A 132,998-nucleotide genomic window follows, 5' to 3' on the forward strand; every position below is an offset into this window, starting at 1 on the left:
GCCACCCCTAGCAACATGCTGGCACGTATGGAATAACAGCTATTTGAGACTGATTTTGCTGTTCAGTTATTATTTCCTGATAAAGTCAGGTGGTGCCCCGTTTTGATTGATTCATTTTGATATGTCATCTTCTTTATTTGTTATTAATAACTATCGTAAGACAATTATTAATAACTCTGTAATAACTGAACCAGAACCCCCTTTGTGGCACAACAGAAGCTACCTGAACCAAACCTGGAATTTCTTTCGGCTCTTGGGGCATGTCACCGTGTCATAACTGCATGCGACGCGAGCGAGCGTCAGCGACAAAATAAATTCCATTGCTTTATTTTCTATTGGACTGTCCAAACTGGCCGCGCACGACGCGGCGCGCCGTTTTGAGCTGATCATTTGTCGTACGCCCTGCTTCTATTTTCTTCCTGTCGCTCGCGTTGAAAGCCGGTTGAAAGCGCTGTAGGAAACAGTCATTTCAATACAAGAACCTCAATAAAGTGGCAGCTGGCTGGAGGGAGATCGCCAGGGATTCTGATAAGATAATAAGATAATATATAATAATAAGATAATAATAGGATAATATTTCTTTCTGCCACTTTATTGAGGTTTTTGTAGTGAAATGAGGAGGAATCATAGAGATAACTTCTCATTTCAAGTAACTGGATCAGCCGTTCCTCATCCATGACTGTTTCCTACAGCGCTTTCAACCGGCTTTCAATGCGAGCAGCAGGAAGAAAATAGAAGAACATTTAGATATCACAATATCAAGCTTGTTTTCTGTTTAGAAACTACAAACGTAGGAAGATTTAAAGTAATCACCCATCTTTTACTTGTCTATTTACTCTTTTAGGGGTTATTTTAGGAGTTTCTTTCAGGAGCACACGGGCGGGTAGTGCGGTGAATAAAGGCTGATTTATGTTTCCGCGTAAAATGGACGGCATAGTCTACGGCGTAGGGTCCACGGCGACGCGCACCGTTCGGTGCGTGTGCCGCGTAGCCTACGCCGTAGGGTCTGCGTTGGTGTAACGCGGAACCATAAATCAGGTTTTTAAAAAGCGAGTTTTAGCTGTCAATCAAAATAACGTGGGGGCCCATAACGCATTCAGTGTGGACAGAGAGCGTCCGATGCCACGCAGTGCGACGCTATAGTCGGCCGCTCGCGTGCAGTTAGGACAGGCTGTGACCCACAGACTAAACCTGACCTCTCACTTTGGATCAAATCTGATTAACCATGTTAGGCCTCGCTCATGGCCAAGATAATAGTTACCAGTGCTCTAACTGAGACGAAACCGCCAATTCTAGTCCAGATCAGGCCCAAATATACAGTATCTGATGGGAATTGCTTTTGAACTCTTAGAGGCGACTGTGCTAAGAGGAGTTCTGTAAATAATGAATATCACTGCACAGTAGCTATGTTATCTGTACGCCTACTTACCTTCCTACCTACTTTTCTACCTATTAGACCTCGGCTAGCATTTTAGTTCATAGTCGGAATATTGACTTTCAAGTATTCTACAATAAAGCATAAGAATAATTTCTTCACTATTCACGTACGAAAACAGGTACAAAACCCCCAAGATGGCACTGGGCAATTTAAGGCTTTTTAAGCTTTCACCCTCTCTAGTAAAGTGAAGCCTTCACATAAATCCTCAATAATAAATGGTGTTAAGACTGCACAGAAGTCTCAATACATTTGAGCTCTAGATGAACCAAACCTGCTTGATGCAACCAAAAACTGACCCTTCTGAACTGGCTGATTAAGGAATAAGAATTTCCTCTGCACTATTCATAATTTGTTCCCAGCTGAATTATATTAACCACTGTTTTCCCAATAGGAGGTTGTTTTTTTTTTTTTTTTTTACCTATATGCTTTGTTAAATCCCAGTGGTTTCTTTGTTTATGCTATCATATTTCATTTATGTATATATTTATTGGACAGGTATTGTATGCAATCACGTTTATGTATGTATAAATTCCACCATCTTTTGAAAGAGAAGAGATTTTCCGCTTCATAGTTTGTCTTCCTGTAGTCGTACTGTCATGGAGTTTTAATATTTACCATGGTAACTGAGGGATACACAGTCTGGAATGACATAAACTTCAGATCTATTACCGACTGCCGAGCACGAGATCTGCAGTTATGAAGATATGATACTTGTAGGTATCCAACACTAGACTGACAGTTCTAACTTTGCATCTGGTGCTCAGTTATGTTGTTATCTACAGTGTAAGTAAACTCACGACACACATTTTACACACATTGTGGTTATGAAATGCAAATACTGTAGAATAATTTTCTTATCATTTGATATAGGTCTTTTGTACATTGTTCTGGTTTAAATGTTAAAACAGGAGGAAGCCTTAAAAATCTGTCCAGTTATTGATAAGAAACAGGGGTGGGATTAAATAAGTTTTCTTTTTCCCACTCCCTTTCGAGTGTTAATGAATTAAATTGAATATGGAACCTGCACGTCTACTGTTAAAGGTATTTGCTTAATTTTCTGTTGCACGCAGGTCACTTATGTTGTACCGCACAAATTAAATACGAACTGAACTGAACACGAGTGCCGATAGATGCTAGCTAATAGTATCGCAAGCAAGGTGTCAGGATAGGGTTGGAGTTCCCAAAAACAGTGATTTATTAGTCCAAACAAAACCAAAAGCTCTGCTGAACATGATACAAAAACCAGGGCGTAAAACAAAAATCAAAAACTACAAAAACCTGAGCAGAAAACACAGGGGACCAGCAGGGAGCAAGGGAAAGACAAGACCAGATATACACAAGGGTTAACGAGACACAGGTGCAGACAATCAGGGCAGATGGGAAACAGGAAAGTCAAAACCAGAACTGAAACAAAGACACGGGTTTCAAAATAAAACAGGAAGTACCAAACCGTGACACTAGGTAACTTATTCATGTTCAAGCATGAGCTGCAACATAACAACTGTGATTACATATCTATCTTTAGCCTTAAAGATGAAAGAGAATCCCCCTCGGTTGCGAGTCCTTCTTTTTCATTGGATTGTGCAACGTTTTGACAGGCTGTTTATATTCCAGGTTAGTAAAGCCGATTCTGACTCCCAGACACGTGAGCACATTAACCGTCTTTACGTTGGGTTAGAGAGCAGCGATGCTCCAGGGTCAGTTCTCAACAACATCAGTCTGCATTTGAAGGAAATGTATTACACAGTATATCATCACTTAGTCTCAAATATTGATGTAACCCTGCTGGACTCAAATAAAAGTAAGAAAGTTTCTCAAACATGGAGGTCGAAAACTGTTCTGATATTTTGATTAAGGCTAAAAAGATTAAAAAGTCCTTGAAACCTCAATAAATAAAAAGTGTTCTAATGGAAACGCTGAAGCAAGTCTGAATATGAAATAATTGCGTTTGGTCTCTGCAAAGCGCCTAGAGACAACTTGTGAGGTAATACAAATAAAATTGAATTGAGCTTAAATTGAATTGAATTTAAAAAATAAAAAAGGTCTTCAGTGGTATGTTGTTTATTCAGTTTGACAAGAAAAAAGAGAAATTAAACCTACTCATGTGCAAGAAGCAATATTTTAAAGTCACATACATCATTTAAGGGCTTCGCTGCCCAAGAGCATCTTTATAGCATGTTTTATGTTAACCTCTAGGAGAATATGAGAGCTAAAGCCCAAAACTGGAGTTTTAAAGTGAAAAAGAACAAAAAAACAAAACCAAAACAGTGTGTGTTCACTACAAAAATCTTATCAAATGAAGCACAGTTAGACAGTACTAAGCACAAAATCAATTTACACCTCCATTTCTCAGCATGTGCTCAAAGCCCTTTCATTTTGTGAACATAGACTGTCATACAATTACTGTACACAGGTGAGTGATATCCACAATTTGCGGTCTCATTAGCTTTGATTTGTGGCAGTTGTGACGGTAGGAACTTTTTTCTGATGCTGCTGAAGCTCCAAATGAGGAGGAGTGGTAATTAAACTCCTTTGCTCAGTGTTTAATCAATTTCATAAGAAAGAAGGAGCTCCAGAGGTTCGGGTCAATATTGCTCGACAACAGAGAGCTTCTCACGTGTTGACAGAGTTTTTTAACAGTCCAGAGCCTGAATGGAGCTACAAGCACACTTTGATTACGGCCGGATGCCCAGTGCAAAGCAAATCTGGCTAAAGCTAATTAAATACAGTTCCCTCTTTAAAAATCAAATGGAGAGGAGAGGAATACAGCTAAATAAATAAATAAAACAGGATGACAAATAATAATTTTACCACCAGCAACCAAGATGCCCGAATTGACATGGGTTTATTTTTCATATAATTTCAAGGTTCGGTGATTGCAATGACAATCACCACTCCAAGGGATTGACCTTTTGTCTTCTCTCTGGATGAAATCATGAGTTAAATTTGGGACTGTCACTGTTACATAAGCATATTAGCTATAAAACATATTAATTAAATGTAATAAGAAGTGTGACTCTTTGGATATATAAGCACAGATGCTGATGATACTTTAAAGCTACTATATGTAAGATTTAGACTTTAAAAACATTCAAATATCAAACCACAAACATAGATGTATAAAAACATATAAGGCAGATAGTGTTTAGCCCCACTTTGCAGACTGTTCAGGAGCAAATTAATGTGTAGTGGGCAGTTGTCCATCTGCACTTGATCATTGTGTGTGACAACCTAAAGGCAAGGCAAGTTTATTTGTACAGCACAATTCAACACAAGGTAATTCAAAGTGCTTTACATCAACATTAAAAGCGGCAAGACACAATTAAACAGTAAATGACAAATAAAATGAAATAAAATGATAAGAAAAGAGGTAAAATATTAAAAAGCACAAGTTGTTAAAAAGTAAGGGCAGTAGAGTACAGCAGGTACATCTCATTCTTACAAAGAATTACGTTTCTATACGGTCAAAACTTACAAAGACCGGGTCAAATACAGTATTACAAAAGTAATCTGTAACAATTCGTACGGTGAATTAAACCAATTTGACAATTCTATGCCACAATGCCTGTTTCCAGGTCTTATTTCACACGAGAAGATGCTTGGAACTGTGTTTCAGAAGAGTCCCAGTAGAAGCGACTGTCCTGCTGCTAAAGACAGAAGCTAATCCTATTTTGGGGTTCAACCTGTCTCCAACTAGCAGGAAGCCTATTTCTGGGGTATTTCTATGGGGTGTAAATCATTGATGTGTGTCTCCATTTTCAGGAGTTGCACCATAAGAATTTGGGGGGATTTTGATAGGGCTGAAACACTAACGATATGGATTGAAACTTTGAAGGACCCTGCACATGTGCTGGGAGAGGGGGGTGTTGACTCAGGGCTTGGATACGCTACAGGGAATAGATGACGTTCAGCCATCTCAGTGTCCCCTTTGACTATGAGCTGTCTCTTCCCGTTCATCGCCAATATTGCAGCTTTTGCAAAACAGAAAAAAGAAATGCCATCTCAAACCCCTTCCGTATGGATCTTCTTCCCCGTGTGGACATCTTTTATGTATTGGCGGTTGGCAAACATTGAAAGTGCTCCATTACCACAAGATGGTAGTTTCCTCAGTCAGTTTCATCGTGAACATAGACACAATGATTAAAAGACTGAGGATGATGAAGTGTTTTATCCAAGACCCCTGCGAGTGGAAATGCAGCAATTCTGTTCATTTTCAAAATAAAACAAGCTGGCTCTGTTAGGGCTAGTGGTTGGGACCCAAACACAGGAGATCTCCAGGAGGCAGGGGTTGTAAACACAAAATCCTTCATTGAACATAAAGCGCTGCGAGGCAGGCATCCCAAAAATTCAACACAAACAGGTTCCACAGGAAAACAAACGGGTCGAAAAATAGGATGGAAGAGAAGCCAAGACAATATATAGACAAGGCTGACGAGACACAGGTGCAAACAATGAGGATACAAACTGGAACTTAACAAACCAAGAAATGGACTTTTGTTATGACCGGCTCGCAGGCCACAACAAATGAGGGAGATGCACGGAACTTAAGATTAACGAATTGAAGTTTATTAAAGGTAAATGCAAAAATAAGTACAATGGGGGGTGGAGAATCAGCATCAGGGGTGAAATATGAGGTGCATGTTGTCAGTGTTAAAACAAGGGAAGGCAACACAACAAAGAGAAGGTGGTGATGGCAGAGGGGGCAGCCACCCTGACATTTGGGCAGGCAGCCTTAAGTCATGTGGGAGCACTGGCCAGGTGCTCCCAATTACTCATCAGGTTTGGCTCCGCCCATCTAAGGACCTGCAGGACAAACACACACAAATACACAACACAGTACACAGCACAAACCATAGCAGGCCCTGGGGCCGTCACACTTTCAAAATAAAACAGAAAGAGTACAAAATGAGTAAATCCAGGAAAAACAGAAGGAGGAATCAAATCCTTGACACAAACCATTATGTTAACTGGTGGGTTCTGCGTATAAACAAATCAGACGGTCTCAGTAGATATTTATGAGAAAAGACTAATTTTAAAAGTTGAAAAGCAATTTTATTTGATAACACCCACCCTTTTATGAGAATAATAGCAGGAAGGACAGGACATGGCAAGAAATGGTCTTTAAACAACCCGGACGGGCACACGTCACTTCCCTTGAGGTTCACTTGCCTACCATGTGATCTCAGGTGACCATAAAGGTGTACACCCCTTCACGAGTACTGCGTTCCTCACTTTGTTAAATAGACTCAGAAACCCGGCGGGCCCTGGTTCAGCCCCTACCTCAAAGACCAACATTTATTTTGTAAGTATGGACACATGTTCCTCAAGAACCTATAAAATCCAGTGCGGGGTACCCCAAGGTTTGATTTTAGGCCCAATACTTTTTCATTTATATACGCTTCCGCTTGGGGATGTTATCAGGAGGCACGGCATCAATTTTCATAGTTATGCTGACAATACACAACTGTATATCGCCATGTCTCCTGAAGACACAATACCAATTGATACCCTTCTTCTTAACTGTATTTTAGATATAAGTCATGGATGGCAGAGAACTTTCTACAGCTCAACCAGGACAAAACAGAAGTTTTAATTATTGGTCCTGAAACCAAAACTACAAGATTTTAAACCATCACACTGTGTAAAGAACCTGGGTGTTATTTTTGACTCTGAGCTGAATTTTATTCCTCATATCAAAAACACAACAAAAATTGTTTTTTTATCACCTTAAGAACATAGCCAGAGTCCACCCATTTCTCTCTCAGGCAAACACAGAGGTGCTGATGCTTTTATTTCCAGTCGTATTGATTATTGTAAAGCCCTGCTTTCTGGTCTTCCTAAAAACAGCATTTCTAGTCTCCAATTATTACAAATCTCAGCTGCACGTGTGCTGATGAAGATCAGAAGGCAGGCTCACATTGCACCAGTTTTAGAATCACTGCATTGGCTCCCCGTGCACTTCAGGATCGATTTTAGTTTGTTTAACACTTTTTGTAAAGCACTTTCTGTTGCATTTTTTAAATGTAGGAAAGCGCTATATAAATAAAGTTTGATTTGATTTGATTTGACAAGAACACAGCCTGGCCTTGCCCTGTCCTCACACAAGGAGATTTCAGTCGAGACCGTTCCCTTTCTATGTCCAAGAAGGGGTTGTAGAACGTCCTCTCCCAAGAACACCTTCTGTCCAGAACTGTTCCAGTTGGGTGATTGAGTCGTTGTTTGAAAGTGTAGTGTGTGTGACCCCAGTCTGGTTGCAAGGTGGACAATATGGACGAGCAATAATCGCTCCAGACAAACCTCATGAACCTTTCGCATCTGGTGTCGGAGAGACGACGGGATTAAAAACAAAAGAGGCAAAACAAAGAACAACAATGATGTCGCTTTCCCTTGATGGCAATAACTCAGCAATTAAAGGAATTAAATATGTTGGGGGGTTTGTGCCAAAACCAAGCAGATGCCAGAACTCAGTCTCACCGCAGACTTTGCATTCTGATGAGGGGATTTTCCCAATTCTCCCCACCTGTCAGTGGTTTCAACGTTGATGCTGACTGATGTATGAGCATTACAGCTTCCACCGTCTGCAAATTGGTCACTGAATCACTGCGCCAGTCGTGAAGGAGTAATCAAGCACCGCAACATGGAGATATGTTTTCTCAAACTAAACACCAGATTGAAATGTTAAAGAACAGCGTATAACTTCTATTTACTTGTCCCAAAAGAAACTAGAGTGGTAAAGAATTGGCTAGAAGACACTCGGAAGCCCCATTAGTTTAAACTAAAGGGCAGTTTAATTGAAAGGATTGCACAGATACTGTGGTCTCTGCTTGGCTGTTACATTTAGGTACGCAGTGTAAACTAATTATGCACAGTGAATTATAAGAGGGCCCAGCAGGATAAACAGACTGAAATAGATCTTGGAAATTTGGTAATTGGAGGGACATCACAAGGCAAGCAGATTTATTTTGAGCTTTAAGAACATTATACAAATGTTACTTTTCAGACTTTGAAGATGAGAAAGACCCAAATGAAGCACCGACAACATTGTTCTCCGGCTGAATTGTCTTGGCCAGGACTCCCTCAAAGGAAACCTAATATCAAGAGAATCACGTACAAGGGAAGCAAATTTGAATCAAAACAAGAATTTGAAATGAGTGGGAAAGGGTTTGCGGTGCTGCAAACACTCGCTGGGAATAACGCTGGATGCAGTGGGCTTTTCTTGCTCGGTAATTAGACAGATAGCTTGCAACCTGTAAAGCTTACTTCAGCATGTTTCTGCTGTAGTTACTAAGCTAATTAGTGGTAATCAAGCATGTGGTTTCAGAATCTCTGGCTTTTTTCTTCCATTCTCACAAAGAAGAGCTCTCCTCACAGTTCTCAGGCATCTCTAAAGTGTCTAAGGTAATTTTCCCCTCTGAGCTCTTCTCTGGAGTAATGCAACTCCTTAAGTGACGGTGACTGTCTTGGGTATCACTGGGAACATGACTGAGATCTGCAGTCACATGGTGGAACAATGTACAGCTCTGACATCAGTAACTGGGGTGGGCTTTAAGAAGAACTGAAAAGAACCTCTTAGGATTTCTAAGTATCTTACAATGACACTGAAAGCAGAGCTTTTTACACTCACACAGTGATGTGAGAGCTTTATTTCACTCTTTTATCCTCTTGGTCTTCTGAGGAGATTAACTCAGGCAGTGGGGCAGGTATTGTTCCAAGAAGGGTGGGCTCAAGATGATAATGGCCCTAATTAACAAGGTTAAAGGATTTTATGGAAACATGGCATGATACTCTACAACTGGACCCAAATGTTACTCATTCCTTCGCCTTTCCTTCAACTGCTTTCACCTCTAACTCTTCGAATAAGTTCACAAATACCTTCAAACCTTCGATATCATTTCCACCGTGTTGACTCAAAGATTTAGTCTGTTTCCTCTGGATTCAATGGACCTAGACCCGTTTTGAGAGGAAATGTTTCCCCGGAGTGGCTATTGCCGCGTTCCATTTGTCCTCGGAAGTGGGGATTTCCCAGTTCCCAGTCGGAATTTACAACTGGAACGCCCCTCGAAGTGGGATTTCCCACTGGGAAAGTGGGAGAGTCTTCACCACCCCCGAGTTCACATTCCGAGATGGCTGCCCCGGTTGTAAACAGTAGAAGAGAGCTCTGTAAAAATTCGTAGCACTTCATTCTAGTTTTGGTCACACTAAATCAGTCGTATACAAGTATTGTTCGGCATGCTATAGTGTAATTTACATTTTTCATGTGGTATATGCGAACTACAAACTTGTTTACCTACTTTGTAACTGGAACGCTGATAACTCGGCTGTGACGTCATTCCCAGTTCCGAGTTCCGACTTCCGAGGTAAATGGAACGCAGCATATGGCTGGTAAGTTCGTCTTTGCACGCAGCCGGGCCAGAAATGAATTAGGAAGAAAGATCAGAGGTCTAACAGGTGCAAATCAATAGATGGTTTTCGACATCAGAAAAGTAAAGGCACGGATATTAATTTGAGATGTTTAGACAGTTAATAATATGTGTAATCATAAATTAAACAACTTTGCAACTTTGACGAAATGCAACCTTTCTACTTCCCTGTGGAAGTCCTGGGTGATGAGTAAGAGGATGAGGAGCCTTTGGAGTCAAACCTTTCAGGTCAGGACTAATGCGAGGGCTGCTGCCGTAATTAAAAATGATGACATTTATAATTAAAAACACCGCGGAACTCAAAGGTCACTGGCAGGATATGCCAAGCAACAGCACAACTATAAAGTTCATTTTTTTTAAGTTTCCATGATTAATTTTGTTTGGAGGGAATATTAAACGATTAAACAAAACCGATAGCTACTCAGCCCTTGACCTTGCATGAACCTGAACCTGGATATATGGTTCCAGGGATCTGTTCTGCCTGGTCTGTTGGTAGTTTTGTGCAGCAGAGAGTCATCGGCTTTACCGTGGGCGAGGTTTAGCAGTGGCCATGTTTAGACGCGCTGGTCGCGGTTCAATCCCCCTCCTAGGCTTGTCTATCCACGACTCAGACATGATCTCAGGGTGGGTGTGAAAGCTGGTTTTCGAGATCTCCTTTTTTCTTCATTTTAAACTAGTTCTGGTAAAACAAACGTCCCCCATGGAAGTTACAACCCTGACAGATATCAGGCTTTTCCCTCTTCTGTAAACTTCCTGCTCAGAAGGGAAACTTCCTGTAGACCTGAGGTCTGCTCCAACTGTCAGCTCCTTTAAATAAGGCCTAAAAACATTACTGTTTACTGAAGCGTACTCTTAAATTAAATACTTACCTGCTGTACTCTACTGCCCTTATTTTTTAACAACTTGTGCTTTTTATTATTCAGACATTCAAGGCCTGTTAAAAATATACATAAAATGTCATAATAGGTCTCCTTTAAAGGGGACCTATTATGAAAAACACGTTTTTTCTTGTTTTAACATATATAAAGTGGTCTCCCCTCACCCTGCCAGCACAGGGGAGACAAAATACCATGAAATTCTGCAAGCTCTCTGACCCCCGCCGGCCAGAGTCCCCCAGTGTCACGTGACCTTTTTTTGAGCCATTCTGAATCTGCGCCTATGGTGATGTCACCATAGGCGCTCATTTCCATAGGTTCAGCCTCCGCTGCTGAAACCACGCCCACAACCAGCTCTCTACGCCGGCTGGAGCGGTCCATCCTTCAGCCAGTCGGACGCAGCGGCGGATCCAGGTTAAATCATGCAGGTTCCCGGGTGATTTGGGAGCTGGGTCTTCGGGGGTCTGTCCCAGGCTGGACCAGCTTCACCCTTCGAGATTTTCAGGCAAATCTGTCAGTTTGATCCCCGATAACGGGCGATGCGCCGCGGATGCGCCCCGGAGCGGATCTGTGCGCCCGCCGTGGAGTTGCGGAGCCCGTCGCGCAGCATCCGCCGGGCAGTTCCGGCTGAAATTCCGCTGGTCGGTCCACGGGAGTCCATGCTACCAGTCCAGGCCGGTTCCTGCGGTCCCGGCCGGTCGGAACCGGTCATATTTCCCGGTCAAAGCCGCAGTGATGCGCGCTGATCCAGCAGCGCTGCTCCCGGGCGCCTGGCTTGGCTCCGGGGCCAGCGTTCAGACTCCGCCGGGCAGATCCGGCTGAAATAGTGCATAAATGTTATTTATATACAACTCATATTTTATTTTTTTAACAATAAAGTTGCCATTTGTGAAAATTCAGTGTTGTATTTATTTACAGGCTCGGGCTGCTCCGGCGGAGCGAGGTTTATTCTCCCCCCCTGCTGCACGTCATTCAAGGAGCCAATCAGCACAGAGCCTCATTATCATACCCCCCCCTTCCCTAAAAATGAGGCGCAGAAAAAGGGGTTAGAAGCGGTAAAACTAGTGACAGGGCCCACAGGCTGGATTTATGATTTATGTAGAAAAAACAAGCTTTAGATTGTTTTTAAGACATTCAAGGCCTGTTTAAAATATACATTAAATGCCATAATAGGTCTCCTTTAAGCGGAATTGGATAAAGCCGATCAAACGTGTTTTACATGTAAACCTCAATTTGGAATTACTATTTCCATGTAAACTCGAAGGAAAATAGTTTAATTCAGAATTATTTAATTCGGAATAATTCATTCCGAATTAAAAAACATCATGTAACCACGGCCATTTTGACATAGAATTGTAAAATTGGTCTGATTGGCATGATTCGGCACAGATTGCTTTTGTAATACTGTATTTGACCGGGTCTTTGTACGTTTTGACTGTATAGAAATGTAATTCTAGTCAGTGTCAGGGAGAGGGTTGTAGTAGCACCCAGATGCAAGAGACCAGAAGGCAGGAGTTCCAAAAATGATGATTTATTTAAACTAAAAACGCTGCAACACAGGATCCAAAATCAAAAACAAGAACCCAAACTTGGCAACACCAGAAAAACATGACATGGCACATGGAGGAATACAACAGTACAGACCAGCAGGGAACAAGAGGAAGACAAGACCAGATATACACAAGGGTTAACGAGACACAGGTGCAGACAATCAGGGCTGATGGGAAACAGGAAAGTCAAACTAGAACTCAAACACAAAGACATGGGGTCTTTCTCAATACAAAGAATGCAAAGAATAGACTTTTGTTCTTGGAGAGAATGTTCTTGCTAGTCGTTTTTGGAAGACTGAACTCACAAGATCACGAGCACACAGAACGCTCTGTTGTCAGTTTGAGACGATGTGATGTGCGCAATACCCGAGGCAGCCTCCTACTACAGCTGGGCTTTTTGTCCGCAGCTTTCCCGCTGTTCGCCGATTGCCGAAATGCATGCTGGGATACTTGTGTTGACAAGTTCATACAGAGACGTTTTATTTGAAACGAGACAGCCCACTACGGTTGTGTTGCCTGTATCTGTGTCACGTGGGTTTCCCCACTCCCCCGCCCCTTTAGGAGACTAACAGCAGGTCCTGGGTCTATTGAGTCCTATGGGAAAAGTGAACGTGAGCACAGATTATTACCAATTCCTTCGCCCCATAGTAACCTAAGTAAATATGGGACCCATTTTTCAAAAGCCACAAACCTTCTGAACATTCTGACACCAAAATGGCAATTTTCAGACCGACAAATTAGGAGAAAATGAACTTTGTTTGAGACCTGTCTCTGTCTGAGCAAGTCACTCTCGTGAGATTTGGCAATACATAGCTCTCCTCTCTGGTGCTGCTGATTCAGGGGCGTGTCAAGAACACTTACGGCAATTTTAACCGTTCTCGGCGAAATGCAAACTTGTGTATTGGGACAGTACTTGGGCTGCGACTGATGACGTTTCACAAGGACACAAGAACTCAAAAACAGACAAGAACGCATATTGAGAAAGACCCATGGGCTTCAAAATAAAACAGGAAGTAACAAACCGTGACAGTCAGTTGTGTGAAATAAGACCTGGAAACAGGCATTGTGGCATAGAATTGTCAAATTGGTTTAATTCACCGTACGAATGGTTACAGATTACTTTTGTAATACTGTATTTGACCCGGTCTTTGTATGTTTTGACCGTATAGAAACGTAATTCGTGCCATTGTAAGAATGAGATGTACCTGCTGTACTCTACTGCCCTTACTTTTTAACAACTGGTGCTTTTTATTATTTTACCTCTTTTCTTATCATTTTATTTCATTGTATTTGCTATTTCCTGTTTAATTGTGTCTTGCCGCTTTTATTGTTGATGTAAAGCACTTTGAATGACCTTGTGTTGAATTGTGCTATACAAATAAACTTTCCTTGCCTTCTGTAAAATGTTGTCAGCAAAGTAAACATCGCAAGGATCTCTTGTCTTCCATAACCTCTACATCAGCTGAGTCAGGTTTATCACATCCTTCCTGCTGTATGAAAGTCATCTGATAAACTTTTTGTAGTGCAAAAATGTACCGCCGCTATTCCACAAGACCAGAAGAACCAGAAGAATCAGAAATGTTGTGATTTGGGTCTTAACCCCAACATCCAGCTCAGAAAAGTTTAGAATAGCTCAGAATAACTCTCAATCCTCTCCGTGAAATGATTTCCTGTAAAGATGCACAACAGATAACGAAGCGCGGATGGTTTATTGAGCGTCTTCCTCTCATTTACCATAAAGGACACGATAGATGTTCAGATAAAGTAGCTGAATGGAAAGAGACACTGAGAATCGTTATTTAACTGTGAAATCCAGTAATAAGGCTTTAAAAGCTACGACATCTGGATGAACTGCCGTTTGGTTCCCCGCCCTCACCCCGACCCCACTCTTCTTGAAAATAAACATTTGTATTTCTGTCTGTGGAAATGTCAGGGGGGATTTATGTGGCCCCACTTTTGTGTCAGTGGCCTATTTAATGCTAGACTGCACACCCCTCACAACGTGAACTCAAAGCAGGGCTCTTTATGGAGTCGGCCATATTCACTGCCTATCAAGCAGATAAATGTGCCAAATTCTGATCCCAGGAAAGTCTGATGGAACATTTCCAGTCACTGGTTGTAATCGCATTTCTGGTCTGTCATACCTTAAATGAGCATCGGGAGGAAATGTGCACGTTTTGGTGGGCACGTTTGTGCGCAGATGTGCTCCTCAAGCGCTCAGCCTTGTTTACACGAACTGACATCTTATAGCACTTCAGTTTGTTGACACCAGCTCGCGAAGACGGGGGCCGGGGAAGGTTTTTCCTCCTCCCGCCATCGCGAGTCGTGTGCAGCTTTTATAAAATCTGACAGTCTGATATTGGTTGGAACCTTGTAATTTGAAAAGCAGCAGGGACTGAGAGCCTCACAAGCGCTGCAATCACGGTGCAACCACTCGCATGTTCCCCGCAATTTTGCATTGCTTCATGTTGAGTCAAGTGTTGCAGCACTGACATTTATAGAACATTAATGCCAGAAACACGGGTGAGCGTTGTTAAGTTGAAGTCTGCAGTTGTTGAGGTAGAAAAGTTTGCAATAATCAAACAGGAACAAACGTACAGCAAAGACCTGCAGCTGTATGATGGAGCCCGTCATTTACATTATTGACATAGTGCTGATTTGTTAATGTGGGTTATATATTCTTAAGATTTAATGTTGAATGAATGAAAACTGTTGAAATTTCTTGAATTAGTGGACCACATAATTCTCCAAATTATGTGGAAAGCTCATAAGAAGATTTTGCCAATCAATATAAAGAAAAGATTTGAAAAAATAGAAAATAAGTATAACTTAAAAGGAACAGAGATCTTTAAAAAAAACAAAATTCAGGACAACATTAATGGAACGTTTTGTTTCTGTAAAAAGTATCAGTTTATGGAACAATGTGGATACAGAAGCCAAAGAATGCAAATCAAACATTACATTTAAAAGAATAATAAAAGCCAGTTTGATGAAGAAATATCATGATAATTGTTAAGTTAGGTGGGTTTTAGATCTCTTTTTAGCAACATTGTCATATTTTTTTTTCTTTGAATCAAAAAAGAATACGACTATCTGTGTTTGACGACAGCTATTTCGTGTTATTTTATAACTTTGTTGCAGTTTTGGTTTTGTTTTTCTGTTGTTTTTTTTACGTTTATTGGAAAGTGTTTTTTTTTTTAATTGCGTAATTTGTTTTTCGGTTTTTATTATTACATTAATTGAAATTTGATTTCTTAGGAAAAAGGGACAGATGAAATAAGCTTAGTCTTCTTTCTGTTCCCTTTCATTCAAGGAAAGAGATTTGTTGTAATTATATTGAACTGTTTTGTTTTCCTTTCAATGAATGAAATAAAGAATAAAATGAAATGAATGTGGGACTCCAGAGGTTTTTTGGGGGGAATCAAAGCATTTAAAAAAAAGGAACATGAGGAATGTGTATATGGCATTTAAATGACATTTAAAGCCACTCTATGTAGCAACACGGCTTGTGACCACATGGGTGCACACGGCTCTGCTGGCTGAAACCTTCTAGTGATGTGGTGTCCCCATGTGGTCAGAGGTGGTATTGCTACAGATTGGACTTAAACGTAATTACTTGCAGGTTTACACCCTTTTAAACTTCTCTTCAATACAACTCTAGTTTCAGAAAGCATCTGAACGAAGCCTCCCTCGAGTGTTTGAAGGTGGAATAGGACGATAATGCAGAAGAAGAGAGGCAGGTTCATAAATAAACTTAACAACGCCAACGCTGATGTAGAAAAGAAAAAAAAAACTTTTCACATGGTTTTTAGTTTTTCGGCTCGTCAAAAACGAAGTAAATAAATAAATAAAGATGGCTAGATTTGGGCTGGCAGTCTGAACACAGCTCAAAACAAATCAGAACAAATCCAAGGAAGATTAACTGTAAAACAGGGAGCAGAAGAAAAATCAATGAAGGAGACAAAAGACAAGGTCAGCACCCACATACCGAAACAAGAAAACAGCAAACCAAACTCACAGACCTTGACGGTGATAAAAAAGGAGATACATAAACAATGTCTAGCATGACAAGTCTGGTATTTGGACACAAAAATATGCTTTTTGTAAATAGAGGAAAAACTGTGCAAAATGGAAAAGACTCCAGTTTGTTATTTCTGTCGCTGCACGTCCCTCTGAGTCTAAATTATGATCCTGAAATTGTGGCTGTTGATGCTCCCGAGATGACTAAACTCCCGTTTGGGTTGGAGACTGGAAACTTGACGGCGCCAATTTGAGCCACTGAGCAGCCGATCAATAGTGTGAAATCTGTGAATTTAAATGTGTTTTCCAAGCAACGCTTTTTTCTTCAGAATGCGGTTCAGTGCTGGAGGCTGGAAGGAAAGAAACGGGCTGCTGACTTCATCGGCTCCGCCGTTACGGCCCTGTTATAATCTACATGATCTCTAATCCAACCTATGAAATAGGAAAGAAGGAAAGTTTTGGACGTGCAACAGGTTTAAAACAGGAAACGCTGGAGATTTAACACCAGTTTGGTCCTGAGTACTAAATTCCCAGTTCCAATAACGATGGGATTTTGTGTAAAATATCAACAAAAAGAGGTATGAAATTATTTTTTATTCACAATGTGACAAAGAAAACACATCAAATGTTCCCATTTAATGGAAAATATGAGAACTTTTTGTAACTCTGTCCCATCTTTGATGGAGAATCGTCACATCCATCCTCCAGCTCATTCATATCAAATACATTCCTGGGAAAAAATACAATAACGGTGTTCCAAATGTAAATAAAAACATGAACTTGAACATTCCCACCTCGCCCGTTCCTGCCACTTTACGGCACTCAGTCTGGACGGAGGTAGCAGCGCCGCCGGGTAATTTAAATGGACCCTTTGGTAATTCCACTCTGCTGAGGGTTCGGGGCACCTTGCCACTGCCGCAGCCATTAAGCCCGACTGCCGTCAAGGACGAGACGAAGAGCGGACCGGACGGCATCAGGAGCGGCTGGCGAGGACGTCGGGGGCTTTTACTCTAAACGAAGCTGGTGGAGCTGAGAGAACGCGCCACAAGCTTTTAGGAAGATTTCTTTTACCGTGACCTGAGCAGCCTCCACATTTCTCACCTCCAACTTCAGTCCAACACTCTCAGATCATGAATGAAGGTTTGAATCAGAGTTATTTAAAAGAATCCTCAAATGTGCTTTCGTCCAAACACTCAAACAGCCCCGAGGGGGCCGGGCAAACATTCAGTGTTTAACAAATGCAGCAAGCCTCGGCTGCTTGAAGTCCCTGGCTTGATTTTCAGGGGGAAGTGTGCGTCCCTGCCAGTCGGAGCGAGGAAGGAGCAGGTAGAAGCTGCTGCTGCGTGTTATTGATGGCTCGTCCCGGGGGTTGTAAACAGCCGTCGATGGAGCCGACGGAGCTGCAGGGGCAGAAACACCCCCGCTTTGAATACGTCCTCGCCTGGACCTTTGAGAGGTGGTCATTGCTCTGCGAGCGCCTGGGCTCATTTTCCAGTCGGGGGGGGGGGGGGAATAATAGCCCCCTTTAAAGTAAAGTGAGCCGTAAAGGAAGCGATGGCAGGGGCAGTTACTGCGGGAGATGTTGGTGTTCACCGGTGGGTGAAGGAACAGGAAAACACAGCTGTTCTGTCCGCTCACATACAATTCTGTTACTATTATTGCACCGTCTATTACTTATTAAATATATAGCGTCGCTGTCTGCTATTAAATATGCAGCTGTGGTCCTGCTGCCTCTGAGGTTGCAACCTGTATAAGGGAGCAGAGCGATACACGACGGCCCATAATGCAGTGCAGCCTCCCTGAGCATCCTTTAAAGAACATCCTTTAGTGTGGGGTTTCTTTTTTTTTTGTCTGCATACATGGTTAATACCAAGTTGGTAAAAACCTAAGGCATATGTATGCATTTTTTTTATATAATATATATATATTTTAATATATCATATATATATTTTTTTATGAGATATATATATATATATATATGCATTTTTTAATATATAATATATATTTTAATATATATTTTATATTTTTTTATATATTCATTTATATTTTTATTTATATATATATATATATCATATATATATCATATATATTTTTATTTATCTATCATATTTTATTTATCATATATATTTTTTTATATATTTTATGTATATAAATATGAATTTATATTTATATATATATTTATTTTTTATATATTTATATTTATATAAAATATAAATGAATATATAAAATATATAAAAAAATATAAAATATATATTAAAATATATATTATATATTAAAAAATGCATATATATATATCATATATATTTTTATTTATCTATCGTATTTTATTTATCATATATATTTTTTTATATATATATAAAAAAATATAAAATATATATTAAAATATATATTATACATTAAAAAATGCATATATATATATATATATATATATATATATATATATATATATATATATATATATATATATATATATATGGCTCATATTTTTATTTTATTTTTTTCTGACGGAGGAGTCACATGGCTATAGGCCACAGCCCCCCTGTGAGGGTCTAACCACATGTCTGAACAATCTGACCTTATATGTCTTTATTTTTTCATTTCCCCGTGTGTCTTTGAAACAATTCAAACGTATAGAGTTGCTGTAATTCACAGAAGGACAAATGAAAGTGGGAACTTGTGCTTGTTAAGTGGCAGAGTTAGAGCTCCCTCTATAGGCGGCGGAGAGAACTCGCCGGACGGCTGTCCACAGCTTCTCAAACTCCTTTGCCAATTAAACGGTGACCTTTGCTGCGTTTCTTTTTTTAAAACCGCATCACTGTAATTGTCGAATTGCTGTCTGCAGACTTTGAGACGTCGGATTCAATTAAAAGCAGGATCTTCTCGGAGGGCGATTTACTTTGCAAGGAGAGGTTCGGCGCCGTGTCTCTGCTCCTAAAACAAGCGGCTGCTTCATCACAACGCAGCATTATCATGTGGAACTGTCAGGGTCGGGATGCTGTCTGCTGGAACGCAAGGAAGCGGTGCTTTTAGCCCAGCGAAGTGGGTGGAGGGAGAACATATTTCCTGCCTTTGTAAGAGAACAGGAGGGAAGCTGGTAATTTTGAGTGGGTAGAAGGAGGCTTATAGGTGGGCGAGCGACAGTAACCAGGTTTCATTTTTACAGTAGAGGAGAAGCAGATCAAGGAGAGTGTTGCATGTGGAGAGGAGGATGGCTGCTGTATAATGTGCCACTGGAGTCCTGCGGTTGTGTTTGTTCCTGTACAGTATGCAGGCTGTGTGTGTGTGTGTGTGTGTGTGTGTCTCTCTCATTGGCAGTCTTCTGCTGGTGGAGGAGTATTCCTGCCGGCGGCTCCGAGCTGCTGCAGCCTGCTCATCACTGCTTTTCCCATGCGGCTGCTCTCAGACCTGCGGGTCAGAGCGGCTGCACGTCAGTGAGGGGGCCGGAGGAGGAGGAGAGGGAGCTGCTGGAGAACAGCTGACGACAGCCTCGTGTCACTCGCCCCAAACATCAGAAACACGCCCGGAAAAACACTCAAACACCAAATATACAAGGTTTCAAGTGCGAGTTGCCTCTGGCACATTGTGTAGCATTGACGTTACATCGCAGAGTATTAAAGACATCTGGAAAAACATAGCTTTTAACTGCCATGTGGAATTAAAATGATCTCTGTTACATTATAAAATGATGAAAGTTTATTACTTTTATGGAAAATGTAGTTTGGCTTGTGTCAGGAGTCAGTATCCTTATTTCCTCAGTAGTTAATATTAATAGAGGGAATGCGCATGACGTCACAGATGCGACTTCACAGCGGGTTACGCCCACTGAGTGTCAGAAAGACTGAGTGGCAGAAAGACTGAGTGGCAGCGTAAACTTTCAGTTTGAGCAAATGGAAAACATCTAAAATGGGAAAGAGCTTTTGTGCGATCGACTGTACTCATAGATTTAGCAAGAAATCGGAGTTATCGTTTTACAGACTGCCGAAAAATAAGCTTAAGAGAGACAAATTGATCGCTGCAATTCACAGAAACAACTGGATTCCAGGCACCGAAATGGATTCGCGGTTCCCATTTTGTATCAGGTAATGTTGGATTTTTGGGTAGCTAACGTTAAACGGTCAAATCATAAAGTTAGTGTCCTCATCACTTTAATTTCTACAACAAATCCTGCCTTGAAGTAGGACCAAGCGTCAAGACTTTTGTATGCCTTCAAGCTTTGCTTCGTGTATTTCCCTGGCGTAGAAATTAAGTAAATATAAATATCAGGAAACTCGGTTCGTGGCCAAATATTAATGTCCATGGACCACTGGTTCTTGGGGTAACTGTACGGGTCACTGTCAAGTCCAACTGCCTTTAATTTAAGCCAATAATCGGCTGTTATCCCGTCTTCTCCACTAGTTGCAGCCATTTTTGCCACTCAGTGCGAGTAAGGGGGCTGGTCCAGTGGGAAAGTGACATCAATGCATACCCTCTATTGGCAGGAAAAAAAGTATAATTTGAAGTTAGACTGCATTTAAATGAACATTTCGGTGAACAGACATGTTTGCTACTGTCAGTTGTTTTACCATCAACACATGAGGGTTGTGTTCAGGATGAGAAGAGGACGTGAATGCCGTGACTAGCGTGAGAGGTGTTAAAAGCTGCATCACGTGCGGAGCCTTCCAGCTCCCAGGAAGCTGCTGGGAGCAACTGCAGGTACAACGTTTGCACATTCATTAACTTCATGTTTGGTTTATCCTAACTACTTCCTGTCCACTCCACAAAAGCACTCGCCGTCTCCACGAGAGCGTTTGTCTCGCTCGCTGCAGAGGAAGGGCTTCCTTTGAGTAAATAAGCATCCATCAGGCCGAACTCTGATCTGCTGCGTGTGTCCCAGACTGAACGCGTGAGTGCTACTTTGCTTATTGAACTGACCTGACTGTCTCGTCCTGCAGCAGGGTTGCTATGGGAGACGGGAGCGTTTCCCGGCAGGAGCGCTGCTCTGATCACGTCTGGTGTCGGTGGGAGTCCTGAAGTGTCACACCTGTACACACATGGCGGCAACGTCAGAGGAGCGGGCTGAGAAGACAAGCTCTCAACAACAAAGCTCAGGTGTGTAAACACTGCTGTGTGAGCTTACGGTGACTCCATTAGTGCAGGGAGATGCTCAGGGAGATGGTCAGGGGGGGCTGTGAGTGGGAGTATATCGATGGATCTGCGGGAGACACAGACAGATGGTTCTTCTTCTTGAAGGATCAGACCACACATGAAAGGATGGAGATGATGCTCGCAAATGGATGCTCTCAGAGAGATGAAAGCAGCTCCCAGACTTGTTTAGAGTGTCATCTTGGACAGGAATGAAGGCTGATAGCACTTACAGGCAAAACAAAACACTGATAAGATTTTGGAGGAAATGAAATCACGCCCACGAGGGCTCAGTTACCAAAAGTTAGCTTTTTACGTCTGCCTCGGCTCACACTCACGTGTAACCAGACGTTCATCCTGACTGAATCGTCTATCCTCCTTCAGAATCCCCCCCGAAACGGTGCAGGCCCACTTGTGGCGCTTTTACGACTAGTACCTACTCAGCCCGACTCCACTCGGCTCGGTTTTGCGCCTTTCCACTAGGGGTGGAGGCGGGTCTAACTGTGCAGAGAAGATACTTTTTCTGTAACTACTCTGTCGAGGCTCTAAGTCGGGCGTCATCACACTACAGGCCACCGATTGGTCGGGGGGCCGTCAGACGTTTGAGTCAGGAGGCGGAAATCAGCAAAAGAGCGACTCGCAGCTTCTTGTTCATTTTATTCAACAGGCAACGGCAGCAAAAGTCTGTTTCATGATCCAACTCTGAGGTGCAGATGTTCATAAACCTGGTGGCTGAGGAGAGAATTAAAAAGGGATCTAGACGGGCGATAAGGAAGGACCAGATCTACCAGGAGCTCTGTCACTTCATAGCTGCTCGCAGCTCCAGCTGACTTTTCAGCAGCGCAGAGACAAACAAACAACATTTTTAAAAAAGCATTGACGAACTCCGAATTTCCCGCGCTGGGCGGCGGATGTGACATCACATGAGGGATAACCTTCATTTATAGTTAGAAGGAGAACCATGAACATTTTTAAGATGTTTTGCAAGACGTGGACCCACATTTATAAAGAAATCATTGAATTTATTAGCAATTTGTGTATGCTCTGTTATCTTATGCGCCATCCTGAAATGTAGACTGGGCTGGAATAGATGATTTTTTTTCTTGTTGAGTGATTCTTTCAATATTTTCCATAGATCATTTATTTATTTTTAATAAGATGGTTGTATTTATTCCTATAATTTTTGTATGTAGCACAATTTAAAGGACTAGGACTTTGAAAATGCCTTTTATAAAGCTTGTTTTTCTTTAAAGCAGATTTCCTAAGTTCTATAGTAAACCATGGTTTGTTAAGGTTTTCAGAGCTTCCTTTATCTTTAGAAATAAGATAAAAGTTGTGTTTAGAATTGTACTGTGTGGCACGAAGCTTTCATCCAACCAGTGTGCTGTTAAACTTAAAAGTAAAAACGTTTTACTACCTCCTCTCGAGACACTGAGCCAGGCCTGGCGAAGAATGTGATATTTAATGGTTTGCATTAATGGGCGTGGCCTAATGGCTCAACAGCGCCCCCTAGAATACTTTGTGCCTCAAACCCCACAGGTCGAGTTGAAGCTTTCCTCACTCTCATTTTTTACCTTGATATTGAACACAAGCCACAGACCCAGCAGCACATCTATCATCTCCTCCATGTTCCACATCTTTAGTGTTGTTGTCTTCTTCGTTTAGATCATACAATCAAATACGTCACAGCAGCTTCTCTCCAACCTCCTACTTCTGATCTGGATATTGAAAAGAAACGAGGGCAAGACGAGTGGAGTCGGTCTGAGTAGGTACTAGTGTAAAAGCGCCATTGGAGGGTGGCTCAGCTGGAGGAGCCGCGGAACCAGCTACAACAAAGCGCTGCGAAACTGCAAGGCTGCACAAGTTAAGGAATGCTCGGTTAGCCCAGGACCCGTCCAGTCCAACCTAGAGTCACTTCTGACTGTCTGTTAGAAACATTAACAGCACAGCAAAACATAATATCTTTGAAATAGGGGTGAGAGCTGTCAGGAGTTCAGCTAAAGCGATGACTGGCACTCAAGACTAAACCCCTCGTTTGTTTCTGAACCTGTAAATACATTTATTACTGCTGCAAAGTTGGACATTTTACCATTAGTCAATGGAGATTAACTCGTTTTTTTGGAGCCAGCCCCTAGTGGCCAGTCAAAGAACTGCTATATTCATTGCTTTTTAAAGCTTTTTAAATGTATCGTCACATTTCTATGGGCAGAATCCCAAAGCCAGCATAGAAAGTCGAGCATCGCCGCCTTGGAGCGTCCTGCTGTGAGTCTGGTGTTATTGATGCCGGGAACTATAACGTGGTTTCCAGCGGTGGCATGAAAGCTGCTAAAAATCAGACCTTATTAAGCCTCACTAAGCATTTAGGGAGCCATCAGGCGAAGATCGCAGCTTTATGGAGTCAAAGGGGAAGGCAGACTCTGGAGATGGCTTTAGAGAAATGAGAGGAACTCCCCCCAGAACGCCAGGAACCAGCTCAATCATGGACAAAGCTGCAGAGCTGGTTATCCTGGACGACCAGCTCCTGTCCATCATTGAAAAAGATCGATACTGCTGCATAATTGACGACCTGACGTCGCGGCACAGTCCCCCAGGTGAGAAAAACATTTCTCTGCAAACACTGAGACGGACCGACGTCATCCAACTCCAACATGAACCGTTCACACACTTGTAAGTTCTGGATTCCGTCATGTTAGTTAAACTTAAGTGGTTACAGCCAGGTACGACGGAGTATTAGGGCCAAACTAAGACAAAAAAAAATTGGAAATTACGAGAATAAAGTCATAATATAATGAGAATAAAGTTGTAAGATTACGAGAATAAAGTCATAATGTTGCAAGAATAAAGTCGTAATAGAATAAAGTCGTAATATTATGAGAATGAAGTCATAATATTATGAGAATAAAGTCGTAATATTATGAGAATAAAGTCGTAATATTACGAGAATAAAGTCATAATGTTGCAAGAATAAAGTCGTAATAGAATAAAGTCGTAATATTATGAGAATGAAGTCATAATATTATGAGAATAAAGTCGTAAATTATGAGAATAAAGTCATAATATAATGAGAATAAAGTCGTAACATTACGAGAATAAAGTCATAATGTTGCAAGAATAAAGTCGTAATAGAATAAAGTCGTAATATTATGAGAATGAAGTCATAAAATTATGAGAATAAAGTCGTAATATTATGAGAATAAAGTCGTAATATTACGAGAATAAAGTCATAATATTACGAGAATAAAGTCGTAATTTATGAGAATAAAGTTGTAATATTACAAGAATAAAGTGGTAATTGAGAACTCTAACAGGAAGAGTGTGTTAAAATGTTGAATATTGAGCATCTTGTGAAGTTATATTTATATATTTATAATATATTTAATATTACGACTTTATTCTGGTAATATTATGACTTCATTCTCAAAATATTACGACTTTATTCTCGTAATATTACGACTTTATTCTCGCAACATTATGACTTTATTCTCGTAATTTTACGACTTTATTCTCATATTATTATGACTTTATTTTCGTAATTTCCTTTTTTTTTTCTTCTTAGTTTGGCCCTAATACTCCGTCGTAGCCAGGTATCAGAAACAAGAAAAAACATTTAAATGTATCCTTTTTTTTTAATATATTTGTTGAAATATGACCAGGTTGGGTTTGTTCTCGTATTTCACTAAATCCCGATGTTTGTGTTTACAAGATAAGCCCAGACACTGTTGCAGCAGCAGCAGTGAGGCAGTAACAGTAAAGGAATACGGCCGAGCAGGGAGGCTTTCTCTTGCATGAATAAAGGAGAATATTTCCAGTTATCCTGCAGATCAGTGCTGACAGCCAAACAGCGAATCCTTCGCCCTGCCAGGCGACTGATTATGCAACACGGGGAAGGTGGGAGAAGACAGGAGGGAGAGAGAGAGAGAGAGAGGTGAGGGGAGGGAGTCATCGATGAGATTCCAACCCATTCCAACAGTGCTGAAGTACTTGGACATCTTGTCAAATAATGACTTGAAATATTATCAGATCTCCAGGAAAGTTGGCTCATTAGCTCAGTGATTTTCACTTTGAAGCTACACGAGGATCAAGCAGGAAGTTCTATCCATGTGAATGATAATCTGCGTGGCGTTACGTCTGCAGAAAAGGTCAGAGACGGAGGATGTTTGCACAAGACTGCAGATGAAAACGCAGACAAATAGGACGGGACTGCAACATCAAAATATTTCTTATTCAATGTCCTTTCAGAAGTGAGGGCTGAATAAATCATTATTTCTCAGAGTAAGTGAGGACTTTGTCTCTATACAGCGTGACCTAGATTCCACAAACACACCCACACATGGCCTCACAACAACAGCACCGCAGAATAAAAGAATGAATTCATGTGAATGAGTGCTATACAGTATTTATGTGTTCAAGTGTCTGCGGATGCTCGCGGCTATTTTATCAAAATGCTTATTGGACATAAATCATCGCACCTTCTTTCACAAAAATGCAATACCTGAAATCCAAACTGATGAAATAGTTTGAGTGCAGAATGCTGTCCTACTGATGTGCGGCTCCATAAATGTAGAATGACTCCTGCTGGATGTATTACAAGCAGACGACCTGACATCCTGGAACCTGGCAGGTGGTGCGAGGAGCGTGGACTCGGCTATTACATATTTATAAGGACGACTGTGAGAAGTCATGTTTCGGTAATGCGGTGTGAGATGACGGAGCTGTTCAAACGTGCCGCTGCGTCTCGGCGGTCGGCCGCCAGGACATGAGGAGGAAGATATTCTGTAAGAAGATAAACATCCAGCAACTGGGAGCATGAAAACATGAGGATCTGGAGTGGTGACATGAGGAACCCCCACAGCGCCCGTCAATGGTGTCGTGTGGTGCGCTGGTTCTGCTAGCGGCGGGTGGTGAGTTCAAATTCTTCCACAGGATGGAGATATGTGGACATCCCAAAAATAAACAAGTTCAGCGGCTTCATGTTATTATTAGTTTTCAAGTGTTTTAATGGTCTTGGTACAGAAGAGTATTAGGGCCAGGCAGGAGAAAAATAAAAATAATATTTTAGAAGGAGAGATTTTTTTTTCATTAGGCACTTCGAGAAAAAAGTCGAAATGTTGAGAAAAAAGTTAACCTTCTGAGACTATAACAGAGGGAGGAGGAGGAGAGGAGACATTTTGACTTAATTCACAAAACTTCAACTTTATTCTCGAAATTGTATTTCAAAATTAATTTCGACATTCCAACTTTTTTTCCCGAAATTTCAACTTTATTCTTGAAATTGTATTTCAACTTTATTCTTGAAATTTCAGCTTTATTCACAAAATTGTATTTCAACATTAATCTCGACATTTCAACTTTATTCTTGAAATTTCAGCTTTATTCACAAAATTGTATTTCAACATTAATCTCGACATTTCAACTTTATTCTTGAAATTTCAGCTTTATTCACGAAATTGTATTTCAACATTAATCTCGACATTTCAACTTTATTCTTGAAATTTCAGCTTTATTCACGAAATTTCAACTTTATTCTTGAAATTGCATTTCAACATTAATCTCGACAATTCAACTTTTTTCTTGAAATTGTATTTCAACTTTATTCTCGAAATTTCAGCTTTATTCACGAAATTTCAACTTTATTCTTGAAATTGTATTTCAACATTAATCTTGACATTTCAACTTTTTCTTATCTTCTCCTTATCTTTTCCTGGATTTTTTTAGCTTTTAGGTCCAGTTCTTTGTTCATCCATTAATAGGTTTTACGTTTGTTTAACGTTTTATGTAAAGCACTTTGTGTTGCATTTTTATATATGCATGAAAAGCGCTATATAAATCAAGTTTGATTGATTGATTGAAGTTAGTGCAAGTGGGAAATACTCTCTGTTCTGATGTACAAATACCATGCGACAAACAAGTCAAGTATGACCCACCTGCGAGGAGCACAGTCTCGGTCGAGCGCCGGGTGAGTTAAAGAGCCGGAATCGCAGTCGTCCCACTTCATGGCTCCCGCGAAGGCGTCCTTTGGTCAAGTTGGTCAAGACACAAAAGTTTGGTTGGAACAAACGGCACCAGGAAGCGGTTTCTGCTTCCTGTTTGCTCACAAACAAACACACACGCAGTGGTTTTCAGACTGGAAGACTGCAAAACACATGAATACCTTGAGGTTGAGACGTTCCTTCTGCGAGTGAGAGGTTTCTGTCTTCGATCCTCTCAAGTTCCTCTCGCCAAGCGGATACCTGCACAAGATGCAACTGATGGGACCGGAGTGATACGTTTTACCTTATTTTAGTGCGAGTGAAGGCTGGTGACGGTACCTGGGCAGTGGACACAGGTGATACTCCCAATCGTTTTCATGGTAGGCTTGAGGTTCGTCACTCTGGAGGCCCGGTGCTGGATTCTGAACCACAATATCACAAGACAGACGTTTCACATCCTGCTAGGCTTGATTAGGAGTAGAATAACGGGCTCTTACAAAGATTCTGAGTGGGTTAGCTGGAAAGGGACTGAGCAGAGCGTCAGGAGCTCCGGAGCAGAGATCAGCATCTCCCTCCACTGATTCCCACTCCTCTTCATGCTCCTCGTCCCCTGACTGGAGCGGTGATGAACCTCTGGTCTCCCCGGGCGTGTCCTCAAAGGGGATTAGAGACAAGCAGTCAGGTTATGCTGTGTATGACTGATGTATTCTGACTTAGTTTCTGGTGCGGTTGGTTACTGGCGGTCCGGAGCGAAGTGGCCGGGCCAGAGTTGCGGGGATGTAAGAGTTAAAGGCGTCCGACACCGAGCCGGCCCGGTAGCCCATGAGCTTGTAATGCTGGGGAACCTAGACGACACCAACAGACAGCCCGGTTAGAAGCAGGATTCAACCCCACGGTCCATCGTCTGTTCCTCCACCTCTCGCTGCCTCTTCCTCTCATGTGTGCAAACAGTGGATGAGTCAGCCGTCCTGCACCAGGGAGATTCTCGTCGTCACAAAGACAATAGCAGGAGGTAAATGCTGGGAAACCCCACAGCACCAGATGAGGAGTGAGCTACACAATATACACGTTAAAGACCATCGTGCAGAATCCAGAGCTGAGCTTTCGCCCGAGAGCCGTCTCGACGTCGGCACCAACCTCCATTCTTTAAATTACAGATTTATGGACTTAGTGAAAACTAGAACAGCAACAATAATGGTCAAAGCAAGAAATAATGCACTGCCTGAAAACATTAAAAAAAAATTGGAATTTTAAACAACCTTGTGTACGTACTGCTCTTAAAAGCATGTGCATATCAGTCTGTTGGGGAACTTTGTGGGTCTTGATGAAGAAATCAAACAAAGCACTAACTCTATACAGTTTAAAGACACATACAAGAAAACAATTCTTGACAAATATAAAAATAAGGACCTCTACAGAGTTCAATTTACTTTCTGTATGTCTTTATTTTATTATTATTCTGTTCCTTATGTGATGCATCATATACAATACAAATGTAACTACCTGGATTCATGGCTGATCATGGATCGTCAAAGAAGTGACTGGGAAATTACATTTTTGAGTTTAAGATATTATAGGAGGCTGGTTTAATTATGCCTTGATTTTTGTTTATTAATTGTTTGTGTTGTATTTATTTATTTTTTGTTCTTATTTTGTCTTTTCTTAGTTTATTTTATTTTAATTTTTATATTTTCTATGGCATATAGTGATATTGTGAGGAAGGGACAGGACTAAATAAGCGTTCTGCTTCCTCCTGTTCCCTCTCCAACACATTATTTTGCTGTTGTTCTTTATTTCTGGATGAGACTGTTAAATTGTTTTGCTTTTTTGATATTTTGACGCTTTTAATCTGATGCTGATTTGTTGTTGTTGGAGATAAAGCCAACAATAAAACAATAAAACCAGCACATTGCCGGTTGGTGCCGCCTCTTTTTCGAGGTCATTTCCAGATGAAATCTGCGCACGTCTGCGAACGCTCGACCTCCACCTAGGCAGAAACTACCACGGCCGGTTCTGGAGGCGGGTTTCATTTGGCCTGCGTGGCCTCTGCACGTCTCCAACTTTAAGGTGGAGATCAGGAAGATCAAGTCTTTTAATATTAAGAGTCCTGAGGCCCAAAGTTGGAGTGGAATGTGAGTCGAATGCCTGACTTCATCTACTGGCTCACTGTGGAGCAGAGGCTCTCATTCAACACACTATCCATGTTTAAATTGGTCACTAGTAGTAAAACTCCAGTTTCTTTGTATGAACAAGTTGTTTTTACTAATACTATTCATGATCATAACACTAGAGGGTCCAGTGATGGTCTGCTTCTATTGCCTCGTTCAAAAACAAATGCTTTACAATGTTCTTTTATCTACAGGTCAATGTCTCTGGAATTCTACTGTATTTACAGTAAATCAATTTTTAAGAGGAAACTTAAATTCTATTTAAGACAGTGACTGCGTTTACATGCAGTCAGTAACCCTTTTCTAACCGGAATATTAGCAATAACCCGGTTGAGCACAGCCATGTAAACACCAATAACCCCTTTGAATAACCGGAATTTGCAAGCACCGCTGGAAGACGCTGAAAAAGACGAACTACAGGTCCGAGAAACAAAACGACTTCTACTGTGCTGTTCATTATCCGCCGTGCTGCTGTTATTGTGGTTGTTTTGGATTTGGATACATTAAGAAGAAGCGGAAATGACGGGAATTGCGCCATGACGTCCTCCGTGCGTCGCTGTTTTGATCCAGATATCCCAAATGATTAATTACCATGTAAACAGGGATTACCCTGTTAGCTCACGCATGGAAACTGATTATTACCAATGTTTCAGTAACCGGAATATTGACCTTAACACAAATTTTGACTGCATGTAAACGTAGTCAGTAATTTCATCTGTTTGGTGTGTTGTGGATATGATTTGTTTTAGATGATGGTTTATCTATTGTATGTATTGTTTTGGCTTTTATTTTTTGTTTTGTGGGCTTTTTAATTGTGATTGTACTGTATGTCTTGCGGACCCCAGGAAGAATAGCTGGCTGCTATGACAACAGCTAATGGGGATCCTTAATTAATAAATAAAATAAAGTCCTTGTGTCTTATACATGTACAGTAGGTTCTACGGTGGGGTTTTTCTGTATTATATTCATTCTTTTACACAAACACTCTGGGATCGATTCACAAATCTTCCAAATAAAGAAAACTCCTGAGTCACATCCACGGTTTGCAGTGAAAGAGCTCGACGGGAGAGGCTTTTCAACTGTTTGTCCACTTTCTTTTCTGCGTCTAAACTCAGGTGTTTCAGGTGTTTGTGTATTTATCCTCTACGCTGGACTCCTTTGAGCATCTTTGACTCCTCTCAGTGCACGTGTCTCTTCATAGGAGACACTGAGAGGTAAGACCGGACAAAACTGGCCTTTTATTCCCCCCAGAACCGAGTTCAGCCCTGAAGCAGAACGCTATTTGAAGTAAATGTGTTGAATCTTTACAAATTTAAGAACCAATTCTAAAAATATTGAAAATTCTGATGAAAAGAGTTTGGATGAGATTGAAAGTCCCTCTGGCACGCAGGCTGGGCTTTGTTATGTCGCACAAACAGCTAAGCACGAGCACAATAAATGAGGAATAAAACAGTCATGGTGTGATCAAGGCGGAGAATTGAAGAGGCTGCATGAAACAAAGAGCCTCGACTTTCAGGGCTTAAAAATATTTGGACCGTCTCCGTAAATATAACCAGGACTTCAGGCAGTAGAGGACTGAGATTCGCTCCTCGAGTATATTTTGACATCTTGAGTGGTGTTGATGTTGTCAAAGGCTTTTCCTTCTCTGTAGGAAAGATTCTGGGATCATTCATTTTAGTTATCATCTGTGGTCTTCCGGGCCTTTTGATGTAGTTGGGCTCACCAGAACTGTTCATCTCCTACGTTTTGTCATCTCTCTCATGTCGTTTTTCAGCCTAATCATCATCTCCTTCACTTGCACTGAGATATCACCTCCAGACCTTTAGTTTACTTTACTTATCTTGAATGAAAGAGGAGATGGAGATCATCTGGCCATTTAACTTCTTGTAAGTCAAGTATTTATATTCTTATGAACCTCTGAAAAAGGGATCTTTTGCTCAAAATAGTCAAATACCCAAAATATTAACAGTATGGTAGGAATCTTGAACTATGGTAGAGGAAAATTACACAGAAATTACTTCACATAGAGTATCACAACAATAGGTAATTTCAGGCAAGGTAAAAAAAAAAAAAAGAATTAACTACTAAGAAGTACTACAGTTTTTTCTACGGAAGATTATTAAGCCTGGGATATACTTGCACTTCAGACCGCGTACGCGTACGCGTCATGGCCGCCACGCGTAAACTGCGTTTATTTGACGCGTCGACCTGCACATTCTCAAAAAGACACTGGACGCGTACGTGACCTGCAGTTCTCGCTCTGGCCGTGAGTAGCGCTGGTCCCGGTCAGATACCAGCTGACCACAAGTGACGACGCAGAGGTCGCTGGCGCCGTTTCCTTTGCCGAGATCGCAACCAAAGCAATGTTTTAATCTCCTCTTCATCCAATGGTGTCATGTAAACTTGTTTGTTGTTCTAATCTGCTACTGCTACTGCTGCTACTGAATATTTAATCACTTTTCCAAATGTTGCTCTGCTTACTGCCCCCTATCGGTCACCGCTGGTACTACGCGCTCTCCTCGCGCACTACGCGAGCGACGTTGCAGTTGGTGGTGCAGGAGAACGGACGTGAACGGACGCCAAACGCAAAGGCCAGGCAGGAGAAAAATAGAAATAATATTTTAGGGGAGGAAGATTTTTTTTTCATTATGCACTTCAAGAAAAAAGTCGAAATTTCCAGAAAAAAGTCGAAATGTCAAGATTAATGTTAAAGTACAATTTCGAGAAAAAAGTCGAAATGTTGAGAAAAAAGTCGAAATGTCGAGAATAATGTTGAAATGTTGAAAACATTCTCGACATTATGACTTCTTTCTCGAAGTGCACAATAAAAAAAAAATCTTCCCCTCTCAAATATTTGTTCCCCTGCATGGCCCTAATACTCTTCCGTAACGTTCAATATTTGAATTCTATTAATGTTAATTGTACTGAATCTAATAACTCATTTAGCTAGTTCCCCCTTGGCTGTGGTGGATATTTCTGAATGTTAATGCTGACGTAAAAATGTGGGGCATTTTCTGCTTTAAACGATGATTTTGAAGAAAAAAAGAGAAGAGGTCCTGAGCTCATTAACGGGAAAGGAAACGGAGCAAGATGAAGCAGATGCTGATATGATGAGGGGGCTTGAATATGACGGCTCTGCAGGCTGAAGCCGTGCACGCCGGGTCTTTCTCTGCTCCTGCTCTGGGTGGGAGCACATATGTCTGTCTGTCTCCGTGATGGAGTGGAAACCTGCAGGTGTTTGCGCCCCCTTCACAAGTCTGGCCTGCGAGAGGCTACAACCCCCTGCGGCCTGTACAGGATGACGCAGATACAGCTCCTGAGAGCTGGTTTTTCATCATCCCATAGCTACCGGGTACAAGCTCTCAGAAAAGCAGGTCCTGGCGTAAATACCTACTTGAAGCTTGAAGAAAGGAACGTGGGTTGTCACGATCACATCGACGGGATCTACAGCCACCGCCGCCAAATTACTGGGAGCCTGGAAATATCAAGAAGACAAATGGAAGTGTTTGTTGGGCTGAACGCGGAGGTTCTCCTCTCTGCAGGGCGTCTGAAGCATGAGAGATATAATCAGAGAGTTAAACCGAGCCTCCGCTGTGATTCCACGGCTGGATCAAAGAGGACTTTCATGGGAATAATGGATGCGAATCGCTTCACGTGAACACTGTTGGCACCGCCCAATCGGGTGAGGGAAGATTTCACTTTGAAATGCTTTCATAGAAGATAAAAGTTGTAAATAAGTCTCACAGGATGGGGTTTCATGCATTTTACGCACAGTTTGCTTTTACTCACTAAAAGCTCTTCCTCGTAGGAGAAAATGGGAAAGGATGATGGGAAGACTTTGTCGGGAGAGATTTGCAGGTCACATGACGACTCCTCCTCCTCCTCCACTGCAGCGAGCATGAAGCAGGTGACACAACGAGGAAGATTAAGGAAAATTAATTTCTACACAGTTACTCACAGTACACACACAGTAACACACACACACACACACCACACGTCTATCTGTGGCATATCTGTAGGCTCTAAAGACCCCATAATCATTAGAAGGGAATAGATTTAATGGAATAATGTCAGTTTTATACTGTTGTGCTTTATTAACATGTCAAAGTGATTTCCTTCTAAAGATCATGATCACATGAGAATCAGAACCTTCAGGTGCAGAAGTCCGGGTCCTCCAGGTCTCAGCCAGCCTCTTTATACAGGCCAGTCTCCGCTTCAAGCGACACTGGATCACCACCTGGAGGGGACAGGGGAGGGACGGGATCGTAACACGCAACAGCTGCTCGTCTCGTAAGTGTCAGCAGAGAGGGCACTGCCAGTCGCACCGATAGAAAACAAACAAGTGCCCTCTGATAACCGGGCACCTCTCCAGGACTCGGACACGTGTACCTTGCGTGCGGCCTGCTGGAACAGTCTGAGGGGCCGCTTGGTCTCGTCCGACTGGTTACTGGTGAGGAGCTGGAAGCACGGCGACCCCTCGGAGGTCTGGGGAAGGTTGGAAACACATCATAATCTGAACATTATACAAGTATTCAAATGAACGAGGTGTGAGACGGACCTGTCCTGCAACACGACGCAGCCGTCTGGAGGAAAGTTGTGTTTGTCCATCAGCAAAGTGTTCATCCTGCCTCACATCTCCTCGTGTAACCTGAAAAACCCCCGGTTAGCGTTACTTGCAGAGGTGACACGTTACAGAACCGCTTTTGTCCCCAGAACCTTTCATTTACAGCGTCATCGGTCGTGATTTTCTTTATTTAATTTTTGTTGTCTGCATATATATTAATGGTTGATTGATGGATTGATTGTCTGAGTGTCTGAAAAGGAGCAGGTAGAAGTAAAACTTATTTAACTCTGCCCCTTTGTTACCTTTATTATAAATTAAATATAAGTATTAATAATAAATAGCTGCTAATTTACCTATTAGGTTACCGATTTTCCCATTAGTTGTGCACCTAACCAGCTAACAAACACAAACTTTCCTTAACATAACTCCTCAATCAAATAACTTCCCAGAACTTCCTTTTTGTACCGTTTTTTATATTGATTTATATTTGTACATTGCTTCAACCCTTCACCCAACCCATTCCATAGATCCACTCCAACAACTGAGATACACATGCTCTTCCTTTTAGAATGAACACATTGTTTTTTTAAATTACATTTTCCTCTTAAATTATAACCCCCCTCCCTGTCACAAAACATTTTCTGTAAATTGCCTGAAAGTGAATCAGTTCTCGCTTTGAATATGATTTGTAGAGTTTTTAGTTTGACAATGTCCCAGAATTTCAACACATGCGACTTTTAAAACAGTGTGTTTGTGTGATCCTTAACCCACATTGTGAAGTATCCTAATTGCTTTTTTTTGCAGTCTGAATAGCGGTTGTAAATTAATACCAAGTTGGTAAAAAACTAAGGCATATATATGTATTTTTTATATATAATAAATATCATATATATTTGAATATATTATATATATTTATTTAAAGTATATATATATGTTTTTTTTTGTTTTTTTAAAGGTGAAGGGGGGGGGTTGAGGGGTGGCATCCGCTGCTAGTCTAAAACGAGAAAAACACAGGGAAATGTGCCACAAGCCTTTGAAATCTGTAAGAGAGAAAACAAACAAACAGACACAAGAACAGGCAGAGACATAAACAGCAACCATTTCAGGTCCCTGAGACTGAATCAAGACTAGACTACTGCAATTATCTGTCCCCCAAAGCTGCAGAGTGAGTATGTAGGTGAGTGAGCGGGTGTGCATGTCTGTGTAACTGTGTGTGTGTGTAAAGTCAAAACAACGCTCTACCTGAACTGTAACTAACGTGATTTGGGCTGTGATTTCTGTGGTAGCAAAGCGGATGTGCTGGATTGCTCCGGCCGGTCACCAACAGGGGGAGCGATGGGGCTGCAACGCATGGCGTGGAGGAAGGAGGGGGAGGAGCCTGCTGCCCATATTTTGCTGATGTTACAGTATGTTTCAAATGTCAACCAGACGCCGTTGACCCGCATGGAAGGTTACGGTCAGACCCAGCTCACCCTGCAGCCCTGAGACGTTTGTTCACTGATTGGTGGATGAAACGTCCACGTAAACGCCAAACGCAAGCTTTCCATGAATAATAAAAAGTATATGCAGGAAGTGTTAATAATATCTCTGAATGACTTTAGATGATCTGATATAGATTAATGAAAAACCAGCGAGTCGAATGTGCACCTTAAGTGTCTGAAACATCTTTTTGTGTTTATTTATTGTTCATGGGCTCAGTTTCTAACACGTTGTGACAGCAGATATCTTTCTCAGTAAAACAGGAACTCTAATTACAAAACAGGAACTTTCAGGTTTCAAGATATCTCTAATTAGCTTTAGCTGAACGTGTCTAAAAAGGCTTGGTGCACGACTTGTACATGAAGTCAACAGTGATTCAGCTGTAAGTGGAACTACAAACGCATGGAGTGCTGCTGGGTGTACAAAAAGTATACTTCAGGTGCTCTTCGGCAAGGGGATCCAAAAGATTGAAAAACAATTTAGAAAAACCGAGGAACTCAAGAAGTTAGAAAAATATAAAAAGCCTTTATAATAAAGGCTTTTTATATTTTTCTAACTTCTTCTTCTGTGCCTGTATCTTCTCCACAAGCACGGACAGACTCACTGCCATCATTCGACTCAGCCATACATCTTCTGGACAAAAGGTTTGTCCACAAATGAAAGCTGCATGTACATTTTTACCGTTATAGAGAGGAGTTCGCTGAAAGCGTAGCAGCGTTGCTCTCACAAGGCCAATGGAAATCAAATATTTCTAAACGTTTTCTTGTATAACCGGAGTCATTTGAGGTCATTTGGCCGGAGAAGAAATGTTCTCTTTATCTCAGGAAGAGAAGTGGCTTCATTCAGGGAGAAACAAACTTCCCCGTCTCACAGACTGATGAAAAGGTTGCAAAGCCGTGAACTACATCACTCTGCAGAAGAAGTTATTTTATTTATCCGTATTTTTCTAGTTGTGGCCTTCGGTAGAGACTCCAGATGGGACCTATAGAAAACTTTGATAGCTCATGCTGTCATAAAAAAATAGTTCCCAATAAAATACTGAAGTAAGATGATATGAGGCTGTAAAAGGGAGGCCGTGTGTGTGTGTGTGTGTGTGTGTGTGTGTGTGTGTACTGTAAACAAAGCGCTGAGGGAGGAAGTGCTGTTAAGTGTCTGTGAGAGTTCTGTCAACTATTCAAACAACCCCTCTGTTTATACTCAAACACGATCATTTTTCAGAACTGATGTCTCTGACTGAGTCTGCTCTTCTTCCACAGTAAATCAATAAAAACTGATCATTTCTTCTTCTTTTTTAATGATGCTGTCATCCCTGCGTGGATGACAGCATCACAGCCGAGTAAAGACATCAGGGTGCCCTGGGAGACTGCAGCGGTGAGTAATCACCAAGCCCTCTGGCAAAAGCCACGTTGAAGTGAGTTCACCGTGGGCCTTTATTCGTCCGAACCCGACGGATAAATGCTGAGGGGTCCAAAACTTAAGGTGGAATAACAGCAAAACGCGAATGAAAGAAATATAATGAATGCTGCTAAAAACAGAGTCACAGATGGATGTAGATGTAGCCTACGTTTTGTTTGGGTGAGGCCAAACCTTGGGCTTCAGCTAACGGAGAGTTTCTGCACGAAAGTGGGATAAAGAAATCCAGGATCTCTGAGGAAGAGGAGCTTATATAATACTGAGTTCATCCTAGCTTAGAAGGCGGGTGTATGGGATGAACTTATTGATTACTCACGGGAAATACTTCACATTGTTACACTGAAAACGTGCCTTCAAAGCACAGTTAGCTTCATTAGAGAGTTGGAAACTGTCAAAACTACCTTAAACCCTGCGGCATCAATTTCATTTGAAAAACTTTCCATTTCCATTTCTACGGAAGAGTATTAGGGCCATGCAGGGAAAAAAATATTTAAGAGGGGAAGATTTTTTTTATTGTGCACTTCAAGAAATAAAGTTGAAATGTCGAGATTAATGTTGAAATACAACTTAAAGAATAAAGTCGAAATTTCGTGAATAAAGTCGAAATTTTGTGAATAAAGTTGATATTTCGAGAATAAAGTTGAAATACATTTCGACTTTTTTATCGAAATTGTATTTCAAGATTATTCTCGACATTTCAACTTTTCTCTCAACATTTCGACTTTTTGCATAATGAAATAAAAATATTCCTCCTCTAAAATATTATTTTTATTTTTCTCCTGCCTGGCCCCTAATACTCTTCCGTACATTTCAGTTTCCCTGTTACATTTTGTTTACATGCTTTGTCCATATTTGTACCATCTTATTTATTTATTTATTTAAAGGTTTAGATTGCAGGGACAATGCACATTAATAACACATTTAAACCAATGTAAAATGTGCCGGAATTAGCCAAAAAGGCTATTTTGCATCCGCTGTCCCTGGAATGTTGTAAAAATAGTCAACCTAAAAGAAAGAATTGTTAGATACAATCAATAAAACATTTCTGAATAAAAAGCTATAGGCTCTTCTATGGTCTTGAGTGATTAACTGTATTTAAAAGTCTGCACCAGTATTGTCTGCCCTCTCTGGAGAATCGGGGAGGAAAGACATGAACACGACATGAACTGAACTTTAAAATGCTAATGGCCCCACTCACCGCCTTCATTGAAATGACCTTTGCAGCCATTTCTAATCATGACCACTGCAACAGTGCTGAAAGGAACTATTTATAGGTTATTGATCAGATGTCTAGATCAATATCAGCCTTCATAAAGTCCTTCAGCTTCATATATACAGTACAATCATGATCATTATGCCAAAATTATAATTTGTCTGTAAAACCTTTTAAGCAGGTGGATGCTTTAGTAACGCACAAATAAAATTATGTGAATAATTGTTAATTGTCTTTATTTCCGATCAGACAGGCCAGGATCATTTAAACATCCACAGCTCTCAGATCTTTACATTGTTAGACTTGAATGAAAAGTCTTACCTCGTACTGATGCCGATGAATCTCTCTCTCTGCCACTATGGCCCTCCTGGTTTGCTCCGACATTGGCTCCATACCCTCAACTTTCCTGGAACCGAAACACATGCATGCGTTGATTAAATCATGAATTAAATCACAGTTGTTCACGTGCTGGGATTTACTTTGATTTTTTTGACTGCTTTCATTTCTGTCTCTCTCTCTTCCTGGTTTATCTGTAACACTTCAGTAGTGGCTCAAACCTGAAGGCAGTCAAACGTTGGACATTTTAGTTAAACCTACCAATTAAGGTGTTTGGCTTGTTCCTCCCTCGCAGCCTGATTGACCTTTTTGATGAAGAGCGCCTCTTTCATCTGCCTGCTTTGCAGTCCGGCCACGCTCCCGCCACATAAGGCTGAAGTTGGGCGGCGGATAACCCCCAGATAAGAGACGTGAAATAATCAGTTATCATTTCAAGGATGTCAAAAGAAAAAAGATTGCTGAAGTACAAAATCCCGTTTGATGAGCGCCTGCTTGTCTCCGGCGTGGATCTACCTCTCTTCAGGTCTTTTGAGGTGAGTTTGTTCATGTCCTTGATGAGCATCTTGGCCACCCCTGCAGGGGTGCACATGTCCAGCGAGGGTGCCGGTCCCAGCTGAACGTCTCCCCTGGGTCTCTGGACGAGGGTTACAGAGTTAACCAGGATGCTTGTAAAAACATCAATGTGTTACTTTGATGTTACAGTTGTTAAAAAAAGTACAACTGGAAAAGAAAAGGGCACCAACCAATCTTTAGTTGTGTTTTTTGCTAAAGTTATGCAAAAATAGATCAATGTTGGTCAGAAACTAAGTGTAAACACATTCAGAGCTGGATTACTGACAGTACTTCAAGTCGCAGGGTGGAGCAAGTGCATGATTCCTAACAAACCTCTAATCTGCTCAACCTTGATCTGCTTTTACATCGAGGAGGTGCTGGGACGGCAGGTGGAGGTCCTCGGTGTTCGGGCTCCTTTTCCAGCTGACTTTTATCCAGAAAGATGAAGAAATAGAGAAGCATACGATCAAATTGTAACACCTAAGAATCACCCTCAACTCATCTGTACGTAACACAGAACAAGCCCTAACCAGCAGAAATGCCATTTAGCTTTAAAACTATCAAATAAAATGTGGTTTTAAAGGTAAACATTGTCAACATATGTGTTAATTATTGCTTTAATTTTGTTGAATACATTTGACCAAATGTAAACAAGCTCTAATATGCTGGATGGCCCTTTTTTTGAAGTTTAAATGGTAGTAAATAGTTCACACACTTCCAGTCACTCCCATTCATTTGGATAGCATAAGCATAAGCGAACTAAGCGGCTGCTTAGGGCCCCGTGACCACTAGGGGCCCCCCAAGAGTAAAAAAATAAATAAATAAATAAATATATATATATATATATATATATATATATATATATATATATATATATATATATATATATATATATATATATATATATATATATATATTATTTTTTTATGTGTGAGTGATGATTCATACATTATCAAAGGTATGTTATTGTACAAAAACACAATAATTAATATTATTACGTAAACAATATTATGTTAACAGACTAGAGTAAACTTCAAATTGTTGTTGCACATTTCTGTTGCAGTTTATTTAAAACCAAAAATAAAGTAGATAACGTGTTTACAGTAAATGATTTATAAATGATCTATTGGATTATTCTGTTTCTTTTAGTAGGCCTACACTGTAGATGACACTCAGTATCACACTTAGTACTGTATCACTTTAAATATTAAAGGAGCATGAGGCTCCTTTTAAGAAATGAGACTCTCTAGCACCACCCTTCACCACGACGGCCGTTGGGGGTACTGCAGCCAACAGCGAAGCCGGCACGGGAGAACGGGGAGAACGCGCATGCAGCGTCATTTGACGTCACATCCGCAGGACAGCGCGGGAAATTTGGCCTCCGAATTGCAGCACATTTTGCAGCACACAGCCTGTTCAAGGCAACGGAGAGATACACTAGAGGGCTTATTCTTTTTGGTTTGGAACGCTTCATCTGACATTATTACTAGAAAACGTAAAACTTATACGCATTTTTTTCATAAATCCTGCCTCAATCCTGCCTCATGCTCCTTTAAGTGTAAATCAAGCCCAGGCCGCTCTTGTAGCTGAATTTGCTCCCATTTCAGATTAAAAACCATAGATGGGTAAAAACATGCCAGGCTGACAATAGGATGATGGAAACAACACTGCTGCAACTGTGCAGCTCTTTCACCTTTTATCTGTTGCTTCTCTGTGTGGCCAGTAGGGGCAGTTGCTGACTTTGCTCAATATTGATTGAAAGATTTTTATGCAAGTTTGTTCATCTGTTGTCTGCTTCCATGGTCTTAATCACTGTGGATTACAATCTAACTACAACAAAAAGTTCTTACATCTAGTTTTTTAGTGTATTTGTAATGACAGGGAAGAACATAAAATACGTTTATAGTGGGTGTGTGAATGATCAATAATCAGTATTATTGGCAGTAATAGAGGACCCCAAAATCACATTTTGCTTAGGGCCCCGCGGAGGCTTGGGCCGGCCCTGTCTGTCCTAACTGTTGATCAGTGTGTAAATAGTAAATATTACTTCTTTGGTAGCCAGACTTCACTCTTGTGAAGTGAGTTTGGTGCCGCTGCCCTTTCACAGCCATTTAAATGTGTGCAGGAGCGACCAGGACAAGGCCAGGGCCGACTTTAAGTAAGGGTTGTGGGGGATGGGTTCATGTTTACCCCAGAAACCCTCGGCATGAGTTCTCACAGCAGAGGAGTGGGCGCTTCTACGGGACGAGTGCTGAAGTTTTTGGATGGGTGACATCCTCTTTCATAAACATGAACACAAAACATCACTCGCTAAAGTTTGATACTGTAAACCTTTACAACAAACTGATTTAATAACGCCTTAAATCACCACAGAGGCCAGTCAGCACATCTCTGACGCCGTGTCCACAAGATTTATGTAAGGATTTTATTACATGGTGTCTCTATTAGACAGCAAATGGATTATAGGGATGGAAAATGGAAAGTCATTAAGGTATTAGGCCGATAATCATCGTTTCATTGGAAGAAAGGCCACTATCTGTGTCAGGTGGGTCGCTCTGGGACGAGCAGAGCCTGGTTCAGGGGGGAAAAACATTTTTTTAATCTTCCACATGCACATATCTCATCTTTTATTTGGTCCCACTGTGGGGAAACAACAAACAGGGTGAGTGTTTTATATGCTAAATATTCATTGCGAAGCATATCTATCATGATATCGGTGCGCCAGCAACCAAGTTATTTTCATGAATTATTAACTTTTGGCTGAGATAACAGCAGACAGTGCGGTGGAAGGAGCTGCTGCTGTGTGATGGATGGCACCCTCACTCTCATGGGAACAGAATTAAACATTAGGTTTTTATGCTAGTTGGAGAAATAAATGAGATCTTCTCATCAGTGCACACGGCCGTTTCCTGCACAGCTCATCGGAATATGTGCCTTCCCCACGACTACTTGGGCTGGTAGTTCGCCCAGACAGCCCTTTCCCGAGGGTGTGAAGTCGACGTTAAGCACTCTGGTAGAGAATTAACCTGGAAACATGTCAATAGTTTCAGCTGAACACTGAGCAGAAAGGTCGTGAACTTGTTGAGGAACGAGGAAAAGCAGCAGGATGAGGATGAGCTCATGTGGAAAGATAAGATAACATAGTGAGAGGAGGATGGTGAACTAAAACAAATCATTTCATCAACACTGATATCTTGGGTTTTTGTTTTAGAAAAAAGTAGGGCTGTCAAAGTTACAAACTTGACGTCGACAATTTTTTTAACGCACGATTAACGCACAGGATATAAAAAAGCTAAAACGCGCATTCTATAATTTCTGGCGGTCGACGGCACCCGTAGCCTGAGGAAAAGTATGGTGGACTACTGCGTGAACTTTTTGGAAAAGCGAGGAACGATGGAGAATGAAAAGGGACTTTTGAACGGCAAGTTCACTTCGCTGGTTCGCTGGACAAGACCAAAGTTATTTGCATCTACTGTCGATTTGAAATGAATTACCATCAAAGTACGTCGAGTCTCAAATACCACTTGCGAGCCAAACACACGACCGATGCAGAGAGCGACCCCCCCCCCCCCTTTGTCAAAAGCAGACAACGCTGGACAGCAGCTTGTAAAAAAGGCGTTTTGATCCCACTTAGGAGAAGGGGATATTTTTTTAGTCTTATATTTTCCTCCATATGAGGTTAGACATAATTACATGGAACATTTTACTGACCAATGCACTTCTTGTACAATGTTTGTGATGCATATGGTTCATTGTTTTACATTGAGCTGCTTAAAAAAACTTAAGTTAGTCTTTACAAGTGTAAAGTTGGGGACTACATTGTGTTTGCATTTATGAAGGAATGTTACATTCAGGTCAAAAGCTTTTTTTTTGTGGAAAGTTGAATAAACATTGGCATGAAGCAAGCATATTTGCCCTTTCTCATGTTGTTGAAAAAATACCTTAAGGTAATTTAGAACAGTAAAAAATGTGTAAAAGAAATGTGCAAAGAAATGTGCAAAGAAATGTGCAATTAATTGCGAGTTAACTATGGACAACATGCGATTAATCGCGATTAAAAAATTAATGGTTTGACAGCCCTATAAAAACACTTTGAGAAAAAGCCGCCTGGTCTGCTACCTGAGGGCCAGGTGAGGCGCCGAGCTCCCGGTGACGGTGATCAGGTACGGCCTGGTGATGAACTGGGAGACGACCAGCCGGAAGGTGACCTGACACGTCTCGTAGCGAAGAGGAGTGAAGGTCACGGTGATCTCTGCGTCACGGCTGGCCGCTATCACCCCTGGAAAAGCAGGACAGAAAAAACGACAGTTAGGTCCAAATATCACAAGTTACCCCTGACAACCTGGAACTGGTTGGACCCGAGAGGGAAACCTGAAGCAAGTTTCCATAAACAACAGAGAAACAGATGAACCCCTCTGCTGGGTAAACATTTAAAGTTATTTTTTAAATACAGAGGGGAACAAAAAGGTGCTAGGAAGTAGTAAAAGGCACATTTATTTGTTTAATGCAAAGAAAAAGAAGGATACAGATGCAAAAGATAGTTGACATTGATAAATAAATAGTTCCAATTAAAAAAATCATAAATTAATACGAATATCCTGAAAAAAAATCACCAATATTAAATTACAACATGTAGCTAAAGAAATTGACAAAACTTACACATTTGCACAAAGAACCAAAATGAAAAAAAAAACAACACATTATTAAACTTTAACCGTAACTAAGGATGTTTCTTAATTTGGTCCAAAGAAGAGAGGGTTCGATTGCTGCAGATATTTCAAAATAACATTCTTTCAGTGTGAGCTGGATGATTTATTTCTCGTTTGCACGTCAACTCTTGCAAGATATTTCACCATCACACCTTTACACCATCCGTGCGGATGTAAATTAGTGTGGCAGGTGCAACATCTGTGGTGACGGAGACGTGAAGGAGAATGGATGGAAGGAAGACATGGATCTCTTCTTCTTCCTTCAGCATCCTCCTAAGACTGATTTATAAAACTGTCTGGACCCGAATCCTTATTCCAACAGCTTATAAACATCATGTTTTCTCTTTCAGCCAAACTGCACCTCCTGAAAACATGTTATTATGTCTGTGCTGTGTGCAAATGATCAATGAATTTCCTTCATGTGAGTGTTGCTGAGTCACTCATGGCTTCTCAGGTGTTTTGATTTATTTATGTATTTATTTTTGCAGCTCTTTTTACAGTTTATTTTTGGTATTTAAATAAGTCACGTAGAATAAAAAATGAACTTGGGGACATTTTCCCCTGTTTAAACTATTTTTCGAGCATGATGAGTGAGGCGATCATTATTATCATTATTTATTCATTCATTCATACGGAAACATGCACTTCAGATCCACTGGCAGGTTCTGGGTTTGGGAGAGAAACGGCTGTAAACTAAAAATGTATGAGGCAATCAAGTAGTGAAAGAGTTGATGAAAAGGTCCTGCATGAGCGGGTGGAGAAGCCGCAGTCCTCCCAGATGTCAGCGGTTTGATCCCCAACCAATCAACTTGTAGAAGTTTTCCTGGACAGAATATTGATCTCAACATATCTGGAGTAACTTCAGTATGGATGGATGGATGGATGGATGGATGGATGGATGGATGGATGGATGGATGGATGGATGGATGGATGGATGGATGGATGGATGGATGGATGGATGGATGGATGGATGGATGGATGAAAAGCCATTTTATCATTTTACATCCATTTGCAGATTTGGGAAAGCATTAAACTGAAGTGGAAAAAATGAAAATTATGCAGGAAATTTTGATATTGTGCGAAAAATGAATAAATAAAAACATTATCAGGGAGTAATTTTTGTCATTTCAGACCATCTGCCGTGCTTATAACGGGAGCAAATATTAAAGTCGAGCCCCAGTTAGTGGATCGATGTGCTCCATCCCTTCTCGTGTTTTCCTCCTCATCCGTCTCTACTCACAGGAGTTTTTATCAACTCCTTTTTTTTCTTCATCAGCTCTATTTTTATCACTTTGAAGTAACTTTTGCTGCTGCAGTGTTTCTTATTTAAAACAAAAGCAGGTCATTTAAACCACAAAACATTTTTCAAGCAGCCTTCTGCTCGGCCTCGTGATCTTTAGCAGACGGGCGGCTGGTTTCTCCCGGCAGACCCGTACATGCATCACTGTTCATCACCCTCCTGCCAACGTTGGACCCATGAATATTAACATTATAAATCTTAGAAATTACCCTTGATTAGGGATGGGAATTGATAAGATTTTTACAATTCCAATTCCATTTTCGATTCTTCTTAACGATTCAGTTCTTTATCGATTGTCATTTGGAAAAAAAGGACAACAAAGGGATGATTAGCATCACCAATATAAAATTTGAATAATAATAAAATAAATATTATTCTGTACAAATTAACAAAATACAACATAAATGATTCTGTGGCAATTCCATGAGAATGTCCAACATTTTTCTAATAGAAATTAAAATTCTCCTTTTAAAAAGGATATATGAACTGAGCACTGGCTGAAATAAAACTACATCAGCCAGTGACAAATACAATCAAGTCAAATCCAATGAAACTGCAAATCTGCAACCGTCAGCTACGAGGAATTAACAATTCTTTAGCAAAAAAATAAGCATATCTGCTTTTTCAGGAAGGATAGGTGATCTTTCAGGACTGGTGTCTCCAGCAGTGCAGAACACCCTCTCAGATGGGGTGGAGGATCTGCAAATGTTTCTGCGTGTTCGTAGTATTTACTCTGTAACTATGTAACCAGACTTTCGGGCGTTTTTTTTCACTTGGGCGCCATTTTTACTATTGACTGCTAGCTTACGCAAGATACTACGCTATGTGCATAAGCTACGCAACGTGCGTGTGATTGTTTCCAAAATTTGCAAACAATTCCAAGGAATTGGAACACTGGGAACTGGTTCTGAACAAGAACCAGTTCTCGATTGCCACCCCTACCCTTGATCACTTCGATGACCACACTGACTATTACACACTCTTGTCGTCAATAACTTCTAGGGAGGGAACAACAGTCTCAACTACTCTTGTTTCATTTGTTCAGGTAAGGAAGTACATCTACCAACAAGCACACCAACTCCAACTTGACTAACTCAAAACACTTTCACTGCTCATAACTATGTAGTGTCGGCTCCTTTTATCCTTAAAAAATAAACTTCAATATCTGTGTCTCATTTGTTTTATTGGACTCCATTTATCTGCTTAAACCCCTTCAATGTTTGTTGACCTATAATCTCAAACCATAACTGTTTACGTCCGTACGTTGGAAAGTGCTGCTGTTTCTTGTACAAGCAGAAAGCCGGAAGCACATGAGGCCATTTCCAAAACGAGACACTCATTTGTAACTCTTGTTCTCATTCCAGGAGCTAAGCCAGCTGTAATCCAGACCCCAAGTGCTGTTTTCCGCCATCTGTTATGATGCTTTCCAGACCATGAATACTGCTTTATGTCACTGAGTGGAAACTGGAGCCATTCTTCAAGTCCTATAATGGTTTATGTAATACACAGCGCACTTCTTCTGAGGATTTGAAAAAGCATTGCGGAATTACTTTTTTTGGGGGGGGGTGTCCGGTAGGATAAATGAGAACCACAACTAAATAAATGTATTTAACCAAGTAGAATGACGTTTCAGGATAAAAGATGACCCCTTTGTATTTATGTAAGTTATCAGTTGATGGATTTAAGTCCTTACCTGTGACTGGATGGATGGAAAAGGCTTCATGTGGCTCAATAACTTTCAACTGAAACTCAAAGTCAATGGGGCTGCTGCATCTCAGAGGAATCGTGTGGGAAACACTGGAGACGGGGGATAAAAGGGGAAAAAAAGACATTTCTCTCTTTATAATTTGACACCAATGTGTGAAAGGAAGCGCAGTTGGTTTTACTGAAGAATGCAAAGAGACAGAAGAGACTTTGGGCACATAGAAGGTCAAAAAAACACTCACGGATCCCCAACACACACCTTTGTCCGAGCGGTACGGCTGACAGGTCAATACGGGGAGGGATGTGCAGGTCATCGATGACAGGGTAAGCATGAACTGGAACTAACAGGTTCTCTTCTCCCTTAGAAAGAGCCAAGGTGGGTTGAATGAACAAGACAGGCAAAACATGTGAGGGGAGAAGAAGCGTGAAGAGAACACAGGTCTCAGAACATGGGGATGTGTTATTGATTTATGTGACAGCGGCTAAAAAGTGTTCCTAGATGTTGTTTAAATGTTTACAAAATCTCCATGAAATGCAAAACAAGACACACTTTACGTATCCTTACGTATTTGGTTTTAGTAAAAGCTAAAACTAAAAGCCTGAATCTGAAACTTTAAGGTGTTAAACTTGTAATGTTGGTAAAAGAAAAACCACGATGGTATAAAAACTGAGGAGACCAAACCTCGCAGTGGATGCGAATGCAGTCGTAGAAGTAGCGCCACTCATCCGGACAGATTCTGACCTTCAGGGTGTAGGCGAGGCCTGGGAGGAGTCGATCCTGGACAAAAACAGACGGATGAATCGTGAGGAACAGCTGACTGCACTTTTAGACAAACCTAAGACTGAGGTCAGCAGATACCTTTTTGGTGTAAGTGGTTTGGAAGTACTTGGTTTGAGTTGGAATGATATGCATATTTACAACATCTGATGAGATGTTGATTAGTTTCTGATGGAGAGGAAGAGAGGAGAAAATAAATCATTTATTTCCATCAAACTGTTTCAAATGTGTATTCCTAAAGCTTCAATCACGTATGTAAGAACTAAACTCAGTCCACAATCACTGGACCACAAATGTAATCTTGAAGGAAATAACATGAGAAGAATGTCTTAGATACTGAAGTTGAAGTGATGGAGAAGCTCTGTTTCCTCACCAGGGTCTTCATGTCATTCTTTCCAAGCTCAAACCCACTGAAGTGAAGCTCTGAGGGCTCCACTTCAATCTGGCTGTTACTTTTCAGTTTGGCATAGATTTCTGAAAGAAAAATAAGACAACAAACATAAATTAAAGCTGCAAGCAGCGATGAACGGGCCCTCGCACTCACGGCCACCGTCCCCCATAAGCATATCAGAAATGACACCACCCACGACTCTCTATGTCAAACCATTCAAAAGTTATAACAGAAAATAGGGACAACCAATCAGAAGAAGGGGCGGGGCTAATTTTCACCAATTATGGTCAAGGACTCAATACCGAGTCCGATGACACCACCCACAACTCTTTGTGTCAAACCATTCAAATGTTATGGCAGATAAAAGTTTTCTAGGGGGCGCTGTTGAGCCATTTTGCCACCCCTATTAATGCAAACCATGAAATATCAAATTTATCGCCAGGCCTGGCTTGCATGCCAAATTTGGTGCCTTTTGGGGAACTATCAAATATGGACCAATCAGATGAAGGGGTGGTGCGCTTTTTGGCGTCTAGCGTCGCCACGGTAACACTTTTGAAAGAGAAAAGTAATGCGCTTAGTCGGAGGATGGAGACGCACATTTTGATGTATAACACACTTGGGGGCACGTTACGGTTCGGGCCATATTAACTGTCGAAGGAATGGCATAAATTGCTCCAAAATTACGCGATTAATTCAAAATGGCCGACTTCCTGTTCGGTTTCGGCCATGGCGCCAAGAGACTTTTCTTTAAGTTGCGACATGATACAGGTGTGTACCGATTTTCGTGCATGTACGTCAAACCGTATTGTGGGGCTTGAGGCATAAAGTTTTCCGGGGGGGCTGTTGAGCCATTTTGCCACGCCCATTAATACAATCCATTAAATATCACATTTTTCGCCAGGCCTGTCTTGCATGCAAAATTTGGTGACTTTTTGGGCACGTTTAGGGGGGCAAAAAGGTCCTCCTTTTGTCAGAAGAAAGAAAGAAAGAAAGAAAGAAAGAAAGAAAGAAAGAAAGAAAGAAAGAAAGAAAGAAAGAAAGAAAGAAAGAAAGAAAGAAAGAAAGAAAGAAAGAAAGAAAGAAAGAAAGAAAGAAAGAAAGAAAGAAAGAAAGAAAGAAAGAAAGAAAGAAAGAAAGAAAGAAAGAAAAAATTCCTACAGATACAATAGGGCCTTCGCACTGAAGGTGCTCGGGCCCTAACAAGTGACCCCCCCAAACTGGAGTACTTCAGAAGTAACGGTTGGGACTGTATGTACTGGATTGCAGCAGGTGGTCGGGGATGCTGCCTCTGCTCCTGCTCTCCTCCACCAGCTGGTTCAGGGGGAGAGGCCTCCCCCTCCTCCGGGGCTCTGAGAGGACCTGCGGGCCACGCACGGCCACCTCCATCCTGGCAAAAGGTCCGCTCTGGCTACTCATGAGCCAAAACACAGAAGGCTGGAGGAGAGTCAAGGAGACAGCTGTTAGTAAGGACATGTTACTCCCGGATGCCCCGGTCCGACCACGCCCCTCATTGCAATATATATATTACCAATTCTAATTCTAATCATTATTCTTGGCATTATCGTGATATATTGTTTTATAGTGTATTATTATATTATGAGATCTCATGGGATGTCATATTATAGTATTGTTATATTGTTATATATTATAGTATGGTGATATCATTTTGTTATATGTTATATTGTAAAAAATATTATGTTATATTAAGATATTATTATATTATTATATGCTATTATAGTATTACATATATTACTTTATATTATATTGTGCTATATGTATTATATCACTCTATATGATAATTATCTATTTCTTTTTCAAATTAATATTTTTAATTTATTTATTTACTTTCATTATATTATTTACACACACAGACCTAGATACATATCATTGTAACTCGATGTTGTCTTTTGTTGTTGTTTGTACTGTATGTTAAAATATCTACAGGAATATATATACTCATAATTATTTTTTCCACTTTTTAATTTTAATTTTAATTTATTCCGATCATGGAAATATGCAAACAAAAGAAACAAACAAGTAAAATAACAACACAATCAAAAGCATATTCCATAACCAGAAAGGAGCAGGAAGAAGAAAATCCTATTATACCTGCCCCTCCCTCAAAACAAAATTGAACAATAATAACAGATGGTCTGCACAATTACTTAGTTAATATCACAAGGAAAGAAAAACTAAAAATCAAAGATAGATTGTCTGTCTCCGTACGCATATAATATAAATTTTGACTATTTCATCCATACATTGCTATTTTTTTCTCTTTAAATTTCTTTTTAAACTGAAATATGTTTATACAGCCCTTTAAATCATAATGTAATAAATTCCATAACTTAATTCCAACAATTGAAACGCTCATCTGCTCATCTACTTTTTAATCACAATTATGTACATTGTATCGTGCTGTAAACATCTAGTTGTTTCATCTTACTGATTTTATTTATCCTTGTAATAACTAAACTATACAGTCTGGTCCCTATTTTGTGAAAGACACAGAGTTATAATTTCAAGCACTTAAACTAAAATTCAAGCACTTTTCAGCCCTTGAAAACACAACATTGAAATTCAAGCACTTTCAAGGATTTCAAGCACCCGTAGGAACCCTGGGGAAAAAAAAGTAAGCACATGTGTTACAGGTGTTGTGCCAAAAAGTGATTGCCTGCCAGAATCTGATTTCTTCTGATTTGTGGCCGCGGGAGCGCGCACAGCAGCTGAACGACAGTGCTAAAATGTCAGATTTTCAGATTATGAAGCTCAAGAATGAGATCAAGTCATATTTAGGCAGAAACAACTTTTCATTATCTGTATTTGGCCTTCAATCAATTTTTGGCAGGTGAAAATGCCTATTTTGTGTTGTAATGGTCCTTTAAAAGAGTTAAAAGCAACCCTGTGAGCTCTAGTATTTATATTATGAAGCTCAAGAATGAGATCAAATCATATTTAGGTAGAAACAACCTTTCATTAATTGTATTTGGCCTTCAATCAATTTTTGGCAGGTAAAAAGACCCATTTTCAGGGGAGAAATCAGATTCTGGCAGGCAATCACTTTTTGGTTAAACACTGGTTAACCTGGAACAAAATAAGAAGTAACTAATGTATATATAACTCATTGGTTACAAGTATTTCAGAACTGTTGTGAAAATATATTTAAACTCCTCTACCTTGACTCCACAGTAATTGAAGCAGATGTCTAATGAATGTGCAACATTAGCAAGGAAGTTGTAGTTTTTACCTTATAACTTGCGTTAACTTGAACAAAGGCGTCATATTAAATGTTTAATTAAACCGTAACCAGACTACTTACTTATATTACCGACATAAAACGGCTGTTTTTTTAGTTATCTAAAGATATTAACCAGATTCCTTGTCTTTGTAGTAACACAAGTGTGTCGTCTTGTTGTTATGAAGATCTCCGGACGCTGACGTTTCCATAGCAACGCCGGGACCGGTCAGGGGGGGCGTGGCCGAACGAGTCCGAGGGGCGAATCTGATCACTGGAAACTTTGTTTTGACTTCAAAATAAAATCCTTGCGATATACTGCTTTCTGTAATACCAATGTATATTAACTCAAATGTGGATGACAAAGTTAAAAAAAAGATCAGCCAACACGTAAATTAACAATAAATGCGTAAATACCTCAATTATCTTACTTTATGTACATTTGAATACATATTATGATTTTGTTTTGAAGGTCCTTGAAGGACATATTAATGTCAATACAGCTGCCTTGATAAAAAGGTTTTAACAGGTTACGCAGAGTCCAATACTGAGCATGGACCTGCTGAAGCCCATGTCTGATATTCAGGGATCTCACACCGACTGCGCGGCAGGATGCCTGGATTTCATCATGATGGAGTTTGGATCTAGTCGCTTATCTTGAAGGAAGAAAACAAGAAAACAAAAAAATGAGAAAAGTTGAAATTTTGGGGGTCTTACTATTAACTCAGGTAAGGGAAAAAGCCAATTGCGGGATTGTAATTAATAATAAGTCAAAAGAAAATTTGAAGTTTTTATTTCTTTTCTCCTTTTTCTTTATTCCTCCAGGCAAAATTATCTTTGGGTTGTCATCCCCATGTAAATCTTGTAAACGATGAAGAAAAGTGCATACAGGATCTGCTGCTTTTTAACTCAAACAAAGCAACAGGTATACTAATATCATTTATTAACTGTTCATAACTACTGCTATGTTTGTATTTTTTTTAATTAAAAAATTTAATAAAAGCCTTATTTAATTACGCTTCAATCATTTAATTAAGTTACTTTGTACAACCAGAGTGCACTTCTCAGGTATTACCAGTGATTCTGATATTAGTGTAATTAAACTTTTTAAACCTACAGAACCAGTGACAGCTAGTGGCCATGGAACAAAATGCAGTCTGAAATCCAATACTATGGAGGCATTAGATTTTACTATTGTTTTTAACCTGTATTTCAAGGATCACATCAGTCATTCTTGGTTTTCCAGTCCTCCGCGTGTTTTATCCTTCCTTTATTGTATCCAGGGTCGTGTTGAGCTTTCTTATTGTACATTTTTGATGATTCGGCATTCTGTTTTGTAAGAAAACAATGTCAGCGCGCACTGCCAGGGGATGTGGGACGGCCTGAACTGCTGGCCACCTGCTGCTCTCGGGGAAACGGTTTCTCAGCCATGCCCCAAGGTTTTTAACTCTGAAGGTGGGACCCATGTACGCACCCATTATCTATCATCATTAGACAGCCAATAAAGCCATGTGCTAGATTTGTGTTAGGAGATGACAGATCTCCTGATAAATTATCTAATGAGCCACAGGTTTGTCAAATAAAATCAAATCAAATCTACACATGCACTATTGACATCTTGGTAGTTGGTTTTTTCACGTTAAAAGAAGACAGATAAAGCCGTAATTTGTTCACAATTTTGCAGGAAAAGTGCATCGCAACTGCACAGCCAGTGGATGGACGGACCTGCTGATTCCAGATCAGGATGCATGTGGTTACACCTTTAATGAGACACTCCACTTCCTTGGAGAGGTTGGTGGGATTCATATGTTTATTTTATAAATCATGCAGTTTCGAACTGTCGGGTCAGTTATATGGACAACTGTAATTCTACAACCATTATTAATGTAAATAGATGTTTTACTTACAATAAAAATGTATGATTTAACAATTAATTGATTAGGTCAGGAAAAATTATTTTGATGTTAACGTTTAAATATAACATTTTCTTTAATAGTTGAGCTCACAGGCGTGTTTGATTGGGAGGCAGGAAGCAGGGGGTAAAGTGAAGCGTCGGAGCAGAAATAACAAAGCAATCAAACCAAACAAAGCAAAGAAGGCTGGAAACACTGGGTACCCTGAGGGGATCAGGTCCTATTGCCAACTGCAGAATACGTGTGTGGATCCAGGCCAGCGTGGGGAAAGTTGGGTCCCACAACTTCCGTAGATGGCAACGTTTCTAAATTTCATTAATTTCAGACCAGTAAACTCTGTCTCGTGGCATAAGACTCTCTCTCATGTAAGAATGTAATTACGTGCATCACAGGATTCAAATACACAGATTTTCCTGTTTTTTTTTTTGTTTTTAGTGTAAAGTCTTAGCAACCGATGAGGCTGAATATCAAACATAAACTTCATATCTGAGAGACCTGATTATTAATGTAGGACAAGTAACTGAACCTAAATGATTAAAGTTTGAGGTTGTTTAAAAGTAACGGCTCATCTTTGCTCTGTCCAGGCCTCAGACTCCCATCTGTACTTCTCCTACGTGAAGACCATGTACACCGTTGGATACACGCTCTCTCTCATCTCTCTCACCATCGCCATCACCATCTTTTCCTTATTTAGGTGAGATCTACTTCTCTCAGCTTCATGCTCCTCTATCAGGCTCAAACAACTACGCTTTATTTATCTTCAGGAAACTGCACTGTACCAGGAACTACATTCACATCCAGCTGTTCATCTCCTTCATCCTGAGAGCCATCTTCATCTTCATCAGAGACGCTCTGCTGTTCGATGATGAAGAGATGTACCAGTGTGACCACTACCCGGTAAGGACTGGGAAAGACAACTGGTGACCAAAACCAATAATGATTGCATCCTTTTTAATTATGTGATAATTATTACAGAGAAAAATGCATAAATAAAGAACAGTTTTGCTGTAAAAACACCCATAAAAACATAATTTCTTCTGGATGAAACTTTAACCAATTTACCCAAAAGTCACAGAAGGAGCAATGGAGCTAAATTTCTTTAAATATAAAGTTACACATAAGAAAATATTGCTCAGAGAAAGTTTAAGTCCGTTGTCATTGCCTCATGACGTCTAAAAGAGCCTCTGTGGATTTTGGATTTTTACAGGGAATTCAAATATTTGAAAAAAAAAAGGACAATATCTTGAATAAATGCATGTAAACGGGGATGTAAGGAGAATTTCTATCATTTTCAATTCCAAGATATGAGAATAAAAATTTTATTTTAGCAATTTATAGTTCTCTACTTGGATTGGATTGGATTAGATTCAACTTTAATAATCCCCAAAGGGGAAACTTCATTGCCACTATGGCCACAACAATACAACATAAGACAATCAACAATACACATTAACAATATCTCCAGTGGATCAATACAACAGCAAAATAAGTGCAATGTGCAGTACAAGGATTAGTATAGCAGCAAGACATGACATCAGCAGTCCAAGTTAAAAAGTCTGGTTGCTGCAGGAACAAAGGACTTCCTAAATCTCTCTGTGGAGCATCTGGGCAATAGAAGCCGTCTACTTCGGCCACTTCTCGTAAAAAAGCTGTACAGGGGATGATCACCTTGGGAGAGGATAGCTCTGAGCTTCCTCCTAGTCTTCTGCTCTGTTATGACCTCTAGAGAAGAAGGGCTCATACCAATGACAGATCCGGCCTTTTTAATAAGTTTGTTAATCCTGTTCCTGTCCTCCAATGTCAGGCATAAAAAAAGGACACTTGCTAAAATGCCATTATAAAAAACATTTAAAAAGGATCTGCTGATGTCAAATGATCTGAGTTTCCGTAAGAAAAATAATCTGGACTGGGCCTTCTTAAAAATAGCATTGGAGTTCATCTTCCAGTCCAGTTTACAGTCCACATGCACACCAAGATATTTATATGAGGGTACAATCTCTACGGACTGTCCTTTAATCAAAATAGGGTCAGTTTCAGGTCTCTTCCTTAGGCGGCATTGTCATTATTAAAAATATAGCCGACAAGGGCAGAATCATCAGAAAACCTTTGTAGATGACAAGAATTGCTGCTGTGCCTGCAGTCAGGAGTGTACAAAGTAAATAAAAACTGAGATAAAACTGTACCCTGTGGAGCCCCAATGCATGTGGTAACAGTTTCTGATCTACTGCCATGAAGCCTCACATACTGAGGCCTACCTGTGAGGTAATCCGTGACCCAAGTGATACAGCTGTTAAGATTATAATTAAAAAGCTTATTGGCTAAGATCTGTGGCCGTAGTGTGTTAAAAGCATTAGAAAAGTCAAAAAACATTATTCTGATAGATGTACTGACTGTATACTCTGTGTAACAGATACAGAAGGGCATCATCCACACCTACACCTGCTCTATATGTTAATTGAAGCGGGTCCTGAAAGGCACAGAACTGCCCCAGGACAGTCCTCTCAAAGCACTTCATTACATGTGAGGTTAAAGCAATAGCTCTAAGATCTTTCAGTGCCCTAGCATTTGGTTTCTTAGGCACTGGCACAATACATGACATGTACTTGGCCAGCTGATCGAAAATTTGATATATTGTTTTAAACATTTGTTAACATCGGTGTCTGAAATCTAATTGGCTCCCGATTAACAACCATTTTTGTCAGTAGGTGTCCTGGATACCAAATTTGAGTTCAATAGTTAAACTGCTTCCTAAAATGTTGAGGATTTTTGTTGAGATTTTTCATTAAGGGTAACTTTTGCATTGGACCCGCTCGAAAATCTGATCAGTGGGTTGAAACCAGCTGACTAATGAAAATTCTGTTCACGATTGTTGGTCAGGCTGGTCTCCAGATGTTAAGCCCCTTCAGCCCGATAAACATACCAAATACATTTTTATTTTAATTCATTCCACAGATATCAATAATAAAATGCAAAAACTGAAGTATTTAATAAATTCTTTTGATTTTGAGTTTTTAGGAATTAAGCAAAATATACATTAGGTATAAACGCTAATGTTAGCAAGCGTTTACCATTTTTATTTCATTTAATATTTCTTTTATTATATTTAAACCATTATTGAAAATCCCTTTTCTAGATAATAAAGAAATAAAAAAAGATAAAAATACAACAAAAGTAAGTAAGCAAATCATAAAATCTCTAATAGCGTTATTGCACATATTTGTGTAGATTTACTCACAACTATTTAATTTAAATAAAATGTTACATCATGAGTAAATATTTCATAATATAATACAGAGTCAATATAACATAGACAAATATCCTGTTTAATGACCAGAACAACTCATGCAGGGTTTTAAACTTATTTTTGGTGCGTGAAATAAGAAATATACTCTAGGATTATAAATTATTTTGTTTGGTTTTCAGTCATTTTTTCCGCTCATGTTATTAGCATTAATGCAAAGCCGCCGCCGTCCTTGTGCTGCAGGTGGCGTGTAAGATCATGCTGATGTTCTCCAACTACTGCATCCTGGCCAACTACAGCTGGCTGCTGGCGGAAGGCCACTTCCTCTACACGTTGGTGAGCCGCTCCTTCTTCTCGCTGAAGAAACACCTGGTCTGGTACATCGTCCTGAGCTGGGGTACCGCATCTCGTGACTATCTCAGTTTTGTTGCCGCAACGCAGGAGTCTCCTCGATTTAACCAGCGCTTGTTTTAACGGACAGGTTTACCGCTTATCGTTATCTTCTTCTGGGGATGTGCCAAGTATTTCTACGAAGATGAAGGGTAAGCATCTAAACTGCTTCGTGGATGAATCAACATCCGTGAGACGGTCATATCGTACTGTTATCATCTCTGTCGCTCCACAGTTGCTGGGACACAAAGAGACTGGAATGGATATGGTGGATACTCCGAGTTCCGGTTCTTCTAACCCTATCGGTAAAATAGATATTTTGGGAAGTGCATTTGGTCCCATTTGACCAACATTAAATTGAGATTGTTTGAGCTTGAGTGCTTCAAGAAATGAGGCAACTAATGGCTCTTTTCTTGACGAAATTCACATTACCTTTGCCTCTTAAACTTGAACTACACTACTTGTCATGGTTACTGATCCCCTGGCAAAGTTTAAAGGGTCAGAATTACTTCAAGAAGTCACTGCAGCAAGCTAAATGTTAGCCTGGTACATTTAAAAACTTGGAAAATGAAAGATGGACGAAGGTTCAGGGCGAGTGGGATGGCTTGAGTTCAGGATGTGGTCGTGAGTACCGTGGCCATGTCCGATGTAACCAGTTTTTAGTAGTTTTATCTTTATTAGAATATAACAGCGCTTTTCTGTGTTTCCAATCCTTTCAGGTTAATCTGTTCTTCTTCTTGGGTATTTTGAGGATACTGGTGAGCAAACTCAGAATGCCAGACTCCCAGAGGAATGAATTCTGCCAGTACAAGTGAGTACATACTAGTTTGTAGTTTCATTCAAAGTAAATGCACAGATGAGTTGTGGTTAACTTCCACCAGTACCGGCTCGGCTCTGTTTTAAGGGTTTTCCACACGGTGATGGTACCTCTTTTTTTTTTGCACCTACTTGGCCTGAGTTCCAGCCGAGCTGGCAATGCAACGTCACCATGGTGCAGGCCTCTGATTGGCCAGAGAGAAGAGTCTCATAAGAGTTCTGAGAGCAACTCCTTCACACCCGCCATATTTAAAACCTGGAAACTAACTTTACAACAGAGTAGGTTTGGCAACCAAACCTACTCTGTGGTCCAAACAAGCGCCATCCGTCTTACTTCTCATGTGGAACAAATTGTTGTTGCAGTTCCTCAACTGACCACTGGATGGCTCCAAAAGCGAGTCAACCTCCACCTACTTCCACTTCAGAGCAGAAATAAACATATTTACAGCCCGGTTCAAAAGCCATTCTGGTCTCAATCGTTTGATTTCACATCCATGACGACTCTGAGGGGGTGGATCATTTTGTACCACTCCAGGAGAGTTTATATCAAATAATGAATGGTGCATCCTGCTATCAATGTCTGACGGCAGCTCTGCAGATATTTCTGTGAGATTCAGCTTAAGGAGCTGGGAGCAAAGCTAATTTTGATTGACATGCGGTGGGCGTGTTCCATTGGCTTGCTTAGGAACATGGTTGGGCCCTGTATGAAAAAAAACAGGCTTCAAAAAACGATCTTCAGAAGGCAAAGGGTCACGTGACCAAATGCTTCGTCCCCTGTTATGTAGTCTTTGGGTGCAACGAAGAGGTCCGCGTTTCTATGTCTAGTGGCCAGAGGTGGGCAGAGTAGCCAAAAGTTGTACTCAAGTAGTACAAAAGTACTGTTACTTCAGAATAATATGACTCAAGTAGAAGAAAAAAGTAGTCATCGTAATAATGACTTGAGTAAAAGTAAAAAAGTACTTGGTGAAAAAGCTACTCAAGTACTGAGTAACTGTCGAGTAACGTCTGATTTATTTTTTTAACACAACCATTCAAACAGACAAAAGTACTAAATAATCATCTTCAGGCAAATGAAATCAATAATAAAATAAATTAACATTAATAAAAAATAGCTTAAATTAAAATAATCTTAAAGTAAATTCAAGTACTTTAATAAATAATAAAATAATAACAGAATAAAAAAATAAATTAAGCACAAGTAGCTCAAAATTTCAAGCCTTTGTACTTTTCTTTTTTAACCAGGCAGAACTAGAACAAGCCCATGAACTCATAGAAACTCTGTGTGTGTTTGAGTCTGTGTAAATGTGACAAAACATGCAAAAACAAACATTTTTCCCAAAGAATCACCCAGTGATGTCATGAGATTGACGCGTACGCGGATAAAAGGGATAAAAGAAAAGTAACAGCTCAACGTAGCCTAATGTAGCGGAGTAAGAGAAACAGTTTCTCCTAAACTGAAAGTACAACATTTCCCAAAACTTACTCAAGTAAATGTAACGGAGTAAATGTAACTCGTTACTACCCACCTCTGCTAGTGGCCGATAACCGCATCCAGAGGGAGCTCGATGGTACTGAATTGAGTCAAATTCAAAACTGTGTAATGGAAAAGGGACGTTAGTTTAGATAGATAGATAGATAGATAGAACTTTATTCATCCCCAGAGGGAAATTCAACCGTCCAGCAGCTCATCAAAACGTAAACATAAAAAATCAACCACACAATAAAAACACATTCATAATATTAAAATAAATATGAAATATAAGGTTTTTAAAACAAATATCAAGTAAAGCGCAAACTAAAATATAGTCCAGTTGTGGCAGAGGTGAGTGTGTGAGACTGAGTTCAGGAAGAATTAAACAGTCGTATGGCTGTGGGGACGAAGGATCTCCTGAACCGCTCCGTTCTGCAGCGCAGTGAGAGGAGCCGACCGCTGCAGCTCCTGCTCCTCTGTTGCTCCAGGAGGCTGTGGAGAGGGTGTCTGCTATTGTTCATTATAGCACTCAGTTTGTTAAGTGTGCCCCTCTCCACCACAGATCTTAGCGGGTCCAGACTCCTGCCCAACACTGAGCCTGCTTTTTTCACCAGTCTGTCCAGTCGCTTGGTGTTTTTTATTGCAAGGCTGCCCCCCCAACACACAGCAGCAAAAAAGAGAGCACTGGCCACCACTGTGTGGTAGAACATGGTCATCATCTCCACACAGACATCAAAAGACCTCAGTGTGCGCAGGAAGAACAGGCGGGTCTGCCCCTTCCTGTAGAGGGCGTCGGTGTTCGGGGACCAGTCCAGCTTGTCATCCAAGAGGACTCCGAGGTATTTGTATGTGTGGACCACCTCTATATCCCCCCCATGTATGAAGACTGGTAATTGGGGAGGCCTCTTCCTCCTGAAATCCACCACCATCTCCTTTGTTTTGGCTGTGTTCAGGTGGAGACAGCACTTATTGCTCCAGTCCCTGAAGGAATCCACCAGATCCCTGTACTCCTGCTCCTGACCCCCCCTGATACATGCCACAATGGCTGTATCATCAGAATATTTTTGCATGTGACATGAATCAGTGTTGTATTTGAAGTCTGCCGTGTAGAGTGTGAACAGGAATGGCGCCAGGACAGTCCCTTGTGGAGCCCCAGTGCTGCTCCTGACCGTCCCGGAGACACAGCTCTCCAGCCTGACATACTGAGGCCGCTCTGTCAGGTAGTCTGTGATCCAGGAGGTCAGGAAGTGATCTACTCCCATTCCCTCAAGCTTGTCTTTCAGTATGAGGGGCTGGATCGTATTAAAAGCACTGGAAAAGTCAAAAAATAGAATCCTCACACAGCATCCCGGTTCCTCCAGGTAGGCGTAGACCCGATGCAGCATGTACAGAACCGCATCATCCACTCCAAGATGCTCCTGATAGGCAAACTGGAGTGGGTCCATAGCATCAGTGACCTCTGACCTCAGGACACGGAGGACTAGCCGCTCCAGGGTTTTCATGTTTGAGGTTAGCCCCGAGCTAACGGTAACAGCTGATGAACAGGAGGCGTCCTCCTGCGATCCCCAGCAGCTTCAGTCATTAGCAAAGGTAGCTGCCGCCTGCTACCTAGCTGAGCTGTGTATCCTGTAGCTTGTGATGTTCCAGCCTCAAGTGCCATCAGCTGAAAACCTGCTTTCTTCCGTGTTCACCAGGAGGCTGATCAAGTCCACCTTTTTTCTGGTAGCTCTGTTTGGTCTTCACTACATCCTGTTTGTTGTCGTACCTGCTGAAATCAGCAGCTCCCTCAATAAGATACGGATGTTTGCAGAGCTGGCTCTGTCCTCCACTCAGGTAAACCCTCCCAATGTCTCAGAGAGACGCATGTGACATGTTTTAACTCTACATTTCAATTATTCTGATGGGTCTGTTGTGTGTATTAAAAGTGCTTTATAAATAAAGTTAGATTGATTGATTGATTGACCTGTTTCTCCTCGCACATTTAAGGGCTTCGTTGTCGCCATCCTCTACTGCTTCATGAACGGAGAGGTAAGAACCCGTTAGGTCACATTTGAATGTGGAAATGGTGGACGTCATGGAGGATGGTGGATGTTTGCGTTTTCAGGTGCAGCAGGAGTTTAGGAGGAGGTGGAGAAGGTGGAAGCTCACTCAGCACCTGCCCAGTCGACCACGGCAGCATCACAACTCCATCAGCCACAGCGGCTCGGCCCACACGCAGGTCTCCCTGCTGCCCTGCTCTCCAGGAAGCCCGACGAACAGCAGCCTCCCTGCGGAGATGTGACACAAGCGGCGTGTGGCTCAGTTCTTGATGAATGTGTAAAGACATATTTGAAAATATGTAGATAATTTAAAAAGTATTCTAAACCTTCCGGCTTTAACTGAATTTTAATAATATTTTTCGTATTTCTAGTGTCTTTTAAAGGCACTCTATGTAGCAACTCCACATCTGACCACACGGGGGATCTGCATCTGCTGTGTTTACAAGAGTCACTGATGATATTATGAGTGGGCACAGTCTGGTATTATCACTTTGTCCCACTAGAACAGGGGCTGACACTTGTGATATGCTGCCCCCTTGTGGTCGGATGTGGCTTCAAATCAGAAAGCAAAGCTGCATAACTACAGGACTGTCTCAGAAAATTAGAATATTGTGGTTTTCTGTAATGCAATTACAAAAAAAGAAAACTCAAATATCCTATCTCAAAAAAATTTGAATATTCTGGGAATGTTAGTCTTAAACTATAAGCCATAATCAGCAATATTAAAATAATAAAAGGCTTGCAATATTTCAGTTGATTTGTAATGAATCCAGAATGTATGACATTTTTTTTTTTTTTTTTTTTTTAAATTGCATTACAGAAAATAAAGAACTTTATCACAATATTCAAATTTTCTGAGACAGTCCTGTAAATGATGCATATTGATGAGGATCTTCTGAGATCTTCTGATGTTTTGTGTTGGGAATGTATCATAATAAATCTTTTGAGTCTCAAAGAAAAACTGTTGGGTTGGACGGAGGGGCATACATTTTCTAATCTCAAACACACCAGTTTCAATCAAAACTAAATAAATGTGTTTTTTTTTTTACTCACTTGTATGAGTCTTGTTTTGTAGTGTAACGTGCAGCAAAATTTGACACGTAAAAATAACTGAATGCACTTTAATCCGGAAGAAAACCGGGCGTCAGAAACCAGCAGGTCACGTGATCGAATGCTTCATCCATTATATATATATCCATATATATATATATATTATACAGTTATATAATTATATATAATATGTTATACAGTCTATGGTCACCATGCAAAACGCAACTAGAAGGAAGCCAAGCGGTAGAAGCCTGAATGAAAATACGAACATCCACCGCTGTTTAGTAGGCTACATAAAAGTTTTCAAATTTTCTTGTTGAGTTGCCAGAATCTTTGAAATATTGCTAATGGCTCCAAATTAAAATGTATATCGCATACCAGCTACAAATCCCCGTCAAGCACACACTTTGTATTAGTCAAGTTAACAATGCATTTACTGTTGTGTGTTTAACACACTGTGTGGTGGTTATTGTTCCCATTTGTGTGATTATTATGTAAGAGAAATTACTCGCTCACTCCTGCCAGAGTCATTTCTTCACTCCAGTGTTTTCAGAATTCATATGACTGGCTTCTTATTTTTCTGATGTGGAAGGCCTGTATGGGGGCGGGAGGGGTGAGTTTCTTGTCAAGTATGAATTGTCCAGGCCGGAGCAACCGTTGTCCTTGCTACCTTGAGAAAAAAGGTGACATTTCTCTGTTAAGAAGAACTTAAGAAGTAACACGACTTACGGTGATGACTCAAGAGTGGACGAAACGACACGGGCAGATTGAGCAACGCCAGCTGCTTTAACCTGTATACCTGCTTGATGATGTACATTTCAGGCTTACACTTGTTGCAGTTGTGCAAGTTTACTGACACCATCCTGCAAGTTGCGGAGTTGATCGACTGTGGGACCCAGAGGCCTCCAAACACGATCCGCCGTGGCTCTCAGTTCCTGCAGGGGGCGCTGAAGAGCCTCCGACAAACATTCCTGGCAGAATCGTCAACATCAGAAATGACGCTCCGTTCATCTGATGGATGGGGAGCACAAACTAGCTGCAGTAATTCAGCTTTGGGGAGTCATTTATTAACTGGACCCTGTACAACGCACGTTCAGCCACGGCAAATGGTAACGGAATTACACCACAAAGCTTTACATTGCACAGGGGAGCGGGGCATGGATGCCCACTCTCTATTAACTGAACCCTTAGCAGCAACTATCCGTCAGAACCTCCACATCACAGGAATCTATACATCCCATAAGGTCAGTTTATATGCTGATGATATTTTACTGTTTTTACACAAAAAAAATCATCCTCACAATAAGTAGTAAAACTCATTTATTTGTACTCTAAAACTGTTGATTATTGAATCTGTGCACAAATATAACATCACATATTTAAGCATCAAAGTTTGGACTCAACCTTACCCCACTGTTAAAAATAGCGCTGGGTAAATGTTTCTGTTTATCATTAGCAGAAAAGCAATAATTAAATGGTAATCCCAACACAGTCTACTCGCACCTGGTTTAATTCTTTATGTTAAATTGTTACTAGACCCTGTTGGAAGAATAAAACACCTAGGATTAAACTGGCTACTTTACCAAAACCTAACACCCCCCCCCATCAAACAGGAACAATGTTTTAAAGCAATAACAGGTTCTACTAAAACGTACACAATCTTAAGTTCACCTTTTACAGTTTCTAATTTCACTCCAATCAGGAATAACCATGATGTTATAAGCAAGAAAAAAAAAAACTAAAATTTTAAACGCATCCTTCACTCCAATAGACTGGCATCATTTTCCAATCTGGTCAGTTTCTGGAATATCTACGAATGAAATCACTAATTGAAGCTAAAATCACCTTTATATCAATAAACCTAGACCTTCCTCCGGCAGAAACAGATCTAATGAATATATCTTCCACAAAAAAAGAAGAAAAAAAAATGCAACTCTCCCACCAATAAAGTAGGAAAATGATCCTTCCATCGCTCCTGAAGCCAGATTCTGGATTCAGATCTGTAAAGATATTTATTCAAAGACTAAAAATGTTGACTTGCTAACCTTCCAGTACAGAACTCTCCATAGAACCATAAATTAAAAATGTTTATATGGGATTTGCATCAGAAATCCATGTTGCTCCTGACACGCATATTAACACCACCTGGAACTGCACAGCTATTAAACCTTTTTGGGAAGAAGTCACTGAAACATTGTCTGGTTTCTTGGCCCGCCTCATCCCTTCATCTCCCTCTCTCCCTCTCCCTGTTACCAGATCTATCACAATTGAATCTGGATACAACTAAGAACAAACTTCTCATATCATCAAGAAAACGATCATCAGCTGATAATGAAGGAATATTATACATTTATCTCTGTGAAAAATCTTATTTTAACACATCTTTAGAGAAACCATCTGGTCAAATTTCACTTGTTTTTTTTTTACTTAATACCTTTAACTGTACTGATATATTGATAAATATATTGGTTGTGGGACATGTACTGGTGCCTTGTGCCACGGTTTCAAAATGCAGATGTGTCTCACTGGGAAAGGTTCCTGCCAAATCCTGTAAGAAACCATTCATGTATAATGTTATAATTCATGTAGATTCTTGCCATTGACCCGGTCTTTGTACGTTTTGACCGTATAGAAACATAATTCTCGTCAGTTGTGTGAAATAAGACCTGGAAACAGGCAATGTGGCATAGAATTGTCAAATTGGTTTAATTCACCGTACGAATTGTTACACATTACTTTTGTAATACTGTATTTGACCCGGTCTTTGTAAGTTTTGACCGTATAGAAACGTAATTCTTGCCATTGTAAGAAGGAGATGTACCTGCTGTACTCTACTGCCCTTACTTTTTAACAACTTGTGCTTTTTATTATTTGACCTCTTTTCTTATTATTTTATTTGTTATTTACTGTTTAATTGTGTCTTGCCGCTTTTAATGTTAATGTAAAGCACTTTGAATTACCTTGTGTTGAATTGTGCTATGCAAATAAACTTGCTTTGCCTATAAGCAGAAAACACCTGGAATTCTGTGGAAATGTTCACCCACTAGTTGTCATGGACGGGATGCTAAAGCAGCATAAACCCAGACAGGCTGTCCTCCACCCTGAGCTTTCCCTTCAGAAACACAGAAGACGGTTGTGACACTAACGATGGCTGGAAGTCAGAAACGTGTCCTGGATCTCGCTCGCAGTTTTCCCGCCAGATCCAAATCCAAATACGCCTCCATCGCTTCCTCCCTGGACAGACCTGATGGTTGACAGACAGGAGGACGGAATTTCAGCTCCTTCAACATTCAGCCACGACGATAAACCTTCACAGGATTTTATTTTATTTCTTTCTTTCTTCAAGGCCTTCACCTTTCTTGGCAGTCCATGTCACCCATTTAATCTTTTTCCGGATATTCAGCCTGCCGGGAAATTCTGCCGATGGAAAGTTGGTCATAAATCAGTGGCGTTTGCGTGGGGGAGTTAGAAAAGCACATATCTACTATACTAATTTGCTCTTGTGGCTGGCTACCTGGTAACCACGCGTCCCGCCCTTAATACGTCATAAAGGAACCGCTAAAACAACCATTAGTCGGCTGCATTTATGACTTGACCCCAAAGAAATTCTAACAAAAGGTTTTTCAGTGGATTATTGTAGTATTAGGTGTACTTAATGACATCCTAAAAGTCTACCAAAATCTGACCACCAGAAAGGTGTATTTTTCAAGATGGCGACCAAGGGGGCCAAGAAATCCCAGGTGAATAGGGTAAAATTTTTAACAAACAGATATCACAGACATCATGAAATTTCCCCAGTTAATTACTTACATGAAGACAAAAAAAAATTGCATTGGAAGTTTTTTGAAATTGTATGTGTAACTATGCAAATTAGGCGTATCTCATTGAATATGCGCCAATTCGCATAAAATAACCATTACTCCTTATTCTTTAACAGAGACAAGCATTTTTGGTGCCAAACCCCATGTTTTTTGATAAAAGCATCTAATTAGAATATTTAAATTATAGTGACATTATTAGCCATGCACATTTAACATTTAATAAAACGGTTATGAACATATCTATATTAAATGTACAATTTCCAGTTTCACTTCTATTTCTAATCGTGTATTCAGGAGCTTTCTTTATACCTGTAGTCTAAAAAATCCATTGACTACTACAGTGTGGTACTGTGAAATTAGTCAAAACAGGGCCGCCACGTGAAGGCTCAGTACCGCTAACCCCTATAGTTTTTTTTTTTTTTTTTTTTTTTTGTATTTTTACGTTTTTTTTTCATTGTTTTTTGTATTTTTATCTTTTTTTTTCATTGTTTTTATGTTTTTAAGTTCGCTGCAGTTGTTTCTTGTTTATCTTGTATGTTTTTTTATTTTTGTTTTGTTTTTTCCTTTCACAGTTCGTCGTCACACCCCTCCTCCCATAAAGGTTGATTCTGTAGATTCACAGTTTTCAACTTGACATGGTCCACAAGCAGGCATGCATGGTAGTCCATATGCTCTGCAACTGCACCGTTGTGTTCGGCAGGCGGTTTTGCAATTACAGTGGACCATCTGCAGATCTACATAATGCAAAGAGTGACAGCCGCACGTGTTTGCAGCAAAACAGCTATTCATGTTAGCACTTTGGGGCAACTTTAAATCTAAATAAGTAGCTATTCTAAAGCTAAAATGTCTGAAAACACCCCATTCACTCTAATGGGCCAGTTTAACTTCCTACACTGTAAAAACTGACTTCTAAGTAAGAAAAAAAAAACTTTATTCAAGAAAATTATCTTCGATTATTTGGCTAGTTTTAATAATTCTAGTCAAGAAAAACTTTTTCTATCCCATGGAAAAAGGTAATTGTGCTTAAATAAAGACTATTTTGACTGGATTTATAGAATATAATGCTTATTTCTACAAACACTGTTTTTACAGTGTATGTGAACAAAAAGTCCATAAGAAGGACCCTTCCAGCTGTCTCAATATAAATCTGTATAAATCAAATATTGAAGATGTAACGGCACTTAAAGTGTATTTATTGTGAACACGGCAGATCTTTAAGTAGTCAGAAGGGAAATTGCTCCATAAAATGACTTTAATGCTTTAAAGAAACACAAAACTTCCCTGAAAAGCAGCTGCTATGAACAAATCCCTAAAAAACGTGACATTTGGACTTAATCTACTAAAGCATGTTACAAATACTTCATTTATAGTGCAGAAAAAACGTTCCCATCTTATGAAAATCAGGGCATGACCCCTTCAAAAGGTATTAACACACACGTTGTACCGCTTTAACCAGAAGAATCACAGATGACCTTCATAAAATAAGGCTTTGATTTTGAAAAATGACTTGTCCAAAAGCATTTTCCCTCCTCCACCTCTGCAGAAATTCTGATTAAACATTTCTAATTGGGTCCAGACTCACCTGTGATATTGTCACCGACTGGGACTTGCTTATATAAAGCATATAAAGTACACAGATCTCCCACTTCTAGTTCTTTTCTCATGGCCGTCACCACCTCTGCAGATCTCTCAAAGGACTCCTAGCAGGATGAAGGAAAACATTCTCCAGTTTACTGTTTCACATCACTGCAGCTTCAACAACCTCGTCACAGTCAACAGCAGAAATAATTCAAGCACCATAAAAGTCAAGGGATTGTACTTACAGCCATGGCTGCAGTGGGGAGCAAACAGATGTTGGCGCAGCTGAACTGACTCCGGCTGTAAATGAAGCTGCCAAACTTGTCCTGTAATTTTCTTGTCGGGGCCGAGACGCCCGGGGAGCCAGAGAGGGAGGGGATTGGTTTGTTTTGTTTCAAGCCAGCACAGGAGTCAGGGGAGACTTTTATCAGACTGTTTCGGGCTATACGCTGACAATTTAAGTGTTCTTCATGATCTCACATCTTCACTGTCAGAAACAGGATGAAAAGAAATGAAAACCACTTATGTAACAGGAACTGGGCTTATGGCAATTCACAAGTGCGCCACAAGGTGGCAGCACTCACACACTTAACGAGGCTCATCTTCTCTTCTCTCCTCAGAAAACCCCATCTCTCTTTTTATTTATATAATAAAACTCAATGAGCTTCACATTTGCAGACATTTGAGACACAATTAGAGCATAATGATGAGAAAGTGTGTTCAAAAACAGACTTTATTCAATTTTCTTCACTTTTTTTTTTACAGAAAATCATCACAATCTTGATAAAAATACAAATATCTTACAAAGAATCATCAAGTTAAATGAAGTCAGGTCCGCACTAATGATCTTGGGCGTGTGCACGAATGTGCGGGTCGACCCGCAGCAGCAGCAGAGCGGCAGACTTCCACCCGGAACCGGCGTGAGTGACAGCTGGTGAGGAGCCGCACTGAAGTTATGGATGAGGCGCAGGTCAGATCAGGGTTTTTATTTTTAATGAAGGAAAGGTGGCGAGAAAGGTCCGGGGAGCCGGGGCTAAACGCTTCAAACTGTGCAGCTTCAGGACTAAAACTAAAGCACACATGTGGGTTCCTCTTTTTCTGTCAGATTTATACTTCAGCGTGCACGAGAAGTTAAAATATTAACCATCTGGAAGTTGAAACTGCACAAGACGGATTTCCACTCCCATTTTATTTCCCTTAACTATTAATTTTCATGAAATAATAAGATGTAGAGCTCAGTTAAATCACAATATTGGCCTTGAAGTGGCCTGGACTGGAGCAACATTGCAAAAGAGGCCCCTCCCCCCAGAGGGGGTGGGCGTGGTCAGGGAGCTGACTCCGCCCCCTGAAACAGGCTGCAGAGAGCAATGTTTCATCGACTCTCTCTGCTATTTTCATTACAGCACTCAGTTTATATTTATTATTTAGACTTCAAGAAACAGTCAGTTATTATATATAAGTTGTAAATAACGTCTCCTTTAACTGAGTATTTCAGTTTTGCTGTTTGATGGTAAAACTACCGTATTGGCCCGAATATATGACGACCCCTGATTATAATACAATCTCCTCTTTTTCAAGACTCAAGTTTGAAAAAAGACTTTTTGAACACCAAATTCAATTTTTATACAGAAAATAATTACAGTACATCTGAAACAAATGATTATAACAATATATTGGAGAGAAAAAACACGTTATTTTGCCTCATTCAACCTGCCGATCTCCAACCCACTTTTCTCCAGATTGTTGCTACGTTTCTCCATTTCCTGTTATCTCTTCTCTTATTTTCTTCTCTTTTCTTTCTTACCGCTATTTTTATTTTTCTTCTTCGTGACAGGGGTTCGCTTTGGCCTGGGGAGTTAAGTTCAGCATTGTGAATGGGTATAATGTCTAGACCCCGAATGTAAGACGAGCCCCAGTTTTTCATATTATTTTTATTTCAATGCACAAAACTGTCTTATAGCCGGGCCAATACGATAAACCTTCACGCCTCTTTCCGTCTTAAATATGACACCACAACGCCTGTTTTCTAGGCAGTCAGATGAGACATGACTGACTGAATGATTCAAGTATCCCAGTGTCTAGTTAGTGTGTGGACTGAACTAAATCTGCTGCAAAAGCTTAAGGTGCAAACAAATAATTTAAAAATCAACAGATCAGGAGGCAGACTCGCAGCCGGGAAGAAAACCTCACCGATGCAGCGATGACGTGATTCGGTTTTGTTCGAGCAGCTCTGGAAGCTACGGAAGTAAAGTATTAGGGCCATGCAGGAGAAAGAATATTTGAGAGGGGAAGATTTTTTTTTTCGGGCACTTTGAGAAAAAAGTCGAAATGTCGAGATGAATGTTGAAATACAATTTCGAGAATAAATTCGAAATTTCGTGAATAAAGTAAAAATTTCGCTTTTTTTCTAAAAGTGCATAATGTAAAAAAAATCTTCCTCCTCTAAAATATTATTTTTATTTTTCTCCTGCCTGGCCCTAATACTTTTCCGTAGGAAGCTAATACTTTCCAGTTTTTTTTAATACTGTACAGCTTTGGGTAAGTTCAGCTCTGAACGCCTCAGCAGGCCAGAGTCCTCGCCGCGGTCCGGTAGCGGATAAATATTCCACATTTTCACCTTTCGCCCCGGGGGTTCACCTGCACCGCTAAAACCGGCGTTCCTCACACATTGCTGATGTCCTCCGCTCCGTTGGCGGCGCCCGGCAGCGTGAAGCGGATGTGGCGGCTGCGCTCCCAGCCACGGCGGATCAGCCAGAGGCGGCCGGACACGCAGGGCGCCAGCAGGGCCAGGCGGCCCAGCAGGACCAGGATGGGGAGCACCAGCACCAGCATGAACGTGGGGGGCAGGTACAGGGTGTAGTTGGACGGGTTGAAGGCGCGGTCCCACCCGAAAATCAGCGTGTGGACGGTGGCCATGAACAAGGCGCAGTAGCCGAGCGACGACTGGAAGAAAGAATAAAGAACATTTTAAAGTCACTTGAGCTCAAGTGCCAGGGCCGGGGATCGATTCAAATGTCAAGTATCGATTCGAGTCCAGTTCTTAAGATTCAGAATCGATTATCAAGATTTGATTCGATTCCGATATTGATTTGGGTTAGTGTTATTAAAACAGTTTTTTGAGCTGTTGCATGAATTATATGATTGTAGTTATGCAACATATTAATACTAGTATTATATTGAGATTAAACAACAAGTATTGCAGCTAATGATGCTGTAAGGACCAATCAGCTCCCAGAATGCTGATAGAACTGCTTTCAGAAACATCATGTGGGTCAGAATTACCAAACAGATCCAGGGCAGCAAACAGAGACGTATGAAATCGGTTTTATTTTTTCCCACATTCCGGTTTTATTTTTTTTCATTTTGGGTCTTTTTCGGGTTTTTAAATTTTGAGAATATGGTTTTTAGCATTTTATGCAAATGTAACCCCAAGACAGTATATAAATTAATGAAATATAGAAAATGTATGCAATTATGACTGAAAACTTTAATGTTTTCATACGATTAAACCTATTTAAAGGCAAAAAAATCGTGTCCACCAAAACATTAATTTTTTGGGGCATAAACACAAAAATACCAAAAGTTGTAATGTAATGATGGAAAAAAAATTTAAAAAATCGAATTTTAGGAATTAAAATGAGAATCGATTTAGAATCGGAAAATAATTTTTTTCAACACAGGCCTACCGACTGCACCCACGAGGAACTCAATGACCTCCCCATGGTCGACTCACGTGGAGGTTTAAGGGATTTAAACACAAAGTCAAAGTGCAGACAATAACAGACTTCCTATCGTTTACATATTAACCGATTTATCAAGATCAATTTCCTTGGAGGACGAGTGGGCGTGTTAGTGATAGACAACAGCTGTGTTTTCACCTCCTGGGTTCAACAAGGGGACGAAAAAATAAAACTTCTTTTTATCTTTAATACTTCCTCAGTCTGAGATTGCAGCGATACTTTGAGATAAGCTACTTCCTGTGGCGTTGATCTGGTCATGTGATCGACATATTTTGTATTTAGTGCGGCACTTTTCCACTAGAACTTACTCAGCCTGACGCGACTTGCCTCCACTCGGTTTGGCGTCTTTCCACTAAGGGTCTAACGTGCCGAGTATATACTTTTTCTTTTTCAAAGAACATTGTTGTTTTTTTAAATGAATTTGGATTATATCTAAAATCTTTACTAATAACTGAAACAAAAGCACAAAAAAATGTATGAAGTGTTAAAACATTTTCCCACTGATTTAGAAGACTGATATCCTTACTTACCCCTTGTATGATGGACTTTGTTGTATTATTTTACTTAAATATCATGTATTTAATTTATTTATTATCGTTTGTACCTTATTTTCATAATATATTACTGTATAATTGTCATGGGACATTCAATCTCTATACACTTTATTCTCATGTTTACATACAGTGTCCAATCTACTGTTCCCTTTATCAACCTCGTTTCGATTACAAATGTATTTGTATGAAATTTATATTTGCCATGTTTGTTTTATAATGAACCTATGACACGAATAAAAAAAAGTTTTTAAAAAATACATGTTTTCTAAGAATGGCAGCACAAAAATCTGTTCCGTGGTCAAATTCCAAGGTGGAGAACCCCCCCCCCCCCCCTACGAGACCCCTGAAACCGTCAGCTTTGAAAGCGGCTCAGAGAACTTGAAATGTAGGATTCTTTACTGTATCCCTGCGACCAAAACACGTCAGACGTGTCATCCAGGCCTTGGGAAATGTTAGAGACGGGCATAACATGTCTCTTTCATTCCTGCACACCATAGAACGAAAAAAAGAAGAAGCTCCAGGTCCTTGGCAGAAGCCGAACCCGTGCAAGTTACTCAGAAAGTGATGATTTGATGCAACGTAGCAGGATTTAGCGCGGCGCTTGGAGTGAACGCTTCTCCAGAGAAAGAAAAAGAGGAAGATGCGTCGTTCTGTGTGTGACTGTTGACTAAAAACACACACCAACCCGTCCCGGCAGCCTTGGAGGGCAGAGACTAGCCGTCTGTCGCGCCGGCTGTCGGGCACATGACTAATCTCACGGCCAATGGATTACTGGGAGATGAAAGGGGGAAAGAGCCGCGGAGGCAGAATAAGAGTCCTGGAAAGCTGGAGACGGCGAGGGGGCGGGGGGGGCCGTGGGGGGGTCAGAGGGGAAGATGACGAAGCGTCCTGACTCACGAGACTCGGGTTCAGCTGTGAGTCTGGGACGGCTGCAGGACTGGAAACAGCGTTTAGACACGGATCCGTCCGCCACGTCTCCTCGCATCAGCGTCACGGGCTGACGGAGGCGCCGCGGACGCATGTGGGGGGGGGTGGGCGAGGCGGCGTACCTGTACGAAGGTGAACTCCCTCCAGTTGACGGTGTTGGCCACCGAGGGCAGCGAGGTGACGGCCAGCAGGGCCAGAAGGCCCAGAGCCATGATGCCCGCGGAGACGTACAGCTCCATCCTCCACACCTCCTCATCGTCCCACGTCTCCGCCACCCCGGCCTTCACCTGCACACACGCCAATAAAGTTTGTCAACGAAAATTAGGACTATATATCATCGTCATTGACCTTTATCACCTGAGGAAAATGAGATGAGACGCAACGAAAATGCTGGTCATGTGATGATAATTAAATATATAATGAAATAGTAGAGGAATAAAAACGAGACTAAAATGTAGATAAAAAAATAAAAACTCTGCTAAAATGTGTCTTCATTTTGGTTGACCTAAACAAGACAAAATGTTCTACCAAAGATCCCTAATCTCCATGTTTCCAGTAGTTTCCTCTGGTTTAGTTCTGCTGGGTGACGTTAGTCCTCAATCCCAGTCGCTGCAGCGGGGAATCAGATCCAGAAGATGCAGCTGCAGAGTTAGAGGCTGATGCCGTTAACGCAGAGCTCTAGGTTCACGTCAATTAAAAACAAAGTTACATAGAGAAACACGGGGATCTGCTCTGGGGCTGGGAGAAGAAGAAAAAAAGAGACCATCTTTGGATACACTTTCCTACATGGACGTGGAAAAGAAAACCCAATGTGTCGTCAAAAAAGAAAAAGACGGGGAGAAATGCGGAAAAATAAATATGTTGTAAACTCAAATTAGAGTCTTCTGTATCTGGAATGAATGTATTCTTGAGTCTATAAAGTAACAATAATATAATAATAAGATAACCTTGTTTGAATTGTAAAACGGGTTTGGCTAAATACAATCTTTGACTAAAACTAGACTAAAATGGACAATTCTGACTAAAATAAGACTAAAATGCTCAGACTTTTAGTCGACTGAAACTTGACACGACTAAAAGGAGAAAGAACGTGACAAAAACTAATAAAAACTAAAATGATAGCTTGACCCAAAGACTAGACTAAAACTAGAAACAGGCTGACAGAAACACGCTGAGACGTCCCAGGGTGCACCGGTGCTGCCTGAATGTGTCGTCGAAAAAAGAAAAAGATGGGAGGAAATACAGAAAAATAAATATGTTGTAAACTCAAATCAGAGTCTTCTGTATCTGGAATGAATGTATTCTTGAGTCTATAAAGTAAGTAACAATAATATAATAATAAGATAACCTTGTTTGAATTGTAAAACGGGTTTGGCTAAATACAATCTTTGACTAAAACTAGACTAAAATGGACAATTCTGACTAAAAACAGCCTAAAATGCTCTGACTTTTAGTCGACTGAAACTTGACACGACTAAAAAGGAGAATGAACGTGACTAAAACTAATAAAAACTAAAATGATAGCTGGACCCAAAGACTAGAATAAAACAAGAAACAGGCTGACAGAAACACGCTCAGACGTCCCAGGGTGCACCAGTGCTGCCTCTGACCTGTTTGTACGCCATGTTGACGATCTTGTAGCGCGCCGACTTCCTCATGGGGAGGCACAGGCTGTAGACGGCGTGCAGCGCCGCGCACAGGAAGCTGCAGAGCCCGAACTGCTTCCTGGCGGCGAGCCAGCGGTCCAGCCAGCCGGGGAAGCGGCTGTACTTGGTGCCCCAGCGCAGCTGCAGGAAGGCGGCCAGCAGGCCGGGCAGGTAAACCAGCGCCAGCATCACCAGAGAGACGCAGGGCAGCGTCACGTTCACCGTCTCGATGGGCATCTTGTAGAAGTAGCTCTTCCCGTGGGTGACGTACGGCTGCAGGATGTCCCGGAAGAAGTTGTACAGGTAGAAGAAGACGAAGAGGCAGAGCGTGCAGAGGACGGGGATGTGCCAGGAGGGGAAGAGGTAGAGGGGGAGGTTCTCGATCTCCAGGGAGGAGGAGAGGAGACCCATGTCCACGGGGATGAAGCCCATCCGGCAGCAGATCTGCTTCACTAGGCTTTTGGCCTTCTGACTGTCGCTGCAGAGAAACACCTGCAGCAGAGAAGACGGAGGAGTTACAGACGTAAACCATCGCTGCAGCTCTGTGAACCGTAAAAAGTAGAGATGCACGATCAGGGTTTTGAGGGACGGTCACTGATCACCGAAAACAGTATCTGCCGATCACAGCGTGAAATTCATAAATTATTTCACACTCTAGAGACTCTTAGAGACGACTTAAGCCTGAATTATGGTTCTGCGTCAAACCAACGCAGAGCACAAGCTGTCACAGTGACGCCGTCGTGAACCCATCGGACTTCTCCGTCACTCCATTTCGTCGCGGTGCAGTACCCCCCGTGACCGCTAATTCGCGATCTTTTCCTGAATGGTTTATCCGACTTTTTCCGGTCACAGTGAATCAAAGAGATAAGGACAACTATTGTTTAAAAAAAAAAAAAAAAAAAAAAATCACACATACACAAAGAAAAGAGCGCTGAAAGTTCACGACTGCTTCAAACCGGAAACCAGAAATGCGTTGCTACCAAGCGAACCAATCACTGCCCTCTCGGTTTGCGCGTGGTCTGCGTCGCCTCGACGCGTAGTTACAATTTTCGGGAGGTACGCTTCAGTAATGGCGTGTAGTCTGCGTCGACGCAAACCACACGCCGTAGGCACGGCGTCGTTTTGACGCAGAACCATAACTCAAGCTTTAGACTTGTGTAGTTTACTAGCTTCAGCTTTCTTGTGGCAGTAATTATGTGCACAACACAACATGTGCACCAACACACACAACAGCAGACATGTCACTCTCTTAGAGTTGATAAAAGTTGTAAACTATAAACCTTAGTTTTCCTGAGGAAAAAGGAATTCAATCTCAAAATAAAATGATGAATTATTAAGGTTTGCTAAAGCTTTAGCGATAGCATCCGCCGTGTGGGATCCGGGAAAATCTTGTGAGTGAAGCACAATTCTTCAAGCTGACTGACACGATTGTCGTCCTGCTTAAGGCTTTGGATGTGTATATAGTTTGGTAAAACTCCGGCGGACATTCATCAGTGAAATAATTATGACTCTGCAGCCCGTACCGCGGATCATAGCAGCTAACGACGTGTTTAAACCTGATATGTTATGATGTAGTTCTTTATTTTTCTTGCTGCTGCTGCTGTCGTTTATAGGTCTCTGTTACATTCAGCTAAGTTAGCGGCGTTGCTGCACGCTGCTTTTTTCTTTCCCTGCCTTAGCAGCAGCCAACTTTGAAAACTTAATATACTCCTTCTTGTGAGAAACTTTCAATTCAATTCAAGCATCTATTACAACAGAAGTTGTCTCTAGGATCTTTCCAGAGACCAGAACATGACCCCCGATCAATTATTACATTAACATAACATAAACAATGGCAGGTAAAAACTCCCCTAGTGGGAGTTTCAAATGTCTTATCAGCTTTGTTGTGTTGAAATTCTTTCATAACATTCCTCCTCGGGGTATAAACGTCATTGAATCGGACGCTTTGAACTATTATTTTGAGAACTCCGATCAAAACAGATAGGGGTATTATCGGCCAATACCGATCAGTTGGCGATCGATCGGTGCATCTCTGGTAAAAACGCGTCGTACCCGCCTGCTCCCGTCTCCAGGTCCCGTCTGCAGCGTCCAGGCCGATATGGTGTTGAAACCTTTGACCACGATGCTCTCCGGGAAGAGGTCGGCCAGCACGGCGGCGTTGGACGGCCCGTCCCGGTTGACGCACAAACCGTTGCTCACGTCCACCAGCATCTTCCCGGCCAGCGCCGGCTTCAGCGGCACCAGCGTGGAGTGGTGCTCGGGGAACACGGCCACGAAGATCACGTCCGCCTGACCGGCGGCTTCCGCCTGGGACGTTACCTGGAGGAAGGAAGGAAGATCCCTGAATACTGCACCTCAGTCGTTACCATGCCAACGACAGCTAAAAATAGGCCTGTCTTGAAAAAAAAGATTCTAAATCGATTCTCATATTAATTCCTAAAAATCGATTTGGATGTCTAAAGATCGATTTTTTTTTCATCATTACATTTTTACCCGGTGAACTTTAATCCCAGTAGTCACGTCATTTAATTCACTCATCAGTGGTGTGAAACTATCAAACTATGAACATGGCGTCGAAGAGTAGCTGCAGCGTTAACACAGCGCTGGTTTTGAAAACTGCTGAACTAAATGAACTTACCGGTATATATATATTTCAGCTTAAATTTCTAAATGTTATATTAGTTCAATGAAGTTCATATTATCTATATTTACTATAGCTTATAGCATAGGTTTCTCTGTTATCGGACACAGTTTGTCATGGCACTCCTGAAAAATGCCGTGTGTCTGGTGACAGAATAAATTAGACAAGCTAAAATGATTTGTTTACTGCATGAGCTGTTGCAATTTTTTCTTTTTTTGCACTTTAAATGGATATGGAAAGGCCTATTTGAGTTATTTATTTCTTAGTTATTTCACAATATTTATCGTGAAATTATTATCTCACTAGTTATTTTACAGTCATATAATTCAGGCAACAGCTCAAAAGAACAGTTTTAATAACACTAAAGCCGGGCATACACTGTGCGATTATCGGCTCGTTTTGAGACAATTTTCCAGTCGTGCGACTATTTTTTGGATCGGGACGGATTTTGACCCAATCGTTGGTCGTGCCTCGTGCAGTATACGTGGGGTAACGACGAGAGATTAACACCTCACGATCGCAAGAAAATCGAGCGTGTTTGAAATCCTGGTCACTCCTCGTGAAGGAATCGCACAGTTGAAGCAGCTACAACCCGATTTGCCTCATCCTTTCGCAGAGAGCATGCGCAATCTCTGATGTCAAAAACTATTATTTTTAGTTTAAGTGTTGCAAATTCACATTACAAATCATGTTTTAATAGCAGAAAAAAAGACTGCATTTCCACGTACGGTGCGGGTCGCCGCGCAGCCTACGCCGTAGGCTCTGTGTTGTAACGCGGAACCATAAATCAGCCTTTAGTGTGCGCTCTGTGTGCTGTTCTGAACACTTCCCTCCGCCGAGACACAACATTTGCGGTATGCGTTCATTTTTGCGTCTAAAAATGATGCGCAGTGCCCACCCAATCAGAAACAGTACAGATATTTGGGTTTTTTTTTATATATATAAAAAAATAAAGGATCCCCATAAACTTTGATCGGGTGGGCAGGACGCACGTTTGGGTGGACACAGCCCACTCCTGCCCCAAAACTGGCCTCGAGTTCCAGTACACAGAAGTCCGATGCCAGGATTATGATCGTATAGTGTGAGCAGACGGGTCGCATCAGAGCATCGGGTCGTACAGTGTGAGACTCGTGGGCTGCGAACTTTTGAACTCAGCGATCTAGTCGTGCAGTGTGAGATGGGGCAGTCTCATACGATTTAAAATATCGCACAGTGTATGCCCAGCTTAACCCAAATCAATATCGGATCGGATCGAATCAAATGGTGATGATAATCGATTCTGAATCTTAAGAATCGGAATCGATTCTTGACATTTGAATCGATACCCAGCCCTAGCTAAAAACCTTTAAACTCTCTCAAGTGGATGCACTTACATAATTCATTGCCTCAGTTTAGAGGACTGCAGTCACTGCTAACATCTCATGACACTCTGGCTGACTCATCTTTAACATCGATTCAGGATAACAACAACACCTATTATCCCCGTCAGGAAAGTTATTATCTCCAGGAGAAAAGAAACTAAAACACCAATTACATCAGGAGTCTTGGTTTGGGTGTGTGTGTGTGTGTGTGTGTGTGTGTGTGTGTGTGTGTGTGTGTGTGTGTGTGTGTGTGTTACCTCAGCGTCCTCGGGGAACAGAGCCACAGATCTCTTGGGCGTGCGACTCCCCACCACCACCTGGTAGCCGGAGGCCACCAGCCTGCGGGCCAGCGAGCGGGAGAAGTCGCCCGTTCCCAGGATGCCGATCACTGGATCCCAGGGATCTGACACGGGGACATCCGGGTGGCCAAAGTTCCCCCCGTTGCCTCTCTCGCGGATTAACGGGCTTGCCATGGGATCAGGCATGGCGCTCCTGAAAAAACTAAACATTAGAAAAAGGATCATACATACATGAATACATACACACATACACAAATATATATATTAGGGCTGGGCGATTTTGGACAAAAATAAAATCCAGATTTTTTTTCCTGTAAACCCGATTTTCGATTTAGATTTCGATTTTTTGGGTAAAACTACAAAAGACAATGGAATAAATTGTTTCAAATATTTTATCTTTATTTTGAAAGAAAAATAAACAAATTTCCTATTGGGAATGAAGTGCAACCGAAAGATACTGTAAATCCTCCTTGAGTTTAGTAAAGTGACAACATTAACAATCTTCTTGACCAAACAAAGTAAAAAATCGATTTTCCGATTTTCCTTTTTTTAACATCGTCTTGATTAATAAATCCGATTTAGATTTAAAATCAATTAATCGCACAGCCCTAATATATATATATATATATATATATATATATATATATATATATATATATATATATATATATATATATATATATATCTATATATGTTATATATTAAATTGATTATATATTAAAATGCAAAAAAAAGGATCATTACTTAAATACAGATTATAAAACACTCATTTATTCCAAACTGTTCATTAAAATATGCTACCACAGAGGAAACTGTAGTCTGGACTCTAACTACTTGCCATTTGATCTAATATTGAAGCTAAAACAAAGGTATAAAGTAAAACCACACTTAAGCTGCCAGTGGGTTTTTATATCATCTATTAGGCTATTTTAGGAACAGCTCATTCCCATTTTCTGTGTCTCAACTGCGTCCTAGATCTGTTACTGCGCTGTCAAAGCAGTTTTATTCTAATTACAATAAAAATAGATATCACAAAACTTTAAATACGCTGGAAATATAATTGTAAATTTAAGCCAAGCTACTTAAAGGGTGAATACCATTATATATACGTTACACACACTTTACCAAAGTCATGGAAATACAGGTTTCATCTCCTGAGCAGCACATTTAACACCTTATTATTGTGCGATCAGGCATTTAAAAATCGAAATAATTCACATCAAGGAGCTTTTCTGAGCAGACAGCCACATGCCGATTGTTAAAAACGCCTCGAAATACTTCGAAACTACCACAGTTGGGGTTGTATGATATGTCAAAGATTATCAGCAAGGAGATAAACGCTTAAACTGCTAGAAGTCAACACAGAGTTTCGTGTGCAGACTCGCAGCCACCTTGCTTGCTGCCCTTGGCTGAACTCGAGGAAAGTTTACACGCGTTTCAACTTACTCCCCTCGCTACGAAAGTGAACATAAGACAACATTCAGATAATATTCAGACTTACAATAGTCACGCCGGGTTCTCGTTGTACTTACAGCGGGGGTTTTACTGGTTACTGGCAGCGGTTTCCTCCAGCTTTCAGGCACACGGGTGATTTCTTCCTGATAAGATGACGCGGCCCTGGAGGCCACGCCCCCTCGAGGCCACGCCCCCACGTGTGAGGGCAAGATAAACCCGAGTCCAGCACGAGACGGGGCTTTTTCATGAATAAACTACTCTTAAGCAGAGGTGCTAAAAGTATTCACATTCATTACTCACGTAGAAGTATATATACTAGAGTTTAAAAATACTCCTGTAGAAGTTGAAGTATCAACTCAAGTTTTTTACTCAAGTAAAAGTATAAAAATACTGGTTTCAAAAATAAAAAAAAGTAAAAGTAATGTAAGGGGGAAAAAAGCCATTAAGGACCAAAGCCTTTGAAGATGAATGCATAGTATAATGCAAATATATTAAAGAACCATATATGTGTACTATTGAGCATTAACATGTGTTTCAGAGAGCAGCAGATATGATGACTAGTTGCCTATAAGTATTGTAATGGTGCAAAAAGTCAAACTTCAGAGGCATGTTATCATTTATCCTAACCTTTATTGGAATGTACATCCAAGTTTAGTTGCAGGAATCTGAGGGCAACGGATGTAAGAACAAAACTGGACAAGAACATCTGGAACAACCACAACCAAATTCACTCTATCCGGATGGCGCAATTTAACTGGATAGTTTTTTTTAAAGGCCGAAATGAAATAGAGTAACGAGGCTGTTTTTAATATGTAAGGAGTAAAAAGTACAGATAATTGCGAGAAAATGTAAGGAGTAAAAGTAAAAAGTCGTCTGAAAAATAATTACTCCAGTGAAGTATAGATAACCAAAATTTCTACTTAAGTAAGGTAACAAAGTATTTGTACTTCGTTACTTGACACCTCTGCTCTTAAGACAAATAAGATAACGTAAAATACAAATATCAGAATTAAATGAAAATAAAAAGTCTAATATCAACGTATTTAATAACATTGTAAACGAGAAAAAACAGGAAAACTAACTCAGAAGGTTTTCATTGTTGCACATGTAACAACTAAAGTCACAAAAACTCAAACTTACACAACTAAAGAACTCTTTTTAACGTCTCTATAAATATATGGAGGACTAAAGCTACCAAAAATCAAGACAGCAAAATATATATGTATATTGATATATACATTAAATGTATTTATTCAAATGTATTACATTTGAATAAATACAAATGCTACAGTTATTATGTGATTATTATCTCTTTTTTTAAACCCCTGTTTCTATTTCACAAATACGTTTTCCTTTCCCCTTTATTTAGCTCACCAAACTTCTTTGTTTCTGTACCTTATTCTAATTACTTCTTAAGTAATAATTCCAACTTTATTTTCGAAGTAATTGTTCCTGTATTACTTCCTGTTTATTTAGTATGATCATTTCCACAAGCACTTTATACTTTATTCTATTATCATCTATTTTATTTTTTACATTCACATTTACAATAGAAATCCATATCACATCCAGTGATCCCGGAGAAGTACAAATGCAAAAAAGTGTTTCCATTACACATTTGTGCTAAACGGGATTATCAACGTTTCTGAAAAAACACCTCATGAAAGCAAAAAAAGGTTTTTGCAACATTTGACAAGTTTTTTCAAATTCTATATGTTTCCATTACATGTTTTCCTTTGTAATATTTAGGTTTTGCACAGTTCTTGAGTTAATGGAAACGCGACTTGATTCAGTGGATCCTACCGAGTCCATCACCGTAACAAAGACTGAGAAGGTGGTCGGTCCTGTTACACTTCCTATTACCCAGAATCTCTACCAAATGAAAAGGCTTTAGTAGGTTGTGTCTAACTTCTAGGACTTTTACTCATCCTGCAAAGATGGATGCAACTCCACAGAGCTGGCTCGAGTGCAAAACTAGCTTCAACAGCGCTGCAGTCAAAGTTATCTATATATATAAGCTATACTGTATGTCACATGGACAAAGGCCAGACTATAAACAAAAAGCAGCTGATAACTTCCGTAAGCAGATTTTTTACAGAGCAAGCGTCTCTAACAGTACGAGTCAAAGGTTGTGATAGTCCGACGGTGGGTTGGTGCAACGTTGCTGACTCTCCCTTTTATGTCAAATCAAGATCCAAAACTTCACTCTTTGCACTTGCCATTAAACTAATTCCTTTCAGCACAAAGGGTTAAGAAAAGGTTTATTTCATTAATTAATGTGATGATTAATCGTCCTTCTTAGTGCTTTATAGTTATTTTATATGATACATGTTTTATGTGCACTTCTTCATCCCAGGACATTTGGTTTTTTTAATTTTATGACCCTTCTGTGAACCTTTGGGTAGATAACGCTACTCTGAAGTGGGTCTGTGATGTCACAGTTCCTCACAGATCTCAATTCATCACCTAATACAAGTGTCTGTGCAGCTCTGTTCATAGCATCCACTTTTAGTGGCGATAAAGACGAAAGAAAAGGATTCTCTTACTTTGAGCTGGGTCTGTGATGTCACCCCCCGCAAATCTGAACTATCACCTGAATTTTATACTTCCAGACCTCGACTGCCCAAAACAAAGTGAAAAAGTAGCGCTACATCCAGATTTTTAAGTTTGCATTGCCCTCAAATCCCCAACTAATAGAGCCAAGCAGAGCAAAAAGGGGCTGTTTTTAGAAGAAGTCCCCTCTAATACTGTTTTTCTTGCCCTCCCGCTGTAAAGCTGGTGTATCTGATAAAGCGGCCTACAGGGACCGGGATAAAACAGCAAAAGCGTGTTAAAAAGATGTCTCACCGCAGGGTACGCGCTGTCACCACGACTTCATCATATCTGCCTTTGCCACTTGCAAAAGGTTGAATCCCCGCGGCCGGCTGTGCTGCATCATCGTCACCACAAACACACACAAACACACACACACACGGACACACACACACACTCACGGTCTCTCAGCCATGGCCCCATATTTGTTTACATCCCTTAAGGTCACAGTCCTTGACATACATATTCAATTTTAAGGTTTGTCCGTTCGTAGCTATAAATTACTCGCGTCGTTACCCATCAGGCTCATCTATCACGTCAATTAGATCGATTCTGAACCAGCTGCAGAGGTGCGGACCTGCTTCCTGCGAGCAATTAAAAGCTCTGGTGACAGGGACTGGAAACCTACATGATGTCTGTCATTAACACTCGGTTTGGAGAGTTTTTACATGTGTCTTTACAGGGTTGGGTGGGGGGACGGCGAAGGTCACTAACGGCTCATTTGAGGTGACGGGTCCAGATGTGCCAACCGAGACCAGGACCTGGCTGTCACCATGTTACACGGAGACAGAGGTCTCTTTAGCGGGCTTCACGGAGGATTAGGGTCAGGCTTTGAGACAGGAGCTGATGTTGCAAGTTCCCTCCGCCGTCCTGTTGTGGCTCCGCAATGGTTTCTCACGGATATTCACTGTAACGGCCTGTGACACTCTGCTGCCAGGGAACGCAAGAGGCAAACGACAGTAAAAACACAGCGCTGGTGTCCTTCCTGTCTGAGAGAGCACAGCGGGGTACACCCGGACAGGTAGGCGGCTCAACTATGAGTGACTAAAGTACAACTGAGTTGAAAAGGTTTCCAGAAGACAACAAAAAATAAACCAAAAGGTTGGAGATGACCTATCTCTATTACTTATCCCTAAGGTAGGTCCTAAGACCGTGAAAGGCATTGCCCTCGTCTGATATGACTGGTTTGTACTTGCTGCCATCATTGTATGGATCTCTGAAATATATATATATATATATATATATATATATATATATATATATATATATATATATATAGATGCCAACGGTCCAACTGGTTGGGATGAGCACATGGACAACTTCTGATTGGAAGGCAAGGCAAGGCAAGTTTATTTGTATAGCACAATTCAACACAAGGTAATTCAAAGTGCTTTACATCAACATTAAAAGCGGCAAGACACAATTAAACAGTAAATAAAAAATAAAATGAAATAAAATGATGAGAAAAGAGGTAAAATAATAAAAAGCACAAGTTGTTAAAAAGTAAGGGCAGTAGAGTACAGCAGGTACACATCTCATTCTTACAATGGCAAGAATTACGTTTCTATACGGTCAAAACGTATAAAGTACATACAAAGTATTACAATACAGTATTACAAAAGTAATCTGTAAAAATTTGCACGGTAAATTAAACCAATTTGACAATTCTATCCCACAATGCCTGTTTCCAGATCTTATTTCACACAACTGATGAGAATTATGTTTCTATGCGGTCAAAACGCACAAAGACCAGGTCAAATACTGTATTACAAAAGTAATCCGTGCCGATTCATGCGGTGAATCAGACCAATTCGACAATTCTACGTCACAATGCCTGCATTCAGGGCTTATCCATAACTAATGTAACTGCGTTGTTTTCAAAACTTGGGAACACCCCAAGTACCAACCTCCAGCAGGTCTGCATTCTTAGGTAGAGGTATCCAGCACATGTGTGCTATGAAGCAGGTCAAACTATTCAGATAATTGCTCTGGTACGTGGTTATCCCTCGAGAGATGTGGAAACACCCTCTGATGAGGCCATTAACACCACTAACACCCTACCAGAGTCTAGTGCACTCAGGGATACGCTCAAGCAGGGGTGGCAGTCCTGGCCCTCGAGGGCCGGTGTCCTACAGGTTATAGTTGTTTCCCTGCTTACGCACACCCTGATACAAGTGGCTGTGTCATTAACAGACTTGCCATTTGTAACTTGTAACTTGTCATTTGGACCGAGCTATGAAATTACCCAAGAACCCAAAGTCTGCGGCCAATGAGCCGAGCCTTTGCTCATCCCGTTGGTGCTCTACCAGAAGCCCCCCCAGTCCTCATTTCAGCTCCCACAGGACTTGTTACAAGTGTTTCGCTCGCGACGACAGAAATTAGGGATAGATTTGATCACAATGACAGTACGGTAATGCTAGTTATCATTCCAGGAGAATGACGGAGATCAGTGGATCCAGAGGCCAAGGCACGGTGGAGTTCGGGAGTTCCCCCAGGCCTTGTTTCAGCTCCACTGTTTCTTTAGTAACAACAGAAACAGATGTGTATGGACAGATGTGTATGGACAGATGTGGCCAACGTAAGACTAGTGTCATAGGTTAGAATGAACTAAGCTAAGTTAAAAAGTAGAACCAATAAATGTACTCAGACTTCAGGACTAGTAAACCTGCCAAATTGCGTCTCACCCCATCATCTTCTTTGGCTAATGTTAGTTTTGGAGTATCCCAATTTGTATTCTTACAGATTTTTACTGTTTATAACACAGGTTGTTTCATTTTTTTGCCACATAGACGGCTTAAAAATGAAAACAGCACAGAACCGTGAGAGCCAAACCTGCTATGAGAAAATTATCTTGTCTGAAATTGGCCTCTCAATCACAGCCATTTCCATCGGTACAGAACGTACCAGGCCTATAAGACTGGGCCAGGGGTGGGTTTCATGTATCATATTGCACCCTGGAAATCAAAGTTGAATTCAGAGGAACCAGACTAATTATTTTTATAGAAGAGGGAAGATCTCTGGCTAAAATGAGTCCTATAATATCAAAGCAGTCTCGCCTGATTGCACAGAGTTTAAAGTGGTATTGGCTGCTCATGATGGACTGCTTCACCGTATGGTCAGCGTGCATGACGCAGCAGCGCTCTAACAGGCGGTCTGATTGGAAGCATGACAGGGCCGCAGGGGAGACGATCTCAGAGGCTGCACTGCATAATGTGGACAGTGTGTCGTGCATGGCTCACCATCGCCCAAAGACACAGCTCACTGTACTAATCCTGACTAAAGGTCATGGAGCGGAGTTCGGAAGCACAACATGCTCGGCGTCTGCTCCTGCATGCTTATTTCTAATGGTTGTGTCTCGTACTTTATCATTTTATGGCTCCTTTCAGTTAGTGGTACATGAAAATGTAAATACAGATGGGACTTTTTCCATCTGAACAGCACAAGTCTTTAACCTCAGTTTCGTTTCTCGCCCAGCTCTTGCCTACTTGCTCTTCCTCACCTCCAGACTGGAGCAGAGCCGCCGCAGCCGCGTCTGGGGAGTTACAGCTGAACTGAGCTGGAATTGGTTTGGGTTCAGGGCTTCAACTAAGCCTCGCCTCCAGCCTCTGAAGATTTCCTGATGTCGCCTTGAGCTGTAAAGCCTCTGTTGTAGATGTAGGGCCTGCGCTCCAATTCCAGGTGCTTAGCTCCGCCGGCCCGCCGTTTTCAAGTATTTCCAAATCCTTCAGGGAAATGATCGAAAATCCGTGGCTCTTGTTTCCCAGGGCCGTCTTTATTGAGTGTCTTGACACTGGAATTACCCGTTGAATGGCATTAATAAAAGTCGAACTCAAGTGATGTACTCGAAAGCTGCATAATTAGAACAAGTGCACGGCGGTCTCACAGGAGGAAGACACAAAACAGTCCGGGGACACATCTGCATGCGACGGGGCAGTGAAACGCACGCGCCTGCATTTTAATTTGACGGGGAATCTAAATTCAAAGCCTGTGGTGCTCAAGCTCATGAAACAAGACATCAAATATGTCCCCGTGGCCGCAGAGAGCATGGAGCCGAGGCCGCCAACAGACATTACTGGTCCACTTCCAGCAAACATGAGCCGCCCCCCCCAACTCTCCCTCTGTCGGCTTGTTGCGAGTGTGTGAAGTGACCAATGCAGCCAGGAAGCTGATGTCACCCCCCCTGAACCTGCCCTCAGCCACACGATGTGACTTTGAGAGTCCCCTCTCTGTCTGACTCGCATATTTAGTCATGTTTTCAGCTGCTGCAGGTTCAGGCTCCGCGTTAAAGTCAACAAACGGATTCATTCATGCTCGAAACTAAAAAGTGTTAACTGGCAGCTTGACATTGGTTAGTCACATCTGGATTTACACGCAAACGGCGCCCGAAGACAGAGAAAGAAATCGTCAATGACTCCGTAAACTTGTCTCAGCAGAGGTGCAGAACTTCAGATACAAGCTGTATTATTTAAAAACAGAAAAAACTGTGACATACAACATAAAAGTCGCAGAATAAGCAGTTCCCCAGATGGCCACTAGGGGCCGGCTCCAGAAGTGAGTCCCTTTCTATTGTACCTCATCAGTAATACATGAATATTAAAGACACATATTGTATAATTTATATCAAACATATACTGAACCACGGAACAAATAGATAATTAGGGAGAATTTATAAAAATTTGGTGACACATTTGCAGCCACTTGAGACAAGTAAAAATATGATCACAATAAAATACATTAATTCATGTTTTGTCTTTTGTAATGTGTCCCCTTTAAATACAAGCTGCAATCCTTATTATAATTCAATTAAAACCATCAAGTATGAGAAAACGATCAAGAACTGAGCAACAGTGTAGCTGTACCCGTTATTAAAATGTGCAGGAATAAGTGCAGAGAAGCCGAGTAGCGAAGATAAATCTTTTACTTTGTTGGGAAAAATAATACATTGTTAAAGAAATCTGGTAAACGGGAGGAATATGTTCAGATCATGAGTTCAAAAGTATTACAATGTGCTTTAAGCACCAAAAACAACCTCAAATTATGAGCAGAAATACTTCATAATAGAATAGAATAGAATAGAATAGAATAGAATAGAATAGAATAGAATAGAATACAACTTTATTAATCCCCCAGAGGAGAAATTTGCTTGTGCAGCAGCAAACATACACACTCTCAACAATTTTACAATGAGGGTTATATATATATATATATATATATATATATATATATATATATATATATATATATATATACACACATACATTTTCTTTGTTACACTGGAACTAACGAAGAATTTAGAAAATGGGCTAATTTCAATTTAACCTTCACTTATTGACGAATTCCTGATCAGATTCCATGAAATAGTTAATGAGTTTTGGTCGGCAAAATATTAAATGAATAAAGAACGAATTAGAGACAACCTACATTTTTACCTCATAATTTTTAATAAAGGACTATACAAACTAAGATTCTAATCTTATAGTAAAGGGGAGGGAGTAGTTATAAAATCCCTTTTTTGTGACTGAGAGTATTTGGGTATTTAAAGTGACTACCAGCTTTAAATACGACTCCATCACTTTGTTTGGGTCCCTCATTGCTTTTTTATTCATTTTATTGTCCTCTTGAATGAGCCGTCAGATGTGTGAGGTGTTGTGACGTCACAGACCCACATCAGTGAGGAACTACGCTTCTCTGCACATCAAATCAGCTGCATTTGCTATATCTGGAAAGTTAGAGTAGGTACTTGTGGAAAAGTGTCACAAAACAGCAGCAGTGATTTTAATTTATTAGGAGGGGGTGGGGTTTAGTGTCTGATCCCGCCCCCTTGGAAAGAAAAAAGACCAGCAGCTATGGGAGAAATAAAGACAAAAGCAGCTTTTTCTACTATATCTGAGATGTTTTGATGAAAATTTGCTACAAACATTTCCCATAATGCTTCATTCAGGAAATGTCAAATTTGAAAAATCTGGTATAAAACTGCATGTCTCCTTTAATTAATAATCAGGCCATAAGTGGCCATGGAATACTTGTGACGTATTTGTTTTAAGCGTAACTGAAGGCTGATATCACTACAGTAACTATTTAATTAGCTATATTAACTTTTTTGACAACCCAACTCCTACTTGTGGCTAAATAATTATTTATGACGTAATTGGCCACTTTTGCGTCCTGAATATTCCCTGCACGTGATTGATCCCGTGGCCAGGTGCTGATCAGTCCCTGACTGGGCTCTCAGATCGATGCTGTGTTCATGCATGCCTCTCAGATCGATGCTGATGTTCATGCATGCTCTGCTCTCCTCCTGCAAACATCTGGACGCAGCTGGATGCAGCCGGGCGCGCGCGCCCGCTCCACGCCGAGGCGCGCGCCCTCTCCGGTCAGAGCCATAGGCTGCCCATTAGAGGACTAGAGGACTAGACCCAGTTCCTAACTTCCCCGGCTCCATTCCCGTCGTCTCGGCCCCCCACCCGCACCACCTGCCACGATTCCCGCCCGGAGCGGCTGCGTTATTCCGGGGTTTGTGTCGCGCCTCGGTCCGCGGAGCAGGCGCTCCGTGCTGGTGTTGGTGGCCGTGGTCGCCATGGCTCTGCTGCTGCTGGCCGTGGCCGTCCCGCTGCTGCTGCTGCGCTCCTCCGACTCCTCCGCGCATCACTTCGAGATGATGGGCACCTGCCGGATGGTGTGCGACCCCTACAAGCCCAAGCCCGGGGGCCAAGCCACGGCCATGGAGGTGATCCAGGGGGTCGCGCCACCGCCGCAGCCGCCCATGGCGCAGGGGAGCCGCGGGGAGCCGGGGAGACCCGGCAAGCCGGGACCCAAGGGGCCCCCTGGAGAGCCGGGGCCGCCGGGCCCCCGGGGGCCCCCGGGGGAGCGCGGAGGCGGCAATGCCGGTGCCGGTGACGGCGGCACCAAACTCGGCTTCCCCGCCAGGGCTGCGGACAACGAGCTGGACGGCACCAACTCCACGGCGGGATCCGGGTTCCGGATCGCCTTCTACGTGGGTCTGAAGAACCCGCACGAGGGATACGAGGTGCTGAAGTTTGACGACGTGATCACAAACTTGGGGAACAATTACGACTCGAGCACCGGGAAGTTCACCTGCCATGTGTCCGGGATCTACTTCTTCACCTACCATGTGCTGATGCGCGGAGGGGACGGGACCAGCATGTGGGCCGACCTGTGCAAGAACGGACAGGTAGGACGGATTTATGTTTGAAAATAGTGCTTTACATTTTAATTTAATTGATTTTGTTGAATGGTAAAATGAAGCGCATCACTTAAAAAAGCAGATCCGGATTTTACGCACCAAACACACACAGCTGAGCCTTCTCCCTTTGCCAAACACGAGTTATATAACTGCACCCCCAAACGCAGATATCTTAGATGAATTTAGGCCAAAGGCAGTAATATTTTCGGTCAACTCCAAACGTCTGTACCGAAACTGTTTGGCAGCGGCGTTCATGCGTAAATTCTCTCCGGGCGAGTGTTTCCTCCAGCCGCATGCGGGGTCAGGCGTCTGGATGAGACTGGAGTCTCTCCTAATAGGTTGTGACAGAAGGTTGAGTTCAAACATGTGCAAGTAAATCCAATTAAAGTTTTTCTTGTGTTCTACGAGATCCAGAAGCGGATTTAAAATAGCGTCATATCCTTTTGCGGTGCGTAAAAGGATGAAAACGATCTTTTCTCCTCGATTTCTGTGTTGTTCCTTTATTTATTACGAGGGTTTTCTCCCCCCACCAGGTCCGGGCCAGCGCCATCGCCCAGGACGCAGACCAGAACTACGACTACGCCAGCAACAGCGCCGTGCTGCACCTGGACTCTGGAGACGAGGTCTACGTCAAACTGGACGGCGGCAAAGCGCACGGAGGCAACAACAACAAGTACAGCACCTTCTCCGGGTTCATCCTCTACCCCGACTAAGGCTGAAGTCACTGCAGAAATGTGTCCCCAAGCAAAGCCCAGATGTTTCTTTCTCACCTGAAACTGTATGAAAGATCCTTTTGTATATAAGATGTATTTATTTGAACTTTATTCAAATGGAGGTTGGTGTGATGTGAGAAAACAGATGTTTTATGTAATTAAACCCCCCTTTAAAGGAGCATGAGGCAGGATTTATGAAAAAAATGCATATACATTTTAAGTTTTCTAGTAATAATGTCAGATGAAGCGCTCCAAACCAAAAAGAATGAGCCCTCTAGTGTATCTCTCTGTTGCCTTGAACAGGCTGTGTGCTGCAAAATGTGCTGCAATTCTGGGCCGGAATTTCCCGCGCTGTCTTGTGGATTTGACGTCAAATGACGCTGCATGCGCGTTCTCGGCGGCGCACAAGTAAACATATGCGTTTGAGTTATGGAGGCAGCTTCAACTTGAATTGGGACTGAAAACAGATGCTGACATGGCTCATTTCCTACTGACCAGGTAAGATAACATTGTAAGTCATATTTAGAGCTTGATTTGAAAATCAAATGAGATTACACACGCGCTCCCGTGCCGGCTTCACTGTTGGCTGCAGGAACCCCGACGTCGTCGTGCCGCTAATGAGTCTCATTTCTTATTCTTGCCTCATGCTCCTTTAAAACAGCCTGCTAGTAAATATTAATGGATTAGCCCCCTAAAATCTTACTTTGAGGAGAATATCAAGAATAAATGGCTGTTATAAAACCATATCTAGGTACATTGAATGTAAGACACGCAGTATTGAGGGTGAAGTAACTGTCAACATTGAGCATTGTAACAGCGTTAGAGGAAGCTACGGCCCAAAAATGAAAAATAAAAACGGCTTAACCTCAGCTTCATTTTATCGTGGCGTAATAAAGCAATTTCCAGGCCTCTTTTTGGATAAATTGTCGACTCATTCTGCTGCTAGCTACAGAGCTAACTAGCTTTGTCGGCCTCGTCGATAGCGAAGGAACACGTCCTGTTTCTGCAATAAAACTCCCTTTTTGAACGACATTGAGCCAATTTCACGAATTAAACTGTCCGAGAGATGTGACCGAGCAGCTTTTATCATCGTTAGCTGGTTAGCACATTAGTGGTGTGCTAACCAGCTAAAGCAGTTAATCATCTCGCCACGTTCTGAAGTAAGTAATTATAACCAAAAACAACATACTCTTCAAAGACAACCGATATAATACTGATGTTTTTAACCACACTGTGTTGTTTCTACTTTGTACAACAGTTTTATTCACGGTATCGTTCACCAGACTAACACATCATGTTAGTCTGCTGTCAACTTAAACGTTAGCCTAGCAATTTTCACGTGCATTTATCTTATTTATTTATTTAAAAAGAATGCACCAATCAGATTGGTTTCCATCTATATCATCTTTCCAAATGAAACATTACTCAGACTAAAACACACATAAATTACAGAGAATCTAAATATTTTAAATCAACTATGTCTGAATGCTTTGATTGCTGTAAGTATTGTTTTAAGACAGACGTGGAAAAATAAAAGCCTGAACTCCACTGAAACTTTATAACATTGGTGGAGACTGAAAGGCAAAAGAATTAATATCCCAAAAGCATCGATTTAGCACAGAAAAGTATTCAAAAGAAGAGAATCACATCTCATTTTCCGTTCTTTGTTTCATAATATATGGGAATAAATACTGTTAAAAAAAAGTTGCTTGGAGCTCTTTCATTTGTTTTCAGACATGTTTCCATTCACATTTAATACCCGTGGCCCCTCTGGAGCCCGTCCCCCAGGTCCCAGGTTCCTCCCCTGATGTCCTTCCCTCCATCGGGGCTCGGGGGCATTTTGGGTCGGTGAGCCTGCAGTTTCCTGCTGCTGCATTTATTTATCAAGGTTCCACGTCTAACTGAACTGATAACCTCTTCGTATTCTGGGAAGTTCCATCAATTATTCCCACGTTTTAGCTCTTCGCAGCCACCTCATTATTTCAGTCATCAGGCAAAAGGGGGCCACCTTTCGACACTTAGACTAGATAATGAAAAGGTTAAACGCAGTGAGGAAAAAGTTTGAGTAAGAAGCAATTTTTAGAGACTTTTATTTTGAAGGATGCTAAGCCACCAGAGTAAATCCTCACATAACATTAAGTAATGAAGCATATAAAATACAGCTTTAAGCATTCAAGAAATCCTAATAAACATCCTCCAGCTGAGGGGAAGTGGCTGCTGCTGGCTCCCATGTTTCACTTCTGATTAACTTGTATTTATGTTTGCAAATGCTCCGCCAGACTCAAATATTGCTGCGAGCCCTCATTAAGATGATGGCTGTTTTGTGTGTGTTTGGGCTTTTCTTTTTTAACACCCACCCCCCTCTGGGACTCGCACAAACCAGCTGTTTATACACCACTCCGCTCACTTTAAATGGAAATCGTGGGAAACAAATATTAGTACGCTTGCTTAGATAAACCTGCTAAGGTGTTTATTTTATTGTCTTACAAACAATCCCCATCCTCGGAGGGGATCGTGTCATTGCCGAGCTCCTGGAAGGAATAACGTCCTGGATCAGGATTTAGTCATTGCCAGTGTCATTGCCATATTGAGAGTCAGAGGAAAACAGTAAATTGTTTTTTTATAAACGTCAATATCGCTCTATAATGTTAAAGTCAATGTTATTTTAGTCTACAAAGGCTATTTATTCAATTCTTTACTTGTTTGTAGGCATCTCAGAGGTCTAATGTGTCAGATTTAATGCCATCTAGGCATCCCATAATCCTGGCAGCCCACCATAAAACAGAGTCTGAGGCACAAACACCCAAACCAGCCCTGGTATATTGTATATATATATATATATATATATATATATATATATATATATATATATATATATATATACACACATATATAAACATACATACACTCACCGTTCACTTTGTTAGGTACACCTGTCCAACTGCGTGTTAATGCAAATTTCTAATCAGCCAATCACATGGCAGCAGCTTGATGCATTTAGGTATGTAGACGAGGTCAAGACGATCTGCTGCAGTTCAAACCGAGCATCAGAATGGGGAGGAAGGGTGATTTAAGTGACTTTGAACGTGGGATGGTTGTTGGTGCCAGAAGGGTGGCTGGGAGAAAAACGTTGCCTGCTCTGATGAGTCTCCATTTCTGCTGCCACATTCATATGTTAGGGTCAGAATTTGGCATCAACAACATGAAAGCATGGATCCATCCTGCCTCGTATCAACGGTTGGTGGTGGTGGTGGTGGTGTAAAACCTGGGATATACTTGCAGTTCAGACCACGTACGCCACGCGTATCCTGCGTTCATTTGACGCGTCGACATGCACGTTCTCAAAAAGACACTGAACTCGTACGTGACCTGCAGGTCTCGCTCTGGCCGCGAGTGGCACTGGTCCCGGTCTGATACCAGCTGACCACAAGTGACGACGCGGAGGTCGCTGGCGCCGTTTCCTTTGCCGAGATCGCAACCAAAGCAATGTTATAATCTCCTCTTCATCCAATGGTGTCATGTAAACTTGTTCGTTGTTCTAATCTGCTACTGCTACTACTGCTGCTACTACTGAATATTTAATCACGTTTCCAACTGTTGCTCTGCTTACTGCCCCCTATCGGTTACCGCCGGTACGACGCGCTCTCCTTGCGTACTACACAAGCGACGTTGCGGTTGGTGGTGCACGCGAACGGACGTGAACGGACGCGAACGCAAGCACCAACAGCAAGTATATCTGGGGCTTAAGGGGGTGGGGGATATTTTCCTGGGACACTTTGGGCCCATTAGTACCAACCAAGCATCGTGTCAACGGCACAGCCTACCTTAGTATTGTTACTGACCACGTCCATCCCTTTATGACCACAGTGTACCATATTGGCTACTCACAGCAGGATAACGCATGATAAAGAATCATCTCAGACTGGTTTCTTGAACTCAAACGGCCTCCACAGTCACCAGATCTCAGTCCAATAGAGCACATTTGGGAAGTGGTGGACGTGAGATTCGCATCATGGATGTGCAGCTGACAAATCTGCAGCAACTGCGTGATGCCATCATGTCAATATGGACCAAACTCTGAGGAATGTTTCCAGTACCTTGTTGAATCTATTAATGGAGGATTAATGCAGCTCTGAAGGCAAAAGGGGGCCCAATCTTGTACTGGCAAGGTGTACCTAATAAAGTGGCCGGTGAGTGTGTGTGTGTATCTGTGTGTGTGTGTGTATGATACAAAAACGTCACAATACGTGTCGTGGAGGTGACAAAGTGTATCGTGATATTGGGTTATTAATATTAATCTATTGTGTTGACTAGTAACGCGCATCTGAAAAAAGAAGAAAGTCAAATCATACATGAGAGAAACTATTCAGTTTGTGGCAAAATATTTGTACTTGTATAAACTGAAGATGCATAATGCAAATCTGACATTTACTTTTAGTTCAGTTTGTGGAAAATGGTTGGCCTGGCTTTCTCTTTAAAACTTAAACAGTTATAAAGCATTACAAACTGTAACAATAGGGCAAATGCACAGCATTGTTTTGTATTTTGTGTCTTTCAAATAAAAGACAATTTATTCCAGTCATATGTTCCTCATTCAAGGTTGTTAAAAAAATACTGCTATAATATCGTATCGTTATCGTGACCTCAATATCGTGTATCGTACCGTATCATGAGATTAGTGTATCGTTACACCCCTAATATATATATATACATAGAAAACAACAATCGCTCTATATTTGCTGCATTGCTCTGCAAGGACCATGTCAGTCCTACACAGCTGTTCGCTATCTGTAATTAGTGGTCATCAAACAGCTTTAACACGAACACGACGGAGCAGCAACGTCATCAGGATGTAAACAGTGCAGATGGCATTGACAGCTAAAGCATCCACGTTGGCGGATACCCCGTGTTTAACCCCGGATCCAGCGTGTCGCCTGTCCTTTTACATTAACTGACATGGGCTGGCGTGTCACGCTGGCCGCACCAATAACCCGCCTCCGAGGCGACAATTAAACAATTAGTCAGGCCTAAGGTAAACAGAAGGGACGGGTCGTGGGTGGGATTAGCTGACGACAAGACGATGTCTGCGAACCCCTCATCCTCAGAGTCGGCATACGATAGAACCATAATCTGCAACTGCAGCTTTGCGAGAACCAGAACTCGGGTCATAAACCAACTGAAGAACCTCAGAAAGAAGTTGTTTGTGGTCAACAAACACAACAGTGGGGGTGGCAGAGGGAGACTGCTGGTCATACCGGTGAAATATGCTTCAGGGGACGTCGGATCATGAATCCCGTTGGACCAGGAGGCCCTATGGACCATCCTCAGAACCTACATCTTCCTAGATGAGCTCATATGGATGCTGGTTGAAGGTCTCACTACTATGTAGTTTTAATCTTAAGGGTAGAAAGTATTTAAAATTGTATTTAATTTTGAAATTTGTCTAAATATAAATGGGATTGCACCTTTTTTTGTTGGGTTGAAGAACCAACCCCCCAATCCCTCGTGTCCTCCAATACTGTAATGGGAAATTTTGGTATAACAATATTGAATGCTTTATGACTAATGTACAAATCCTGTTTTCAAGTGAACATTCCTATGCCGAGGTTATGCTCCTTTGACGCAGAGGCTGGCATGGTTGCCAGGGTGATATTTTGTCTAGTTGTTCCCAGCCTGGCCACTATAAGATAGCGTGTGCTTAAACATTGCTTGGGCATTACTGGCTGACTGAGCGTCTGTTCAGATCGGCACTGTGTGATCCTCCATTCAATTGAATGTTTTCCTCTTTTCATTAAAACTTCAGAAAGACAGCTAAGGTGTCCTGACATTCATTTTTGAACAACAATTTTTGCCACCACAATACTCAGCCGGAGTTGCCCAACCGAATAACAACAAGTAGAGCAACTGACCCAAGAACAGCAGGAATAACCCCAAGATGGGGGGCTGAGCTACATCCGCTTGTACTGAAGGCCGTCTCTCTGCCTCCAGCCTGCTTTGGTCCCAGCAGAGCAGACGGGACGGGACTCGGGAACGACAATGAGGAATGAGGAACTGCTGCTGTCACGACTCTGTTAACAGCTCCACCTCAGGACAAGGTTCCCCCTGACATAGTTTCTTACCAAAGAATTCATCACTGTGTTTGAGTTCACAGTTTTCACTGAATTCATGTGGCCGTTTTTGGCCATGTGACAAGATATCCACTCACCCATCCGTGTATTGCTGCCGATCCTTGGTTGGACTGCAGAACCAGATGTCCTAATCCCCATGGAGGCTCTCCGGCTCCTCCTGGGAGACCCCCAGGCAGGTAGGTAGGTAGGTAGGCACGACACATCCTCATACCATCACAGAGTCTGGCTGTGGGTCCAGATGCTTCTTTCTTTTTGTGTTCATATATATGCTGTCCATATCTTCCATATCTGGACCATTGATTCTTACAACCACCATAAACAGGTCCGTCTGAGGGATCAGAGATCTCAGGTATCCAATCTCACTCGTATTGGCCTTTTAAGCCTTTTTTTTTAATCTCCTTCCCCTAAATGTCCCCCATCCCAACTTTGGAACGGCCTGATATTCAAAAACTGATGTGTGTCAACAAATTAAATGAAGGTTTGATTCATAATGTCAGAAACTAATGAAAAGGGGAGTACATTTCTTTAATTTCTTCATTTATTTATTAAATTGTACTTTTCCATATCATCCCAATGTCTCCTAATGTGAGGGTAGGTTAAGTTACGCGGTCATATGTCCACAGTGCCGACTAAATGACGCTCTGGTGAAGTTCTGAGGCAAGTGTTGGAGGCAGGGGTCTATGGCAGGGGTCTAGGGCAGGGGTCTAGGGCAGGGGTCTATGGCAGGGGTCTAGGGCAGGGGTCTAGGGCAGGGGTCTATGGCAGGGGTCTAGGGCAGGGGTCTAGGGCAGGGGTCTAGGGCAGGGGTCTATGGCAGGGGTCTAGGGCAGGGGTCTAGGGCAGGGGTCTATGGCAGGGGTCTATGGCAGGGGTTGGAGGCAGGGGTCTAGGGCAGGGGTTGGAGGCAGGGGTCTAGGGCAGGGGTTGGAGGCAGGGGTCTGAGGCAGGGGTCTAAGGCAGGGGTCTATGGCAGGGGTCTAGGGCAGGGGTTGGAGGCAGGGGTCTAGGGCAGGGGTCTAAGGCAGGGGTCTAGGGCAGGGGTCTATGGCAGGGGTCTAGGGCAGGGGTTGGAGGCAGGGGTCTAAGGCAGGGGTCTATGGCAGGCAGTGGTGTAAAGTAACGAAGTACAAGTACTTCGTTATTGTACTTAAGTAAGATTTTTGAGAATTTGTACTTTTATTGATACTTTCATTTTTCTGTACTTTTACTTTTACATTTTCAAGGAAAAAATCGTACTTTTAATCCGCTATATTTAAAATTGGACACGTCGTTACTCGCTACAAATTAAAGAACAGCACAGCGGGGGCTGATTTATGGTTCTGCGTTACACCGGCGCAGAGCTACGGCGTAGGGTAAGCGGCGACGCACACCTTACGCCGTAGCCTACGGCGTAAGGTGTGCGTCGATTTAACGCGGAACCATAAGGCGGACGGGAAGGAAGGGGGGCGCGTGAATATACCGAGAAGGAGCCGCAGCTCCCGGGAGAGTTGCGCCGCAGAGGCGGGCCGGAAGGCCGGAGGAACCGCCGTCGCGTTGAGTACCGATGAGGACTGAAGCCTGAATTATGGTTCCGCGTTAAATCGACGCAGAGCCTCGCCGTAGGGTACGGGCCCTGCGTTGGTGTAACGCGGAACCATAAATCAGCCTTGAGCGGCAGACGACGCGTGTCCATGCGCACCATTCTTTGATTCCACCCCTTCTAAGGTGGTTTTGGCATTTAAAAGTTCAAAAGTCTCATCCTTTATCAGCTGGGGTTGCTTAATGTTGTCACTGCATACTACAGGCTGGGGGTGGACATGTCAGCGGGGCCAATGGGGTACAGCAGCAGTGATGAGCAAAGGGAGAAATTAAAATGGGGTAATGGAAACAAACGCTAAAGGGGTCAGAATAATATCACCATTATTTAGAGTTGTAAGCAAATTCTTGGTTTCTTCATTTCTTTGCAATCCTTTTGAAAATAATTTTGTACTTTTTACTTTTGTACTTAAGTACATTTTACACCATGTACTTTTGGTACTTTATTATATTTAAGTTGAGGTACTTTTATACTTTTACTTAAGTAATGTTCTTAATGGGTACTTTTTACTTTTACTTAAGTAATTTTCAAGCAGAAAATTTGTACTTTTACTTAAGTACAATATTTTTGTACTTTTTCCACCTCTGAGGGCAGGGGTCTGAGACAGGGGTCTAGGGCAGGGGTCTAGGGCAGGGGTTGGAAGCAGGCCTGTCCTCCCTGAGGTCCAGTGACGTGGCCGGGGCGATGACGTCAGCGTGTCTGTAAAGATGGCCTTGGAGCCTCGGAGCCGCCACAGACACGTTTGGGATGAAAAGTGTAGTCGCTGACACCAACTGAGACATCAGCAGCAGGACGTGTCACCGACTGCCTTGACGGATGCTCACGCGCTCTCGCACACACTCACGTACACGCTAACACGATGGATGATCAGCCCCCCCCATCCTCTGCGGTCAGCGTGACAATGAGCGATTGCTGACCGACAGGCGGAGTGGTGAAATCCTCTGATGAACGAGATAAGTGGGCCAAGGCCTCCCGCGCACGGACACGCGCACGAGCACGCGCCTGCCTCGTTCAGGGGGATGGAGCCTGACAGGCAGCTGAGCAACAGGCATCACACCGGAGTAATGATCGCCTTCGCCGCCAGGCCCTCCAGCCGCGGGGTGGGGGGGGGGCTGCTGGAGCTGCCATCATCACTAATGATTGCTCTAATTAATGACAGTGATTAGAGTGTGGCCTCGCCGTGCACAAGCACACCAGCTCGCCACCAACACGCGGCCAGCTTCCGAGCGCCAGGCCAGGGTGAAATATGGCGGCTGACAGGCTGTCTGCTCAGGCAGCCAATCATTGGGGCATTTTTAAAACCTCTCCGACGATTCCATCCCTGCAATGATTGATCCGTATTCATGCCTCAGATGCAAATGCCAACACGGCATGAGTAAAATATAAAGAGGGGCATCCGAGACCCCCGGAGAGGGCTGCCCACTGCAGATTTCTCCACCCTGAGTGACATAATAGAGGATAAACGTAAAGACAGAGCTGTGACGTCACAAAAACAGTCCATCAGTGGCTGCTTATGTCATCAAATACAGCGTTTCTTTTGCGCTCCTGTGACGTTAGCTGGTGTTGTAAAGGAGGGTGAGGTCAAGCATTTCTAATGTGGCATGGACAGACGTGCGTGTGAAGAAGTGTGAGTGCGTTTGAGTGGAAGCTCTGCAGCCGTCTCCAGGAAGAACCAGCTAAGAGGCCAGACTGGGTTTCAGCATCCAGAAAAGAGTTTCTTCAATTAAATTAAAGTAATGATGATAATCAGCAATACCAATCCAGCGTCAGCTAAACTAATGTTCACTTTGGCCACTAAAACAACATTTGACACCGATTATTCCCCAGTCAACGTCTGCAGGCAGCTATGAATCACCCAAGTTACCTGGTAGTCACTGCTACATGTGATTGACTTGTGGTGGGCGTGTTCCGGTTGGTTTCCTGGGCAACGTGGCAGCATCCAGTACCAGGGCAAAGAGGCTTCAAAATGGCTTTTTGGGAACAAACTAATGCAACATGATCTATTGTATTCATCCGTGTCCTAGCTGTCGGATCTAGCCCCTAGTGGCCGTCAGTGGTACCGCATCTTCAGCATTGAATTTTTTAATTGAACCATTCTTCCTTTTCAAAGTGACCGTGGTCTGCTGGAGCCCTCCGGTCTCCAGTCCGCTAAATAGTCTAAAAATGTCTAAAAAATGTTTAATTTTGCATTTATGTAGAATAGAATAGAATAGAACAGAAAATATGTCTTTATTGTTGCTAAACAAGTTCAGTGAAATTGACATTGCAGCTCTCGTTTGCAAAGAAAAAAAAGAAAAAAAAGAAGAACAACAGGGGGGTGAGGGCTCTTACAGCTCTGGGGAGACAGCTATCCCTCAGCCTGTGGTCTGTATGTTTCTGTACCACTCGCCTGATGAAAGCAGTATAAATGGTCTGTGGTCTGTGATCAGGGGTCCGTGGTGATGGATCTGGCCCTCTTCGTGACCCAGTCTGCATAAATAGAGTCCAGGTCTGGGAGGGGGCAGCCCATAATGCCCTGAGCAGTTCTCACCACCCATGCCAGTAGTTTCCTCTCCAGTGCCGTGCAGCTGCACTGGAGACCACACCGTCACACCGAGGCAGAGGATGATTTCGATGGTGGCCCTGTAGAAACAGCCGAGAGGAGAGTCCAGCACATTTCAGCTTCCTGACAAAGAAGTCTTTGTTGTTCCTCCTTCACCAGGTGGGAGGTGTTTGTGGACCAGGAAAGGTCAGATGAGATGTGGAGGCCCAGGAACTTGATGTTGTCCACACGCCCCACCACTTCTCCGCCTATGAGAATGGGGGCGTGATCCGTCTTCCTGGACCTCCTGAAGTTCACAATGACTCCTTGGTCTTCTCTGTGTTCAGCACCAGGTTGTTCGCTGAACACCACTCATACCCCTTTTCCACCAAACCGGAGACATTTTCAAATAAGAATTAATCTGGATGCAGCAAAGCAGCAGTTGTCTGAGGAAGAGACAACCTGTCTTTTAGAGATGTGGTCCACGGAGGTGCTACGTGGACCAAGTCGTATTAGAGCAAATAAGTTGTTCAATTCAATTAAATTCAATTTTATTTATATAGAGTCTAATACAACAAAAGTTGTCTCTAGACGCTTTCCAGAGACCCATACCCAGAACATGACCCCCGAGCAGTTATTACATAAACAATGACAGGTAAAAACTCCCCTAGTGGGAGAAAAACCTTAAGCCAAACAGTGGCAAGGAAAAACTCCCCTTTAGGAGGGAAGAAACCTTGAGCAGGACCAGGCTCATAAGGGGGGACCCTCCTGCCAAGGGCCAGACTGGTGGGTCAGGGACGGCAACAGCACAGCAGGCAGGTGGAAGCAGCAACGGGATGACCAGGGGTGGGGACCGCAGGCCAGCACGCAGCTCCCGAAGCTCCGGCCCAATCAGCAAGTCCCAGGTTGGGGTGCAGGGTCGGGGAAAGGTTGAGAAGGGGCAGGGCCAGGGAGAGGAGTCTTGACGGACAAATCTCTCCCCCGCCTGCCCGGGCCGTTACCCTGCCCCTCTCACTCCCACGCTGCAGGATCCGGTGTTTTGCATTGAGAGATGCTCTTCGCCATCGGCAGAGGATGCTGCATCATGAACAAAGGAGAAAAAAGAGAAGAGAAGGGGGCGCCAGCACAAGAAACTACAGGAGCGACTCTAGCACACTAGAGTTTACACTACCTAGAGATTTACCAACACCAGCTAGAGGTTTACTAAACACTAACTATAGGCTTTACTAAACAGAAATGTTTTAAGTTTAGTTTTAAAAGGTGGAGGTGGTGTCAGCCTCCTTAACCCAGATTGGAAGTTGGTTCCATAGTAATGGTGCCTGATAGCAGAACGCCGCCCTTGTTGCTTCAACTTTCAAGCAAACGCACTGACCTAACTAACGTTTGCAGCGACGTAACTGACATTTACAGTGACGTAATGACGTGGCTCCCCATAGCACCCGAGCTGTGGAAAAACAAACCGGTTCTCAGCCGGTTAGCAAGTTGAACGAGTTGTGAACCAGCACCAGCAGTGGCCCAGAACCAGCCCTGACACCGGTTTGGTGGAAAAGGGCTATGAGTGAGGTGCTGGATATCCTCTCTGTAGTGGGTCTCGTTGTTGTCAGAGATGAAACCCACTACGGTTGTGTCATCTGCGAACATCACGACTGAGTTGGTGGGGCAGTGCAGTCGTGTGTGAACAGAGAGAAGAGGACTGGGCTGAACACACAGCCCTGCGGCGTGCCTGTGTTGAGGACCACAGAGGACGATGTCATGTCCCCTCTTCTCACCACCTGAGGCCGGTTAGGGAGAAAGTCTCTGATCCAGTGGCACAGAGGCGCCGGCAGGCCCACCTCACGTAGCTTCAGCACCGGCTTGTCTGGAACGATGGTGTTGAAAGCCGAGCTGAAGTCAAACAGCATCCTGGCTCGGCTTTCAACACCGTTGTTCCAGACAAGCCGGTGCTGAAGCTACGTGAGGTGGGGCTGCTTGCGCCACCGGTGTTGGGATGCTGAAGCTGGGTCAGGGCTGTGTGCAGGGTGATGGACACATGTAGACCGGTTCTTCCTGTAGGCCAACTGAAGGCTTGTAGCTGGTACACCTGTGCATGTTGAATTTGTTTATTCATACCATTCTGTATTGGCAATTGCAATTGTATCCCTTTAAAATGTGTATAAAGGTGACAAATCTTTATTGTTTCATATCGGCTGATTCATTTCCCCTCTGAAAGGTAGGCAACTGCTCTGGACGCAATTCAAAAGTACCTTACTTTTGAAGATGAACGAGAGTTCGCAGCACTAATCTTATATTTAGTTGTTACTCAGCAGAATTTATGAACCACGATGGTATTTCATTCCTCAGAAATGATCCAGTCCAAGATTAGGGAAAGTGCAGCGAGTCTAGGAAGCAACACTGAAGCGATGCTGGATAATGACTCGGCCAAACTGACATTATTTGTCAGTCCGCGCTTCAGAAGTGGGTTTAATCGGCCAAATGAGGGGAAACGGGAAAGAAGGGGGATTTTTTAGGATGCTTTTGTTCTTAATAGGAAGAAAAACAAACGCAGGAATTACAACAAAGACAGAAAGAAAGCATCTGCACCCCTTGGAGGGTTTATATGAGGGATGTACTTATTTGGCAACGTGTGCCTCAAAAAACAACAGCTTCTTCTATCAAATGCTGCCCGTGGCTCTCGTTACCGCTTTAACTCCACGATACGTCAGATACGGTTTATCTTCTGTTCAGAGATCAGTTCGGTTCCTCTGAATAACTGAAATTTGCTACATTTCTGCAGAAAACCCTCCTTCATGACTTAAATGTTGCGTTATTTACAAAGTAGAGACATGATTTCTTTTTGAAAGAAGCTAATCACTTCAAGATATTTCTGAGGCATAAATAAATAAAAAGAAAGTGAGTTAAGGTAACAAGGTTTTTATAGTTGTTTCAGGTGAATTTGTCATTTTTATTTTAGCATGATTTTTCTGTGGTGAGAGAGTGATGATGACGGGTATCATCTCACTCCTGTAACGCATTACAATGCCACGTTATTACACACATGAGCGGTCAACCTGATTAGCACCTGCACTGCAACATGAAAAGATGAACTATTTTCAAATTTTCACGAAAATACGATGATGTTTTCTCCCCCTAGTGGTCCTTCAGGGAATTGCAACTTTCCCTGACTTCCACGATGGCTTCAGCTTTGAAACACTGGCGTTAGGGTCCGTGTACTTCGCAGCCATCCGTTTTTTGTTTTGAAATGACAAAATAAAAACAGAGAAATAATCCGTTTCCCGTTTTTTGTTTTGATAATAAAAAATGGGGGGTGTCACGCTGCAGCTGAACGGACACTGTCACAACATCACTGCAGTTTCATGACAGAGTGAAGACAGATTACAGATTAAACTCATGTTTCACTCCCAGGTTTCATATTTGATTCAACATTAAAAAAAATCTAAAACTGTTAATATTCAATCTGATCAACAAAAGAACCAGAAGCAACTTTCTTCATTTATTAGATTTTCAAACACATCAATGAAATCGGATAACAGATAATGGATAATGGATAACGATCCGTTTTCCGTTTTTCATTTTTTATTATCAAAACAAAAAAAGGGAAACGGATTATTTTGGATTATTTCTCTATTTTTATTTTGTCATTTCAAAACAAAAAACGGAAGGCCGCGAAGTACACGGACCCGTTAGCTCCTCTAACTCATCCAGGCTGCACATGTGCACCTCACACGAATCAGCGCTCGTACCTGAACGGTGGATCGCACCGACATTCAGCCGAAGTTGAGAAAGTTTGCTTATGTCGTCCAAATAACTTTGCAGCTTGTTTGGAAAATATTATGAACTGAAAGTTGCTTTTCTGATGTCATGAACTCACTAAGGAGTCATAGAATCGTGCTCCAGTTTAGTGTTATTGCTGGTAGGTATCTGCATCTACGCTGCTGTAGGAGAGGAGTGGGGGGGGGGCATGGACTTCATACATCTCAGTTTACATAATTACATTAGCCTCAAACAGCCATCATTCCTTTGCCCTGGGCGGTTGTTTTCCTATCCCCGTGAGGACGTCTGATTATAATTCAGACAGATAAAAACACTTTGTGCGTCTAGATGACTCGCCATAACTGTCAGAAACACGTCCGTCTTGTTTTCTGGACCGGGCCATAATGAGAGACTAAGGGAGATCAATTTCTCTGTATCCTGCCAGCCATCATCCACCTCTTCTCGCTGGCTGCCCCCCCCTCCCTTCCCCTTTGTCTCCCACATTTACACCATCATTATTTCTGTCCAGCCTCCTGTCTCCGCTCGTCATGACTGACAGCTTTCTCTTCATTTTTAGCCGACGGCCTTAAAATTCCCTGATAAAACTGTGTCAGTTTAGCTTTACTGAGACAACGGACCCCTACTTGGTCCACAGCTGACGCCAGCATGGCACAGCATCCTGGAGACGACACATTGAGATGTTTAGCCACACGTCTGCTGAACACTGAACCCTGTTAGCATGACATTAGCATTTAGCTGCGAGCACGGCTGCACCGGAGCAACATCAGAGCTGCGGGCGAGCCTGCAGACCTGCATCCTCAAGCAGATCTGTGATCACTGATTATTGGATATCACGGCCGACACCACACATAAAAGGAACATTTCTATCAGAAACACTTCATGTGTCCTTTTCAACGTGATGCTGATAATCAGGGGTTCCAGTAATTCACCGGCTCGTCTCTGAGGAGGATTCAGGGATCTGATGTCTGGAAGTCTGTCATTTCTCCATGTAAAGGAGAAAAGGTTAAAGAAGTCATCGAAGCAGGTGGCTTTTATTGTAACAAAGCCAATATGGAGTGTATCTTTTATCTCTCCTCCGGCTGATGACAGTGACAGGTCGAGGGATGCCAGATGAGAAGAGATCCTTGGAGAGCTGGCTGAAAGGTTAAATCAGCCCCAGGCAGCAGGGCTGAAGACGGCACACACACACACACACACGGTCCGAGACGCCTCCAGTCATGCTTAAGGTGCTGCACGCCGTACTTGAAGTGGATGTTTCATTAAGCCGTGTGTTTAACACGTGGAACAAAAGCACCGATGCTGCTTATCAAGTCACAAGAGGTGGAAGACATATAGATGCTGGAGTCACGTAGTCTGGAACCAAAAACACACTCCTCGAAGATTTGGCTTCGTGGGGAGTCTGGCACCTTTTTTAAGCATGCAGTTTGGATCATCTTTAGTGCACCATTTACTTCTTGGTGATCAGACATGAAAACATCAAACGTGCTGGTCGTGGTCCATTAGCAACTTTGTTTTGGTTGTTTCATGGTTTTAGCTAATTCTTTCACTCCATCATTGGTTTTGGATAAAGAGAAAGGATATAATAGCCAAATAGGTTCTTTTGGTTTGAAGAATAGCTAGGACTGCAACTGTTGAAGTCTGTTAAATAAATAAATAAATAAATACAGCCCCTTTTTTGTTATATATCAATGTTTTGATCTGCCACAATAATGTAATTAATTTAATCAGAATCAGAATCAGAATCATCTTTATTGGCCAGGTTCGAACATTGTCCAACAAGGAATTTGACTCCGGTAGTTTCGCTCTTTGGTGATAAAATAAAATAAACAATAAAACAAATGTGGTATTTCTATGATACAGAATAAACAGTATAAACATTTAAGGTGCAGCAGTTTGAGGTAGAGAGAGAAAGGAAAAAAAAGGGACAGTTCTGAATAAAAATAAACATAACCTATTTACAGTTTTACAGGGCAATTATACATAAAAATACAAAAGATTATACAAAAAAAACTGGGCAAAAAGTACCATGAGAAGACTTCCTGATGTTAAGTAGTTGTTCACTGCTGAAGGTGACCCGTGAAGGGCAGCAGAAAACAGGAAAAATACAAAGAAAGCTGAAAAAAATCAGAGAGCGAAACACAGAGGCGACCATAGGAGGCGCCATCTTGAGAACGAAGGAAAACACCAAGTTTAGAGCTTTTCTCAGCAATTTTTAGGTGAGATTAAAAAAGCGATGAATTAGATTAATTAATTACAGATCTTATTTAATTAATCTCAATTTTTCATTTTTTTTAAACGCTTGACAGCATTAGTTTTATCTAATTTATAGGTAATGTCTGACAAATACAGCATTTCTGTTCAAAGCGTTAGCGTGAAACTGCGTACACCACTGGGTCTGGATGGATGAAACAACTGTACTGTGTTGTAGCTTCAGCCTGGCGGGAGGTGGAGATGTGGGTGGTTCAGGTAACATTAGCTGCGTTTCCATTACACGTTTTCGCAAAAAATTCAAGCAAAACTCTGAATTTGCAATAAAGGTACGGCTGCAGGAGTTTCCATTGTAGTGTTTTTACTATTTATTAGCATAACTCCTGGATCTCCTTCTAAATCTCCGTAATTCTCCATATTTCGTCCTACAAGATTCTCTTCAAAACAATGGAAGAGAAGATTTGGACTTTCAAATGATTAAAACCCCTTGCCGACCAGAGCCCCCTGCAGAGGGGGCAGATGTCATGTGAGAGCAGAAGCCTGAGAACAGGCTGCTACGTAAAGGGCTTATTAAAGATTAATCAGTTTGCAATGATTAAGTAGTGTTACAGAACAACCACATCGTATTAATGAGAGCAAACACAGCTGGAATCTAGATTTTGATGACTTAAGATTGACCGGCACAGACGTGGAAAAGCGTTTTCTTCACATTTTTTTCAAATTAGAGGTGTTTCCGTTACAGGTTTTTCTTTGTAATATTTAGGTTTTGCACAAATCTAGAGGTAATGGAATTGCAACTATTGACAAGAGAAACTAATCTAACAGAGCTGCACCAGATTGCTAATTGGTTTTCTCCTATTTACGCAGTAGCAGGATTATTGTAGTCTTATTCTAGATTTCTTTGAATTTGTAAGCAAGTGTTTCTAGAACAGGTGTCTGTGTTTAGAGAGGGTAGTGTGAGGGGCAATAATCATGATTCTTAGTCTGGGCCATTGTGGAGTGCGTGTAATGCATTTGTGATGTGTCTTGTGACAAGGGTGCTCTCCTGTTGTCAGTCTGCCTCCCAAACAGCCTCAGCTCTGAATATTCAGTTCCAATGAATCTTATGAAACTTCTTGCAAAACCTTTCCTTTAATAAGCAAGTTCGATTGAACAACAAACCAGTACCTTTTGGGCTAATATTTCAGTAAATAACATAATTTTGGATTTGAAAAACTTGTTCTGGGCCTAATTTCCATCACAGTCGTCTGATTTCTTATCAGAGGTGTCAAAAGTATTCACATTCATTACTCAGGTAGAAGTATAGATACTAGAGTTTAAAAATACTCCTGTAGAAGTTGAAGTATCAACTCAAGTTTTTTACTCAAGTAAAAGTATAAATGTACTGGTTTCAAAACTACTTAAAGTATAAAAGTAAAAGTAATGCAAGGGGGAAAAAAGCCATTAAGGACAAAAGCCATTGAAAATGAATCTATCTTAGTATAATGCAAATATATTAAAGAACCATATATGTGTACTATTGAGCATTAACATGTGTTTCAGAGAGCAGAAGATATGATGACTAGTTGCCTATAAGTATTGTAATGGTGCAAAAAGTCAAACTTCAGAGGCATGTTATCATTTATCCTAACCTTTATTGGAATGTACATCCAAGTTTAGTTGCAGGAATCTGAGGGAACGATGTAAGAACAAAACTGGACAAGAACATCTGAAACAACCACAACCAAATTCACTCTATCCGGATGGAGCAATTTAACTGGATAGTTTTTATTAAAGGCCGAAATGTAATAGAGTAACGAGGCTGTTTTTAAAATGTAAGGAGTAAAAAGTACAGATAATTGCGTGAAAATGTAAGGAGTAAAAGTAAAAAGTCGTCTGAAAAATAATTACTCCAGTGAAGTATAGATAACCAAAATTTATACTTAAGTAAGGTAACGAAGTATTTGTACTTCGTTACTGGACACCTCTGTTTCTTATCTATCTCTATAGAGGTTTGAGGTCTCGTGAAACCGCATCCCTAACTCTGTCCTATGTCTGAAACCAATAAGACTGGCTGCAGGAAAGAATGGATCAATAGGGGGAGAAAATCTGTCTGTTGAACAGAAAAAAGTCCCGATTCAACAAGAAATAGCTGGAACACATCCGGATGGAGGGATGACAGAGTTTCCATTATGTCGAAAGTTCTGCAGCCAAATATCAATGAGGAGTGTCGATAACTGTGTCTGAGGTGCCTTTTATGCCGTAAAAGCCTTGTTTTGTTGTTGCTTTGTAATGACTTTGAATATTGCTTTGAAAAATACGATTTTATAAAACTGAATAACACCATAAAATGCATCATCAGTTAAACACTAAAATTTCCATGCTCAAAGAGCCGAAGCTCCTGTACTGATGTATGCATGAATAACCTGAATCTGCTGCGTCTTTTACATCCACAAATCCAAAAGAAAGTTGGGACACTGTATAAAATGTACATAAAAGAGACTGCAATGGTTTGCAAATCTCAAACTCATAATTCACTCCCAACAGAACAAACAACCTATCAGATGTTGAAACGAAGACATTTTTGCCATTCCGTGGAAAATATTAGCTCATTTTGAATTTGATGGCAGCAACACATCTCACAAAAGTTGGGAATGGGAGGAAACAAAGGTTCCTTAACTTTTGTCAATGTAAAAGAGTGAAGACTATAATATCAAACCTCTGACACAAGGGAAAAGGGCCAAAACATGACATTCTCTTTGGGAAAAATGGAGGTTGTGTCTTGATGCTAGGGCTGGGCGATTTTGGACAAAAATAAAATCCTGATTTTTTTCTCTGAAAACCCGATTTTCGATTTCGATTTAGATTTTTTTGGTAAAACTACAAAAGACAATGGAATAAATTGTTTCAAATATTTTATCTTTATTTTTAAAGAAAAATAGGAAACAAATGTCCCTATTGGGAATGAAGTGCAATTGAAAGATACTGTAAATCCTCCTTGAGTTTGGTAAAGTGACAACATTTACAGTTTTCTTGACCAAACAAAGATGACTAGACGAGCTCTGTCTGTAATGCAGCCAGCTGCAAAAAAGGAAAATCGATTTTCCGATTTTCCTTTTTTTAACATCGTCTTGATTAATAAATCCGATTTAGATTTAAAATCGATTAATCGCACAGCCCTACTTGATGCTACAGAGGAGAGGGACCAATGAGACGTCTCTTTCAGGGAAGGACTTGCTTATTTCAGCAAGACGATGCTAAACCCCATGCTGCATCCATCACAACAGCATGGCTGAGCGCTGACCTGACCTGCCTGCCATCAAATTCAGAACAATAATGTTGTTTCTGTTTTATCGGGAATAAAATCTGGGTTTGTGAGATTTGTAAAGCTTTTATATACCTAATGGTAACAAACATTTCAATATGTGGAGGCAGTTCAATGGCTTCATTGTCTCTGTCACACGTGTCTGTCCATATTTCATGGCCAAACGTTCAATAGTCGGTGAGATATTTTGGTTCTGACTGACACTGCTGACCAAAATAACCGTCCCAAGAGGCACACCGGAGGCAGCAAATTACTTCACATGGCAGAGAACCGACAACAGCTGCTGTTCTGGTCTCCCACTGTCAAATCTGAGGAAATCAGAAATATCCGTCCAAGATGAGGAGATTTTCACCTCCTCTTTCATCTGACATCACAGGCTGTCTTCTTCTGGAGCTTTGCAGCAGTTACAACCGCAGAAACTCAATTTAGACGGAATCACTCAACAGACAACCTCAACACATGAGATTTTCACTGCTAACGTAATATCTTAGTCTCCTCTGAGGTGCTGGATGGGAAAATGGGGGTTCATCCTCTGGGGATGTCTATTGTCCAAACTATGCCACCAATAGATGTTGAGATATCTAAATCAACAGACTGACCAAGCCCCTGTAAGCCATAAAATGCAGCTGAAAGTCTAAAACAAAACCGAGAAAAGTGATTCCTTCTCTGCAGCAACGTTGTGCTGCAGCATGAGCTGGTATCTCCGCAAAGTGCACCGTCTTCATCCCCTGATCACCAGATGGAGCCCATTCATCATCACCTTCAGCTCCCGTAAACTTCTCAGCAAGACGTAATAAGACCACGGGGCAAGCTGTCCCCAGCTCTCATTAGGCCTCTAAAGAGACCCCCGAAGCTTAATTATTCATCTGCATTAATATCCCTTCAATTATTACTGATAACGTGGCGGTATGTGTGTGTGAGAGGGCCAAAGATCAGCGCGGCGTTACCTCAGCCTCCCTCCTGATTAATGGATGAGGGAGAGGAGCCGTTCATGTATTATTACTGCAGAGAGCCAGGACCTTGGAGAGAGATACAGACAGAGGGGGGACAAAGAAAGAGAAGGATGGAAGCCAGTGAATATTAATCGCTGTTTGGTATGCAAACATGTCGTTTGTACATTGCTGGCATTTTAATATATGACGGGGCTCATGCGGCGCAAAATGATGGGATTGAGTGTTTCAGGATGGAAACCTAATCCTTGTTTGTGAAACCTCTTCAACGCGTGTCACCCATCACCACAAATCTACTTATGTTTGACGCAAAGTTATTACCTGTCAAACAAAGGAACAGAGAAAGAGCAAGGCGGTAGATTCACACCTGTCTTGAAGCTGATGACCACCATCACTCAGACGATTCTGTTAAAATCTTTATATTACAACTAGATTTATAATGATTCAAGGAATAATTAATATTATTTTTATTAATTACTCTTTTGTATCTAGGTTTTGCCCTTATTTCTGTTTTGGTAGACTGGTTTTACAACCTTGCAGCTTCAGTTCACATCTTTTGGACAGTTTAACTGGGATCCTGGCATTTCGAAACAACAGAAGATATTTATTCTGTCATTTTATCTGCAAATAAAAGTCTTTGAGCTTTACTGGCTCTGATGGGTTTTATAGAGGCCGAGGAATGTCAGAAACCACGGTCAAAAAGGCAGATTCAGATCGCCCGCAGTCTTTGGTTTAGCCTGACATCTGGTGGTCGAACGCAGTACTGCAGATTCATTCAAGAACCGAGTACCACAGTATACACGTTTCTAAAGCACTTTACAAACTACCACAGTACGTGTAGATGTTTAGATGTGCTTTTATCATCATCATCATCATCACAATAAATATCTTACTTACTTATATTGTGTTTTCTTTATTTTATCTGTGATCCTTTTGTCTTATTAATCACAGTTTCTTATCCTCTTCATCCTCTTATTACCACATCATTTTTTTTTTATGTCAGATAATTTAATTTCTTACCTTTGGTCATTTAATTTAAAAAAAAAACATTATCTTGAATCAAATTGATATTGATAATTATAAGAAGTAGAGCTTTTCAGTTGGTTAAAAGTAATCTTTTCAAAGCAGTAATGAATAATCCAACGAATGCATTCATTTTTATTTAAAATAAACAGCTGATTTAGAACGTTTCTGAGCTGCAACCAGTTTATTTTGTACCTCAAATGCTTGAAACCAATGTGGCAAAATAAAATACTGACATTCAAACCCAAACTTTCCTAATATCTGACAGTCTGTGAAACTGCAGCGACACCTGTGGTGTCAATCTGAGTGGAGTCGGATAGAAAATACTTTGTATGACAATTAATCAATTATTGTCTTCTATTATTTGATAATTATGGGATTAACGTCATTTATAATCAATTATATTGAGCTGAATATAACTGGAATTGTACCAAGCTTGTTTGATTGTTTGTTAGATAGATCTGTAAAAATAAGTAAACTGGACTGTGAGCAATGCAAGTTAACTCCTGCCTGCAGTCCAAACCTTTCACTATTTAGTGAAACAGCAGACTCCACAACACTCCAATCAACTGTTTTCCTCACCACGGGGTTGTACATGGACCTGTGCAGGAAGACAATGTGCTTCAGAGTAAAACCTGCTGCCTGAATGAGCTCATTCTTTTCTTAAGATGGCTCATTCCCTCACTTCAAAACAGTTTGGTTCTAAACTTCCGTTTCTAAATGAAAAATCTCAATTTGTAACTTATACGTCGACTGTCAATTAAATGAAATGTGAAGTGTGATATTTGCGGAGGAATAAAGCAGCGTTGACATAAAATTAAATAATAAAAAGTGCAGATCTTGGCCACCAGATGGCACCAAAGTAGCGTGATGGCAGTTGCCAGGGAACCACCGGGGGTCCCCAACCGCTTTGGTTTATCCCAAAATAATTAAAGGGATGTTTCTCTGGTCACACGAGTCTGCCTCAGCCGAAGTGGTAAGAAAATGTATGTACAGCCCTTCAAATGAAGTGGTTTTCTGCTTCAGCAACAGGTTCTGAGAGCTACGTTGACAGATAAGACATTATAAGGCTACTGTTCAAGAGACTTAAGAGAATTAAAAGCAACTATGCTTCACTGATGTGAGCCAGTCCTTCTTAAAATGAGACATTTGATCAAGCGCCAATCAAAACTGGAAAGGGCACAATGGTGAAGATTTTAGACATCCGTTATTCCACAGCTAGATAAAACGTCCATGAATGGGGAAGTTTTATTTTGTAGTGAGCATCTCGTCAAAATTACAACACAGAATAATCAGTAATGTAAAGAAGAACCCACAACTGACAACTAAATATTTGAAGACAGACAACGTGAAGAAATCTGCTGCCCCCCCACCCAAAAAAAAGAATGAAAGAAATCACGGTTTAGGAAACCGCAAAAATGATTTGTGGGCAGATGAATCAAATGAGGTGAGGTACGGTGGAGGGAGGATCATGATTAAGAGCCTGAACCACTTGTCAAACCTGCAGTCTGAGAGGGAGGGGTTCTGTTCCATTATTAAAGGATTGACAAGCATTGATTTAAATCAACACAAACTGGAAGTAAAGCTTTTAAATGGACTTGGACTTCTTGTTTTTATTTACTAAACCACTCTTTATGAGCCTATAGCCCTAAACAATGAGTTGTAACAACGGAATATGTAGTTTCATGTTGTTTTTGTTTATTTTAAACAGTGTGGAAATTGAAAATAAAGTATGATTATATCCCAAATGTATACACAGCATAAATCCCTCCTTACCGCATGACACAAAAGGTGATTATGAAGCTCGATCAGCGACGAGCGGACTTTACGGTGAGAAGAATGTGCTGCGGTTCCCGTGTTTGTCCACCAGGTGGCAGCACACGCCAGCAGCTGCGCCCCGAGCCCGGCCGCAGCTGGATCACACGGGTCCTCGGACCCTCAGCTCAGACCACACACCTTCAACTGCAAAACACAAAGGAGCAGAATTAGTGGATATTACACCGTCGAAACAAAGGAATACGTGTGCAAAAGAAGAAGAAACACAGGTGAATTCTCACTTGTGTAAATACACAGGCGTATGCAGATTTAGGGGAGGTGAGGAGAAAATAATTGATAATTTGCCAACGCAGATGTATAATATATATAAATATATATATAGGATATCTGTTTGATTAAAGAAATTTAATCAAAAACTGATGGAAAAAATAGGAATAGAAGCCCAGGTTTTTCCACATGCTGTGTACGTGTTTTAAAAACTATCATTTTCACAAGCCGAGCGTGTTTCTTTATAGACAAATACACTCTGAACTGTGCTTGAGGATAATTTGAACAATTTACTCATTCAGATGACAAGTTAGAAGGAGACAACAACAAAAAAGAAATGAAGACGCAGGAGGGGAATAACAAAAAAAGAAGTGAAAATTCCCCTCGTTTGAACAAAAGCAGCCCATGAGCAGTCCACACACACTGTCATGCAGGCTGGTTTTATATCAGCCATCCAACAAGAGGCTGCTGAGAGTGTGTGAGTGTGTGTGAGTGTGTGTGAGTGTGTCGAAGCACCCTCGAGTACTCAATAAAACCGCTGCCGCGATCCGTCAGCGCATTTATCATCCTATTACGGCGACAAATCCGGCTCCCAATACATGAAAGGTAAAATGAATTACCAACGTTAAGCCGTCAATAAAGTCATTTCTGTAAATGGTGTCTCCGAGGGCCCCCGCTATTATTCAACAAGCTTTATCAGCACCTTGGAAATTACGTCCGAGGCTTGTAGCGGGGCCCCCGCCTCACTTTGATGAAGGGCCCTGCCAGAGCCCGCTGACAGCGCTTTTCACTCGGCTTTTATTCAGCCCCGCTTCCACCGTGATGAACACCGGCCACATTCGGGCGGAATGAAGACTAATTAAAAGCTATAAATTATCTTCTCCAGCCCCTCTCAAGCAGGCGCTCTTTGTGGCGCCAGATAAGAGCTCATTTACCCTCCGCAGCTCCGCCGCACTGATACTGTCCTAATTGGAATTTAATTAAGTAGCCGTGGACTCCCCGCTCCGGCCTGTGGGATGAAGATTTAGCAGAGTTAACCATCAACACGTCCCCACTTTCATGCTATCGTGTTTATTCATAATATTATTATTTCAAATCGCCAATTAACGCTTGATGGCAATTTTATTCATAATAGGGGTTTTTTTTTTCTCCGGGTTTATCGTCAGAGCGCATTCCTGCCCGAAGCCTCGCCGCTAGTTGGACTTCCTGGAGTTGTATATTAGAGAGCGGCTTTATTGCGCTGTCAGGGGAAGAAGTTGTCAAAAATGTTTAAATAAACAGGAGGAACAACGAAGGAAGAAAGAGACTAGAATATATCTTTAAAGGGAAAGTAAAAGGCTTGCTGGCCATATATATATATATATATATATATATATATATATATATATATATATATACATATATATATATATATATATATATATATATTATAGGGAGTAACATCAGTGTTATATACTCCCTATAATCAAGTCTATTGTTTTTTTTAAATCAAGGTTTTCATTACATCCCTATCTATTTGTTATAGCAGTAACTGCAGTAACACTGTTTCTTAAATATCTAGGGTGGAGGGGGACGGAGGGAGGGGGGGTGTTGATGTCATAGCAAACACCTGTGTGTGAAAGAAAGTGTCCTTAGAAAAACGGTTTCATCTCCAGGAAGGTCAACGTGGAGGATGATTTTATTTTGTGTGCACACATCCTGCGTGGACCGGTGTGTTTTCCTCACTCTCATTGTTCAGAAATAAAAAAGGGGGAAATAAAATAAATAAATGAAAGACAAAAAAAATCCTAATGATGCATTAATTGTAGATAAACTGATTAATCTATCATTTTAATATCATCACAGCATTTCCTGTCTGTTTCTTAATAGACTAATACTTCAGTAGAAATGGTCGGTTTGGCTGAAGCTCAGCAAAAAATAAATAAACTAGAGGTGCATGAGAGTTTTGCAGTTTTTACTTTTTTTTAATGTATTAATAAAAAAATAAATAAAAAAATAAAAAGTTTCCTAGCTTCATTTTGGCCAGCGCGGGTATTACACCACTAATAAATATTATTATAACTATATTATTGGTCCGACGTCAGAGCATCGCTCATAAACGGGTGTAGTTTGCCAGATAAACGTATTTAAATAATACATTTTATCCGACTTTAGTTCTAGTGCACATGAAGGTTATTTGTTGGTCTTAGTGGCACTTAAGTGCACTTATTTAAATCCTGTTTGATCTGTTACTGTAAGTCGCTTTGGCTTGTGTTTTTCCTTCCAATGCTTTAATATCAGCTGGAGAACCTGCGCGTGTGTTTTAATAAAAATAAAAACACTCCACATTGGTCTTTGTTGCGTTAATAACGGCGTCCGTGTCGCGGTTGTTGTTGTTTTGCTGTGTGTGCGCACTGTGTGTGCGTCTTTTCCCGTGCTCTGATTGGTCGGCGGCCGCCGTGACGCGGCCGGGCCCCGGCCCTGATTAGTCCGCGGCTCGCGAGTACGCGCACACGTGCTTCCGGCTGGGTGTAAGAGAATAATAAAAAAAAAATAAAAAAGAAAGGGGGGAACAAAAAAGCGACGGGGGGAGATAACGGTTTTAGGAGAGTTTGAGGAGAGCGGCTCCAGAGATATTATGCTGCCGGAGAGGCAGGGACTCGTGGAGCGGCTGATGCGGGCTTGGAGCGCTATAGGAGACATGCCGCCTCTGTAGGTGCTTTTAAATGAACGCAGGTATTTGTTGAGAGCGAACAGGCTCGGGTTTGCATGGTCTAAAGTGGATACGGAGCAACAAGTGGAGTTTGGCTGGAGAGGCCGAGGCTCTCGCCATCAGCGCCCATGGAAGAGCACCAGGAGCCCGGCGGCGGCCGGGACTCGACCGAGGACGACAGCCTGTCCCTGTCGCCCAACCTGCCGTCCCCCGCGCTGATGCTGCCGCACATGCAGGCGGCCCAGCAGGCCCACAGAACCACGAACTTCTTCATTGACAACATCCTGCGGCCGGACTTCGGCTGCAGGAAGGAGCCGCAGCCGCACCAGCGGGAGCGGGAGCGGGAGCGCCCGGGCCGGGAGAGCGGCAGCCCGGTGCGCGCTCCTCGGCCGCCGCTGGCCGGCTCGCTGTGCCTGGACTCCAACTGCAGCAACGACAGCACGTCCTCGTCTCCCTCGTCCGCCTCCTCCTCCTCCTCGTCGTCCACGTCGTCGTCGCCCTCGTCCAAGCAGAGCGCGTCTAATAAGCAGGGGGAGTCCGGCGGCCCCGGCGGCGCCCGGTACGCGGACAGCCCGTCCATCGTGGTGGTGAGCGGCGGCGGGAGCGGCGCGGCCGCGCCGGCCAGCAAGGAGAGCGCGCCGCTGCTGTGGCCCGCCTGGGTGTACTGCACCCGCTACTCGGACCGGCCCTCATCTGGTAAGGCGCTAGTAGTCCCCGCACCGGCCGCTGCTGGAAAACTATTTACTTATTAATATTCAGTCTCTACAAAGATAATAATAAACTCCACAATTATGTATTTTTAGTAGCTATTAGAAATGTTTCTGCAACTGTTCCCCGCGTGGCTTCAATGCAGCCAATCAAACACAAGGATATTTCAAATGTATTTAAAATTTTATATATATATATATATATATATATATATATATATATATATATATATATATATAGGCTATATATATATATATATATATATATATATATATATATATATATATATATATATATATATATACATACACATATACATTTTTAAATATATTGTATAGCCTATACACAAATGTATTGCACTTATGCTACAATAATAAAAGCCACTTCTATGTTGACGGGTTGTTTAGTTACAGTTAAAGTAAAAATCAACGTGTTTTGAATTTAAATGCAATTAAATGCTCAGAAATACTTATAAAAGAATTATGGCCCTACGTATGGTTTTTGCTTGTTGAGAGCGTGTTATGTTTTATTATGTGCCCATGTATTGAAAGGTTACACAGCCCAGGGCTTAACTTCCCTGATTTCCCCTCTAATCTATAATGTCTAACTGCATTGGATTGTTTCGACGTAATGCGGAGTTGACAACATAAGTAAAGGGTGATAAAGATAGGAAAAAGGGTGATTTACTGACTGGGACTCCGTTATTGTCCGCCATTGTTGTAGTTTAATAAATAATTAAAAAATGAAGAGTCGAGGTCAAAACATTTAGTACCAGGTTTGAATATATATGGGTTACTATATATATATTTTAGTTATATATGCGTGAGATATATGTGTTTTATTTTGTTGGAAATAATGTATTCCGTGTTTTGACTAATTTAGATGATTTTAGAAAACACAGAAGCTGTTAGATGTTTTTACATTATAGTCATTGAATAACAAAAACAAAACAACTAAAGGCTTAGTAGTTAAACACAATCATAAGTGACTGCAGGATTTGTTGTTTTTCTTTTCCCTTAAAGAAAAGCGACGGCTCTTTGTGTCAGTTTTATCCTCATCGTGTAGTTCAGCCCAGGGCTTGAAATGTGGTGACAGTTTAGAATGGGGTTAATTGTGGTTTTGTATTAAAATAGAAGTCAGAGCCAATACTGTTAGCCTACTTTTTCTTTTTTATTATTAACATTTTATCATGCTTTTTGCTTGTCTGGGCCTGCACGTTTCCAGGACACTCACTTGTGTAATTTTTCCTATCGAGCTCCATCGTGCACTTTACGAGCTCGCTCTTATTAGTGGCCTGTGAAAGAGGAAACTCCCAAAACATCTCCGGCGTGACTCCACAGTCGAGGTTTGCTGTTTTGCAGTCATATTTATATCTGTGAGTAATCCTCGCTGGATTGCGTTCATTTTATCGCAGGATCTGGGGGATTTTGGAGAGGAAACTGGTGATGATGGTGCAGACATGTGAGGTCGGCGGGGTGGTCCTGCACGGCCATAAGCGGCCAGATTAAAACTGCTTTTACTACCATAGAATTTACTTTAATTCTCCACTTTAATTTGGATTTAATATTTATAATTCTTCAAGGTGTAAAAAGCGAGTTTGCGCTTGGCATTTGTTCAGGTATTTGTCCGGCGTTGCTGTTGCAGAGCAGCGCGTCCGTGCTGGCCTCTGATTGGCTGATTTGTCATCACATTAAATAAAAAAAAAGAAGAGGAAGAAGCGTTGCTACGCAGCCGTTTTTATAGTAACCACGAGATTAAACTCATTAAAACACGAATGTGGTAGTATTTATCCTACAATAAGTAAAACAAAAAGGTTTTATATTTGTAAATAATGATTTTTATTCATTAAAAATAAGAAAATATGCATTATTGTCGTGACTGTGGCCTACCGAGGAGGCAGGGGTGTATTTTTATTTCTAACGTTAGAATAAAATACGTACATTTAGGGTTTTACTTTGAATGCTCATGAATTATTTGTAATTTTATAATAAGTGTGTAATTGGTTTTACTGTGACGGTGACCGCGCTGACCGAGCAGCGAGACAGTTTAGCGACCTCCATGTGAAACACATGCGGATAATTGCGCGCCGCCGCTCCGCGGCCGCACAGCGACCGACCGGCAAAAAGCCTCGTGTCCTTGTTCCAAGCAGTAGAATAAATATTTTATTCCCATTGTTGTTTCCACACCAGGCCCAAGGACACGGAAATTGAAAAAGAAGAAGAGCAGCAACAAGGAGGACAAGCGGCCGCGGACGGCGTTCACGGCCGAGCAGCTGCAGAGACTGAAAAGCGAGTTCCAGGCCAACCGGTACATAACGGAGCAGCGGCGGCAGGCGCTGGCGCAGGAACTGAACCTGAACGAGTCCCAGATCAAGATCTGGTTCCAGAACAAGCGGGCCAAGATCAAAAAGGCCAGCGGCTACAAGAACGGCCTGGCCCTGCAGCTCATGGCCCAAGGACTTTACAACCACTCAACGACCACCGTGCAGGAGGAGAAGGAGGAGAGCGAGTAGAGAGAGAAGGGGGCCCGGACTCTGACTGAGGGGCCCCGGCGTTTGGACAAAAACAAGAAAAGAAAGAAAAAAAAAAGAACTGGAAAAGTGGGGAAACGCTATTTAAAAAAAAAAAAAAAAGAAAACACAGATTTCCGTTTATGGTAACAGTATATGGACATAATTATATAAATGAACGATCGTTATTAAAGTTTATATAGCCACACAGTTATCATGTTGTACACGGTATATTTGATTTCAGGCGCATCTCTCATCCGGTTCTTTCCGTCTGTTCTCACTGTTTTTCGGCTCTCTGGCTCTGTAGGGTCCCCTGTCCCCCCCCACCTCACCCCCCCATGTTTACGCCATATTTCCCCTTCAACGAATCAGTCCAGACTCAAACAAGCCAAAGATTTTAATATGTTCACATGTAGTCTGAAATAAAAAAAAAAAAAAGGAGAACAGAGGAAACACTCTTTCATCTTTTTTGTACAGTTGCAGGATGAAGGGAGATTATTGAACTATTCGGGAATGAAAATTATGAACATTTTTAATCCCAGCTTGGCTTAAAGCGGACTTCCCAACATGCATCTGCTGTCAACATAAATCCACAGGTTTTAGAGGAGCAGACACGACTCTGTAGCCAGATATCGGCGGGATTATATCACGGTTTTATGCTTTTTTGCATTTAGGAAAGGTATAGAGAGAAATGCAACACACACATGGTTGAACGCCTCCCAAAGCAGTTCATGTTTCAAACACACACACACACTGCTTATTTCTCCTTAACATTTCACCTATTAAACTATTCTGGTCATTTAAAAGAGATTTTTTTAATTTATTTTTTTATAGTATTTTCTCAGAATAGCTCATTGGGTGAGTTTCAGCTCCCCGTGAAGCGAGCAGGTTGGAGGGTGAAGCTCTTTACTGCTGCAGGTTTGGTTTGGCCACTTTGGCCCTGCGTGACCTCATGGCTGAGGTCTGACTGAGTCTGGCTGTGAACGCTGTGGCATGTGTGTGTGTGTGTGTGTGTGAGTGTGTGTGTCAGCTGGAGCAGGCTAACTTAGTCGAGGCGTTTCCATTCAGAAGCAGAACATTTCCAAAGTCGCTGGTGTGAAAAACACACTCCCCGTGAATTCTCGGAGGCTGCCGTCAGGCTGCTGGTGGCGGAGGTGGCCACGGCGACCAGCACTGCCGGGCCTGATCTGTATCCTTCTATTTTTGTTTATTGCCTCTATGCAATTGATCAAGGACGGGATTATTTAATTAAGCCTTAACGAGCCTGCAGAGGTCTGCAGCGGAGGAGTTCACGGCCTCCGCGTCCCAGGCTTTTTAATTATTTCAAGTGCTGCGTTTGTGTTCCTCTCTTCCTATAGAAGCCAGAGTTAATAAGAGCACAGCATAGCGTGTTAATAATTGATTTCGGTGACGACCGGGGACTTGCTGTCAGTTCTGAGGCAGGTTACTTTGCAAGATTCAAATTTTAATTAACAATTTCTCCTGTTAATGTCGTAGGTTTTGTTTATTTTGAGCTTTTATTTGTGGGCAGATCGTGTGATCGTAGCTTCGGAGTAAATAATTATGGGAAAGCGTGCTGATTTTGCCCAAAACAAAAGAATATTATTACGGTTTCAGGTTCGTGTGGCTCGTTGTTTCCAGGCGTTTCTGTCTCGACATCCGCCCAGATTTGGTGCATATAAAAACTGTCCTGTAATAACTGTCAGCTCGCCTGCAGCATCTCCTGCAGCCACTGCAAACCTCCAGAGGACCCACACTGATATTAGATCTAATTTAATGCCACTATTCACGACACCAATGAATATTCATAGGAGCTGATTTCACTTTGGAAGCAGAGTTTAATTTATTCCGAACACGATCAGCTCCGTATTTGCTTTTCTTGCATCACGGAACAATAGATTTGATGTAATATTCTGCCTCTTTGCCTCAGTTAAAGGAGCTCCGGTGTGATCTGAATGCATGTTCCTGTCTCCAGGAATTAAACGAGTGCTGGTGGATATGTTTGGAAAACACACACGCGGCTAATGTGAATCTAAATGCAGTCTCCCGGGCCATCTGGCCTGCATGTGTGAGCAGAGGTGAGGAGGCTGCCGGCTCTTCACGGTCAGCTAACCCCGTAGCTCCAATATTATCATGACAGTTTCATTCCCCGCTGTGAATGCGGAAGAGGCTCTTATGACAGTGTAGTTAAAATTCATACAATTATGAAACAGCGAAAGGATTTCTCTTTCACCCCACCCTCCCTCCCCTCCTACTCCTCCTCCCTCCCACCTTGTCATTGAGGAAGCTCAGGGTTTATCTGTAAAACAAAGAAAAGCCCGGGATCGTTTGCATAGTTAGCATAGTCTGCCTCGCAGGCACAATATGGATTTAATTTATATGCAAATTAAAGCAATAAAAAGGAGAATCCACACTGGAAATCTCTGCTGTTTGAAGGGGGAAGAGTTGGGTGCAGAGCAGGTAGCCCACAAAATGAGCCGCCGACAGCCTCCGCCGAGAACAACGGCGTTATATAACGTGCAGAAAGTGCAACAAAAACAGCAGACGCTGTGAAAAAGGCCGAGTGAGTGAGGGAGGATTTAAAAAATAATAAGACAACAGGAGAAATTTTCCTCGGCAGCAGAGCAGGTCTGGACGCCCCGCCAGGCCGCCTCCGACCCCATGCCCTGATGGAGTCCGTTTAATATCTCCTGCATCCATCCAGACTTTCACTTCTGTTCTTTTCCCAGCTGCAATCATCAGGTTTACAACTCGGCATTCTTCCTGATAATCAGGTCACAAAAACCAACATGACCTCAAATGTTTTACACGAGCTCAAGCTGAGCAGGAGGCAGGATTTCAGTGGTAATAAAAGAGAAAAAAAATGCAATTTTGATCAAAGATTTTAAAAATATCTATATTTGAAGCAGCTGCAAATGATTTTAAACCTTATTTTTTGTTGATTATTCCACAATTCTGCAAGTTTCTCTCAGCAGAGATGACGTGGGAATGACACAAAGAGAACACACACTAGGTCTTGTTTTTAGTTAAACTTATCACTCAATGTAGTGTGTTTTTTGGGGAGGTTTGAGTGTTTGGACTGTCGTGTTGTACAGAAGCTCGCGGAGCTGCAGAGACGCAGAGAAACGCAGTCGCAGGCTCCCATGCAGAGACCCCAGCATGCACGGGGAGGGAGGCAGCGGCACAAACACACGCACAAACCCCTCCAGAGCAGCTTCTTAGACCACTACGCTGTGACGGCGGCACTGCTAAGTAGACAAGTTTAGAGTCATTCCTTCCCAGCTGCTGCCTCCTTAAGAGCAGGGGACAAAGAGAAGCCGTATCTGCCGCACAGCTCTATGAAATTAGGAATAAAAGAGGAAAGTAAATAAACAACCTCTCTTCCATAGATGGTAATAATAATAAAAACAGATGCTTGTTTGCGTCCAGTGTGACGAAGCACAGCTCAGTCACAAGAAAACATCTCTGGAATCTCCTGAAACACCACAAACGATTTTAGCATTGAAAAAAAAAGTGTTTTTAGCGTTTATAAATACAGAAATGATGCGCAGGGCCAGGATGTTTTGGGTCATATGGTGTACTGTTGGTTTTCTGGGCAATTTTAGGAGAAAAATAAATATTACACTCTCTAAAAAACAAAATATAGTCTTTACTACCTCTGTGCATTTTAGCTTTAGCATTGAAGCTAAACAATACACATATTTTCCAAACGTCCGTGATAGCATTTAAATCGTTTTAAAACATTTATTTACTATTGAAATGAAATGTAAAGCAGATTGGAAGATAACTACAACAAACGGTCTGAATTTTACAACCAAAAACACTCTTTATGTTCGTTTTAACTCACTAGCTAGTTAGCATGAGATGTAGCAAGATTTCCCCTCATGTGAAAGTTTAAATTGATTTTATTTTTAACCAAATGAAGAAACTATGTATATAATAATTGAAATATAATTACATTTAAATATTTAGACATGAAACAAACCCAACTGTTCACATTTTATTAGCATGAGTTCAAGCTGGTTTAGCTTGTTTAAATATATTTATTTCTTTATTGTTTTATAAAATGAGTTATCTTACCTTAAATTTATAAGTATGTTGGCTTTGTTGACCGATTTTCAGGTCATTTTTAGTTGCATTATTAGGTTTGAAAGGAAAACTAAGGAACAGACTTTTAGTAAATATAAATAACGGACTAGAAAGAAGATTTTAATTTGGAATAAAGATAAAAAGAGGTTTTATTTCTCATTTTGTTGAAATAAAAATGGTTTGTCTGAACTGTAGAGGTCAGTGACATTTGGGAGGTGTGTGTGTGTGCGTGTGTGTGTGTGTGTGTGTGTGTGTGTGTGTGTGTGTGTGTGTGTGTGTGTGTGTGCGTGGACAGCTGCTTTCAAACAATTGTTCAGAATGAATTTTAAACCCGTCACATATTTTTCTCTCTTTTTTTTCCCCTTCCCTCGTTTCGGGAGCACACAGGTCAATTTCCACCACTGGGGAAATTTTGCTCCTAAATTATTTTGCCCTGTCAGCGGGGGCCGCGCTATCTCAGACCCACAAACGCACGGAAAGACAAAGGTGGCATTGAGAGGGAACCTCCCACAATGCATCTGAGCGTCCAGAGGGCTCGCCGCTGCAGCAGCAGTGATCTCACCGCGCTAAATTCACATTACATGGGGGATATACGCCGCGCCACTTGTTTACTCGGCCCGTCAGGGGGTGATCGGAGCAGCAGCATCGCTGCACAAGTGATGCAGGCTAAAGACTTTGATTTGAAAAAAGAAAAATCTTTGAGACTGAATTATGGTGTAAAATGAAAAAAACACGATTAAGCTTTGTTGCTCCGTTAAACAAACTTTACACAAAGAAAACAATTTTCCAGGATTCAAGAGAAAGTTTAGACGCAATCATTTTAGGGTTCACCACAAATTTACTGTCCAAATTATTTAATAATAATAATACATTTTATCTGTAATGCACCTTGAAGAGCTACGGGTAAAAACAATAATAAATACATTAAATTATATATAAATAAAGGGATGGTAAACACACATTTTGCCAGTTGAGGATTTTTTTTTTTTTTTTTTTAATAATCGGATACTAAAAGATGTAATTATTCTAATATCGGGCTAAAAGAGGGGAAGACACCGTTTAGGATGATTATTTTGCTGCTGAAAAGTAAAAGCCGCAGCTTTGTGTGAGGCGGCTCATCCGTCAAGGCCGCCGGCGACTTTTCTTTGACGCGCTCCATCGTGCTGATCATTAATCAGAGTGAAAATCTCCATGAGGGTGCAAGAAGTATAAAAAAGCTTTGAATTTAAACCGTACATTGTGAATAAAAGGGGGATTAAGGCAATAGAAACACGGAAATGGCCACCTTTTTGACTTCTTAGCGTTTTTGTTAGAGAGTTGCACCTCCGCTTTCACTCTCACGGCGTCTCTCCGACAGATGCACATGATTTTATCCTCCTGAACACCACGTGAACAAAGGCAGGGTCACCTGGGATTCCTCCGTTGCCTGGGTGGCCACACGCACCTCTGCCTGGCGTTCCTGCCGGCCACATGTGGAAGCACTTTACCGTCTCCCTGCCGCTCTCTCTCCGCTCCGCCGTCCGTCTGTGTGGGAATCACTCCGCTGAGAGCCGCCGAGCCGCGAGAACACGATGCTCTTTGCTGAAAATACTGATGACCCCCCCCTCGAGAGGCTGCAGACAAGCACGCTACTGTGAAAGCGATGAATCAGACTTTTATTAAGGTGATTGGTGATTGTTAAAAAGGTGAGAACATGGAGAAATCCTCCTTTAGCACAGAGCCGGAGCGCCGGGCTCAGTTACAGAAGGTCACTCGTTACGACCCTTTACACTCCCCTCCCCATCCTCAATAATTTATTAGTTTACTTTGCTAAAAATAAAGCACTAGGTGACCCGTGTGCTTTACGTCTGGCTGGCTACCTTCTCGCCCCTCGCCTCACACTTCAAAAGCCGACGCGCTGGTGGATCTCCAGCTTCGCTCCTTCCCCACTCCGTCTTTCAGCGCGGCGGCGGCCCAGAGGTGCCGAGAGGTGATGCGGGGAAGCCATTAGTCATATTCAATTTACATACGGCTGTCACAGAGCTCCTCCAGACGGAGTGGTGATGTCATCCGTGCGTGGGGCCCTGGATGGCCACCCGGTGCATGGGAAGACTTCGCTCTGTCATGGGGGGTAGACAACCTTCTCCTGATGGGAGCAACATCGCTATTTCTGTGATATGATTAATGTGGGGCTGCACTTTTTGTGTGTGGGTGTACAAGCTGTGAAATCTGTGCCGTGCTTTGGTTGCGGCTACGGGAACACACGAGTCCAACCTTGAATAAAAGCAGGTAGAAAGCATCCGTCAAGCGCACCACCGCCCGAAACTCGCCCGCTTCCTTTTGTTTCCTCTGACTGGAATGATCTCGGTAAAACTGCATCGTACGCTGCGATTCGGTATCGTGCGGCTACCAGAGATCTTTCTCCGAAGCTCTAACTTGTGGGACGAACCCTGTCGGCCAACAGTCCGTGACCCGGTCGGCCAGAACGCTGCGTCCCGTCTGCGCAGTACTCCGTGGGCGAGAACACGTTTGGAGCGTTGAGGTCACTTGGTGCGGCGAGTTTTGATAGTGAAGCCATTAATCATCACAACTCTCCCTTTAAAAAGAAAAGAAGGGAAGTTGAAAGTGTTCAGCTTCTTCCTTCACTTGGATAAAGACCCTACATGTGCAGAACGATACATTAGCAGAGCTATTTGAATATCCAGATATGCGTTAGTCCGGTGGACGTCTGGCGCTCTGTGGTCCTACCCAGATTTATTTTGTCCTCCCTCAAACAATCTAATGGCAAAATACATTTGTCAGCATGTTAGAATTTTTATAGCAAATAAATGATAAAATGATCCTCTGGCTTTGGACGGCACACTCATGCACCGATGCCTGTGAGCGTCAGTGATGCTTCAGTTAAACTCTCAGGGCACCCCGAAAACCTCGGCTGTGTGCTACCACTTTAAATGAAATATAACAAATACGCATTTTAGATCTGGTTTACTGGCACAGCAGCTTTGAAAAACCACCGGGACCAACGCTCTTATTAGTTGTCGACATGTCATGAAAGAAACGAGACACGGAAGACTTTAAACAAGACTCTTTAGGGTTGTTAGGGTTTTCTTCCGGCCGTGGAAATGTGTGGGGATGGAAAATTATTCACGACATTCGCATTAGGACGTAGCGCATTAGAACGTAGCGCATTAGAACGTAGCGCATTAGAACGTAGCGCATTAGGACGTAGCGCATTAGAAAGTAGCGCATTAGAACATAGCGCATTAGCACGTAGCGCATTAGATCGTAGCGCATTAGAACGTAGTGCATTAGGACGTAGCGCATTAGGACGTAGCGCATTAGGACGTAGCGCAGTAGTACGTAGCTGATTGTATCAAAATGCAGCGGTTAAAAACGTGCAGCTGGCTGCTAGCACATTTAGCTAATGTCCCTGCAGTTGCCACGACTACAGAGCTACCTGGCTGCATCATGAATGTGATTTACGTTTAATACGTGATACATTTAAAATACCAACAACTCCTGCATGAAGCCGAAAATAAAACTAGTAATGTCGTACCGGAGCGCTGAAGCCCAGAAAATGCTATTCGGAAAATAACCAAATAGTCAAATTAGCATCGCAAAGATCACATAATTATGAACTACGTTATATTTATTAAGATTCATTCACAGTTATTAAAAAAACAAACAACTATTTAAATTAAACCTAAAAGATTACGCTTTAAAAAGTGATTTTGACTCATAATTCAGTATTTTTATAGCTGCTGTTATGATTCGTGGTGTCAAAGGTCTCCTAGAGAAGTGTTTCTTGGGTGAACTAGCTGACTAAATATTTAGTTATCATGTCAGTACCCCCTGCCCCCCTCCTTTTATCCCATCTCCATCACCTTCTCTGGAAATGCAGAGAGCGGCAGTGTTTTTATGAGTTTCTTCCAGTTTTCTCTGCGAAACCATATTTCCATTCAAAACCTGGTCCTCCTCTCTCTATTTGCATCCATCTCTGCTCTCATTCCTGATGCTAACCAAGATACTTTGAGTGGACAGAAGTTTTAAATCACTAACAGACGCAAAGCAGACACTATATGGACTTATTAAAAATGGAAAAATCTATAAACATGTGCGGCGTTCTGGCTTTATGAGTTAACTATGTGCCTCAGTTACTGGATTAGGAAAATTTGGGAAATGGGAAAACATCGTTACAGTTTATCCCGCCTTCCCTGTAGTTATATTGGCTCAAATATAATTTCCTTTAAGCATAGGCAGACACAAATGGGTTTCTTATTAACCCTATATTTGATTGCCTCTCTGCGAATGCACAATGAAGCCTAAATAAATAAAACAGACGAGAAAATAAAGACCATATTAGCTCTACATACGACAATGCAGCCGAATAACGTTGCACAGCGGAATAAGATTTTAATCAGCGCGAGGGACAAAAGAAATATCTCAAAGGCTGTGTGCAATGAAAACATCTTTGAGACATCAGAGTTTCCTCATAACTGCTAACTCTTGATTCAAATCGGTTGTGAGCGACGTGCACGCTTCCCAGCAGCCAACTGGCCACTTGCCTGCAGGTGAAAAGTTCACGTCTTAAGATGATAACGTTATCACCCAAGACTAAGTACTGCATAAATGATGGATCCTCACTGGCGAGGCAAACCAAGTGTATGAAGAGCTCCTCAAGGGGTCAGGAGCCAGCAGCCTATTTTGCAGTCAGCTGCTCAGAAAAGCTGCAGAAGTGTAGTTTAGGGAGTGCAGATGCTGGCGGGCCTCCAGAGAAGGAAGTCCAAGCTATTTATGCAGCCTGGCTTGACAAAACACATGGACAAATGACAAAAGTATCACTTTCAATATTCATACAGCCTGGTTGCTATGGCAATGAAGCCGGTTAGACGAAGTATTTGGGTGTTCGACTCGTTAAGTCCAAGTCCAGCCGTGCAAAATCTTAACATTCACATTTGCTCCGTATAGAAATGTGTTTGAAAGTGGTCCTAGGATGCGTCCACAAATCAGATGCGCTCACATAAGGCAGCGGATCCGGCTCCAGCGCAGCGGCGCAACATGTGGTCCGCGACATACAATTCAAAGCATAACTCTGTCTTTTTGTCCATTTTTGCACGTACGCGGGTGCGTTTGACATCAGCCTGTCAGGACATGTGCGTTTGATCTCCATCGCGCTCTTCTGCTGTCACAGGCCGGAGAGCATGTGCCAGTTAATGAGGATTATTGTTATTCATGCCGACTGCCTTTAGGTGATTTTAATCACATTTATTTACTTCCACACATGAAAGCATCACAAAGTCTGACTGAGGATATAAATCTAACATGTTTCATGATGTGTAAACATCAACGTTGAGATGGATGGGTAACATTGCTGCTATGTAATAAGTAAACTACCATCCAGTGGCGGATCTATGATTTTTCTGGGCCATCGTGGGGTCATGTCTTCGTCTTTGTCCAACATCTTTTCACACAATCCCTTTGTTGGAAAGGTGTATAAACACTTCACCGGTCAAATCTTGCCCAAAGATTTTATGTAATAATAATAATAAAATGTAAATATATAGAATAATTAACAGCCATGCCTAAATATAAACAGCACTAGTCCAGTCCTGGTAATCAGGACATAATTTACTGATTGGATATCAAATTACAACATTGACGACCAAAATATTTAATTCAAATTCAAAATGTTTTGTTTTTCTGTTGAAAATATTTGTTTGGATGAAACAATTAGTTTTTTAAGTTATTTGAAAGTTTGGATGATATAGATCTTTATTTGTTTTCCACAGTTTTTGCACTTTTATTGCAAATATTTAACTTTACATACAACGAAAATCAGGAATAACCCCTTTATCGGAGTTGTGTTGGTTATCAAAAGGTTTTTCTAGGAATTAGACTTAAACACAAAAACGTTACTAATTAAAAACTAATACCTGTTTTTTTCCTGTTTTTCAGGCTTGAACTGAGTGACAACGGTTTGGTAAATATTTAAAACATTTCTGAGAACCAAGACGAGGACTACTGCTTACCAACAAACTCCACAGAAAACAGATTGCCAGACGAGACACTTCCTTCTTTCGCTCCAGTAAAAATTAAATACCAAATACTTTTTATCTTTATTCTGTAAACGTTAACGGTGGCAAACATTTCCATTTGGTACGTTACTGGCACAAACTGTGTGAGCCTTGAAGTGTATACATCCGGGAGCCAATCAGATTTCAGCTGCAGCCAATGCCTCCGTGACTCCGCCCCCAGAACCACCCACCACCGACTCCAGCTTTATGCAAAGAGATTTAGCGTGTTTTTAAATAAACAATGGATTTTATAACCCCGACACACGGTCTCTGTTAGTTGGCTGAGGCGCCAAACTGAACCAACTAACTAAAATTAAAATAAACCTTTAAATATTTAATAGAAAACAGGAGTTGTATAAATATTGCCTCCAGAAAAAACATTTCTTGGTTCCTCTCTGAACTTCTATTTATAATTCGAGGCTTGTCCAGTTTGTCATGTGTGCGTGTCTCTTTTTTTCTAACAGGTGCGAGGCTGAACACCTGCATGCTGACTGTGACGAATCAGAGGGTTGAAAGTTCAAACGGGCAATGTGGAAGACATGTTCCACGAGCGCCGAGACCGTGCACGCCACGAAAGAGCGAACCAGAGGCGAATCAAGTAGGAAAACTTGTTTTCTTTGCGCCTCGGCCTGCCTCTGTGCATCAAAATCAGTATATCAGAAATTATCCGGAGCAGATGGCTCCGAGGCAAAAAAACAAACATCAGAGCCCGGACCGGGAATGAGAGAAAGGGAGGGAACGGAGGAGCATGAGGGAGCTGAAGTCCTGCATTTCCCTTCAAACACTGGAGATGAGCCACAGATGTTTGTCTACAGAAGATGAGCCATCTCCAACAGCTGGTCGGGGATCAGATCGGTGTCAGAACAGGGATGACCTCCTACAGTGATGCGATGCTTCAGAAACCACACGCAATGTGACACGGTGGTGAAGGACAAAGGTACGACGTTACTAAATGAAAAGGTCTATAATGGAGCCAAACGCGTTTGCTGCGGACAGCTTGAGCAACAACTGTACCTTTTGATACTCTGACAGTAAAATTTACCCCACCCAGCTGTCTCGCTGAGGATAACTGCAAAGGAACTTCAAAAAATAGGAAATGTGTGGGTGAATGCACATGTTCAGAATTAATAGACACTGCTGCTTAAAATCCTAGTTTGGCTGCATCTTTATTTTTCAAGGCGACATAGTCCACCACACCAGGACGCATGATACCAGTAAGAATGTCTGCATGGGTGCTTATGGGTAGACTCCGTTTAATCACAGTCAAGTTCCCTTGCAGTATTTCAGTGCTGTAGCCGGATAAAGTAAGGTAGAAGTAAATACTTCAGATAAAGTCTTGTTAACTCGGGCTCATCCCCTCTAACAAGATGAATGTGAGAAGTCATTAGGGGTCAGTAAATGATGTAAAAACAACATTGTATGTAATTATGTAGGAGACGGTTTTAATCCAAAGTGAGTTTGATTAAAATATTGGGGCCAATATGGGGTTGAGTATCCTGACCAACTATACTTCCAAACTGGGGAACCTCCGAGAGGCAGATGACCACATTACTTGGTCACAGCTATTCTTTTATGGCTTATTTCCTTACTTTTTTGCTTATTTCCTCCTTTTCTTTTTCCTATTTTAAGAAATAGGCTCAAGCGAATATTTCTGATTAAAAATCTTACATGTGTAAGACCGATCTGTGAAGCCTCAGGTCTTCTTGGGAGAACTAATCTGGTCTTGCCTCACCTCAGACATCTGAATGTGTCCAGGTCTCACAGAAACCATCGTTTATCTGCTACGTAGTTAATTACTCTTGACCAAAAACTACCAGTAATACGAGTTGGGGCAGCTAGCTGCGATGTAGCCGACCCTGGTTCGTTTTGAGCTTGTTGGGGTATGGGTAGGGTGAACCCAAATATCATAAAAAGTGTTGCAGGAAACAGAATATCTCCAAAAAAGGCCAGTAACATCCAGCCAACGAGCAGAAACTCCTTTGACACCATGTTTAAACTGCTGTCACTACAACATGCATTCAGATTAGTGGCAGAAAGCAGATAAACTGATGTTTCCCAGGTTTCTGATGGCAGATATTTTTGTCATAGCACATGAAAAAGAAAGATATCTAATTAGCATAACTACGAATAACATTAAAAGCATCTGCTCGCCATTTGTTGAGTCGAGGCGAGCCAGGAAACAGTCCAGGATACCGGCTCCGCTCACGTTAGACCAGTGCGGACGTTTACCAGGATGCGTAATAGTGCAAGAGTCGTCCTCGGTAAACACTTGTTTCACCTTCGATTTCCCTGATGAAAAACCGAACGTGTAGTCGAGAGAAAAGTACAACGTTTAAATTTAAGATGCAATTTAAGAACTTTCCTTTTTTAATTACTCGCTTTTATTCTCTAAACCAGCCAATAAAGCGGTTGGTACAGTCCGTTTCCTACACTGTTCATTCTGTCTTTGAGATACTGCAGACGAGCACTTTGTTAGTCAAACGTTGATCATTTTACAGACAGCTGCTTGTGAGAGAATATAAAGATAAATATGGAAAAGGTGGTCATGAAATACCAGATTAAGCGACATCAGGTGTCGGCCAGATTGCCAGATTGCGGCCATCGGGCCTGTTCCCCATCCGGAGAGTAAACAGATATCACTACCGTTAAGGCACTTTTATGTTTGAACAATAAAATGCAAAACTACATTTACAGAACCCTCAACAGAATTTTAAAACGCAGGAGTTGATAGTTTGAC

The 132,998-nt window shown here is 41.7% G+C and overlaps 5 protein-coding genes across 7 annotated transcripts; 3 read left to right on the top strand and 2 right to left on the bottom strand.

Moving 5' to 3' along the window:
- Positions 1-19,234: 19,234 nt before the first annotated feature.
- On the bottom strand, positions 19,235-49,403 carry cfap221 (cilia and flagella associated protein 221). Its single transcript, XM_061715357.1, is given in 24 exon segments — positions 19,235-19,708; positions 21,215-21,323; positions 21,420-21,494; positions 27,349-27,437; positions 27,576-27,654; positions 27,733-27,815; positions 27,891-28,026; positions 28,093-28,238; positions 32,956-33,036; positions 33,351-33,448; positions 33,711-33,798; positions 33,951-34,046; positions 34,120-34,209; positions 38,552-38,636; positions 38,828-38,939; positions 39,080-39,200; positions 42,068-42,128; positions 43,238-43,397; positions 46,821-46,924; positions 47,091-47,191; positions 47,514-47,609; positions 47,691-47,777; positions 47,983-48,083; positions 49,257-49,403. Coding segments are annotated over 24 exon segments (2,334 nt in total). The 5' UTR covers positions 49,387-49,403; the 3' UTR covers positions 19,235-19,702.
- Positions 49,404-51,788: 2,385 nt separating this feature from the next.
- sctr (secretin receptor) lies at positions 51,789-61,754 on the top strand. Its single transcript, XM_061715557.1, has 13 exons — positions 51,789-51,963; positions 52,061-52,160; positions 52,577-52,690; positions 52,920-53,026; positions 53,733-53,842; positions 53,913-54,045; positions 56,633-56,786; positions 56,871-56,931; positions 57,015-57,084; positions 57,499-57,590; positions 60,761-60,899; positions 61,053-61,094; positions 61,171-61,754. The coding sequence occupies exons 1-13, from the start codon at positions 51,922-51,924 to the stop codon at positions 61,345-61,347; spliced, it is 1,341 nt and encodes a 446-aa protein (XP_061571541.1). The 5' UTR covers positions 51,789-51,921; the 3' UTR covers positions 61,348-61,754.
- An 8,318-nt stretch (positions 61,755-70,072) lies between these two features.
- steap3 (STEAP family member 3, metalloreductase) lies at positions 70,073-80,327 on the bottom strand. 3 transcript variants are annotated; one of them, XM_061715753.1, is made up of 6 exons: positions 80,255-80,327; positions 78,681-78,924; positions 76,474-76,740; positions 74,386-74,913; positions 72,898-73,062; positions 70,073-70,497 (listed from the first exon to the last, which is right to left on the bottom strand). In XM_061715753.1, exons 2-6 carry the CDS (start codon positions 78,906-78,908, stop codon positions 70,216-70,218), a joined length of 1,470 nt encoding a protein of 489 aa, XP_061571737.1. In that variant the 5' UTR covers positions 78,909-78,924; positions 80,255-80,327; the 3' UTR covers positions 70,073-70,215. The 3 variants fall into 3 exon arrangements, with proteins under 3 accessions (XP_061571737.1, XP_061571739.1, XP_061571740.1); XM_061715755.1 differs by having other exon boundaries at positions 78,681-78,915; positions 80,224-80,269; XM_061715756.1 differs by lacking the exon at positions 80,255-80,327 and adding an exon at positions 80,224-80,252.
- Positions 80,328-89,084: 8,757 nt separating this feature from the next.
- LOC133424894 (complement C1q-like protein 2) lies at positions 89,085-92,329 on the top strand. Its single transcript, XM_061715463.1, has 2 exons — positions 89,085-89,961; positions 90,507-92,329. Exons 1-2 carry the CDS (start codon positions 89,347-89,349, stop codon positions 90,684-90,686), a joined length of 795 nt encoding a protein of 264 aa, XP_061571447.1. The 5' UTR covers positions 89,085-89,346; the 3' UTR covers positions 90,687-92,329.
- A 24,456-nt stretch (positions 92,330-116,785) lies between these two features.
- LOC133424967 (homeobox protein engrailed-1-B-like) lies at positions 116,786-120,867 on the top strand. Its single transcript, XM_061715587.1, has 2 exons — positions 116,786-117,598; positions 119,800-120,867. The coding sequence occupies exons 1-2, from the start codon at positions 117,031-117,033 to the stop codon at positions 120,120-120,122; spliced, it is 891 nt and encodes a 296-aa protein (XP_061571571.1). The 5' UTR covers positions 116,786-117,030; the 3' UTR covers positions 120,123-120,867.
- Positions 120,868-132,998: the final 12,131 nt, after the last annotated feature.

Source organism: Cololabis saira, chromosome 24, assembly GCF_033807715.1.
Source record: "Cololabis saira isolate AMF1-May2022 chromosome 24, fColSai1.1, whole genome shotgun sequence".
NCBI classification, from domain to species: domain Eukaryota; kingdom Metazoa; phylum Chordata; class Actinopteri; order Beloniformes; family Belonidae; genus Cololabis; species Cololabis saira.

Coding starts and splice junctions, on each gene's coding strand:
- LOC133424967 (XM_061715587.1), top strand. CDS start 117,031: ATGGAAGAGCACCAGGAGCCCGGCGGCGGCCGGGACTCGACCGAGGAC. Junction 117,599..119,799: donor CTCGGACCGGCCCTCATCTG/GTAAGGCGCTAG, acceptor TTTCCACACCAG/GCCCAAGGACACGGAAATTG.
- LOC133424894 (XM_061715463.1), top strand. CDS start 89,347: ATGGCTCTGCTGCTGCTGGCCGTGGCCGTCCCGCTGCTGCTGCTGCGC. Junction 89,962..90,506: donor ACCTGTGCAAGAACGGACAG/GTAGGACGGATT, acceptor TCCCCCCACCAG/GTCCGGGCCAGCGCCATCGC.
- steap3 (XM_061715753.1), bottom strand. CDS start 78,908: ATGCCTGATCCCATGGCAAGCCCGTTAATCCGCGAGAGAGGCAACGGG. Junction 74,914..76,473: donor CTGGAGACGGGAGCAGGCGG/GTACGACGCGTT, acceptor TCTCTGCTGCAG/GTGTTTCTCTGCAGCGACAG. Junction 70,498..72,897: donor GGGAGTTCACCTTCGTACAG/GTACGCCGCCTC, acceptor TCTTTCTTCCAG/TCGTCGCTCGGCTACTGCGC.
- sctr (XM_061715557.1), top strand. CDS start 51,922: ATGAGAAAAGTTGAAATTTTGGGGGTCTTACTATTAACTCAG. Junction 53,843..53,912: donor ACCATCTTTTCCTTATTTAG/GTGAGATCTACT, acceptor ATTTATCTTCAG/GAAACTGCACTGTACCAGGA. Junction 60,900..61,052: donor TGGCTCTGTCCTCCACTCAG/GTAAACCCTCCC, acceptor CGCACATTTAAG/GGCTTCGTTGTCGCCATCCT.